Source organism: Palaemon carinicauda, chromosome 4 (assembly GCF_036898095.1).
Source record: "Palaemon carinicauda isolate YSFRI2023 chromosome 4, ASM3689809v2, whole genome shotgun sequence".
NCBI lineage: Eukaryota > Metazoa > Arthropoda > Malacostraca > Decapoda > Palaemonidae > Palaemon > Palaemon carinicauda.
In genome coordinates this window covers 168,399,048-168,512,727 of record NC_090728.1, presented here as the reverse complement: position 1 = coordinate 168,512,727, position 113,680 = coordinate 168,399,048, and the positions used below count along the sequence as shown (strand labels likewise).

The 113,680-nt window shown below is 44.3% G+C and overlaps 1 protein-coding gene across 1 annotated transcript; it reads left to right on the top strand.

Annotated features, from left to right (window-relative positions):
• Nucleotides 1-3,665: 3,665 nt before the first annotated feature.
• Nucleotides 3,666-96,222, top strand: LOC137640179 (uncharacterized). The gene is made up of 5 exons (XM_068372704.1): nucleotides 3,666-3,817; nucleotides 54,399-58,139; nucleotides 62,103-62,180; nucleotides 73,391-73,555; nucleotides 96,032-96,222. The coding sequence occupies exons 2-5, from the start codon at nucleotides 54,399-54,401 to the stop codon at nucleotides 96,089-96,091; spliced, it is 4,044 nt and encodes a 1,347-aa protein (XP_068228805.1). The 5' UTR covers nucleotides 3,666-3,817; the 3' UTR covers nucleotides 96,092-96,222.
• The last annotated feature ends 17,458 nt before the right edge of the window (nucleotides 96,223-113,680 follow it).

Here is a 113,680-nt window from a genome sequence, read left to right as displayed (position 1 = left end):
AACACTAGATTACAATACAATTCTTCTTCTCTCGAGGTGTTAACTACCGCACTGTCTGTAATTGTTCAGTAGATATTTTCCTCATGGTAAGGGTGGAAGAGACTCTTTAGCTATGGTAGGCGGCTCTTCTGGATGAAGGAGAAGGACACTCCAAAATCAAATCATTGTTCTCTGGTCTTGGGTAGTGACATCGCCTCTGTACCATGATCTTCCAGTGTTTTGAGTTAGAGTTCTCTTGCTTGACGGTACACTCGAGCACAGTGCACACTATTCTATCTAATTCTTCTTCTTCTTGTTTTGTTAAAGTTTTTATAGTCTTTACAGGAAATATCTATTTTAATGTTGTTATTGTTCTTAATATGTTTCATTTTCCCTGGTTTCCTTTCCTCACTGGGCTATTTTCCCTGTTGGGGCCCCTGGGCTTAGAGCATCCTGCTTTTCCAACTTGGGTAGTATCTTAGCAAGTAATATTAATAACACATACGCGACACGTGACTGTGTCTCTAAGCAAAAGCTACAACTTCATCGAGCAAAAGGTAGCAAATAGTGATAACTTTGTATGATTTTAAACAATTGCTTCTTGCCTAAGCATTTGCTACGTGAGGTTTTACTTTTACTTACAATCTTTTGCTCTAAGACAATGCTTGGTTTTTTATTCATCAGGCAGTGTTGTCACTTTGCTCTCACTCAATATCCACGTCGAGGTGCCATTATCTCCACAAAATATCCACAAAACTTTTTCAATGTTCCACAGATTAATCTGCAAACCTTTTCCGTCGAGGTGCCATTTTCTCCACAAAATATCCACAAAACTTTTTCAATGTTCCACAGATTAATCTGCAAACCTTTTCCGTACAATGATGATGAAACCTAAAGTTTTATAGTGGCATTGCATTATTTGACTTGATCCCCATACAGAAACAATTTAAGTAAAGTTAAAACCATTTTTTCTCAAGCAGAACGGTATTTTTTTTTTTTATGAAAATACAATTACATTTTCTTAACATACATTTTTTTTCCTTTTATAAAGAAATATTTCCTTAACAAATTATATTTCACATTTTTGTATATACATTGTATCTCGGATTATATTTCTGTCACTCATGACTGAGACAAATACTCCAAATTGACGAACTTGAAGAAAAATATAATAATAATAATAATATGTTCTAGAGTAGACTGTAGGCTGTATATTATCACACTATTTCCTTCTTTTGTTCGTTCCTTCGTTTAAGAACGCATTACCTATGGCAAAACACTGGCTCCTGCGCAAGGGCAGCCCTTAAGAGAGAATTTCCTTCTTTGGATGACAATGATTTATTTATACATGCCAATGCGGGCGGAAAAGTGGTAAAACTAGTAAGGTCAGAAATTCCGGTAGATAAGTATATTTTGTGTTTGTTGATATGGACAAAGTCATCGATAGAGAAGAGAGCAATTGATTAAATGAAGTGAAATTAATAACAAAGAGAAGGTATCCAGATAATGCATGACTTTAAATTTTCGTTTGAAGAGAAAACTTAAAGCAAATAGTGAAAGTAACTTTATAATAGGATATCTGATTATGTTGTTTTCAGGTCGTATATTGTGTGACAGACAACTATTTTGGTCTGATTAAAAACTTTATGAATCCTACCTTAAAGCGTAGAGGGTACACGTGGTCAGCCCCACTCTGTGAAACCGAGGAGTATATTTTAAAGTTACACACACACACACACACACACACACACACACACACACACACACATATATATATATATATATATATATATATATATATATATATATATATATATATATACACTCGGGGACACTATCCTTACTAATTTTTCTTCTTGTTTTGTTAAAGTTTTTATAGTTTACCTGTATATAGGACATTCTTATTTTAATGTTACTGTTCTTCAAATATTTTATTTTTCCTTTTCCCTTTCCTCACTGGATTATTTTCTGTGTTGGGGCCTCAGGGCTTATAGCATTCTACTTTTCCCACTAGGGTTGTAGCTTAGCAAGTAATAATAATACTAATATATATATATATATATATATATATATATATATATATATATATATATATATATATATATATATATATATACAAAAAATGAATCTTATTTAGTTAATGGAAATCGTAATAAAAGCAAGTTGCAAGAGATTATGTCAGTTTTTAAATCCACGGTCCTGTAAAGGATAATCTTTTGCCTGTAGCCGAATTTATTGCCACAACCAATAATGTTTCCATATGTTTATTGTCCTTATACTTACACCAAGACTGGATACCTCGGAGTAATCCTTGCCTTTCTCATCCCACCCAGTTAAGCTCTCGAGTTATTCCTTCCACCGTCGTCAGTTCTAGATTAGTAGGCCTACCCTCAACAGAAATTAGTACTAATGTCATATATGTAGCTTTTTTTCCCTCAATGAACCGTTCGGTATTCGAGAAAGATGTTTTAGAAATAAGCTACTCTTTCATTTTAACAAATAAATTATTTTGATAAATAAATTGTTCTTTTAATGAATACTCCATAATAATATACCTATAAGTTCTTCCAAACTTATATAAATTTTCTTCAGAAATTCAACGAAAACTTCATGAGGGTATAATCGGGCACAATATTCTATCCAAATTCTCTTCCTCTTGTTTTGTTGAAGTTTTTATAGTTTGTATAGGAAACATTTTCACTTCTTAAAATATTTTGCTTTTCCTTGTTTCCTTTCCTCACTGGGATATTTTCTCTGTTGGGGCTCTTGGGCCTACAGCATCCTGCTTTTCCAACTAGGGTTATTGCTTGGCAAGTAATAATCATAATAATTTTCCTATCCCAGTCTTCGTAGGACCGCGATATCTAACAACAATATCTTGTTTTTTTTTTTTTTTTTTTTTTTTTTTTTTTTGTCGGAGGACAAAGTATGCTGTGTACCCTCCCCCTAAACTCAAACTTTTTTTTTGGGGGGGGGGGGGCCGTGGGGCATGTCTCCGTGAGTTACCCCCCTAAACATTTATAGAAGGTATGAAAAATTTGGTGAAATACCTTTTCACTCTACACAGATGAAACCGTACGGAGAGATAAAAAATTTAATGAAATATATCTGATAAAAAGAGACATCAGAACAGGTCAAGGCGAGAAAATGAAACGAAAGGATTCCGGAACGAAAACTTTTTTTGGGGGTGGGGCATGTCTTTGTGAGTTACCCCCTAAACATCTATAGAAGTTGTGGAAAATGTTGTAAAATACATTTTTACTCTACACAGATGAAACCGTACGGAGATGATACAAAATTTAATGAAATATATCTGATAAAAAGAGAGACATCAGAACAGGTCAATGGGAGAAAATGAAACGAAAGGGTTCCGTAACGAAAATCGACGAAACTAAAGAGGTGAAGTTACAAAGGTTTTGCCCACGCCTTGATTCTAGTGGGCCTCCAGAAGACCAGACCAAATCAGGGTTGCCAAGTTGGCTTTTTTTTGGACCAAAAACCTCAAAATTTGGTCTTTTTCGTGCTACACACCTAAATTTGGCCTTTTTAAAAATTGGTTAGCCTTAAATGCTATATTTTGGCCTTTTTTTACCATTAGGTTGGCCAGCTGATCAGATGTTGGCATTTTTTACATTTGGAAAACCTGGCAACTCTGGAGTAACTTCCCACCAAAGCACCAATGTTGTTTTGAAATTGGATTCTGTGGAGCTGAGTCTGCGCAGGAATAGTTGTTGTATACGCGGTCCTTTTAATGGTTGACAATCGCCTTCGAATTGTTTATGTTATTCTGCCATTTGAATGTCTTCTATAGAATTTCTCGTCAAGCTCCTATTCAAACGTAAGTAAATCCAAATGGGGTTAGTTTTTAGATATGCGCAGTTTATTGATAGCTTATACCAATTTAGGGGTGGCTTCTTATGCTCAACTGGTACTCTTCAATACGCCTATATATTGATCCTGTTTAACCAATGCACGAATGACAAGTGGACGTAAGGAGAGTATTCACAACTGTAATTGTATGTTACTTTAATTTCACAATAAATAAATGAACCAAACAATTTTCAAGTTAGTTATCCTGTGTTATGCATGTCAGACCATTGTTGTTGCCAGCCACCATATTATACGTATCCCCACAGAAGGGTAAAATTATAGAATAGTACATTAAACAATTTGGTGAAATTAAGGTTGTAATCTTGTGTATTTTGTAATGCTTGGAACAATTTCACTAATGAATTCAAGCGGAAATCCCTAATTTTTTAAGGTTAATATTTGATACTTTATTTGTTAGCAAATCTGGAACTCGCTATAAGAAATGGTCAAGTAAGTGCTGGTTGTTTTTACCCTTTTCTCTGAATGAATGAAGAGGGCTGTGGCATAATTCCATAACTTGTGTATTGAGCGAGTAAAATGTGAATACCATTTCATTGGGGTGAATGTAGTTCGCTGGGACAGGGTAAGATAAGAGTACGGCAGTCTAAGGATACGGCTCCTAGGTTAGGTTGGGTGGAAAACCTTAGGTTAGGTTAGGTAGGAAACATTCGGTTAGGTGATGTTCTTGTGTCTGTAAAATGTGGTTTTTCACTCTGTTCCAACAAACTACAAAGGCTCCGCGAGCGTAGGGCAGTCATGGTGGAGGTAAAATGATTTGAGGGACGTCATGTGAATTATTGGAAATTATACTTTAATTTCACGCCAGTTAGAGAAACCACTTATATTTATCTTGTTTTTATCATGCATTTCTTGTCATTACCATGGCTGCAAATCCCTCTTTTTTTTTATTCCCCACCTAAATACCCAGATTCCAACTGGTATCCTCCATAAGTGTTATTATATGGGGAGAGGTAGGAAAACTCTTGAACAGGTGGTTTGCCCCAATATTTATGATCAGAAAGGAATAAAATATGAGATAATGGGTAGGAAAAATATACAGTATGGTTCATGTATTTGGCCATAAATTAAAGTATCATATATGTCTCTGGAGAATAGATAACAGTAAAGCTGGAACACGGCAGTTGAAATTATAATGAGGTGTAAACAACGAACAGGTAGTTACCTATTGGGAGCGGGAAGGCATCCGCACCCCGCCGGCTAACTGACAACTGACAGATTTCAACCGTCATTGACTAAACACTGGATGGTACTACTTTTTGCAGAATTTTAATAACTACTTATAACTTATTCTTATCCGGTGGGGTGGCTTTGAGTGTTTGCTTCATCATGGATGCCGACCGACTGTTATGAGGAAATGTCCAGGAGTGCCAGCCAAGACCGGTATTTTTATGAGTTCCCGTGATGTGGATCCTAATCAGCTGTGTCCTCAATGCCAAAGGCATACTTGCTCGCAAGTGCCTCTTGTAAGGATCAACAAGAGTGGCCATCCATCCAGTGGGATAAGTATGGAGGAGGAGGAAGAATAAGCTTGGGGGGATCCTTCGCACTCTGGGTTATCCTCGAAGTCGAATAAAGCCTGAGCAGCTTCTTCCACCTCTGGTACTCTTCTGTCTGACTCATCTCCTTTGGCTACCTCTTGTGACAAGTTGATTAAAGAGTGGTGGCCCTTTAGCCTTAGGGCCATCTCTGGGGGAGGGAGGTCTGTCAGTTTCTCCTAGCGAAACGTCAGGACCACCTCCTCAGCGGGTCCTTTGTTTCAGAGGTCTGATGGTTTTTTTATACCGAGGTCTTTGGAGGAGGAGCTTCAGCAATCCTTGCTTCCAGATGCCCTCCAGAGGTCATTGCCCTACTAACATCTGTCAGAGAGTTAACGGTCATTGCCCTACTGGCTTCTGCCCAGGAGTTACCGTACCGGTCATCGCTCCGTCCTCCCAAGGACTTGTCATCTCTCCGTCCTCCCAAGGACTTGTCATCTCTCCAGCCAGCGGATTACTCTCGCCCTTCAGGGAGCTCTCCTCCTACTAAGCATCGCTCTTCGGAGCTTGCTAGCCTGGTTGATGCGCATCTTTGGCACGATCCTTCCTCTTCGAAGTAGGATCCTAGACCTGCTCATCAGAGGTCTCTTTTGTCTTTCAAGGAGGACTCGCCACCAAGACATCCATCTCTTAGGACTTCAGCTTCCAGACCCTCGCGCTCTTCTAGACGAAGAGCTTCTTCAACAAGCTCTTCCCCAAATTGTCTTAGGCCTTCCTTGCCTTGCAGTTCTAGACACGCTTCCAGACAAGTTTTACCTTTTTAAATATTAAACTTAGCCGGTGAATATATAATAGCTGACGTCTCGGACGGCTCGACAGAAACACAAAAACTCGCGAGCGATCGCCATGAAGGTTGCGGGTGTGCCCACCAGCGCCGACTATCGGCCAGATACCGCATATGCATGTAAACAGCTCCAGTTCTTCTCTGTCGGTCTTGTCGACAAGTTGATTCCGCTCGCTGTTGACCTGGAGTTTTCGTCATTTTTGGTGAAGTACTTTCATTTTGGTTGTTTTGAGCTTTCGCAGTGACAGGTGTTTTTCTCTTCAATTAAAACTCTTGAACCCTTTTTTGGATAGTGTTTATTGTTGATGACTTTGGATTTTCTTTGACTGTTCAATATGGCTGACCCTTCTCCTATCCCTGGACCTAAATTTCGCAAATGTAATGCTAGGGATTGTAACAAACGTCTTCCCAAGGCCTCTCTCGACCCACATACCGTGTGTTCTAATTGCCGGGGTAAAACCTGCCAATTAGGAGATCGGTGTGATGAGTGCGTGGTCTTGTCGGAATTCGACTGGCTAGAGTTTGATAAATATTCTCGTAAGCTTGAGAGAGATAGGGTGAGGAGAAGCTCCTCTAGGTCGTTGGATTTTTCCTCCTCCCATGCCCCTGAACCTAATCCTTCCCCTGTAGTAGTTGTTCCTGAACCCTCTACTAGCACTCATGAACCATCCATGCGGGATATGTTGCTTGCCATTCAAACTTTGGGCGAGAGAGTTGAGTCCCTAGCATCGGACCGTAATCAACTCATATCGGATGTGAATTTATTAAAGTGTCAGAGTGCCAAATCAGAAAATCGTGGGGATAAAGTGATTAGTGTTGCGACCGAGGGTTCGTCTGTTCGTGCTTGTCGTTCTCCTAGTCCGAGACCTCTTTCAGGCTCCCCTGCACCAGGGAGAAGTAATGTCGTAGGACTTAAGGGGACGAGAGGCTTTAACCAACGAACAGACGTTCCCTCTGTGGTATCGGGCGTGTCTCATCAAGATCGCCCCTACCATAAGACGAGCGAGGCTGTTTTCTCCTCGTCATCCGAAGGCTTCTCGCAAAAGAAACCTTGGAGCAAGGTTTCTAGACCCTTAAAGCGGAAGTCAGTCCCTTCAGGACAGGTCCAGCGTCCTGGCTGTAGCCATTGGGACAGCTCTGACCCTTTGCAGTCGTCGGAAGACTGTTCGCCGATTAAACGTAAGCGTAACACGGGCTCCGAGAGTCTCAGTAAAGGCAATGTTTTGCCTTCACAGACGTTACCATCGTCTCGGCCCGTCCTGACTCCCGTTGATCCTAAATGGGTTGTCCTGCGGGATATGCAGACTAAGCTTGCCTCCCTTATGGAGGAGTATACCGTTGAGCAGGTTCACGATGATCCTCGCCGTTACGCTGATCGAGACTCTGGCCGTCAGCCGCCCAAACGAGCCTTTACTCGCCCTTTTGACGTTATGAAACGTGATGTCGGTAGTTTGTCACGTCAGTCACGTGACTTGGAGCCTCACTCGCTGCAGTCCCGTGTTGACTTTCAGCCGCTGCCGCAGCCTCGTGTTGACGTTCAGCCGCTGCCGCAGTCTCGTGTTGACGTTCAGGACGTTCGCCAACCAGCTCAGTTGCCTTGTTTTGACGTTGAGCGTCAAGCACCGCAGTCAAGGGTTGTTTTGACTGCTCAGTCTAGGCAGTCAAGGCAGTCTCGACTTGACGTCGAGCGTCCATCAACTCCTGTTGTTGTTGCTGGTCAGTCCTTTCAGCAGCGACATGACGTAGCTTCCTTGACTACTACTGCTGCTCCTTTGCGTGTGGACTTTGCTTGTCAGGCATTGCCACTGCGGCAGGTCTCTCCTTTTCTTGAGACTCATCAATTGTCGGACGAGGTTCCTTCAGATGAGGATGTTGCTGATCCTCCGCCTACTGATATTCCTTTGGGTGTTTTATCAGACGGAGAAGAGCCTAAGGCTGCTCAACCCTCTATGGACTTTAATTAAGAAAATCATGATGATTTTTAAGGATCTTTTCCCAGACCATTTTGTTACTTCTGCTCCTCGTTCGCCTCCGTCAGAGTTTGCGCTAGGCTTAGCTACTTCGAAGCCTTCTTTTACTAAGCTAGTGCTCTCTCGCTCTTCTAAGAGGGCTTTACGTTTGCTAGGCGACTGGTTGGTTACCAGGAGGAGTTTGGGGAAGACGGCCTTTGCTTTCCCTCCTTTTAAACTAGCTTCTAGAGCGAGCGTCTGGTATGACACGGGAGAAGTTCTCGGCTTGGGAGTCCCTGCCTCTGCCCAGGGAGACTTCTCAAGCCTCGTAGACTCTCCCCGTCGCCTGGCCATGAGACGCTCTAAAGTTTGTTGGTCCTCCTCGGACCTTGACCATCTCCTTAAAGGGGTTTACAGGGCCTTCGAAGTTTTTAACTTTTTAGATTGGTCTCTAGGAGCATTAAGCAGGAAGATCTCGTCTGCCGACCAGGATGTTTCCGTGCTTATTATGTCTTGTATGGACAAAGCCATCCGCGATGGCTCCAATGAGCTCGCCGCTACCTTTACGTCTGGAGTCCTGAAGAAGAGGGAGACTCTTTGCTCGTTCCTTTCGGCAGGAGTTACTCTCTGTCAAAGGTCGGAGCTTCTCTTTGCCCCCTTATCAGCTGCCTTGTTTCCTCAGCAGCTGATCAAGGACATTGCGGCTTCGCTTGTGCAGAAGGATACACACGACCTGATGGCTACTTCTGCTCGCAAGGGAGCTCCTTCATCGTCTTATGTCGTGAGGCCCAAGATCGATACCCCAGCGACTAGGTTTATCCCGCCCTTTCGTGGCAGAGCCCCCAGCAGGGGAGGCGCTCGTGCCGACGGTAAAAGAGGCAAGAGGAGAGGATCCAAGTCCTCCCGTGACAGAGTCTGACTGCCCACGTCCTCAGACAGCGGTAGGGGCCAGACTGAACAGCTTCTGGCAGGCCTGGGAGAAGAGGGGTGCAGACCAAGAGTCTGTGTTGTTGCTTAAGGAGGGGTACAAAATACCTTTTGTACGCAGACCTCCTTTAGTAACAGTTCCTCTAGACCTCTCTCCCAGGTATCGAGAGGAGTCAAGGAGACAAGCTCTACATCAGCAGGTGTCTCTGTTGCTAGAGAAGGGAGCGGTGGTGAAAGTCTCGGACCTTCAATCACCGGGATTTTACAACCGTCTCTTCCTAGTCCCAAAGCATACGGGAGGTTGGAGGCCAGTGCTGGACGTCAGTGCGCTCAACGTTTTTGTTATAAAAACAAAATTTACGATGGAGACCACGAAGTCCGTCCTAGCAGCGGTCAGAGAGGGAGACTGGATGGTCTCTCTCGACCTGCAGGATGCGTACTTCCACATTCCTATTCACCCAGATTCTCAACCGTATCTGAGGTTTGTTTACAGGAATGTGGTGTACCAGTTTCGAGCACTGGGCTTCGGCCTCAGCCCTGCTCCTCTCGTGTTTACGAGGCTCATGAGGAATGTGGCAAAATTCCTTCATTTATCGGGAATTCGAGCCTCCCTGTACTTGGACGACTGGCTTCTCAGAGCATCGTCCCGTCATCGCTGTCTGCAGGACCTTCAATGGACGTTGGGTCTGGCAAAGGAGTTGGGACTGTTGGTGAACTTAGAAAAGTCTCAACTGAATCCCTCCCAGACGATTCTCTATTTGGGGATGGAGATTCGCAGTCTAGTTTTTCGGGCTTTTCCGTCTGCCACCAGGATAGAGCAAGCCCTGCTCAAAGTCCGCCTCATGCTGAAAAAAGACCGTTGCTCAGTGAGAAGTTGGATGAGCCTCTTAGGGACTCTGTCATCCCTGGAGCAATTTGTCTCACTAGGGAGACTTCACCTTCTCCCTCTCCAGTTCCATCTAGACTCACACTGGAACAAGAGCAAGACTTTGGAAGATGTGTCAATCCCGGTCTCCGAGCCAGTAAAAACGTGCCTGAACTGGTGGGACAGCAACATAAGTCTGTGAGAGGGTCTGTCCCTGGCGGTCAAGAACCCAAACCACGTGTTGTTCTCAGACGCGTCGGATTTGGGTTGGGGAGCGACTCTGGACGGTCTGGAATGTTCGGGTCTTTGGACGTCTGATCAGAAGAGCATGCACATCAACGGCAAGGAGCTGTTAGCGGTTCACTTGGCCTTGACGAGTTTCGAGAGCGTTCTTCGAAACAAAGTGGTAAAAGTCAATTCGGACAACACCACAGCCTTGGCGTACATCTCCAAGCAAGGAGGCACTCACTCCCACACACTGTTCGTCATCGCAAGGGACCTCCTCATCTGGTCAAAAAATCGAGGCATCTCCCTGTTGACAAGATTCATCCAGGGGGACTTGAACGTCTTGGCAGACTGTCTCAGTCGGAGAGGTCAGGTGATCCCCACAGAATGGACCCTCCACAAGGACGTGTGCAAGATTCTTTGGGTGACTTGGGGTCAACCCTCCATAGACCTCTTTGCCACCTCGTTGACCAAAAGGCTCCCGACCTATTGCTCTCCAGTCCCAGATCCAGAGGCGGCCCACATAGATGCGTTTCTACTGGACTGGTCTCACCTGGACGCGTACGCATTCGTTCAAGATCATCAACAAGGTACTGCAGAAGTTCGCCTCTCACGAAGGGACAAGGTTGACGTTGGTTGCTCCCCTCTGGCCCGCGAGAGAGTGGTTCACAGAGGTACTTCAATGGCTGGTAGACGTTCCAAGGAGTCTTCCTTTAAGGATGGATCTCTTACGGCAGCCCCACGTAAGGAATCTTCATCAAAGCCTCCCCGCGCTTCGTCTGACTGCCTTCAGACTATCGAAAGACTCAAGAGCTCGAGGTTTTTCGAAGGAGGCAGCCAGAGCGATTGCGAGAGCTAGGAGAGCTTCTACCATCAAGGTATACCAGTCGAAGTGGGAAGTCTTTAGAGACTGGTGCAAGTCATCATCCATTTCCTCTTCCAGTACCTCTGTAGCCCAAATTGCAGACTTTCTCCTACATCTGAGAAATGTTCGCTCCCTCTCGGCTCCCACTATTAAGGGCTACAGGAGCATGTTGGCTTCTGTGTTCAGACATAGAGGCTTAGATCTGTCCAATAATAAAGATCTCCAAGATCTCCTTAAGTCCTTCGAGACCTCTAAGGAGCGTCGTATGGCAACTCCTGGATGGAACTTAGACGTGGTCCTAAGGTTCCTAATGTCCGACAGGTTTGAGCCATTACATTCAGCCTCCCTGAAGGATCTCACCCTCAAGACGCTTTTCTTAGTGTGCTTGGCTTCGGCTAAAAGGGTCAGTGAGATCCATGCCTTCAGTAAAAACATCGGCTTTTTTACAGATAAAGCCACATGTTCACTTCAGCTTGGTTTCTTGGCCAAAAATGAACTGCCTTCTCGTCCTTGGCCTAAGTCGTTTGATATACCTTGCCTGTCAGAGATCGTAGGCAACGAGCTTGAAAGAGTACTGTGTCCAGTTAGAGCTCTTAAGTTTTATTTAGCTCGTACCAAATCCTTACGAGGTGGATCTGAGGCCTTGTGGTGCTCAGTTAAGAAGCCCTCATTGCCTATGTCTAAAAATGCTTTATCGTATTTTATTAGATTTTTAATCCGAGAGGCTCATTCTCACTTGAGTGAAAAAGATCGTTGCTTGCTTAAGGTCAAGACGCACGAAGTAAGAGCTATAGCAACTTCCGTGGCCTTTAAGTAAAACAGATCTCTACGAAGTATTATGGACGCGACCTTTTGGAGGAGCAAGTCGGTGTTCGCTTCATTTTACTTAAAAGACGTCCAGACTCTTTATGAGGACTGCTACACACTGGGTCCATTCGTTGCAGCGAGTGCAGTAGTGGGTGAGGGTTCTACCACTACATTCCCTTAATTCCAATATCCTTTTAATCTTCTCTTGAAATGTTTTTAATCTTGTTTTGGGTTGTACGGAAGGCTAAGAAGCCTTTCGCATCCTTTTTGATTTGGCGGGTGGTCAAAGTCATTTCTTGAGACCGCCCAGATTAAGGGTTTTGATGAGGTCCTGTTGTATGGGTTGTCGCCCTGGATATAACAGCTCCTGGGAGTCTTTCAGCATCCTGAGAGGATGGCTGGGCTTCGTGAGGAAAGCGGACTAACAAGGCAGAGTAATCGTCAGAGTCAGCTTCCTTACCAGGTACCTATATTTATTTGGGTTTTGTTATGATATAACTATCAAAAACTCTAAGCATATACGCCTTTATTGTATTAATACTGGTCTCTACCCACCACCATGGGTGTGAATCAGCTATTATATATTCACTGGCTAAGTTTAATATTTAAAAATTATATTTTGATTATAAAATAAATTTTTGAATATACTTACCCGGTGAATATATAAATTAAAGGCCCTCCCTTCCTCCCCGATAGAGACCTAGCGGAATGAGAAGAACTGGAGATGTTTACATGTATATGCGGTATCTGGCCGATAGTCGGCGCTGGTGGGCACACCCGCAACCTTCATGGCGATCGCTCGCGAGTTTTTGTGTTTCTGTCGAGCCGTCCGAGACGTCGGCTATTATATATTCACCGGGTAAGTATATTCAAAAATTTATTTTATAATCAAAATATCATTTTTACCTTTAACCTCTCCTGTAAACCAGGCTTCTGCTTCCATGGAACAAAAAGTTGGATGGTGGAGGTCCTCCAGTCCACATACCTCCTCCCATTCATCAGCTCTCCACCTCTGATTCATCCCCCGGCGGCATCGTTGCCACTATGATTAAAGTGGGGATGATTGTACAGTATTCTTAAAGTGCTCTCAGTCCCATCAAGCAGATTTGGCATACACTTGAGCTACTCTAATCATAGTGGTACTATCCCTTTGTGGTAGGGTAGTGAGTGGTCATTTGGGAAGTAGCTCTTGCAGGTGTCATTGGTGGTGAAATTAATTCTGTGAAAGGCTAACAGAGTCTTCTTTAGGATTTCAGACAATCTTAATTTTTCAATATTAAACTTAGCCGGTGATTATATAAGCTGCAGCTCTGCTGCTCGACAGAAAACTCTACGTTCAAAATCCGCCAGCGATCGCTATGCAGGTAGGGGGTGTACATCAACAGCGCCATCTGTCGTGCAGGTACTCAGTACTCAATGTAAACACAGAACTCAATTTTCTCTCTGTCGTGCCACCGGCAAGACCTACTAATTCGCTGTTGCTAACTGGATTGGTTTTCACATCTTTTTGGTGAAGTACACGTTTCTAGTTTTGAGCTTTCGCTTTGCAGGCTTTATCTTCAATACATCCTTGCATTCTTTTGTTGATATCGGATTATTTGTTGATGACTTTGGATAGTTTTTGAATTCCCCTTTGACTAATTCAAAATGGCTGACCCTTCTCAAGTCCCTAAATTCAGGAAGTGTAATGCTAGGGACTGTTCAAGGCGTCTTCCGAAGGCCTCTATCGATCCTCACACCGTTTGTTTCAATTGTCGGGATAAAACCTGTCAATTGGAAGATCGATGTGAGGAATGCGTTGGGCTTTCGGAATTCGATTTTATCGAATTCCAGAAATATACACGTAGGCTAGAGAGAGATAGAGTCAGGAGAAGTTCGTCTCGCTCCGTTGAATTTTCCTCTCCTCATGCCCCACAACCTATTCCTTCCCCTGTAGTGGTTGCTCCTGATCCCCCTTCTAGCACTCAAGAACCTTCGATGGCAGATATGATGCGTGCCATCCAAGCTCTGGGTGAGAGAGTTGAGTCACTGGCTAGTGACCGTAATCAGCTCATGGCAGACGTCAAGGAGCTGAAGTGTAAGAGTGCAGTGGGTAGTGATAAAGTGAGTGATAGTGTTGTGGATAGTGTTGCGCTTGAGGGTTCGTCTGTTCGTGCCTGTCGTCCGCCCAGTCCGGGACCTCTTGCAAGCTCCCAAGCCCAGGGGAGAAGCAATGTCGTACGACCAAAGGGTTCGAGAGGCTTTAATCACCGAACAGACGTTCCCTCCGTGGTTTCGGGCGTATCTACCCAAGATCGCCCCACCCACACAAAGACGAGAGAGCCCATTTATTCCTCGTCTGCGGAAGAGGTTTCTCGTAAGAAACCATGGACCAAGGTCTCGCGGCCTCTTAAGCGCAAGTCGGTCCCTTCCGCGCAAGTCCAACGGCCCAGTTGTAGCCACTGGGTCAGTTCGGACTCGCTGCAGTCTTCCGACGACTGCTCACCTCCTAAGAGAGGCAAAGCGGTACCGCATCAGGCAGTCACACCGTCTGTTGCCGCACCTGCTCCTGTAGACCCTAAGTGGTCTTTGCTGCAGACCATGCAGTCTCAGTTAACGTCATTGATGCAGGACTTTCGTGCGGAGAAGGTTGACGCTGCACCAACCTCTAGCCTACAACCACCCACGGTTGTGCGTCCTGTGGACGCTGAGGCGACCTTCTGCCGCACTCCAGCTGAGAGAGTCCCGCCACCCATGCGTTCCAGTGTACCCTGCCAGCCGCATGTTGACGTTCAGCGACGCACGGAACCTTCCGTTGACGTTCGCGAGGTACAACAACAGTCTAAGTGTGGTTACCTCTGCTCGCCCACATCAGACTAGACAGTCTGGAGTAGACGCTATGCGTCCCCGCGCTGCTATGGTTGTTGCCAGTTCACAGACTGGGCAACAGTTCCATGACGTTGCGTCCGGTTCAGTCACGCGTGCACCCGTGCACCCGTGCTGCCGGACTCAGCTGACCAGCCGATTCCTACTCCTTTGCCGCTTCCTCCTCAATTCTCAGATGATGGACTCTCTGATGATGACGACGCGGCACACTTTGATGACCCACATACGGACCTTGACGAACCCAAGACCACGCAACCCTCTTTGGACTTTAGAAAAGTTCTTGCTCTGTTCAAAGAGATGTATCCGGACCAGTTTGTGTCTGCGGCTCCACGCTCCCCTCCGTCAGAGTTTGCTTTAGGTACGCAGTCATCCGCGCCTGCCTTTACGAAACTCGTCCTCGCCCGCTCGTCCAAGAGAGCTTTACGAGTTTTAGGAGATTGGATGCAGTCCAAAAAGAACCTAGGGAAGACAGCGTTTACGTTTCCCCCTGCGAGACTCTCTTCCAGATCGAGCGTCTGGTATGCCACGGGAGAAGTTCTCGGCTTGGGAGTTCCTGCCTCTGCCCAGGGCGACTTCTCAAGCCTGGTAGACTCTCCCCGCAGGCTAGCCATGAGACGCTCTAAGATATGCTGGTCTCCTACGGACCTAGACCATCTGTTGAAAGGAGTGTTTAGAGCCTTCGAGGTCTTTAACTTTTTGGACTGGTGTCTGGGAGCTTTGAGCAGGAAGATCTCCCCGTCTGAAGAGGAATCTTCCTTGCTCATAATGTCCTGCATGGACCAGGCCATACGTGACGGATCTAGTGAGCTTGCGGCTTCGTTCGTATCCGGGGTCCTCAAGAAACGGGAGAACCTTTGCTCTTTCCTGTCAGCTGGAGTAACACCGTGTCAGAGATCAGAACTTCTTTTTGCTCCTCTCTCAAAGTGCCTTTTTCCAGAGGACTTGATTAAGGAGATTGCTGCCTCTTTGATTCAGAAGGACACCCATGACCTGGTTGCGTCCTCTGCCCGCAAAGCCACCCCTTTGCCTACCTTGTCAAGACCCAGGATGGACACTCCAGCGTCCAGATTCATTCCGCCCTTTCGTGGCAGAGCCTCCAGCAGAGGAGGTGCTCGTGCCGAAGGGAGACGTGGGAAGAAGAAAGGTACCAAGTCCTTTAAAGGCAGAGTCTGACTGCCTCCTTCTTCAGACAGCAGTGGGAGCCAGACTCAAGAACTTCTGGCAGACCTGGGAGAAAAGAGGCGCAGATGCACAATCTGTGAAGTTGCTCAGAGAAGGGTACAAGATCCCGTTTGTATGCAAACCCCCTCTAGCAACGTGTCCCATCGATCTCTCTCCCAGGTACAGAGAGGAAGACAAGAGACGAGCTTTGAAGCAGGAGGTGTCTCTCTTACTAGAAAAGGGAGCGGTAGTCAAAGTCCGGGACCATCAATCCCCGGGCTTCTACAACCGTCTCTTCTTAGTGGTAAAGAAGACAGGAGGGTGGAGGCCGGTGCTAGACGTCAGTGCGCTGAATGTCTTTGTCACAAAGCAGACGTTCGCCATGGAGACCACAAAGTCCGTTCTAGCAGCGGTCAGAAAGGAAGACTGGATGGTCTCTTTAGACCTAAGGGACGCATACTTTCACGTCCCCATCCACCCAGACTCCCAACCTTTTCTGAGATTTGTTTACGAAAAGGTTGTCTACCAATTTCAAGCCCTGTGCTTTGGCCTAAGCACAGCTCCTCTTGTGTTTACGAGGCTGATGAGGAATATAGCCAAATTCCTTCATTTAGCGGACATCAGAGCCTCCCTCTATTTGGACGACTGGCTTCTAAGAGCCTCTTCCAGTCGTCGCTGTCTGGAGAATCTAAAGTGGACTCTAGATCTGATCAAGGAATTGGGTCTCCTGGTCAATATGGAAAAATCTCAACTGGTCCCATCCCAAACTATTGTGTATTTAGGGATGGAGATTCACAGTCAAGCTTTTCGGGCTTTTCCGTCGGCCCCCAGAACAAGTCAAGCCCAGGTATGCATCCAGAACATGCTGAAGAAGGAACGATGTTCAGTCAGACAGTGGATGAGTCTGATAGGGACGCTATCATCCCTGGAACAGTTCGTTTCGTTAGGGAGACTACACCTCCGTCCCCTTCAATTTCACCTAGCTGTTTACTGGAAAAAGGACAAGACGCTAGAAGCGGTCTCGATCCCCATTTCCGAGAAGATGAAGTCGTCCCTGACTTGGTGGAAGGACAGTATCAGCCTCAGAGAGGGTCTGCCCCTGGCTGTTCAGACCCCCAACCACGTTCTCTTCTCGGACGCATCGGACACGGGCTGGGGTGCGACATTAGACGGTCGGGAATGCTCGGGAACTTGGAACTCGCATCAAAGAACGTTACATATCAACTGCAAGGAGCTACTGGCAGTTCATCTGGCCTTGAAAAGCTTCAAGTCCCTCCTTCAAGGCAAAGTGGTGGAGGTGAACTCGGACAACACCACGGCTTTGGCGTACTGTACATCTCCAAGCAAGGAGGGACCCATTCTATGACGTTGTACGAGATCGCAAGGGACCTCCTCACCTGGTCAAAAGATCTAAACCTTTCTCTAGTAACGAGGTTCATCCAAGGCAACTTGAATGTCATGGCAGATTGCCTCAGTCGGAAGGGACAAATCATTCCAACAGAATGGACCCTACACAAGGATGTGTGCAAGAGACTGTGGGCCACATGGGGCTAGCCTACCATAGATCTCTTCGCAACCTCGATGACCAAGAGGCTCCCAATATATTGCTCACCAATCCCGGACCCAGCAGCAGTTCATATAGATGCCTTTCTACTGGATTGGTCACATCTAGACCTATATGCATTCCCCCCCGTTCAAGATTGTCAACAAGGTACTGCAGAAGTTCGCCTCTCACGAAGGGACAAGGTTGACGTTAGTTGCTCCCCTCTGGCCCGCGAGAGAATGGTTCACCGAGGTACTTCAATGGCTAGTGGACGTTCCCAGAACTCTTCCTCTAAGGGTGGACCTTCTACGTTAGCCACACGTAAAGAAGGTACACCAAGGCCTCCACGCTCTTCGTCTGACTGCCTTCAGACTATCGAAAGACTCTCGAGAGCTAGAGGCTTTTCGAAGGAGGCAGCCAGGGCGATTGCTAGAGCAAGGAGGACATCCACTCTTAGAGTCTACCAGTCGAAGTGGGAAGTCTTCCGAAACTGGTGCAAGTCAGTATCAGTATCCTCGACCAGTACCTCTGTAACCCAAATAGCTGACTTCCTATTATACCTGAGGAAAGAAAGATCTCTTTCAGCTCCCACTACCAAAGGTTACAGAAGCATGTTGGCATCAGTCTTCCGTCACAGAGGCTTAGATCTTTCCAACAACAAAGATCTACAGGACCTCCTTAAGTCTTTTGAGACCACGAAGGAGCGTCGTTTGGCTACACCTGGTTGGAATTTAGACGTGGTACTAAGATTCCTTATGTCAGAAAGGTTCGAGCCACTACAATCAGCCTCCTTTAAAGATCTCACTTTAAAGACTCTTTTCCTGGTTTGCTTGGCCACAGCTAAAAGAGTCAGTGAGATTCACGCCTTCAGCAGGAACATCGGATTTTCATCTGAAACGGCTACATGTTCTTTACAGCTTGGTTTTCTAGCCAAAAACTAGCTACCTTCTCGTCCTTGGCCGAAATCGTTCGATATTCCAAGCCTTTCAAATATGGTTGGAAATGAACTAGAAAGAGTCTTATGCCCTGTTAGAGCTCTTAAGTTCTATTTAAGACGAACTAAACCTTTACGAGGACAGTCAGAAGCTTTATGGTGTTCTATTAAGAAACCTTCTTTGCCTATGTCAAAGAATGCCTTATCCTATTATATCAGACTGTTGATACGAGAAGCTCATTCCCATCTGAGTGAGGAAGACCAAGCTTTGCTGAAGGTAAGGACACATGAAGTTAGAGCTGTCGCAACTTCAGTGGCATTTAAACAAAACAGATCTCTGCAGAGTATAATGGACGCAACCTATTGGAGAAGCAAGTCAGTGTTCGCGTCTTTTTATCTTAAAGATGTCCAGTCTCTTTACGAGAACTGCTACACCCTGGGACCATTCGTAGCAGCGAGTGCAGTAGTGGGTGAGGGCTCAACCACTACATTCCCCTAATTCCATAACCTTTTTAATCTTTCTCTTGAATTGTTTTTTATTGTTGTTTTTGGGTTGTCCGGAAGGCTAAGAAGCCTTTCGCATCCTGGTTGATTTGGCGGGTGGTCAAATTCTTTTCTTGAGAAGCGCCTAGATTAGAGGTTTTGATGAGGTCCTGTAGTATGGGTTGCAACCCTTGATACTTCAGCTCCTAGGGGTCGCTCAGCATCCTAAGAGGATCGCGAGGCTCCGTATGGAAGACGTACTTAAAAAGGCAGAGTAATTGTTCAAGTTGACTTCCTTACCAGATACTTATTTATTTTATGTTTGTTATTTTGAATAACTGCTAAAATGAAATAAAAAATCCTTAGCTCATAATAATGTAAACATTTATTGCTGGTCTCTACCCACCCCCCTGGGTGTGAATCAGCTTATATAATCACCGGCTAAGTTTAATATTGAAAAATGTTATTTTTATAATAAAATAAATTTTTGAATATACTTACCCGGTGATTATATATTAAAGGACCCTCCCTTCCTCCCCAATAGAGACCCAGTGGACCGAGGAGAAAATTGAGTTCTGTGTTTACATTGAGTACTGAGTACCTGCACGACAGATGGCGCTGTTGATGTACACCCCTTACCTGCATAGCGATCGCTGGCGGATTTTGAACGTAGAGTTTTCTGTCGAGCAGCAGAGCTGCAGCTTATATAATCACCGGGTAAGTATATTCAAAAATTTATTTTATTTTAAAAATAACATATTTTCTTTCCCGTAGACCTATTTTTTCCATTGTTTTTCTTGCCATTGTTGTTACAGTGGAACCTCTACATACGATCTTAATTCCTTCCGAGAACTACCTCGTATGTAAAAACAATCGTATGTTGGGGCAAATATTCCCATAAGAATACACTGTAATTTGTATAATTCGTTCCACAGCCCAAAATCCTATGATAACTCCTTAATAATTTACTACACATAATTACTCATAACAATAATACAATTGCATTATATAAGAAAGATGTAAAAAATCACAAATTTTAAGTAATTTGTATTATTCTTAACTACTTACCTCGAACTACTTTCTCAGGAGTATCTGGGATCTCCTCCCATCCGACCAGAGTTTTGCGTAGTTTACCCTAAACCCATTTTCTATGAGGGGTAACCTCAGGTGGAGTGATATGCGCCCTGAGGCTAACCCCGGGTCAGAGAGCATGCCTGCTCAGGTCTCGACCTCCAGTAAGTTCTTGATAGCTAAGGTCTCTAAGGATACCAGGGGACACTCGGGGAAGGCAGGGTGGGCCATTACCCGAAAGTAGTTCGAGGTAAATACTGTTAGGAAAAATACAAATTACTTAAAATTTGTGATTTGTTCCAACACGAAGTACTTACCTCGAACTACTTTCTTAGGAGACTTCTACTTTAGGAGGTGGGCGTGGCCCCAAAAAGTTCTTGAGACCGTGCTGAGGAAAATCCAGAGACCTAGAAAGGAGGCTAGGTCGTGTTGACCCTATAGAAAATCGATTGAGAGGAAACTACACAATAACCCATCTTAGTGTCTAAGAAACTCACCTGTGCAAGAAATCCTAGGGGACATGTCTTCCCCCCGTTGAGGTACTCGTCTCTGACTCAGGGCCCTCTCAGAGCCCACTTGAAGCGGAAAAAGGGAAAGAATGTACAAGGGGGTTTAAGGAACGAACCTGTGTCTCTTGTGATTGTTACCCGCGGTTATCACTGAGGCTATGCCTTTAAACCATTTGGAGCGCCGAAACGACGGTACCTATCGAGAACCCGTCCAGGGATCTTCTTGAATAGTCCTTCAGATAGTGAGCCGTGAAGGTAGACTGGTTGGCCCAGGTGCCTGCCCTTAGGATCTGGCCCACTGCCATATTCTTCTCGAAGGCCAATGTAGTACTCGGGCCCCTAATGTCATGGGGCCTTGGCTTCCCCGGCAGGGGGATTCCTGCCTTACTGTAGGCCCTGATGATGACCTGCCGCAACCAGAAGGAGATGGTATTCTTCGAGACTGGCTTCTTCACGAGGCCTGTGGAAACGAAAAGGCTTTTGATCCCGGGCCGGAGTTTGGCTGTCCTTTCCAAGTATTTCCTCACCGCCCTGACGGGGCACAGGTGCAAATCCTTCGAGTCGTCCGACCGGGGGATTGCTGGAATTGAGAAACCTTCAAATCTGGGGTCCCACACGGCAGGGTTCTGGTTCTTAGCTACGAAGAAAGGGACGAACTTGAACGTGACTTCTCGCCAACCTTTCGAGTGAGCCACTTCGTAGGACAGACCATGAATCTCGCCTACCCATTTAGCTGACGCTAACGCACACAAGAAAACCGTCTTGAGAGTGAGATCTTTGTCCACGATGTCTTTCAGGGGTTCGAACGGAGGTTCGGATAACATTTTCAGGACCCTTGCCACGTCCCATTGTGACACCTTAACAGCTTGCGGGGGGCATGATTGCTCAAAGATCTTAATGAGCATTGAGATATGTCTGGAGTTACCCAGGTCTAAGCCTTTCAGGAGAAAAATTTGACCCAGAGCAGCGCTGATTCTCTTGATGGCTGGGATGGACATGTTGACCACGTCCCTGAGGTAAACTAGGAAGTCCGCTACTTGCAGGATGGAGGCCTTCAGGGGCCTGATGTCCCTAGCGGTGCACCATTTGGTAAAGGTGGCCCACTTGGCCTGGTATACAGCTGTCGATGACCGTCTCAGGTAGCCCGACATCCTCGTTGCTGTACTCGACGAATAGCCTTCCCTCCTCAGGAGGCGCTCGATAACCTCCACGTGTGAAGGCGAAGGGACCGAGGACTTTCGTGGAATCTTTGGAAGTGTGGTTGCCGGAGAAGGTCTGGCCTGTCCGGAAGGGGCCAGGGCGGCTGTTGTGCTAACTCCCTTAGGTCCACGAACCATTCTCTCTCCGGCCACCAGGGCGCTACCAAAGTCATCCACAGGTTGTTCGCCCTTCTTACTCTGTTGAGGACCTGCCTGAGCATCCCGAAGGGGGGAAAAGCGTACACGTCGAGATTGTCCCAAGGATGTTGGAAGGCATCCTCGAACGCCGCTTTTGGATCTGGTACAGGAGAACAGAACACGGGGAGTTGTGTGTTCAGCCTTGTTGCGAAGAGGTCCATCACTGGAGAACCCCATTTCTGAATGACGGTCCTGGCTACTTCCGGGTGCAGAAATCATTCGGACCCTACCACTTGCCCCATCCTGCTGAGGACGTTGGCGAGGACGTTCCTTTTCCCTGGAATGAACCTTGCTGAGATTCTGATCTGCTCCACTTCGGCCCACTCCAGAAGTTTTAACGTGAGGACGCACAGCTCCCTCGACCTTAGGCCTCCCTGTTTCTTTATGTAAGCTACCACCGTGGCGTTGTCGCACATTAACGCCACGGTGTTTCCCCGGAGTAGGTGTATGAACTCCTGGCACGCTCTTCGTACTGCCCTCATCTCCAGTATGTTTATGTGCTGGGTCTTCTCTAGGGCTGTCCAGTTCCCTCTTGCTGACTTCCCTAGGAGATGGGCACCCCACCCCTCCTTCGATGCGTCCGTGAACAGAAACATCTCTGGAGGGTCGGCTGCAAAGGGCATCCCTTTGAGGGTGTTCGTCCTGCAGCTCCACCATTCTAGGACCCGTTTCGTCTTCGGGAACACCGGGACCACTGTGGGGGGAGTCCGTTTGGTTCCAGCTTTCCTTTAGGTTCCATTGGACCTCCCTGAGCTTTAGCCTGCCCTGGGGGACCAGATTCTCCAAAGACACAAGGTGGCCTATCAGCCTCTGCCAGTCCTTCGCTCTCCTGGGTTGGTCCGTCAGGAAGGGGCGGAGGACCTGGTCTCAGTTGTCCAGCCTGTCCGCGGAGGGGAAGGCTTTCACTAACCGGGAATCCAGAACCATTCCGAGGTAGGTCGTCCTGGTGGAGGGTATCAGTTGGGACTTCTTTAGGTTGATGGTGATCCCCAGAACGTTCCAGAACCGCAGCAACATCGCGCCTTGCTCCTTCAGTACTTCCTCTGAGGCTGAAAGTAACAACCAGTCATCTAGGTAACGAATCAGGCGAATGCCCTGTTCATGTGCCCGGACTAAGACCGTTGTGAAGACCCTCGTGAAGACTTGGGGGGCAGTGGACAGCCCGAAGCAGAGGGTCTTGAACTGCAACGTTTGGGTCTCCCATTTTACCCGTAGATACTTTCTGCTGGAGGGATGAACTGGGATTTGGAAGTAAGCATCCTTAAGATCTACTGACATCATGAAGTCCCCTTCTCTCAAGGACGCCAAGACTGACTTCGGAGTGTCCATTTTAAGTCGGTCTTGCAGACGAACTTGTTGAGGGGTCTATGACCAGTACAGCGTGCTGTAGAACCCCCGGACCTGGGTCCTGGACAAGTTCCATTGCCCCTTTTGCCAACATCGCTGAGACCTCTCCCTGCAGAGCTGTCTGTTTCAAGGGATCCTTGGGGGCTAGCCACTCTGCCTGCTGGTCTGGCATCAGAGGTGGAGGGTCCACTAGGAAGGGCAACCTGTACCCTTCCTTCAGTAGTCACGGTCCACGGGTCTGCTCCGTGTTCTTCCCATGCTTGCCAAGAACGTTTGAGGCATCCCCCCACCTGAGGCTTCGGCAGGAGTAGGGGGCCTCCCTCCTTATCTTCTCCTTGAGGAGCGGCCTGAACGCCCTCTTCTGGATGCCGCGAACGATGGCCTATAGTCGGCTTGGATCGAGGCTGATTCCCTACGGGAGGGCTGAGACGACTGGGACCAGGCTGTAGCCGAGTTGTCTCTCTTAGGCTGGCTAGGAGAGGGCCGAGGAGGGCGAAGGGCGTCGACGGAGGACCTTCTGTACGCCGGCCTTCCGACCGGGTGGGGCCTGGTCTCGTACGGTTCCTTCAGCCTTCTAACTCTCTCCATCGACTCCTCCGCTGCTTTTGGGGGAAAGATCCCGTCGTCCCACAGGGTCAGGTTCCTCAGAGACCTGGCCTCTCTGTCCGGAAGCATCCTAGTAAACTTGCTTAAGACTGGTAGGAGGGGAATTTCAGGGCCTTACCTCCCGAACTGGTAAGTTCCTTGAGTAAGGCCTGGGTTTCCGGTACCGTCAGATCGTAGGATGACTGTACGCCCACCAGTCCAGCCAAGAGGAGACGTTGACTAGGTCCTTCGAGATCTCCTCTATCATAACCGCCTCCGAAGGAGAGAAGCAGATCGGAGCCGTGGACGCCCTTTCTTCTGAGGCTCCCTACCCCAACACGGTGAGTGCTGGCTCCAGTGCACAGGCGCCTGCTCGCTTTCCCTCTGGGAGGTAAAACTTGCTCTGGGACTTCAGGCCCTGGAGCAGCTTGGAAGCGCTCTGGTTCTTGGGCGCCTTGGCGTGGTTGGCCACGATCCTGTCCATGTGGTCTCTTCCCAACTTAACGTCCCTCGCTAAAGGAAGAGCCAAGGAGGGCCGCTGCTGGACCGGGGCATCCACTCTCCTGTTGAGGCTGGAACGCCATGCATCTTCGGAGGAGGGTTCCGGCACGTCCAGCCTGTGGTGGCTTCTGATGAGGCCTATCACCCTCCGATAGGCCGATACCTCCGCTGCCGACCCGTCTCCATGGTCGTCGAGATCCTCCGACGGGCGCGCTGACGCATGTGACGGGGGTACTCCGACGGAGGACCTCGCATGTGGGGGAGTCCTTGACCGACGCTCTCGCGGGAATCCACGTTGAAGGACGGGCATCGCTGTCGGGACGGGGGCCTCCGTCCTAGATCCAGCATCTCTTCCGGAGGTTCTCGTATCTGCGGGCCTGCCCGTCGAGGAAAGCCGAAGGCCGCGCTCGTAACCAGCTAGGTGGCCTTTGGAGGTCAGGACTCGGCTGCCAGACTGAAGGGGCGACTCTCTCCGCTGGGCGGATGGAGCTGGAACCTTTGCGGTCTTACGCCTGTCGACTGGAACCTGCCATGATGAGTCCCTTCGTCCGGTGCCACTGCTGCCGGAGGAGTATCTATCTGGGGAGCGCGTCCTCGGACGCCAACTTGAAGGGCTCGGCACCGCAGCTAGCTCCAGCAGCCTGTCGCGGTGAACCATCACCCACTCACCGTCCGGGGAGGCCCTTTCCTTCCACTTCCTCTTGGGGGATCCTGGGCGCCGACTCTCGTGGTGCGACCTCGAGCGGGAGCGAGAGCGCGACATCTTTTTGCCGGACTTCTCCCTCCGTCTCCTGAGCTTCCTCAGTGCCTCGTCCTCCGAAGAGCAGGAAAGTTCCTCCAGTGAGGAGACTGACAACTTATAGGCCCTCTTCGAAGACCTCGCCTCCCTCGCTGGTGTAGGAGGATTCCTGCGACGCTCCGTGGAAGACGACGCCTGGAAAAACACCTCTGGGAAAACGGCCGACGGCGCTGCGGGGGAGCGAGGAGGCTCTCCCGTGGGAGACCAGGTCCCGAAGTCTTCCTCCATCCTCATCGGAGATCTGAAGGGCGTCTTAGGGGGAACCCACGCAGTGGGGTCCGACGGCGGGGAAAGCTCCTTCTCGACGTCGCCCTCGGCTGCTGAAGCGCCTGAAAAACACGCCCAAGAGGCTGGAGAAGAATTAGTTACATTTTTGCCCCACATGGGGTCATCTGAGGAGACGTGACCTGCTGGCACCAGGCCACCGTCTCCCGAAAACACTCCCGCCCCTCACTCAGGCCCTTTACTCGCCTGGAACGACGCCACAACACCACTGTCTTGAAGGTCAGACTCTTGGGGAAGGGCCACGGGCCTCTTCCCCGCAATGGACTTACCTCGTCCCCTACTCTGGGTAGGGGAGGTTGGAAGGGAAGCTCGGTCCGATGAGACGCCCTGCGAAGCAAGGGAGGAAGGGACGCTCGACTTCTTCATTGCCTTCTTCTTTTTGGTGCTATACCGCACTCACTGCACCTCATGCCACGACTCGCACTCCGGACACGTGTCGGAAGGGGAACACACGCTGCCCCTGCATGAGGAACACAAGGAGTGCGGGTTCACTTCGGGTTTCGAGAAGAACGCTCCACACGATTTACCAGCCATAGGCCCAGGACAACGGCGAGGATGCTTCATGCTGTAGGAGAAGCACTACGAGACACAAGCACGCACAGGGAAAGCACAATGGGACCACGTGGGTACCGCGTGAGACACAAAGGGTCGGGGACACACAAAGTCACACTGGGATTAGGAGAGCGGCGAGATGATATCGCGACGCGACCAGAGAACTTACTGGAGGTCGAGACCTGAGCAGGCATGCTCTCTGACCCGGGGTTAGCCTCAGGGCGCGTATCACTCCGCCTGAGGTTACCCCTCATAGAAAATGGGTTTAGGGTAAACTACACAAAACTCTGGTCGGATGGGAGGAGATCCCAGATACTCCTAAGAAAGTAGTTCGAGTTAAGTACTTCGTGTTGGAACCAAGAATAATTATAAAGAAATAATAAATAAAAAAGGGGTTTGCTCCGTAACTGAAATACTAACCACGCTATTTAATATGGGTATTACTTTCGGCGTAGCTGAAATGACGAGTCATTAGAATTTTAACGAGGGTTTACTACCCCATCGCTAGTTAGCGGGGGGTAGGGAGGGGTAGCTTGCTACCCCTCCCCCCTCACACACACCTGTGAGAGCTCACTTTGCTTTTGGTTCGGGTAATGACCGGACGTGTCCGTTCCTACCCTCGCTTATATTGACAGCCATTAATCTTTTTTTTTTTTTTTTTTTTTTTTTTTTGCTTTTTTTTCTTGACAGTGTTTGGAAGTTGGCCTCTATCATGCGGAAGTGTCCCGGATTACCTGACCGCCCTTGCGGAACTTATATGTCTGCAGTGGACACAGACCCTCACATCTTGTGTCCTTTTTGTAGGGGCCAACGGTGTGAAAGAAATAAAGTATGTGGTGAGTGTACGGAGTGGTCTACCTCCCAGTAGGAGAGGTTTACCCGGCACCAGAAGAAGAACAAAAAGGATATTTCTCTTTCAAGGGTTCCCTTGAAGAGAGAAAATATCAAGGGCTCTTCTTCCGTAGCCCAAACCTCCTTTCGAAGCTCCCACTCGATCGGTCTCTCCCGAGAGGCCGTCAAGTGGTAGCGTAGGCCGCAATGCTGTTAACCGATCTCGGGGTTCGGGAGAGGGAGTTGCCTCCCATAGCGAGGCAGCTCCTCCTCCTACCCCGGGGGAGGATTTTAATGATAATGGTGTGTCTAACAATGATTTATTACAGCTTAGGGCTTCCTTGTGGCTTAAGGGCTCGCCCTCCAAGGAAGCCCTGTTTGACATGATCAGGTTGGGAGCAGCTGTCAAACAGTCGCCGGCAGTAGCAGAGGTTGATCCTCTGTCTATCGTCGACGTTGTTATGGCAGAGGCCTCTGACGAGTAAGGTCAAACCCCTGCTGCGGTTGTTGATGTAGCGGAAGGCTTAGTTCCCCCCTCCGAACATCCTTCGAGGTAGGAGCTAAGTCCAACGGTCTCTCCTGCAGGTGTTTCTCCCCCTCGGGGGAGTGCACTAACAGAGAGACTCCTCTTCGGAGCACTGCCGATGGTCTGCCTGCTGCCAGAGGTCGTATCAGACGTAAAGCTCGCCCTCCTCTTCGCCGTAGAGGCCTTCCTTCTCCCCACAAGGGTGTTAGGAGGCACCTCTTCGGCTCTTCATCTTCGCAGTCCCCCGCAGAGGATCCTCCACACTGTGCTCCGACCGTTCCTGCTGCATCCCTGGATCTCTCCGCAGATCGTTCGCGATCTCCTCCTGCCAGACATGCTGACCTGCCGTCACTGTTCCTGGCCGCTGATGTGCTGTGGGCGCTCACGCATCTCGTTATTAAACGGGCACCGGTCCCTTCGGCGCAAAAGGGGCTTTCTCACAATGTGAGTAAGTCCCTTAAGCGCCAGGTATCCCCTGCGCGCCAACGTTCTCCTGCGCGCCCGCGCGCAAGCGCTCTCCTGCAGCACTCAAGAGTTCTCCTGTTCCCGAGACAATGCACCAGCGATCTCCTGTTCGCCAGCGCACATCTGTACGCCCTCATCCTGCTGCGCACCATGCACGCATTTTGATCTTCGGATCTGGGCGCAGGAGGGAAGATTCCTTCTTCTCCTTCTCGCCAGCGATCTCCTGTGCTACACCTAACACCGACGCGCCATCAGACCCCGCCTGCTCGCCAGCCTTCACCTACGCGCCAACGGGCACAGTCTCCATCGCGCGCACCTGCGCGTTCTGCGCGACCATGCGCTAAGGGTATTTCCCCTACGCGTGCGCTCCCAACGCTTTCGCCTTCTAGAGCTCGTCGCGACCCTGCGCGTCCACCCGCGCGTGAGCAATCGCCTCCGCATGCGCGAACGCTTATCCAACCTACTGCGCACACTCCAGAACGCGCCCCTGCGCGCCACCGATCGCCTGCGCGTCCAAGTTCTCCATCTCCTGCGCACCATCGCTCACCAACGCACCCTCTCGCTGGCGCGCCATCGTTTGCCTGCGCGCCCTCTCGCCTGCGTGCCATCGCTCGCCTGTGCGCCATCGCTCGCCTTCTCGCCATCGCTCGCCGGTACAACATTGCTCGCCCACGCGCGCCCTCGCCATCATCCCCGCGCGCCCGTGTGTGCATGCTCGCAAACAAGACAAGACCTCATCGTGCGAGCGCCAGCACGAAACCCAGCGAGATTCACAGCGCGAGCTTACGAGCGAAGCGACAGGAACACGTGCAACCAGGTCTTCATCATCACGTTCCCCCCCGCAAGCGCAGACCAGTGCGCTTGCCTGAAGCGGGGAGAACTCCGGATAGGTCCAGGATCCAACCATCGTCTCTTTCTTCTTTTCAGGCAGACCCTGTTGTAGTATCTACTCCTAAGGATCGCCCGGTCCCTTTCTCTCCAGAGGGAGTCACTGACAGTGCTACTGTCAGTAAGCAGCCATGGTTCGGGTCCATTGTCAGATCTGTCATGCAGGCTTTTAAACCTGCCTTCGCTGAAATGGGCCTTAAATCAATGGCAGCTTCGACCCCCCTGAAGAGAAAGCGAGGAGTAGACATCGTGGTGACTTCTTTTATGGCCAAGCTGACTCCTCGGAAGTCCTTCAGGAAGCCCCCCCCCCCCCCCAGACATTCTCTCCCTCCCCTGTGGACGAAGATTTCGCGTCCTCAGGGGATTCCACCGAGGTGAGGCGTTCTCCCATCGCACCAATGGGAGAAACCCCACCCTGTGTAGGAGAGTCGTCTCGGGTAGGTGCGGAGAAGAGCCCCTCGCCATCGCTGCTAGAGTCCTGTATCCCCCAGGAGGGAACCGAAGTACTCAAAGACCATCCTGAAGTCGTCCTCAAGGATTCGTCCAGAGCCAACCAAACCCGCAGAGAACATCCACGAGTCCCCCCAAGAAGAGCCTTTGGGGACAGGAGACTTTGCTGCCAGTCCTTCAGGAGGGGAGCCACAGGAGTCAGAACATGCTTTCTGGCAGGTTCTGACCCTGATGAAGAATCTCAACGGGTTCCCGGATCCTGAGATTCCCCCTCGTGAGGGCAAGGACATGGTCCTGAACCGAGTCTTTGGCACCCAGAAACCTTCTAAGGCCAGTGCGGCTTTGCCCTGGTCCCAAGGGGTGAAGAGTGCCAGGGACAAGGTTGAGGACCGCTCGCTTCCTCCAGCCGTTCCAGTGCCAGCAACAAACTCCTCCCGCCTCCTCGAGTCCATCAGAGGAGGTACTTCGAGATCATGGGGGAGTCTTGCTTAGCTCTTCCCATGCACCACTCTGTGGAAGAGCTTTCCAGGGGAGTCCCTCTAGAGAGGCTCTCCAGCCGGCAAGTGTCCTTCTCGGCGACGGAGATCCTTAGTCAGGAGAAGGTCGCGAAGTGTGCCATGCAGGCTACTTCGTGGCTAGCCGTCTGGCTAGGGTCTCTCGGCATCCTGGTACGTTCCGAGGATCTGTCCAAGGAAAGTACCAGGAAGGCCTTGGAGACCTTACTTTCGGGCACGCGCACCATCGAGTTCCTGGCCCATCAAGTCTCGAACTTGTGGGCCAATTCCATTCTGAAACGACGTGATGCCGTGGCCGAGAGGTTCCACACGAAGGTCCCCAGTGTCGAGGTCAGTAGGCTCAGACATTCTTCCCTCTTGGGAAAGAATCTGTTTGAGTCGAAAGATGTGGAACAGGCAGCTGAGAGGTGGAGGAAGTCCAACCAGGGCTCTCTCCTACATAGGGCTTTTACATCTAAGCCCTATAAACCCCCAGCACCCCAACAACCTCGCCCGTCTAAGACGACGAAACCGGCAGTGGCAGCAAAGGCAACGGTGTCAAAGACAAGAAGTCCTCCAGGGGAGGGAAAAATCCTAGAGGGAGTGGCCGAGGCCGCAAACGCTAGGATTGGCAATCCCCCTGCATGTCCACCAGTGGGGGGATGCCTACAAAGTTGCGCAATCAGGTGGCAGCAACTTGGGGCTGATTCCTGGACGATTTCCGTAATCAGTCAGGGATATCGCGTCCCGTTCATAACATCTCTACCTCCCCTTACAGCGGATCCAGTGTCGTTGAGCTCCTTTGCCATGGGATCGGCAAGGGGCCAAGCCCTTCGGGCAGAAGTCGAGACATGTTAAAGAAGGACGCTCTCCAGGTCGTCGTCGACGGCTTCCCAGGCTTCTTCAGTCGACTCTTTCTTGTAAAGAAGGCGTCTGGAGGCTGGAGACCAGTCATCGACCTCTCGGCTCTGAACAGGTTTGTCAAACAAACCCCGTTCAGCATGGAGACACGGTCAGACTTGCAGTGAGACCATAAGACTTCATGTGTACACTGGACCTGAAGGACGCGTACTTCCAGATCCCAGTCCATCCGTCTTCAAGGAAGTACTTAAGATTCAGCGTAGACAACAAGATCTACCAGTTCAAGGTGCTGTGTTTCGGTCTCTCTACAGCACCTCAGGTTTTCACCAGAGTGTTCACCCTGATTTCATCATGGGCACACAGGATCGGCATTCGTCGCCTTTGTTATCTGGACGACTGGCTGATCCTAGCAGACTCGGAGTCGACCCTTCTTCGACACCGAGACAAACTTCTCGGACTTTGCCAAGATCTAGGGACCATGGTAAATCTCGAGAAGTCCTCTCTGCTTCCAACTCAACGACTGGTATATCTAGGCATGATCTTGGACACCAATCTCCGCAAAGCCTTCCCATCAGACGACAGGATAGCAAGGCTGAGGAGGGTCGCAGATCCTTTCCTCTGACGAGAAGAACTCCCAGCCCAATCGTGGTTACGTCTCTCGGTCATTTTTCATCCCTGGCCCGTCTAGTTCTGAATGGTCGCCTCAGGATGAGATCCCTACAATGGCGACTCAAGTCTCGGTGGAATCAGGGACACGATTCCACAGACGTCATTGTCCCTATGGGCCCTTCGGAACGGACGGATCTACAATGGTGGGTGACAGACGAGAACCTACGGAAGGGAGTGGATCTTCTCGTCCTCCCCCCGGATTTGATGCTGTTCTCGGACGCCTCGAAGAAAGGGTGGGGGGCCCACAATCTGAACCACAGGACCTCAGGCCTGTGGTCAGAATCAGAAAAGTACCTCCACATAAACCTGCTAGAAATGAAGGCCGTCTTCCTGGCCCTTCAACAGTTCCAACAATACCTGGCGGGCCACTCTGTGGTGGTGATGAGCGACAACACCACGGTGGTGGCTTATATCAACAAGCAGGGAGGCACCTTTTCAGAGCAGCTATCCCATCTTGCAGTAGAGATACTGAGATGGACCGAAGCCCACTCAATTCCACTATCAGCTCGCTTCATTCCAGGCAAGAGGAATGTGCTTGCCGACAGTCTGAGCAGGGCATCCCAGATAGTGAGTACCGAGTGGTCTTTGGATCGTCTTGTAGCCAACAAAGTCCTGACTTTGTGGGGTTCCCCGACTGTGGATCTGTTCGCGACAGCATTGAATTTCAAGCTTCCGCTGTACTGCTCCCCAGTCCCGGACCCCAAGGCACTCTGGCAAGATGCCTTCCAACAACGGTGGGACAACATCGACGTGTACGCCTTTCCCCCGTTCTGTCTGATGAGAAGGGTACTCAACAAGACCAGAATATCGGTCAACCTTTCGATGACCCTGATAGCTCTGCTATGGCATCACGCAGAGTGGTTTCCGGACCTTCTGCAGCTTCTAACGGAACTCCCGAGAGAACTCCCTCCACGACCCGAGCTACTCAAACAACCACATGCCAACATCTTTCACAAAGCCGTGGCCTTGCTTCGGCTTCACACCTGGAGACTTTGGTCTTTCCCCTACACCCATCCTGGTCTCACAGGATTGGCTTCTGTCTCCTCCGTTTCTGGACGACTGACTGACCTTAGCAGACTCGGTGGCAACTTTGCATTATCACCGGAACTTCTGCAGCCTTTTTACCAATATCCAGTGATCAAGGTAAATCTGTGGAAGTCTTCCCTACTTCCCTCTCAGAAGACTGGTGTATCTGGGAATGATTCTAGACACCAATCTCCACAAACTTTCTCAAAATGAGAAGAACTCCCAGCCAAGAGTGACTTGAGTTCAATTGGAATCAGGCCTTCGATCCCCCAGACATTCTGACCCCCATGGACCAGAAGTTTGGACAAACCTTAAGTGATGGGTGTCAGTTGAGAATCTACGGAGTGGTATAACCTCATCCTTCCCCACCACTTGGACTTGATACTCTGCTTAGACACATCAAAAGAAGAGAGGTGGGACCATAGTGCTGCACCACACAACCTCAGCCCTCTGGGCAGAGTCCGAAAGTACCTTCACTTAAATCTCTTAAGAGATGAAAGCCAACTTTCCGGTTCTTCAGCAGCCTCATCAGTTCCTAACGGGCCACTCAGTGATGTGATGAGCGACAACACCACACACCACATAGGGGCTCACAGCAACAAGATAGAAGGAACTTGCTCGCAGCCTCTTCCCATCTAGCAGTATAAATACTAAGATGGGTCAAAGTCCGTTTAGTACCACTAGCAGCCCGCTTCATTCCAGACTAGAGGAATGTGCTCGCCGACAATCTGTGCACAGCATCTCAGATAAGGTGTACTGAATAGTCTTTGGATCACCTTGTAACCGACAAAGTCCCAACTTTACGGCGTTCTCCAACTAGGGATCTGTTCGCAATGCCCCTGAACCTCAGGCTTCCGCTGCTCCCCAGTCCTAGACCCCAAGGCTCTGTGGCAAGAAACAGGCCAACAACGATGGGTACAACAATGTCGTTTACGTCTCATCCTGTTTTGTCTTGAGAAGGGCACTCAAGAAGGCTAGAACATCAGTCAGCCTCTCAAGGACTCTCATAGCTCCGCTATGGCATTACAGAGAACGGTTTCCAAACTCTCTACAGCTCTTTATAGATTCTCCAAGAGAACCCTCTCCACATCACAGACAACCGCACTTTGACATCTACCACAACCTATAGCTTTGCTATGATTGTACACCTGGAGACTACCCAGTACCTCCTCTCTCAGAGAGACTTATTGCAATAAGTTGCGAAAAGGTTGTCTAGATATCTGAGGAATTCCTCAGCATCAGTCTACCAGGTAGTATAATGTCTTGTGTGGTTGGTGTCATGGGAAAGTATCTCTCCACTCGTTACCTCTATTCCAGCAATAGCGGAATCCTTGAGTATATGCAAGAGGAAAAGACCCCCTTTTCAGTTTCAACAGGTAAAGACGATCAGTCAACCTTGAGCCTCGCCTTTAAACTGAATGGAAGGGATATCCTCTCATCGCTAGATCTTTCCTAACTCATACGAACTTACAACTTGCCTTTTCCCAGTCTGAATTGAGACCTTCCTCTCGGAACATGGTTCAAGTTCTCCGATCTCTAAGGAGACCTCCTTATGTTCCACTTCGCCAGGCAACAAATTTTCACCTGGTTTAGAAGACAGTGTTCCTACACACTTTGACAGCAGCCATACGAGTTAAAGGAACTTCGTGGTCTTTCTTTCGACATCGCCCATTAATGAGAAGGGTGAAAGGCAATGTTCAGTTTCGTCCCCGAGTATGTCTCCAGAGGTGACGGATCCTACACAAGTCTCCACTCGGTAACTGACGATTCAGATCATCTGTTACTGTACCCGGGGTAAGGTATGAGGCTCTACCTTAAGAGAAAGGCAACAGCCCACCCGGGTCCCTTCCCATGTCATCAGTACTGGGAGAGACTAAAGGAGGATCACTAAAACATCATCTCTGCTGGATTCACAGTCACCAATTATGCCCCGAATCCAGATCCTCACCCAACATAACGACTCACGATGTCAGAGCATAGCAATGCCCCTGGCCCTTCTAAGCAGATTACTCTGTGATGCAGGATTTACAAGAAAGGGTGTGAATGCTCCAGGTGACTTTCACAACCTTTCTCCTGCAAGACGTGACCCACAGGAACTTGATATGATCTCTATCGGTCCTCTGGTGGCTGCACAACAGCTGGTTGTATACCTCAAGCTCCTTATTGGACAAATAGCAGAAGGTTGAGGGCACTGTTACCCAGTTTTAGTCTGTGTGAATGAAAAGATTTGACTGGCTTTTATCCTTTTCTTCATCCTCCCCTCTCTGGGGGGAAAGCAGCATCCTGGGTTCTCTGCATAAGCTGACCTCAAACCACTTGAGGTATACCATGCTCCCTTGTGTACCTAGTATTAAGCTAATACTATAATGTCCCCATACCCTGGTGTGGTAGTATTGGGAAAGTCTTGGTTACAACAGTTTTTCCTACAAAAGACTCTGAATAACTTTACCTAGACAGTCACACTTTGCATATCTCAACACACAGCTTGCGTAGTCCGCGGACCTTGCGTAGCAAGGTTTTAGTGAGGCGCAGGGACTCCTTATTTTTGAGTACTAATATACTCAGATAAGGAGCCCCTGGGTAAAGCCAAAAGCCAAATTGGCAGGGACGTCCACCCTTCCTAATGGGCGAGTCACCGCTAATAAATGGCGTGGTTTGTATTCCAGTTACGGAACAAATGACAAATTTGTAGATAATTTGTATTTTTCAATATTTAACTTAGCCGGTGATTATAATAGCTGCAACTCTGTTGCTCGACAGAAAACTCTAAGGTAAAATTCGCCAGCGATCGCTACACAGGTTGCGGGTGTGCCCAACAGCGCCATCTGTCGTCCAGATACCCAGTACTCAATGTAAACAAAGAACTCAATTTTCTCTCTGTTTTGCTCCCGACAAGACGTGCTTATTCGCTGTTGCTAAACTGGATTTGTTTTCACAACTAATTGGTGAAGTACACTATTCTAGTTTTGAGCTTTCGCTGTGCAGGTGTTTTATCTTCATCTTAAATCTTGAACTCGTTTTGGATAGATTAAATTATGGTGACAAAGAGAGTATGGACTTTCTTTCACTTTTAAATGGCCGACCCTTCCCTTAGACGGAAGTGTGTTTAGGCTTTTAGTAATTATATCACGTTATAGATTTTCCTCTATATATTTTATATCTCTCCGCCTTTATTAGGCCTCTTCGATTAACTTTCCATTTATTATAAACATATAAAAATAATTTTAATGTTTTGTTTATATAGACCTTTCCTGAGAGTAGGCGGTCCTAACTTGGAAACCGAAGTTAATCTACGTTGAGCCCTTTATATCGTAATTAGCTTTTAAAGAGCTAAGGATTTAAAACTTTTTAAATGTAATATTTTATGAAAGAATTTCTTTGATAGTCTTCGTACTGTTTTCAAAGATGAACTAACGTTTAGTTTATTTATGCTACGCAGTTGTTGACGTTCAGGACGTTCAACATGCGCTCTATCGTTACGATAGAGAGAGAGTGTATCACGGTTTCAATTTGCAGTAAGAGTAAATCGATTCTGACGTTTTGTTCATTCTTTCTTAGCTTAAATGTTTTAAATTCTATTTTAAAGGAACTTTTTAATTGAAAAACCTTTCAGTTTTTTCCTTTAGTCAAATAACATGTTTTTTTGACGAAATATAATTGGGCTCTTCTCTTAGGTGCGAAATCAAGAGAGAAAGAGAGAGAGAGATAGAGACGGAGGGAGAGAGAGGAGAGAAAACGTTCCGTTCAAGCGGGTAACGTTGTTCTCGAGTTACTCTCGTCCCTAGTCGCTGTACGGGGAGGTAGGATAAAACGTTTTAGTTTTTTATTCTCGTCCCCAGGCTATGTGCGGTGACAGATTGAAAACGTAGTTATATGAACTAGTGTTTAGTCTCTTTCCCAGCCACTGATTTTTTTATCTTAAAATATGTTTTCTGTTTTTTGCTGGTATTAATGAGCTTGCATTATACGACTGATTTCGCAATTACTACCTTTTAATGAAGGGTAGAATTGCGTGTTTCAGGTAGAAATCAGTAAAAGTTTCGATTTCAGTGAAATAAGTGCAAAACAGAAAATCGAAGTGATAAAGTGATATGCGCAAAGTGTTACAGTGTTGCGTCCGAGGGTTCGTCTGTTCGTGCCTGTCGTTCACCTAGTCCGGGACCTCTTACATGCTCCCAAGCCCAGGGGAGAAGTAATGTCAAACGACTTATGGGTTCGAGAGGCCTTGACCAACGAACAGACGTTTTCCCTCTATGGTATCGGGTGTATCTTACCAAGATCTCCCCTACCATAAGACGAGAGAGACGTTGTTTCTCCTCGTCTTCCGAAGGCTTTTCGCATAAGAAACCTGTCACAAGGTTTCGAAGCCCTTAAGCGAAAGTCAGTCCTTTCAGGACAGGTCCAGCGTCCTGGTTACAACCATTAGGACAGCTCTGACCCTATGCAGTCATCGGATAACTGCTCGCCGCTTAACAAAAGCGTAACACAGACTCCGAGAGTCTTTTTGTAGGCAAAGTGTTGCGGTCACAGACGTTACCCTCGTCTCTTACCACAACCATTTCCGTTGATCCTTAATGGGTTGTATGGCAAGACATGCAGTATATGCTTGCCTCCCTTATGGAAGACTATTCTGCCGATTAGTCCGTTGAGTCTAGCCGTTTATCTCATCGATATCCTGGCTTTCAGCCAACCTAACGTTCCTTTGTGCTTACTGTTGACGTTGGCGTAGCTCAGTCACGTCAGTCAGGTTGTTTAGAACCACACTCGATGCGGTCTCGTGTGGTTTTTCAGCCGCATTTGGACGTTAGGCCACTTGCTGATGCTCCTGTTGACGTTCAAGACGTTCACTAACAATCGGAGTTGACTTGTTTTGACGCTGTGCGTCAACCTCCGCATTCTAGAGTTGTTTTGACTGCTCAGTCTAGGCAGTCAAAGCAGTCTCGAGTGGATGCTGTGCGTCCTCACGCACCTGTTGTGGTTGACAGTTCAGTTGTTGACAGTTCACAGACTGTCAAGCAGTTACATGACGTTGCGTTCTGGTCCGCTACTAATGCACCAGTGAGTGTGGACTCTGCTTGTAAAGCATTGCCACCACGGTAGGTCTCTCCCTTGCTTGAGACTCAGCTTTTATCGGACAAGGTTCCTGTAGATGAGGAAGTTGCTGTTCTCCCTACTACTGATATTCCCTTGAGGACTCTGTCAGATGGGGTGGAGCCTAAAGCTGCTTAGCCTCCTATGGACTTTAATTAAATCATGATGATTTTTTTAAGGATCTTTGTCCGGATCTTTTTGTAACTGCTGCTCCTCGTTCGCCTAAACGTCAGAGCTTACACTAGGCCTAGCTACTTCGAAGCCGTTGTTTTTAAGCTAGTGCTCTCTCGCTCTCCTAGAGAGCTTTACGTTGGCTAGGCGACTGGTTTTTCACCAGGAGGAGTTTTGGGGATACAGCCTTTGCTTTCCCTTCTTTTAAACTGGTTTATAGAGCGAGAGTCTGATATGACACGAGAGAAGTTCTCGGCTTGGGAGTTCATGCCTCTGCCCAGATAGACTTCTCAATTCTTGTAGACTCCCTGGCGCCTGGCCAGGAGACGCTCCAAGTTGTTTACAGGTCAACTTCACAGCTGTTTTCAAGCCTTTGAAGTTTTGCTGTACAATTATGTCACGCATAACAAGGCTTTCAGGGATGGTAAACGGTACCGCCTCAGTCGCTAACCCCGTCTGTTGCCACAACTGCTCCCGTAGACCCTAAATGGGCTTTGCTGCAAGACATGCAGTCCAAGCTGGCGTCCTTGATAGAGGACTTTAATGCGGAGAAGGTTGCTACCGAACCTTCTGGCCAACAACCTTCCAACCGGTTGGTTGTGCGCCCTGTTGACGCTGAGGTAACCTACTCGCGTCTGCCAGTTGAGGTGGTTCCTCCACCGATGCGACCCAGTGTGGGTTGCCAGCCGCACGTTGACGTTTAGCGACGCTCGGAGGTGGTTGTTGACGTTCAGGACGTTCAACAACCAGCAGAGGTGACTTGTTTTGACGCGGTGCGTCAACCTCAGCAACCCGGTAGGGTGTTGACTGCACAACCCAGACGGTCTAGACAGTCTCGGGTTGACGCTGTGCTTCCTCGCGCACCCATGGTTGTTGACAGTTCACAGACTGTGCAGCAGTTCCATGATATTGCGTCCGGCTCCGTCACGCATCCACCAGTGCGACCGGACTCAGCGAGCCAGACGTTGCCCACTCCGTTGCCGTTTCCTCATCAGTTTTCGGATGAGGAACCCTCTGATGAGGACGTTGCTGAACAACAAGACGATCAGCCCCCAGAATAGATCAAGCCCTGCTATCCATCCAGAAGATGCTGAAGAAGGAACGCTGCTCAGTCAGGCTGTGGATGAGTCTGGTAGGGACGCTGTCATCCGTGGAACAATTTGTGTCACTAGGAAGACTACTCCTCCGTCCTCTTCAATACCATCTAGCTTTTCACTGGAAAAAGGACAAGACGCTAGAAGCGGTCTCGATCCCGGTTTCCGAAAAGATAAAGTCTTGTCTGACTTGGTGGAAGGACAATATCAACCTAAGAGAGGGTCTTCCCCTGGCTGTTCAGACTCCCAACCACGTTCTCTTCTCGGACGCATCGGACGTGGGCTGGGGCGCGACACTAGACGGTCGGGAATGCTCAGGACTGTGGAACTCGAGTCAGAGGAGCATGCATATCAACTGCAAGGAGCTGTTGGCAGTACATCTGGCCTTGAAAAGCTTCAAGTCTCTCCTTCGAGGCAAAGTGGTGGAAGTTAACTCGTACATCACCACGGCCTTGGCGTACATCTCCAAACAAGGAGGTACCCACTCACTGACGTTGTACGAGATCACAAGGGACCTGCTCATCTGGTCAAAAGGTCAAGACATCTCCCTAGTAACGAGGTTCATCCAAGGCGACTTGAACGTCATAGCAGATTGTCTCAGTCGGAAAGGGCAAGTAATTCCAACCGAATGGACCCTCCACAAGGATGTGTGCAAGAGACTTTGGGCCACTTGGGGTAAACCATCCATAGATCTCTTTGCAACCTCGCTGACCATGAGGCTTCCAATCTATTGCTCTCCAGTCCCGGACCCAGCAGCAATACATATAGATGCTTTCCTCCTAGATTGGTCACATCTGGATCTCTACGCATTCGCACCGTTCAAGATTGTCAACAAGGTACTGCAGAAGTTCGCCTCTCACGAAGGGACAAGGTTGACGTTAGTTGCTTCCCTCTGGCCCGCGAGAGAATGGTTCACCGAGATACTTCGATGGTTAGTAGACGTTCCCAGTAGTCTTCCTCTAAGGGTAGACCTTCTACGTCAGCCACACGTAAAGAAGGTACTCCAAAGCCTCCACGCTCTTCATCTGACTGCCTTCAGACTATCGAAAGACTCTCGAGAGCTAGAGGCTTTTCGAAGGAAGCAGCCAGTGCGATTGCTAGAGCAAGGAGAGCTTCTTCCATTAGAGTCTACCAATCGAAGCGGGAAGTCTTCCGAGACTGGTGCAAGTCAGTTTCTGTATCCTCGACCAGTACCTCTGTAGCTCAAATAGCTGTTTTTCTCTTATACCTGAGAAAAGGACGATCCCTTTCAGCTCCCACTATCAAGGGCTACAGAAGCATGTTGGCATCGGTCTTCCGGCATAGAGGCTTAGATCTTTCCAAACATAAAGATCTGCAAGACCTCCCTAAGTCTTTTGAGACCACCAAGGAGCGTCGTTTGGCTACCCCTGGATGGAATTTAGACGTGGTACTAAGATTCTTCATATCAGACATGTTGGAGCCGTTACAATCAGCCTCCCTGAAAGATCTCACTCTTGAGACTCTTTTCCTGGTATGCTTAGCCCCGGCTAAAAGAGTCAGTGAGATTCATGCCTTCAGCAAGAACATAGGATTTTCGTCAGAAAAAGCCACTTGTTCGCTACAACTTGGTTTTCTAGCCAAAAATGAGCTGCCTTCTCGGCCTTGGCCTAAATCTTTCGATATCCCCAGCTTATCGGAGATCGTAGGCAATGAACTAGAAAGAGTCTTATGCCCTGTTAGAGCTCTTAAGTTCTATTTAAAGCGTACTAAACCTTTACAAGGCCAATCTGAAGCTTTATGGTGTTCAGTTAAGAAACCATCCTTGCCTTTGTCAAAGAATGCTTGGTCAGACTTTATCAGATTGTTAATACGAGAAGCTCATTCACATCTGAGTGAGGAAGACCGAACTTTGCTTAAGGTGAAGACGCACGAAGTTAGAGCTGTAACAACTTCCGTGGCCTTTAAGCAAAATATATCTCTGCAAAGTATAATGGACGCAACCTAATGGAGAAGCAAGTCAGTGTTCGCGTCATTTTACTTGAAAGATGTCCAGTCTCTTTACAAGAACTGCTACACACTGGGACCATTCGTAGCAGCGAGTGCAGTAGTGGGTGAGGGCTCAACCACTACAATTCCCTAATTCCATACCCTTTTAATCTTTCTCTTGAAATGTTTTTATTGTTGTTTTTTGGGTTGTCCGGAAGGCTAAGAAGCCTTTCGCATCCTGGTTGATTTGGCGGGTGGTCAAAGTCATTTCTTGAGAGTGCCTAGATTAGGGGTTTTGATGAGGTCCTGTTGTATGGGTTGCAACCCTTGATACTTCAGATCCTAGGGGTCGATCAGCATCCTAAGAGGATCGCGAGGCTCCGTAAGGAAGACATACTTAAAAAGGCAGAGTAATTGTTCAAGTCGACTTCCTTACCAGGTACCTATTTATTTTGTTTTTGTTATTTTGATAACTTCTAAAATGAAATAAAAATTCTTAGCTCATAATAATGTAAACATATTTTGCTGGTCTCTACCCACCCCCCTGGGTGTGAATCAGCTATTATAATCACCGGCTAAGTTAAATATTGAAAAATGTTATTTTGATAATAAAATAAATTTTTGAATATACTTACCCGGTGATTATAAATTAAAGGACCCTCCCTTCCTCCCCAATAGAGACGCAGTGGGACGAGGAGAAAATTGAGTTCTTTGTTTACATTGAGTACTGGGTATCTGGACGACAAATGGCGCTGTTGGGCACACCCGCAACCTGTGTAGCGATCGCTGGCGAATTTTACCTTAGAGTTTTCTGTCGAGCAACAGAGTTGCAGCTATTATAATCACCGGGTAAGTATATTCAAAAAATTTATTTTATTATCAAAATAACATTTTTCCTAACGATACAAACCTTAGCTATTTATACAAACTTGCCAGCCAGCCCTATCCCCCTTGAAGTCCTACCTCCAAGCAAAGTGAGCTAAATCACCGTTGTGTGAGTGGGAGAGGTAGCAAGGTATCCCCTGCTAACTAGCGGTGTGGGTAGTTAACCCTCGCTAAATTTTAATGGCTCATCATTTCAGCTAAGCAGAAAGTAATGGCCCTAAAAAATAGCTAAGGTTTGTATCGTTAGGAAAAATACAAATTATCTTCAAATTGGTCATTTTGTTTCTTTTTTTATATTAATAAACAAAAAGAAAGTTATTTATCATAATTTAATCAGAAATGACAATGCTTTTGGTCAATATCTTGCTTCTTTTGGCTCCTGTCAGGCAAGGCTGCCGCTCCTCTATCCACACCACTCTCTACGTCACTACTGATATTACCCACTTCTGAACTCTTAATAGAGCAAATTTTCTTCCTCCTTATGTTAGCAAGATGTTGAAATTGTCTTTTCCTCTTTTAGATTATAAAATTCGTGCCAAAAATTAGAAAAAATAAAAGTAAAAATGACTGAATGTCAGAGGTCAAACTCAGACTTAAACTTTCTCTGAGGTTTGTGATACGACTGAAGGGCGAAGGGTGTAAATTACCGTGTAATACATCATCTTGCGACTCGTGGAAGCTATACAGATGCCATTGTTCACAATTTCTTTTACTTTAAAATGTAATAATTATCAAAATTTATATCAGAAAAAATACTACATTTTCTTGTTGGGAACAATGGTTGTTGTTTATTGGGTTACTTTTACTAATTACCCTGTAATTATGAAAGTATGAGGAATTTTGTCAAAATATTTCGTATACACATTCTCCATTGCCATACAAAGCTCTGTGAGTTTCTTCAGGATTTGTGTTTTTCTTCCTATACTGTACCCCCATATATCGGCATTCCGGCCGGGCCCCTTAGAGAGGTTCCTGATGACACGAACAAATAGTTACTCCGTCCCGTAGAGCAGTGTGAGTTTTCCGATAGAACAAATATCTGGGTTATATTACAGTACTCCCCTTTTATTCACGAGCCCTGGCGGCTTCAAAAGAATGTACAGTATCTAGAAATGCTTTCTCTCTGATTAAGGGGGCTGTCCGGTATGCCAATATATGGGGATATAGGACGAAGAATACAAAATCCTGAAAAAATTCACTAAGCTTCATATGGCAATGGAGAATGCGTATACGAAATATTTTGTTAAAATTCCTCGTACTTTCATAGTCACAGGGTAATTAGTAAAAGTAACTTGATAAACCAAACACGTTCCCTACAAGGAAATGCAGTATTTCGTCTGTTATTGAAAATTTGGATAATTATTGCATTTTAACAGATAAATTGTGAGCAATGGCATCTGTATAGCTTCCTTGAGTCACAAGACGATATGTTACTTAAAACTAGTGAACCCTCGTTTATCGCGGTAGATAGGTTCCAGACGCGGCCGCGATAGGTGAAAATCCGCGAAGTAGTGACATATTTACCTATTTATTTAACATGTATATTCGGACTTTTAAAACCTTCCCTTGTACGTAGTACTGTTAACAAACCACCCTTTAATGTACAGAACACTTAATGCATGTACTACAGCACCCTAAACTAAAACAGGCACAAATATTAAAGGCGATTTTATATCATGCGTTTCCTAAACACCTAAAAAGCACGATAAAAAATGGCAACCAATGTTTTGTTTACGTTCATCTCTGATCATAATGAAGAAACAAACTCATTTAGTGTACACATATATGTATAGGTTAGTTTTTGCATCGATTATATTGATTATACAGTACTGTATGTTGATTTTTTTATTACCAATGTTTTAGTTTACGTATTTTTCTTAGGACTTCCAATTGAAATGTTTTTCTTTATGACGCCGCCTGAAACGACGGCGTCATAAAGTACTGTACGCTCGGTAAACAACCACGCTCAGAACAAACAAGGCATTTAACGCGCATGATGATAGTGATAAATAATGATACAGTACAGTATTTTCAATATTTAACTTAGCCGGTGATTATAATAGCTGCAACTCTGTTGCTCGACAGAAAACTCTAAGGTAAAATTCGCCAGCGATCGCTACACAGGTTGCGGGTGTGCCCAACAGCGCCATCTGTCGTCCAGATACCCAGTACTCAATGTAAACAAAGAACTCAATTTTCTCTCTGTCGTGCTCCCGACAAGACGTGCTTATTCGCTGTTGCTAAACTGGATTTGTTTTCACAACTAATTGGTGAAGTACACTATTCTAGTTTTGAGCTTTCGCTGTGCAGGTGTTTTATCTTCATCTTAAATCTTGAACTCGTTTTGGATAGAGTAAATTATGGTGACAAAGAGAGTATGGACTTTCTTTCACTTTTAAATAGCCGACCCTTCCCTTAGACGGAAGTGTGTTTAGGCTTTTAGTAATTATATCACGTTATAGATTTTCCTCTATATATTTTATATCTCTCCGCCTTTATTAGGCCTCTTCGATTAACTTTCCATTTATTATAAACATATAAAAATAATTTTAATGTTTTGTTTATATACAGTAGACCTTTCCTGAGAGTAGGCGGTCCTAACTTGGAAACCGAAGTTAATCAACGTTGAGCCCTTTATATCGTAATTAGCTTTTAAAGAGCTAAGGATTTAAAACTTTTTAAATGTAATATTTTATGAAAGAATTTCTTTGATAGTCTTCGTACTGTTTTCAAAGATGAACTAATGTTTAGTTTATTTATGCTACGCAGTTGTTGACGTTCAGGACGTTCAACATGCGCTCTATCGTTACGATAGAGAGAGAGAGTGTATCACGGTTTCACTTTGCAGTAAGAGTAAATCGATTCTGACGTTTTGTTCATTCTTTCTTAGCTTAAATGTTTTAAATTCTATTTTAAAGGAACTTTTTAATTGAAAAACCTTTCAGTTTTTTCCTTTAGTCAAATAACTTGTTTTTTTGACGAAATATAATTGGGCTCTTCTCTTAGGTGCGAAATCAAGAGAGAAAGAGAGAGAGAGATAGGGACGGAGGGAGAGAGAGGAGAGAAAACGTTCCGTTCAAGCGGGTAACGTTGTTCTCGAGTTACTCTCGTCCCTAGTCGCTGTACGGGGAGGTAGGATAAAACGTTTTAGTTTTTTATTCTCGTCCCCAGGCTATGTGCGGTGACAGATTGAAAACGTAGTTATATGAACTAGTGTTTAGTCTCTTTCCCAGCCACTGATTTTTTTATCTTAAAATATGTTTTCTGTTTTTTGCTGGTATTAATGAGCTTGCATTATACGACTGATTTCGCAATTACTACCTTTTAATGAAGGGTAGAATTGCGTGTTTCAGGTAGAAATCAGTAAAAGTTTCGATTTCAGTGAAATAAGTGCAAAACAGAAAATCGAAGTGATAAAGTGATATGCGCAAAGTGTTACAGTGTTGCGTCCGAGGGTTCGTCTGTTCGTGCCTGTCGTTCACCTAGTCCGGGACCTCTTACATGCTCCCAAGCCCAGGGGAGAAGTAATGTCAAACGACTTATGGGTTCGAGAGGCCTTGACCAACGAACAGACGTTTTCCCTCTATGGTATCGGGTGTATCTTACCAAGATCTCCCCTACCATAAGACGAGAGAGACGTTGTTTCTCCTCGTCATCCGAAGGCTTTTCGCATAAGAAACCTGTCACAAGGTTTCGAAGCCCTTAAGCGAAAGTCAGTCCTTTCAGGACAGGTCCAGCGTCCTGGTTACAACCATTAGGACAGCTCTGACCCTATGCAGTCATCGGATAACTGCTCGCCGCCTAACAAAAGCGTAACACAGACTCCGAGAGTCTTTTTTTGTAGGCAAAGTGTTGCGGTCACAGACGTTACCCTCGTCTCTTACCACAACCATTTCCGTTGATCCTTAATGGGTTGTATGGCAAGACATGCAGTATATGCTTGCCTCCCTTATGGAAGACTATTCTGCCGATTAGTCCGTTGAGTCTAGCCGTTTATCTCATCGATATCCTGGCTTTCAGCCAACCTGCTCCCGTAGACCCTAAATGGGCTTTGCTGCAAGACATGCAGTCCAAGCTGGCGTCCTTGATAGAGGACTTTAATGCGGAGAAGGTTGCTACCGAACCTTCTGGCCAACAACCTTCCAACCGGTTGGTTGTGCGCCCTGTTGACGCTGAGGTAACCTACTCGCGTCTGCCAGTTGAGGTGGTTCCTCCACCGATGCGACCCAGTGTGGGTTGCCAGCCGCACGTTGACGTTAAGCGACGCTCGGAGGTGGTTGTTGACGTTCAGGACGTTCAACAACCAGCAGAGGTGACTTGTTTTGACGCGGTGCGTCAACCTCAGCAACCCGGTAGGGTGTTGATTGCACAACCCAGACGGTCTAGACAGTCTCGGGTTGACGCTGTGCTTCCTCGCGCACCCATGGTTGTTGACAGTTCACAGACTGTGCAGCAGTTCCATGATATTGCGTCCGGCTCCGTCACGCATCCACCAGTGCGACCGGACTCAGCGAGCCAGACGTTGCCCACTCCGTTGCCGTTTCCTCATCAGTTTTCGGATGAGGAACCCTCTGATGAGGACGTTGCTGAACAACAAGACGATCAGCCCCCAGAATAGATCAAGCCCTGCTATCCATCCAGAAGATGCTGAAGAAGGAACGCTGCTCAGTCAGGCTGTGGATGAGTCTGGTAGGGACGCTGTCATCCGTGGAACAATTTGTGTCACTAGGAAGACTACTCCTCCGTCCTCTTCAATACCATCTAGCTTTTCACTGGAAAAAGGACAAGACGCTAGAAGCGGTCTCGATCCCGGTTTCCGAAAAGATAAAGTCTTGTCTGACTTGGTGGAAGGACAATATCAACCTAAGAGAGGGTCTTCCCCTGGCTGTTCAGACTCCCAACCACGTTCTCTTCTCGGACGCATCGGACGTGGGCTGGGGCGCGACACTAGACGGTCGGGAATGCTCAGGACTGTGGAACTCGAGTCAGAGGAGCATGCATATCAACTGCAAGGAGCTGTTGGCAGTACATCTGGCCTTGAAAAGCTTCAAGTCTCTCCTTCGAGGCAAAGTGGTGGAAGTTAACTCGTACATCACCACGGCCTTGGCGTACATCTCCAAACAAGGAGGTACCCACTCACTGACGTTGTACGAGATCACAAGGGACCTGCTCATCTGGTCAAAAGGTCAAGACATCTCCCTAGTAACGAGGTTCATCCAAGGCGACTTGAACGTCATAGCAGATTGTCTCAGTCGGAAAGGGCAAGTAATTCCAACCGAATGGACCCTCCACAAGGATGTGTGCAAGAGACTTTGGGCCACTTGGGGTAAACCATCCATAGATCTCTTTGCAACCTCGCTGACCATGAGGCTTCCAATCTATTGCTCTCCAGTCCCGGACCCAGCAGCAATACATATAGATGCTTTCCTCCTAGATTGGTCACATCTGGATCTCTACGCATTCGCACCGTTCAAGATTGTCAACAAGGTACTGCAGAAGTACGCCTCTCACGAAGGGACAAGGTTGACGTTAGTTGCTTCCCTCTGGCCCGCGAGAGAATGGTTCACCGAGATACTTCGATGGTTAGTAGACGTTCCCAGTAGTCTTCCTCTAAGGGTAGACCTTCTACGTCAGCCACACGTAAAGAAGGTACTCCAAAGCCTCCACGCTCTTCGTCTGACTGCCTTCAGACTATCGAAAGACTCTCGAGAGCTAGAGGCTTTTCGAAGGAAGCAGCCAGTGCGATTGCTAGAGCAAGGAGAGCTTCTTCCATTAGAGTCTACCAATCGAAGCGGGAAGTCTTCCGAGACTGGTGCAAGTCAGTTTCTGTATCCTCGACCAGTACCTCTGTAGCTCAAATAGCTGTTTTTCTCTTATACCTGAGAAAAGGACGATCCCTTTCAGCTCCCACTATCAAGGGCTACAGAAGCATGTTGGCATCGGTCTTCCGGCATAGAGGCTTAGATCTTTCCAAACATAAAGATCTGCAAGACCTCCCTAAGTCTTTTGAGACCACCAAGGAGCGTCGTTTGGCTACCCCTGGATGGAATTTAGACGTGGTACTAAGATTCTTCATATCAGACAGGTTGGAGCCGTTACAATCAGCCTCCCTGAAAGATCTCACTCTTAAGACTCTTTTCCTGGTATGCTTAGCCCCGGCTAAAAGAGTCAGTGAGATTCATGCCTTCAGCAAGAACATAGGATTTTCATCAGAAAAAGCCACTTGTTCGCTACAACTTGGTTTTCTAGCCAAAAATGAGCTGCCTTCTCGGCCTTGGCCTAAATCTTTCGATATCCCCAGCTTATCGGAGATCGTAGGCAATGAACTAGAAAGAGTCTTATGCCCTGTTAGAGCTCTTAAGTTCTATTTAAAGCGTACTAAACCTTTACAAGGCCAATCTGAAGCTTTATGGTGTTCAGTTAAGAAACCATCCTTGCCTTTGTCAAAGAATGCTTGGTCAGACTTTATCAGATTGTTAATACGAGAAGCTCATTCACATCTGAGTGAGGAAGACCGAACTTTGCTTAAGGTGAAGACGCACGAAGTTAGAGCTGTAACAACTTCCGTGGCCTTTAAGCAAAATATATCTCTGCAAAGTATAATGGACGCAACCTATTGGAGAAGCAAGTCAGTCTTCGCGTCATTTTACTTGAAAGATGTCCAGTCTCTTTACAAGAACTGCTACACACTGGGACCATTCGTAGCAGCGAGTGCAGTAGTGGGTGAGGGCTCAACCACTACAATTCCCTAATTCCATACCCTTTTAATCTTTCTCTTGAAATGTTTTTATTGTTGTTTTTTGGGTTGTCCGGAAGGCTAAGAAGCCTTTCGCATCCTGGTTGATTTGGCGGGTGGTCAAAGTCATTTCTTGAGAGCGCCTAGATTAGGGGTTTTGATGAGGTCCTGTTGTATGGGTTGCAACCCTTGATACTTCAGATCCTAGGGGTCGATCAGCATCCTAAGAGGATCGCGAGGCTCCGTAAGGAAGACGTACTTAAAAAGGCAGAGTAATTGTTCAAGTCGACTTCCTTACCAGGTACCTATTTATTTTGTTTTTGTTATTTTGATAACTTCTAAAATGAAATAAAAATTCTTAGCTCATAATAATGTAAACATATTTTGCTGGTCTCTACCCACCCCCCTGGGTGTGAATCAGCTATTATAATCACCGGCTAAGTTAAATATTGAAAAATGTTATTTTGATAATAAAATAAATTTTTGAATATACTTACCCGGTGATTATAAATTAAAGGGCCCTCCCTTCCTCCCCAATAGAGACGCAGTGGGACGAGGAGAAAATTGAGTTCTTTGTTTACATTGAGTACTGGGTATCTGGACGACAGATGGCGCTGTTGGGCACACCCGCAACCTGTGTAGCGATCGCTGGCGAATTTTACCTTAGAGTTTTCTGTCGAGCAACAGAGTTGCAGCTATTATAATCACCGGGTAAGTATATTAAAAAATTTATTTTATTATCAAAATAACATTTTACAGTAAAAGCATTTACAAAATATGTTACCTTACAAATATAATTTACCGTATCTAAATAAAATCATACAGTACTGTACAGCACATACAGTATTGTACGTAGCAAAGCAGGAAAACAATTTACGAGAGAGAGAGAGAGAGAGAGAGAGAGAGAGAGAGAGAGAGAGAGAGAGAGAGAGAGAGGAGAGAGAGAGAGAGAGAGAGAGAGAGATTGTTTTACGTACGTACTGTACAGTAAATGTAAATTTTAATCATAAAAAATCAATTTACGAGAGAGAGAGAGAGAGAGAGAGAGAGAGAGAGAGAGAGAGAGAGAGAGAGAGAGAGAGAGAGAGAGAGAGAGAGATTGTTTTACGTACGTAAATGTAAATTTTAAACAAAAAAAATATGATAGGTTACAACATGTAGACTTTTAAAACCTTCCCTTTAACTTAATGCATACAGTACGTACAGTACTAAACTATAAAACAGGCACAAATACAGTTTTAGAATGTAAGAATATTAAAGTAAAAAATAAAGATTGTTACTGTACTCACCACGAAAGAAGTTGAAGAAAAACTTGAATGATGATGGCGATGAATTTGCTGCACAGTAGAAATGATGATGATGAAGCTGATGATGTGTTCTACTGTGCAGCCAGGTAGTATTTTACGTCTTCAGACGGAGGTGTCTTTTCCTGGGACACCTCTTCAACTTCTTCCTGGGAAACTTCTTCAATTTCTTCCGAAGGCGTACTAGCAGGAGGAACTGGCTCTTTTTTGCGAGGCTGGAAGAACATTGTGATCGGAAGTTGTTGCCGCTGCTTCTTTTTTCGATCCAAGAGCATTTTGTAGGGAGTCATGTCTTCATCGATCTTGTTGCAGAATTGCATCGAGCGAACCATATCCTCGTCCCACTCTTGCAACATTTCTTTCAACTCCTTCGCATGGTTGCAGGCCTTGGCAAGCCGTTCTAATGTTAAGCCCGTTTCTTCGACATTTTCTTGGGTCTCTTCCTGGGTTTCACTCTCTTCTTCGCTTGCCGATTTCGTCAGGTCTTCGAGGTCTGCGTCAGTTAGGGGCTGGGAATGGCAGTCCAACAACTCGTCGACGTCTTCAGTCGTCATGTCGCCAAACCCGTCACCTCCAATTATGGCAGCCAACTGCACAGATTTGCGTATTGCAGAGTGTTGGATTTCCGACGGAGTAAATCCCTTGTCGTCGTAAACAATCTCGGGCCACAACTTCTTCCAGCTCGCATTCACGGTTGCAGGTTTCATCTCTTGAAGTGCCTTCTGAATATTCTGCAGGCACGTGGCTATGGTGTACTGCCGCCAGTACGCCTTCAAGTTAAAATCTTCATCCTCATCATCTTGGGCAGCATCCACACACGCAACGAGGTCCGCCAAGGTGTTCTTCGTGTAGAGGGCCTTGAACGCCCTGATAACTCAACCTGAATGCCCTCATGCGACAGGTCAGTTGCGTGTCCACCAGCGTTATCCATAAGGAGAAGGATCTTGAATGGCAAGCCCTTCTCTAAGAGATATTTGCTGACTTGCGGGATAAAACACTGATGGAACCAGTTGGAGGTCAGCATCTTCGTAATCCATGCTTTTTGATTATGCATCCAGTACACGGGAAGGAGATTCTTGTTTTTATTTTTCAAAGCGCGAGGATTTTTCGACTTATAAATAAGCCCCGGCTTTAGCAAAAATCCAGCAGCATTGCCACACATCACGAGGGTAACGCGATCCTTGAATGCTTTAAAGCCAGAGGCTTTGGCTTCCTCTTTGAACAGGAAAGTTCGCGACGGCATTCTCTTCCAAAACAAGCCGGTCTCATCCATATTAAAGACTTGTTCCGGCTTGTATCCACCTTCGGCGATAATATTCTTGAACGTCTGGTTCACGTAAGTTTCAGCAGCGGCAGTGTCAGCGGAAGCAGCCTCCCCATGCAGGGAAACGCTTTTCAGGGCGAAGCGTTTCTGAAACTTCACGAACCATCCTTTGCTGGCGGAAAAACGTTTCTGAGGCTGGGAATCAGTGGATGTCCCTGGTTGAGGATCATCTGCATCATCATCATCTTCAGCATGGTTGCCGTCGTCGTCTTTAGGTTCCTTTGCAGCAAAATTCTCATATAAGCTCAAAGCCTTTGTTTGGATGGTGTTCGTATTCAACGCTATGTTCTTCTTCCGGCAGTCGGCAATCCACACAGCTAAAGCACCTTCCATGCGTACGATCGTTTTATTACGCGTTGTAACGACTCGCTTCGCTGATCTGCTAAAGGTGATTGCAGCCGTCTTTCTAATGTTCGCCTCGTCCTTCTTGATATAGCGAACAGTAGATTCGTTGATGCCAAAATGGCGCCCAGCGGCCGAGTAACTTCTACCATCTTTTAACATATCGAGAAGCGTAACCTTCTCAGCTATCGTCATCATCCTTCGGTGGCGTTTAGGCTCACTACCAGCCTTAAGAGAAGCAGAACGCTTGGGAGCCATTACAGTAGGATTTGACAAAAAGTTCAACTTAAAAAAGTCGCACACAGCACAGATTCACAAACTTAAGAACGTCTACTCAGCGATACGCGGTAAGAGAAAGTGGACGATCCGGCCCCACGAGAACCTAGATGCTGCGGGTAGGAGATGATGGCAAAACACCAATCACAGGCTAGATAACAAAACTTGAGTTCTGATTCGTCATCTATCAGCGCTTGAACCAATCACAACCCGTCTTACAGTATATGATGCGTAGGTTACCAACTCATAGAAGATGCCCCGCGCATACCGAACGTACGTAGATTAATAATACCGTAATAATAATAAATAATGATAATAATACAGTACAGTACTGTAATAATAATAATAATAATAATGATAATAATAATAACAATCATAATTTTATTAACAACAACAACAATAATAATAACAATATTTAATAGCTTTACGTATGCTACAGTGTTTTATTCTTTTGTAGGATGTGTGTGTGTCTCTCTCTCTCTCTCTCTCTCTCTCTCTCTCTCTCCTCTCGTACACTTATTCGAAATGTGATTTTTGCAACAAAGAATATTATTGGATGCAGTACTGTACTACGTACGTATACATACAAAAGATTCATGGAAAAGAAGCACATCCATTACACTTGTAGTACTGTACGTACAGTAGTAGTCAACAGCAGCCTTACTGTACACCATTCTAATATTGTATGACTGCATCTGATTTGCGTTTCATGTTCGATTTAATTTTACTACGTACTGTATACAGTACTGAATTATCGTATGATAATACAGTACAGTACAGTAATACAGTAATAATAATAATAATAATGATAATAATAATAACAATAATAATTTTATTAACAACAACAACAATAATAATAATAATAACAATACAGTACTGTAATAATAATACAGCTTTACGTACGCTATTTTACGCTTTTGTTGTACTGTAGGATGTGTGTCTCTCTCTCTCTCTCTCTCTCTCTCTCTCTCTCTCTCTCTCTCTCTCTCTCTCTCTCTCTCTATCACTCTCTCTCGTACGCTTATTCGAAATGTGATTTTTGCAACAAAGAATATTATTGGATGCAGTACTACGTACGTATACATACAAAAGATTCATGGAAAAGAAGCACATCCATTACATTTGTAGTACTGTACGTACAGTAGTAGTCAACAGCAGCCTTACACCATTCTAATATGGTATGACTGCATCTGATTTGCGTTTCATGTTCGATTTAATTTTACTACGTACTGTATACAGTACTGTATTATTGTATGATCACATTCTCTTTTCGTGTTTTATTTCTTTCTGTGCTGAATTATATATCATATGTAATGCAATGAACAATCAGTAAGAGCAGATATTACTAATTACAGTATTAATGGAATTACAGGTAACAAAATATTGTATTTGGTTGTCTTCAGATTTCGCGGTATTTTCGAATTTTCCGGAAAATCCGCGATATGTATATATATATGGGTTATGGAAAAAACCCGCGAAGTGGTGAATCCGCGATTGTCGAACCGCGAAGTAGCGAGGGTTCACTGTATACTTATTGACTTCCAAATCCTATCTTCTCCCTTAGTTTTAAAGATATAGCATTGAAATTTGGTATATAACTTAGAAAGACATTATATAACAATCAAATGTTGCCTTTTTTTTTTTTTTTTTTTTTTTTTTTTAAATTTTTTCTTAATTTTTTTTTCCTGATTTTTCACCATAATGAAAAAAATTCATATCTAGGAAAAAATAACTTTTAGAAAAAAACTTCATTTGATTGGAGGTCTACATCAGGTCTATATAGGGTAGTAATCCCAGGTCTTAATATTAATTATCAAGGGTGGCGATAGAATTTGAAAAACACCCATTTTCAGGATTAATTGGCCTGACGTCACAAAACCGAAGATTAATTTTTATGAATGTCAAAGTTATGTCCTTAAAAATAGCATTAGCCGGCCTGCCCCCTTAAGAGAAACTATCATGAGAGCCTATAGATCCTCAGGGAAAGCGTCATGGGCTTGCTGCAACATCACCATTCTGCGGAACCACACAGTAGTACAAGTCCTCAAAGCTGGTGAATGAAAGAGAAAACCCCACCTTTTCTCTCAATTATTCTACAGGTTTTTGGACACCCTCTCAGTAAGATTATGGTTGTAGCATAACAAATAACCTAACTGTCAGCTCTCACGGGACACGTGCCGATTTTAGCCTCGGGCCTAATTATTCTTAGCATTATTTGGTATTATGGACACTAAGGTGGATAGTGATCTTGATTGGACTTGATGCCTGCCATTGGTTTTCACCCTAATGCCAATAAGAATTTGTCAGAATACTTTTTTATTATGTAACACTTGATGTTCATATCATTACACCTCTGGCAAAGATTCCATCTTTGGATTTGAACGTGCAGCCTTGCCTTTTTACAAACTGGCTACTCTGTTCTCTAGCAGTTCTCTTTGATCTCTTGTTTACAGTAACTATCAGAGATGACGGGTATACCTCTCAACTTCACAGAGACCTCTCCTGGGAAGAATCGGAAGTTTGTCCTTGCCTCTTTACGAGCCGTCTACACTGTCCACTACCGGATGTGTTGATCTCTTGCTATTAAGGATATACCTCTAAACTTCATGGAGACTACCTCCCTTCTAAGGAAGACTTCCATGTAAATGACCAGAAGTTTGTATCAGTGTAGGAATAAACTACAAATTTTAATACAATTTGTATTTTTTCCTAGCCATACAAACCTGAATCATTTACCAAAGTTCCCACCTCAAGAGCCCTGCAAATCTGATCAGATGATTGTTGTGAGATGATGATATGAGCAAGAGTCCATTTTCTCCATGTGCTATTTGCTATTGTTGCCCAGCAACGAAACATGGTGCAATCAAACCAAATTTTTGATTGGCCAGTCGTAGGAAACATGATCAGCAATAACTCATATAAATGACTTGGGTTTGTATTGCTAGGAAAAATCAAAATTTTATTAAAATGTTTAGTTTTTGAAACAGGTCACAGCCATATTTGGCAATGTCCCTTCCTTGAATATTAATTGAAGTTTGGTTCACTTGTTCATCTGACAGAGGAATAAATCAGTTGTAAGATAATAGTTTTAAATTTAAAGATAATTTATTATGTATATATAATTTTTCAGTCTGTAACATATGTTTAATATCTTTTCAGATGGAGGATTATGAAAGTGATATGGATGATTTATTTGAAGAAGATCCCTTTGTAGATGATGATTTTGTGGACAATTCTCCTATTGAGGATTCTCATTTTGAATTTTCTGTAGATGAAAGGCAGGCTTTAAAAAGAGGAAGGGAAAATTATTCTAACATTATCGACAAATACATATGTCTGTCACATGGACTACCTTCACCTGCCTTCACTGCTCGTCATGCAAGTAAAATACTTCTGGTTAACGAGCCAGTCAAGAAACAAATCTTTGTTGATGAAAGTACAAAGATAGGAAGCAATGAAAAAATTACTTCACAGGATTCATTGAAAAATGACAGTAATGTTGAATGTGAAGACCCTATTCAAGAAGAGATTGAAAAGACCCTACTTAAACGCAAACGTGAGTTAGGGCTATCTGAGGATTATGTCTTGGAGGAAATAGACTTGAATGATGAAATTGATGTCAATAATATTGGTTTGGAAGAAAATGAAAATTATGAAATTCCTTTGAAGAAATCTGAAAGGTTAGAAATAAAAAGTAGATTAAAAAAGATAAAAAATGTGAGAAATGAAGGAAACTTGGAAAAATTTAATAGATTTAAAGAGAAAAGAACTCCAGGAAGGCCCCGAAAGTCTGCAATACAGGGAGAATTACAAGGAAAGGATATAAATAGAAGGCTGGAAGAGTCCATTGCACTTGGTATAAAAAGAAACAAAACAAAGACACCTGGAAGACCAAAGAAGTTTCATAAGAAAAGCCCGAGAAGACCAAAAGTGTTAATAAAAAAGAATACTCTGGGAAGGCCAATAAAGTCTCCACGGAATACCCCTGGAAGGCCAAAAAAGTTTCTACAGAATACCCCTGGGAGGCCAAAAAAGTATCTACAGAATACCCCTGGAAGGCCAAAAAAGTTTCTACAGAATACCCCTGGGAGGCCGAAAAGGTTTCTGCCGAATACCCCTGGAAGGACAAAAAGGTTTCCGCAGAATACTCCTGGAAAGCTAAAAGAGTCCCCTATATCTAAAATAGGAAAACAGGAAGCAGAGACAAAAGGAAAAGAAACACGGGGAAGACCAAAAACACCCATTATATCTAAAAAAGAAAAACAGGAAGGTGAGGCAAAATTTAAAGAGACACGTGGTAGGCCTAGAAAGACCTCTATATCTAAAATAGGAAAACAGGAAGGTGAGGCAACATTTAAAGAGACACGTGGAAGGCCTAAAAAGGCCTCTATATCTAAAATAGGAAAACAGGAAGGTGAGGCAAAATCAAAAGAGACACGTGGAAGGCCTAAAAAGGCCTCTATATCTAAAATAGGAAAAGGGGAATGTTACGGAAAAGCAAAGCAAACACGTGGAATGTTAATTGAGGCCACTAAGTCTAAACTAGGAAGACAGGAAGGTGATACAAAAGCAAAGGAAACTCGAGGAAGACCAAGAAAAACTACCTCATCTAAGATCTATAAAGATAGAAGAAAGGAGTTAACAGATGAAACTAAGGAAAGTACCAAAGGGATAATGTTTGGTAAGGCTGAGGCACTGAAAAGACTCAATAAATCAAAAAGCAAAAGTTTTGTCAATAGTAAGGCAGTGCTACATAAAAGCATATCAAGATATTTCAAGTATCTCAGTACAACATTTGGTATAAGTAAAGAACAAGGGCACTTGGCTCTCAGCAAATCATTGGATTTGACTGTTGTTCCACCACTAAAGAAAGGCTGTTGTCCTGACATGAGAAGTTTTTGTCTACCAAATGAGGTGCGTTTTGCCATCCCTTTCATGAGTGAAACCTCCGTTTTAGAGAAAGACAAGGGGCTAGGTGTACAAACCAATGCTAAATTTGTTAAAATAGCAAAACGAGATTGTACATGGAGAGACACATCAAGATCTGCCATTGATTTCTTGTCTAATGACTGCTTAACCAAAGAAACACAGAATAAAGAAAACATAACAAATGGTAGATCCAAACTGGAAAATCCTAGCTGCCATCCCTCAAAAAGAATTCATAGTGAAATAGTTGAAAACTTGGTTTCTTGTAAACAGGTTTTAGAGAAATCTCAGACTGAGATGGGAAGAGGTGATTTACATTCAGTGGGGGATTATGAAAGGCAGTTACAGGATAATGAGCCCCAGGATCATGAGAATACAAGTTCATATAACCATTCTAGCATCAAAGAGGAATGTAAAGACACCAAAGTTATGGAAAGTGGAAATGTGTTTGATCTTAATCAAAATAATGCTGGTGAAAAGAAAGGTAATCAAATACAATGTAAAATTAGAAAAGTACAAGTAGATAAAATTGACGGTGAGCTTACAAAACGGCAACTACGAAGTGCTCGTAAGAAAAGGAAAATTTTACCAGTAGAAAATTTTGTAAGTGATGAAAACCACAATGAAAAAAGGCTTAATCTACTAAATAACCAAGCAACATCTCATTTAACAGTGCCTGCAAAGAAGGATCAAGCCACAGAACGATATCCATCCCTTGAAGGCGATTCAGTCGGGAAATGTAAGGAGGACGAGCATTCTTCATCCTTAGTAAGACGAGGGATGAGGCCTAGGAAGTTCTCCAAAGAAACCCAAATCAAATCCATAAGAAAAAAGAAAGTGGAGGCATCTGCTCCATGCCCCAATCCGGCATCGGTTAAGAGTAAAAATTCCCCCTCTCAGAAAGGACAGGGAAAAAGGCCTAGAAAGTTCTATAAAGAAACCCTAAAAAAATCCAGGAAAAGAAATCAAGGGAAGACAGCTGCTCCATGCCCTAGTCCATTATCTGTTGTATCTAAGGGTAAAAATTCTGAATCTCAGAAAAGAGTTAAAAAATCTTCAGATGAACTCCATACTTCCATGGATGTTAACAGATCATTGTCAGAAGTTTTCACATTCTCTGATGATGAGGATAAGGGTGAAAACTTGTATTCTGCTGATGAGAATTATAGAGACTTGTGTTCAGCTGATAAGACAACCTGTAGAAAATCTTTAGATCCTTTGCTTAAGGATTGTTCGCCACCATCCACAGAAGAAGATAGAACCAACTGTGCAAAGGGAAATGCAGCTTCCGATTATATTGAAATTGATAAAGATAATGAGATAGATAATGACTATGATGCGTATTCAAAAAATAACAGTCTAAAAGTGAAGTCTTTTGATAATGAAGATTGCTCACCTGAAATAATTACTGAAATGGAAAGTAACTTGACAGTTGCACCACTTCATTCAGAGAATGAAAGTAAAAAAAGTCTAAAAAAGTTCACAACCACTGTTTGTGAGAAGTATAGTAATGATGAAAAGAAAGTCGAGGATTCTCAAATTCTGAAGATAAACCATGAAGAGAGTGTTCTTGCTGGAATTGACGCTGTTAAGAAAAAAAGAATAAGTTTAGCCCCAAGAAATAAAGAAACTGTTCTCTCAAATCAGTATATCTCTAGTATTATGCCTACAGAAGAGACCCAGCCATATAGTATGAACTTTCATTCAGTTGATCTAGAAAATGGTGGGTTAAGCTCTCTACCTACAGGTGTTGACATCCCGGAGGATACTATGAAGGAGAATCCTAAGGATAATGTTATGTCACAACTAGATACAGTGAAGAGAAAGGAAGTAGGCAATGATAATGATTTTGTTGATGATATAAAACTTAAGCTGCTTCCAGTAGTAAGATATCCGGAAGCTGTAGGATCGTGGCACACTTCAATGCATACAATAAGAATGTGGGGAAAGATACGAAAAGCAAAGACAAGACAGGTACAGTACTGTAATGATGAGTTCTTTATTAGCTTTGTACATTAAATGTGCTTTATTACATCTATATTAATCAGTGCAGCCTAATTAAAAAGTATTTGTAAAAAAATTTCTTTATGATAATTCTTGGCTTTGGTTCACATTACTTATACTGTACTGTATCCACAAAGCGCTAGTTGTTCCTACACTTAATAAAAACCTTTGACCTTTAATAGTAGTATAACATCAGTGAAGCTGCAACCTGCCGTTAAACTTTGAGGTAAACACAGTTGGCTGTCGGATGGTGGAGAAGCCCTGCCTAGCAAACAGGTAGTGCTCACTCACCTAAACTGGGACTTTGGCTGCTGTAGAGTACATATATACTTTCCAGTGCTTAGCTGGGATTAATCCATTTTGATTTTTCTTCTAGATTCGGTATTTGCTGTGCCATGTGATGTCTGTTCCATGGTCACACGTGGCTATGTCTGGCAAGCTTGGAAATGGATGTGGCCAGTACTGTATATGAGCTGCTGCAGGGTACATTCCTGTTTGCAAGACTCCTCTATCTTGAGTGCTGGGAGGGGCCTCTGCTCCAGTGGACTGAGTTTGCCAAGAAAAGGAAGAAGGTTGAAGAAGGATTCTTTGGAATTGGTTTTGGGTATGCCCTAACTGATGCCAAAGAACCTCTCAGGCTCCTTTCTCCCTTCTAGTTCGAAGGCTGCTGCTAGCTCTTCCTCTTTGCCCTCCGAGGCGGCTGCCATTGGAGAAGGTGAAGAGGAAAGAGTCCACTGCCCTTTACTCAGGAAGTTCTTTGTGTGTGACAAGAGTATTGCCAAAACACTTCCGCTGACGTAACTTTTGATGACCCTCGCAAGGACTTGGGCCTGCCCTTGGTATTGATAGCACCCATTCAGCAGAAAAACATCTGGAGGTGTTAGCTGTGGCGAGGTTGCAGTAATCTTTGCATTCTGCCTATGGAGGAAAGTGATGGAGTTGCACCCTTGCAGGTGTCCCTTGATGTTGCTGAACCACCATTTGATACTGAGGACTTGTCTCCCACAAAATCCTCCACCGTGGTGAAAGAGAAGCATAGTTGCTCCTTGTCACCAACTTTGTCTGTTCCCGCAACTTCTTCCCTGCTAAGACATCTTCCGCCAGGAAGAAGAGGAGATCACCTAAGCACAGGACGACCAATCTGGAGAAGACATGAGAACTCTCAAGGTTCCTCTGTGTAGTTTCGTTGGAGGAGTAGCGTTGCATCAAAACCTCCCACCAAGGGAAACATGGAGGTGTAAAGTGCAAGGGCTAAGTCCCTTTACACGAGTAGTTATTCCCGCAAGGGAGGGGCTACGGGTGCATCTGGTCAGGATGACAAGATACACTCTAGTCCCTCTCCTGCTTATGGACATTCTCGCGATGCTTCAGTATCTCCACGGGCTTGAATTACCAAAGCTGCCTCTAGGACCTTAGGCACTGTTCGTGCTGTGGACAATATACAAAACTTTTCCCATGCATATGTGTAAAGAAGGCTGAATGTTGGAGATGTGCCTCAGTCACCCCCCATTAGTGCAGAAGGACGATTCCCCATGAGCACGAACACTGAAATATCAGAGGTCTCTGGAGAACTAAACATCTGAACGCTCGCTAGTTGTTCCACAATCACTTCCCAGATCGTCAGTCTCCCCATGCACAAACACTTAGTTCGTCACCAGGGTCATGAGCATTGCACCCACCCTCATCTTCATGAGTTTTCTTTACTGAACTTTCCTTGAGACTTCCTTGAGACTTCACAGAGTGGCAAAAGGTTCCAAGAAGGTGAGGCCTTTGCTACCAAAGAGGATATGTGCACGATCACCGGCATGCAAAAATCCCCACGAGCAAGGTCTCCAAGACCACGATTACCACACACATTGTCAGCATGCTTGGATACAGTAAGCTTGCCATGCGCATAATCGCCTCAAACTTGCAAGCGAGCATGAACACTAACCCACTGTAGGAACAGGGAGGGGTCAGGATCTCCATAGAGGAAACGATCTGATTCTCGATTGCTTTCATCAGCACGTGCACCAGTGCTAGCTCTTGTGCATTTGACTGTGATGGCGAAAACAGACAAGTGTTCTCGCTTGTCATATTGCGAACACAGGGCACAAAACCTAAGGAACCTCATTTTCCAAAGTCAAAGACTTCTCATTCTCTGCCTCATAAGTGGAAATATCGCCAATCGGACTGCTCTTCTCCCTTGTATAATACCTCCGAGACACATTACCACCCCAGAAAAAGAGCTTGCCCGATTGAAAATCTTCTTCTATAGGAGATCAAGATTCCAATGCAGCCACGTTGCTTGTCTCCTTCAGGCGCCGAAAGTTTAAGCCAACCCCCAGCACTAAGGCACGCCCTTCGACCCGAAATAGTTCTCGTTTGAGAGTCGCCTCCAGGACGAAATCATTTTTGGAAGATGCCTCCAAACATGGTGATAGCACTTCCAGGCAAGATTCTCCCTCAAGTAGGCAGGAGGAGAAGACACAAGCAACATCTAGGACAAACTCTAGATGGTCCTTGGGGTAAAGAGAGTCTTCTGCAAGGAGAGGGAGTTCTAGTTGGAACCTTTCCAAGGGGATGCACTTGCTTATTGTCCCGCTCCCCACAGAGATCAAGACACCTAGTGTCTCCTTGATCTCTGGGTGGGCAAGAGACAGAAGAGCAGTATAGACCAGGTTCAGTCCTTGGTCTGGAGAGGTCTCATTCCAGAGGGAGAAAGGGATCTTCTACCACCTTGTGGACCCTATGGGAGAGGAATCTCGGGCAAAGGAAGGTTCCCCTTCTGATGCGGATCCTTTCACAGCTGAGATGGAAAACCCAGAGTCATAATAAACCTTCCCTAGAGTTCTCTCACCCATCAGGGAGTTGGGCGAACTTAGAAAGGCAGCCTTGGAGTCGATCCTGGGCGTCTTGACAGAGATTGTTCATTGTTTTGGTACCCATCAAGCCTCCAGGCCTGCTCTTCAATTACCGTGGTTCGTTTTTGTGTAGGATGCTCTCATTTGAATAAATTTGAAGGTCACCGGACCTAAGAGTTAACTTCGGTTGAATAAATCCACCAAGATCCTGCCTCCAGCCCCTATCAACAAAAAAGGTTTTGCCTCCCAGAGAAAGTCATCCCAACATCTGATAGATCCTGTGACAACAGGCACGGATGCAGACAGGCTGAATTCACTGCCATGGAATCTGTAATAAAGAAGACTTCTTGCTTTTGGTGAACCTGAGGGACTCATATTTTCAGTTACCTGTTCATCAGTCTACAAAAGTACTTCCGGTTCACCCTCGAGGGAGTATGTAGTGTACCTTTTTGAAGCCCTTTGCTTGAGACTGTCTACCACTCATCAAGTGTTCACACAAGTGTTATATAGTCTCAGCTTTGGCAGCACTTGAATGTGGTGCATCTATTGAGATATCTCGATAACTGGCTGATTTTGATTTCTTCCAAGAAGCAGTAGTTTCAGGATTGGAACTAGCTATTCTCTTTTTGCTGTGATTGGAAATTGAGGCATAAGTTCAGATGAATTTGCTCCAATTAAGATGGATAAGGCTTTTTGTTTGAAATGTTATAGGTTCTCGCATGAATAAAAATTAAAATATTCAAGAATTAGGATTTATTTTTCGTAAACTACTCCTCTGGGGATTAGTTATCTGATTTATAAGAAAAGCAAAATAAGAGATTGTATGAAGAGAAATGTCATTCTGTCTGGAATAATAATAAAAAAAGGCGACTACAAATAAATACAATTTGGGAGCTAATTCTGTGAACAGTGAGCCTTTTATGGGATGCAAAATTAATTGCATTGCAAAACTCAGAATACTGTTATCAGTTGCTGTTGGTAGGCATTGAAAATTTTTACATTCTGAACAAGTCATAATGGTAGAATTAGTTTTAAATTTTTACAGTTTTGATTGTATCATAGTCTTAATTAAACATTTATTCTTTTCCAGGATTTAAAGAAGCCTGAGCCACTGCATCCAGAAATGAGCAAGAGTACGGATGTTAACACAACAGGAGCATCTGCTATGGTAATATATAGGTTTTACTTTTTGTGTCCAATAAGTTTCTTATCTTTGTAAGGTTTTATCATTGAGTTTAAATTTGTTATAATTGCAAATTATAGACATTCTTTCATTCTTTCTGTAAGAATAATTTTGCTTAAATATAGATTATAAGAAGGTCTTATAATAAATTTTCTTGATTGTTTCTATATATCTTACCTAATTTTCATATAGCTATATGCTTCAAGTTGTGCTTGTGGATGGCAGGGCAGAATAGAAATGAAAGTAGCCTGTTGAATAGACCATCTGAGGTTTACCTTCTAACTGGTAGGACATGTTATGAAAATTCCTTACTTCTGCCACTGTTAAATGCATGGGCATTCTGTATTGCTGTGGTGTGAATTAATTTGCTTATTTGGCAGCCTTTGTTGGATCTTTGTATTTCATTGTGTTGCTTAATTGATATTTGTTCCTACAAGTAATACAAAGCATTGACCTTTAATAGAAGTGTGACAATCACTGAAGTTGAACGGCTTTTAAGCTATAACAATGGTAAACATTGCTGCTCGCCTGGTGGTGGGTAAGTCCCGCCCACAGACAGGCAGCTCAACCTTCACTTTGACTTTGACTGCTGGTGAGTACACATGTACACAGATGCATTCCTTGACTTGGCTATTAGAATAATAAATTTCTCCTCTTCCCGAGTTTTTTTGTATTATTGTGATGTCCACCCCTAAACCAGACATGTGATTGTGCATCAGCAAAGAAGGCTGCAGGTATGGCCAGTATATGAATGAACCAGAGGTGGACCTTCATGTTCGTTGTGCTTTTTGCAAGAGGCATCACTGTTTGCAGTCATCGCCCGTGTGGTGGTATGATTATCATAGGCATATTCAGGATCGATTGAACTCTGTTGAGGACTCAACTTTGAAGGCAAAATGGCAGAAAAGCATAGGGCTCAAAGCTGTCCCACGGGAGTTGGTATGCGTCTTCAAACACCGCTACTGAATCTGGTACTAAGGAGCAGTAAATTGGCAACTTGTTGTTCAGGGCTCTTGCAAACAGATCTAGAGACAGGAACCCCATAAAGTCAGGATCTACGTTGCTATTCTGCCCCAATGATCTGTGTCTTCTTGCTCAGCTTGTCTGCTATCACGTTATTCTTCCCTGGGATGAAACAGGTCGAGTGAGCTATCCAGTTGGCTTCTGGCCACTCTAGGGTCATTACTGCTAGCTGACAGAGTTAGAGAGACATTGTTCCTCCTTGCTTGCGGATGTAGGACACTGCGGAGATGTTGTAGCTTATCAACCGAGTGTTTTTTGAGAAGGCAAAATTTCTGAAGAGCCAGCCAAGCTGCCTTCATTTTGAAATCTTTGATGTGTGCTTGGCGGCTCTTGATCCAACCAGGACCTTGACATAATGTGATGATCTAGGTGAGCTCCCCAACCTTCCTTGGTCATGTCTGTATATAAATGAAACTCTGGAGGAGGAATCAAGAGTTGACACCCCTTTCAAGGTTTGTTTCTTCTAAACACCAAGTGAGATCTACCTTGGCACTTTCTCTGATGTGTACAAAGGTTAGAGGATCGTCCTGATGCTGAGACCACAATGGCTTTAGCTGCCATTGAAGAAATTGTTAGTGAAGTCTGCCTCCGGGGACCAATTGTTCCAACCGAAGAGTTTTTGCCATTGTTGGGCTGGTAGATGAGTCTGACGCAGGAAGTGGAGAGATTCTGTTTTGAGAGGGAAAGACTTTTCCCCAAATGGTATCTATATATATCACCAAGTAAATCGGTCAGGATGAGAACAAACTTCTCTCGATTTATCATGAACTTTGTCCCGAAGGACTAGAAGGCTTTAATTTGATTCTGCTAGAATCAACCAGTTGTCCCGGTAACGAAGCAATCTGATCCAGTTGGCATTTGCCTAGGCCGATACCAGTTTGAGAACTTGTGAAAACCTGTGGAACCGTAGACAAACCGAAGCAGAGGACCTTGAATTGAAATACTTTCTCGTCGACCACTACTCAAGGTATTTCCTGGAACACATGAACTGGTATCTGTAAGTATGCGTCCATGAGGTTCAGTGTTATCAGGAAGACTCCTGGTCTTATCGCTTGAATGACCATCTTGAACGTGGTCTACTTAATGAACATTTGTTCCAACAAGGAGTACTTACCTTGAACTACTTTCTTAGTAGTATCTGGGATCTCCTCCCATCCGACTAGAATTTTGTGTAGTTTACCCTATTCCCGTTTTCTATGCGGGGTAATCTCTGGCGGAGTGATACGCACCCAGAGATGACCCGGGGTCAGAGAGCATGCTTTCTCAGGTCTCGCTCCTCAGTAAGTTTCTGGTCGCGTCGGCGTTAACACACCGACTCGCTCTCTCTAACCCAGTGCGACCCTTTGTGTCCCATGCGGTTCCCACGTGGTCCCTTGTGTTCTTCCCTTCCTTTCCCTCTGTGTTCCTGTGTCTCATGGTATATTACTTGTTCGTTATGGAGCAGCCCCGTCGTTGCCCTGGGCCTATGGCCGGCAAATCGTGTGGCGCTTTTCTCTCAAAACCAGAAGTTGACCCGCACTCCTTGTGTTCGTCGTGTAGGGGCAGTGTGTGTTCCCCTACAGCCACGTGTCCGGAGTGCGAGTCCTGGAATGAAGTGCAGTGGGTGCGTTATGGCACGAAAAAGAAGAAGGCCTCTCGACGGTCCCCGAGGAAGTCCAACGTCTCTTCGCCTCTCGCTTTGTCCGGCGTCCCGTTGGATAGAGCTTCTCTACCTTCTCCCCCTACCCAGAGTAGGGGTCGAGGTAAGTCTGTTGCGGGGAAGCGGCCGGTGGCCCTTCCCCAGGAGTCTAAATTACCAGACTGTGGTATTGTGTCTTCTGTCCAGGCAAGTGGGGGGCCTGAGGGAGGGACGGGTGTGTTTTTGGGGGTCGGGGCCCCGGACAAAGGGGGCCCCATATCTTCGGAAGATCCTATGTGGGGAAAGACGGCAGCAGCTTCTTCTCCAGCCTCTTGGGCGGGCTTTTCAGGTGCGTCAGCAGCCGAGGGCGACGCCGAGAAGGAGGACTCGCCGCCATTAGACACCGTTGTGTGGGCGCCTCCCAAGACGCTCTTCAGATTACCCCACAGAATGGAAGAGGAGTCTGAGGCCTGGTTCCCCAACGAGGAGCCTCCCCGCTCCCCTCCAACACCGTCAGCGTCGTTCCCAGCAGTTTTTATGGAACCGACAACGACACGTCGTCTTTCGGACCCTCCAACGAGACCCTACAGATCCTCGGCTTCCTCGTTTGAGGCCTACTCTTACTCGTCAGATGAAGGAGCCCCGAGAGACCATAGTAGGCGACGGGATAGGTCTCGCAGGAGACGATCACGTTCGCGCTCGTCTTCAAGACCCCGCCACGTGGATAGACGTTCAAGGTCCCCCAGGAGGAAGTTCAGGAGAAGTTTTTCGCCGGAGGAAGAATGGGTGCGGGTTTCCATACCACGTAGCCAACTCCTGGGGGTGGCAACCGTCGCGGGCACCTCGGGATGGCTCCCTAGACCCCGATCACCAGTAGGATTCATCAACGGGAGCAGATTTGACCGACGGAGGAGCTCGTCGCATCAGACGTCGAGGGACAGGCATAGGTCCGCGAAGGTTCCGACTCCACCCGCCCCTTCGGTCTAGCAGCCGCGTCCCTCCTTCAAGATCTCCAAGGAGACGTCCAGAACGAGAGAGGTTCGTTTCCTCGACGGGCAAGCCCGCGGACCCCTGGTCCTCCAGAAGAAGGGAGAAATCAAGGACGGAGACCTTCGTCCCAGCGGCGATGCCCGTCCTACGGCCTGTAGCGAGGGAATTGGACCACTCCAAGAGGATGCCACCTCCTGGCACGGCTCCCCCTGTCGGAGGTCCGCCGTCACGAGAACTAGGACCCCCCGCGGACTAGAGAGAGGATGGGGAAGAAGGCTCTCCAGCGGAGGTTTCCGCTTACCGAAGAGTCATAGGCCTCATCCGACGAAACCATAGGCTGGATGAACCGGAGCCATCCTTCTGACGACTTCTGGCGTTCGAACCTCAACAGGATGGTGGATGCCCCCGTTCAACATAAGCCCTCACTAGCGCTTCCGGTGGCTAGAGACGTGAAGCTGGGGTTGGCACATGTCAGCAAGGTAGTGGCTAACCATGCGGAGACCCCCAAGAGCCAGAGCGCCTCTAGGCTTCTCCAGGGACTAAAGACTGAGTCGCGGTTCTACCTCCCGAAAGGGCACCGCTCGGGACCCTGCGCAGTAGAACCAGCAGTTGCCATCTTGGGACAAGGCGCAGCAGAAGAGAGGGCGACCACAGCCCCGGTTTGTTTCTCGCTAGCGGAGACCGCCATGATGGAGGAGCTGTCCAGGGACCTGGTGCATGTGTCATCCTGGCTGGATTGGTGGTAGCGTTCCAATCCTCGTACGACCTAGCGGTTCCAGAAAATCAGGCCCTGCTGAAAGAGCTGATTACCTCGGGAGGTAAGGCCCTGAAGTTCCTGTCCTATCAGTCAATTACGCAAACCGCTAACTGGATCCTGAGAAAAAGGGACACTGTACTCAACAAACTGGTAAGGTGGCTCCCTGACAGAGAGGCCAGGTCCTTCAGGAGTCTTCCACTGTGGGGCGAGACTGTCTTCCCCCTCAAGGAAGTAGAAGAAGTGATGGAGAGGGTGAGGAAGTTAAAGGATGTGGGGGAACCGAGACCTCCTCCAACAAGAAGACCCAACCATAGGAGACCTCCTTCGGACGTCCCTCTTCCACCTCGCGCCTCACCTAACCAGCCCAGGAGAGACGCTCCTACTACGTCCTGGCAGCAGTCTTCTCAGCCCTCCTGTAGGGGATCTGCAACCACGCAGTCAACATTTAGGCCCTCCTACTCGGCCTCCAAAAGAGGGCGTTCGGGCCGTGCCTCCCGAAGGAGATAGGGAGGGAGGCCCCCTACTCCTGCCGAAGCCTCAGGGGGGGGGATGCCTCAAAAATTCTTGGCAAGCATGGCGGGACCACGGATCTGATCCGTGGACCGTGACGGTCCTGAAGGAAGGATACAGGTTGCCCTTCTGGGCGGAACCCCCACCTCTGATACCAGATCTAGAGGCGGAATGGTTGGCACCGAAAGACCCCCTGAGAAGGACAGCCCTGCAAGAAGTCTCTGCTATGCTAGCAGAAGGGGCAATGGAGCCTTCAAGAACCCAGGGCCAGGGTTCTACAGCTGACTCTTCCTGGTGGAGAAAGCGACAGGGGGATGGAGACCAGTCATAGACCTCTCAGCCCTCAACAAGTTCGTGTGCAAAACCGACTTCAAGATGGACACTCCGAAGTCGGTCCTAGCGGCCTTGAGGGAAGGAGACTTCATGATGTCGATAGACCTCAAGGACCCATACTTCTAGATCCCTGTCCACCCCTCCAGCAGGAAGTATCTAAGAGTGAAATGGGGTACACAAACGTCGCAGTTCAAGACCCTCTGCTTCGGTCTATCCACAGCCCCCCAAGTCTTCACGAGGATCTTCGCGACAGTCTCAGCCTGGGCACACGAACAGGGCATCCACCTGATTCGGTACGTGGACGACTGGTTGTTGCTTTCAGACTCAAGGGAAGTACTGAGGGGGCAAGGCGCAAAACTCCTACAGTTCAGCAACGTCCTGGGTATCACCAACAACCTGGAAAAATCCCAATTGATACCGTCCACCGGGATGACCTACCTCGGGATGGTCCTGGACTCCCGGTTGGTGAAAGCATTCCCTTCCGCGGAGAGACTAGACAACCTGAACCAGATCCTACAGCCCTTCCTGTCGGGTCAGCCCAGTTGAGCCAAGGACTGGCAGAGACTAATAGGTCACCTCGTGTCATTAGAGAAGCTAGTTCCACAGGGGAGACTTAAACTCAGGGGAGTACAGTGGAACCTGAAGGAGGCCTGGAACCAGAGAGACTCCCCGCACAAGGTGGTCTCAATGTCCCCGGAAACGAAAGAGGTCCTCGAGTGGTGGATCGACACTTCGAACACCCTCAAGGGGATGCCCTTCGCGGCCGACCCTCCAGAGATGCTCCTCTTCACAGACGCCTCCAAGGAGGGTTGGAGTGCTCACCTCCTCGACAGTACAGCGAGAGGAAGGTGGGGACCCGAGGAGAAAAACCTGCACATCAATGTACTGGAAATGATGGCCGTGCAGAGGGCGTGTCTGGAGTTCGTTCAGAAGCTCCGGGGGAACACCGTGGCGTTGATGTGCGACAACGCCATCGTAGTAGCATACATAAAGAAGCAAGGAGGTCTAAAATCAAAGGAGTTGTGCGGCCTCACGTTGGAATTTCTGGAATGGGCCGAAAGGGAACAGATCAAGATCTCGGCCAGGTTCATTCCAGGGAAAAGGAACGTCCTAGCCGACGGCCTCAGCAGAGTGGGTCAGGTGGTGGGGTCCGAGTGGTCCCTCCACCCAGAAGTGGCCAAGACTCTGATCCAGAAGTGGGGTTCGCCGGTAATAGACCTCTTCGCCATGAGACTAAACGCACAGCTCCCCGTGTTTTGTTCTCCTGTGCCAGACCCGGGAGCAGCGTTCGAGGATGCCTTCCAGCATCCCTGGGACAACCTCAACGTGTACGCCTTCCCTCCCATTGGAATGCTCAGACAGGTTCTCAACAGGGTGAGGAGAGCGAGCAACCTGTGGATGACTTTGGTAGTGCCCTGGTGGCCGGAGAGAGAGTGGTTCGCAGACCTAAAGGAACTGGCGCGCCTTCCACCTTGGCCCCTTCCGGACAGGTCAGACCTGCTCCGGCAACCACACTTTCAAAGGTTCCACGAGAATCCTCGGTCCCTCTGCCTTCACGCGTGGAGGTTATCGAGCGTCTCCTGAGGAAAGAAGGCTATTCGGTGAAGACGGCAACGAGGATGTCGGGTTACCTGAGACGATCTTCGGCCGCTGTGTACCAGGCAAAATGGACTACCTTCACGAGGTGGTGCGCCGCTAAGAATATCAAGCCGTTGAGAGCCTCGGTCCCGGAGATAGCCGACTTCTTAGTCTATCTTAGGGACGAGGCAAGCATGTCCATCCCAGCCATTAAAGTTGTTAGAGCAGCCCTAGGTCAAGTCTTTCTCCTGAAAGGCATCGACCTAGGTTCCTCCAGACAAATCTCGATGCTCATCAAGAGCTTTGAGCAATCAGGCCCTCCGCAAGAGGTTAAAGTGCCCCAGTAGGACGTGGCTAGGGTCCTGAAGATGCTGTCAGAGCCTCCCTTCGAACCCCTAAAGGACATCCTAGACAAAGAGCTCACCCTCAAGACAGTTTTCCTGTTGGCACTAGCGTCGGCAAAACGGGTAGGGGAACTTCATGGACTTTCATAAGAGGTGTCACATTCGAAGGGCTGGCGTGAAGCTACCTTCAAGTTTGTTCCATCGTTCATGGCCAAGACCCAGAACCCAGCAGTCTGGGACCCCAAGTTTGAAGGATTCTCGGTGCCGGCAATCCCACGTTCAGGCAACCCCAAGGACTTGCGGCTGTGCCCTGTCAGAGCAGTACGGAAGTACTTGGAGAGGACGGCCATGCAGAGGCCCGAAGTCAAGAATCTGTTCGTTTCTTCAGGTTTGGTGAAGAAACCGGTATCCAAGAACACGATCTCCTGGTTACGGCAAGTGATCAGGAGAGCCTACAGTAGTGTAGGAATCCCTATTCCAGGTAAACTCAGGCCCCACGACATCAGAGGACTGAGTACCTCTCTGGCCTTTGAGAAGAACATGGCAGTCGGCCAAATCCTGAGGGCTGGTACTTGGACCAACCAGTCGACCTTCACAGCTCACTACTTGAAGGAATACTCGAGGAGGTCCTTGGACGGGTTCTCCCTCTGTCCCATCATTTCAGCGCTTCAGAAGATTTAAAGGTATAGCCCCAGGGAACCCATGGGCAGTAAGTCCAAGAGACACAGGTTCCTTTTTCTTACACTCTCCCCCCCCCCCCCCCCCGGTTACCTTTTACCTTCCCTAAAAGGGACTCAGAAGTCCTTTAACTACCATAAAATTCACCGTCACTGAAGAAATACGCCTCCGAGGCGTCTTTTACAGAGGTAACCCACTTAGACACTAAGTTAGTTTTTTGGGTAGTTTTCCCTATTTCAAGTGTTCTCCTTTGATGGGTCAGCGGAACCTAGCCCCCTATCTAGGTTTCCCCTTTTTTGCTTCCATCTTCCCAGTCTCTGAGCCCTGCAGTACACTTCCACCTCCTAAGGTATAAGTCTCCTAAGAAAGTAGTTCGAGGTAAGTACTCCGTGTTGGAACAAATCACAAATTTTAAGTAATTTGTATTTTTCCTAACAGTACTTACCTCGAACTACTTTCGGGTTATGGCCCACCCATCCTTCCCCGAGTGACTTACAGGACTTAATAGAGTGAGGACAACCTCTTTCCACCTAAACTTACTGAGGAGCAAGACCTGAGAAAGCATGCTCTCTGACCCCGGGTCATCTCTGGGCGCGTATCACTCCGCCAAAGATTACCCCGCATAGAGAATGGGAATAGGGTAAACTACACAAAATTCTGGTCTGATGGGAGGAGATCCCAGATACTCCCAAGAAAGTAGTTCGAGGTAAGTACTTTTAGGAAAAATACAAATTACTTAAAATTTGTGATGTTCAGGGCTAAGAGATCGATGACTGGTGTCCAGCCTCCAGATGCCTTTCTCACAAGTAAGAGTCGACTGCAAAATCCGGGTGACCCATCATCGACCTCCTGCAGTGCATCTTTGTCTAACATACATCTTGAGCTCATGTTGTCGGGCAAGGTCTTCTGCTGACCCCTGGCGATGAACTGTCCATTCCACCCTGTGGAACCACCATGCTTTCCTCTACCTTTTCCCCTTCCTCAGCTGCAACTTTGGCTCTGCCAGGAGGGGGAGAGAATGTGATGACTTTTTAAGAATATACTGCTGTGGTTACAGTCCTTCTTTCTGTAACTTCTTAGATTGAGCCAGCTGTCCTGATGTTATTAGTTGTCTTGAGGCTGGAGGCTGTGGTGCTCAAAAGGATACAATTCTGCATCAAGGAATCTCAGGTTTCCTTCCTGCAGTTCTCTGTCGTCGTTGCTACCTCTTATGGAAACTGATGGAGTCTTCAGTGAGGAGTTTCAGAGATCCAGTCTGTTAGTGATTGATGCGTTTGTGCATCCTGGAGGTCACAGCTTCACGGTGCTTCAGAACCCAGTTGTCTAGTGGTTGGCAGCCTGGTGTATTAGGTACTCTTCCGTCCTTGAGCCTGTTAACACGATACCCTTCAGCCCTTGCTTCTCTTTAGGGTCAGGTAAGTCTTCGGTGTCCACCAGATAACTGACTGGGCCAGACTGGTTGTCAATCCAGGAAGCAGCCTAGAGGGTGTTCATTGCTGTGTCCTCCATGGATGACACCTCCGCTTGGGGGAAAGAGACTGGGCTCAAAGACAGCCTTTCTGAACAGCCTGAAGTGAGGACAACAACCTTTGGATTGGGGGGGAGCGTTGATGGAAGTGCTCAGAAAATGCGATAGTACTACTTCTGCTTTGGGAGTGGAATCAGTATTAAGTGCAAAGACTTGCCTGACCTTGATCTTCAATTTTTTATAAATCTTTCTTGGCTAAGGTAGACCAAGGAAGTTCCAGTTGTGGTCTCACGTTAGAAGTGCCATGGCACAGACGGTTAATGGCCATCTCCTTGCCCTTGGAAGAAGAAACCAACACTTCACTCAATCCATTCACGCTACGAATGTTCTTTTTAACACCTTGAAGAAGGTAGATTCCAACTCCTCTTCCTCTGTCGATGGAGTCTCGGGATTCAGAAGTTGTGGAAGAACCCCCTCTCAGTCTCTCCGGTGTCTGGGTTGGATGCTACTTTGTCAAACACAGGCACCGTCCAAAACAGGCTGTGAAGCGGACCAAGATGATGACGCTTCACTTCCCTGATTGGAGATCTTGACAATCTGGAGTTTTTGCCTTCTTGGGTGATATGGAAGAGTTTCTTAATTGAATCGGGTCCCTGCTTATTCTTACAAAGGGTGCCTGCTGAGAAAGGTGAAAGTGTCTCAGGTTGCCTAAGATAGAGTTCCTTAGTACTCATAGACTTTGCCACCGTAGCCGAAGTTTTGGGTCGAACAAACTGTTTTGGTGATAACTTATAGTTTTTTGTCAACAAAAACTCCTGTGGATAAAGGGCCTCTGTGCGTGCGTGTTCCTGTAACCTCCTTGTGAGGCATTGTCCGCACCTTATTTCTATTCTTTCGTCTTGAACTGAGATTGATCTTAGAAATCGTTAGTGACAAGACAAGATAAAGTGGACAGTCTTGCTTTAAATGGAACCGATGATCTGTCTCACCTTCCGAAGGAGAGGCCTTTCTGGAAAGGTCTTTATCCTTTGCCTGATTTGACGGGTCAGAAGGAAGATCAAAGGGTTTTGAGGGAATGCCAGCATTTGATGGTAAACGTTCCTTCCTTTAGAGGAGGAAGCCACTTGAGAAGTCGGAGTGGAGAATTCCGGGGGAAGAACAAGCTGGCCTGGCCTTCTTTGCCTTTGAAGACAATCCTTAAGGCAAAGAGTCCCTCTTCAGCTTCTTCCTCATGCAGAACTTCACCCACTGGGAGGATGACCACTCCCTAAATTCATCACAAGGTGAGGCCTCAGTACAAACATGATCCCTGCCAGACCGCTTATGAAGGTACCTCAGGTCTTCAGCTGTATCCCAAGGCATGTCCGCATAACAGGCATTATTATCGAAAGCACTCGCACACAAACACACTGAAAATGAAAAAGCAAAATTAGACAAATTTCTGCCCCAAATTCCAGTATGTCTGCACTCTTTGAGGGCTGAAATCAAAGTGAGTTGGATGTGGGCTGGAGGAGGCCAGTCTCCTCCCCGCTGCGGGCAGGTAAACTACCTGTTAGAATGTTTGCACCTCATCAAAAGTTTTAACTGCTGTATACCAGCTTCACTGTTATTATTCTCATATAGGAAAGGATGATGGTTTGTATTTGTGTAGGAGCAAAATGTTTTTAAAGGCATATTGGTTACAATATGTCCAACATGCCTGTAGTGCTAAATTTTTATCTGATAACTTTACTAAAATTGTTCTAATTTTGGGTTCAAAACTTTTATTATGCATCAAGATGAACCTCAATAATTCTGATTTAACTTTTCATATGTCTCAAATGAATCACTTTGAATAATATTGATAATCTTGACTGGATTTTTTGGAAAGTAATTTTCTGATTTTTACTTTTTCAGGGATGCTCTAAAGCTCGAAGCTTTTTTGATCTCAGTGATGACGATGATCTAGTTATACCTTCTGATGGTGAAGAAGATCATATTGAGAGTCTACCTTCAACGTCCAAAAGCTTTAATCTTAGCAAAAAATTTGGAGTTTCTTTGATAAAGAAGTCTTCTAAAAAGGTAAGCTTCTGTTATGAGTTAATGATAAATGAATTTAACAATGAAAAAACTTATGAAAAGCTGTAGATAAATGAATTTAACAATGAAAAAACTTATGAAAAGCTGTAGATATGTGTTTTTGATACATAGATTTAACTGAAAAAAAAATATCTAAAACAGCTAACTTCTTTTATGAGTTAATCTTTGGTAGATATACATTTCCTTCTTATTTTGACATTTATAAGATATACTGTAGCAGTTTACATAAGACAAAAGTTAGAAATCTAGTGTGATTTATTGAAGTTAGGTGAGAAATGAAGTTTTACTTTTCTTAAATGTTTCAAAGAACAGAAAAGATATTTATATGATATTCTTGATCAGCGAAAGCATGATACATTTTCTCTCGTATAATATATTTGTTCCTACACAAATACAAATTGTCCTTCTTTTAATATGAGTATATATGCAGCAAACTGTAATGGCCGTAGACATTTTTACGATGGTAAGTGAGGTAGGTTGGGTTAAACACCCGTCTGCCTGAAATTTTTGTTTGGCTCTTTCCGACCACTGGATCATTTCTTCTTGTGAAGAAATTTTTTTTCCCAGGGTGCAACTACCCACCATTAGTTAGAGGCCCCCACCCCCACCACTCGCACTAGCAACTAACTCACTTTTTATTTCAGCTCAGTGGAGTAAAGTCATAGTCTTTTCTCTCCCGCCTAACCATTTAACTGGTTGACAATTAAAAGCTACTGACCGAAAACTTACTAAAATGTCCCTTTTCTTTCAGAACTGCTATCCTTGTAGCTTACGGGTTCCCTGTGTAAGGCAAGGTAATAAGAGGCTTTTGATCTTGGCTTCTGGTCACTCCGACGTTCGCTCTGCTGTAGCGGGCAGGTGTGGGCATTTGCTGACAAGAATTCCTTGAAGTAACTTGTCAGGTAACCTCTTTGTGGTGAACCCAGAAACAAGCTTTGGCTACGTTTCATAGGCAACACTCTATGTCGACCTTCAACTTGAGCTCAGTTCGTTGATGGGATACAGAGGTTCGCCTCGAGGTGTTGGATAATTTTCCCTTTCGAGGGAGAGTTAAACTCCACCAGGTGTTGAGCAACTCTCTCTTCTGAGGAAGAGTCTGTGCACCAGCCACTGTCCAGTAACCTCCTCAGTTGCGGGAGAATTGCAAACAGTGGCGACAGAAGTTGGTCTCCTTTCCCGTTCGCCGGAGAGACTGCCTTCACCTGTGTGGTTTACCCCTTCAGAAGATTCCTCCGGCAGGAATTGGATTCATCCATGCCCTGTCCTGGCTCTTCGGAGCTTGTCAACGGATGAGTTAGGTGGCTGCTTGCAGTTCCTACTAATCGCCACCGTACCCTCAGGATATGAAACAATTCTCATTGCAACTTCCTTTTGGGATATTTGCCGCAGATGGTGACAACTGCTGGCTGCCGCCTCAACCATCAACGAGTATCGTAGGCCTTAACTCTTTGGGGTTATTGCCACATTGTGACTTTGGGCACAACAAAGCTCTTATTGCTTTGTAAGGCCAGATTCTTCGGTACCCGTGCCTCATGGTATCCACCTCTTTTGAGGGAGAAACTTCTCGTAGGCTATAACTCTTCGTGGTTATTCCTACATCATTCCTCTTGGAGCACAACAAAGCTCATGGAGCTTTGTGAAGCCAAGCACTTCGGGACCTTTGCCTTATAATTTCAACCTCTTACGAGGAGGAAACTACTTGTAGGCTATAACTCTTTGGAGTCATTAAATAAATGGTGCCTCGTGGGGCACGACCTTTGTGAAGCCATGCCCTACAGAAAATACCCCTCATGGTTTCAACCTCTGACGAGGAAAAAATCTATGGTCTTCAAGTCCAGTACAGCCTTTCAGTTCCCTTCCTAGGGGATACCATAAGGATACTCCCCCACCCCCTTATGGAGGCTAGGATGATCAGAAATACTTAGCAAGGACCTTAGTTTTGCAGAGAAGTCATGTGCAGTGGTGCGCACCCATCCACTGAGCTTTAGCGAGGACAGGAGTATCTGTAAAGAATAGGTTTGACTATTCAGTTTGTGTAGGCAAAGGGAAAGTGAACCATAACCAGAGAGAAGGATCCGATGTAGTACTGTCTGACCAGTCAAAGGGCCCCATAACTCTCTAGTGGTATTATCTCAACAGATGACTGGTGCCCTGGCCAACGTACTACCTTAACTGTAACCAATGATATTGGATGTAATATTCACATTTGAGTATTGTATTTATAATTAAAAACAGCAAATTATAATTTCATGCATTGTTTACATTCAAATCAGCTGATTAACCCTGAGTAGTCTGCCGTCAACCTTAATTTTCGGATCAAATAACTCGCTTATTATTAAGGCATGCTACGGAAGGAGATTCCATATACTGTATACTAAAAGAAACTATTATTACTTTATCCAGCAATACATTACGGTAATACTTTACAAACAAATATTGCTGTAGTGTACACTATGACATCTGAAATGGATCACATTAATTCCGATGCAATCCATTTCTGATGTAATAGTGTACAACGTAATTTACAGTAGGCTATTTTATTGTTTGCTTTACCTAATATTTAGAGTAAAATGTGATGTATTTGACTACACTGTTTGTTTTGTGATGTAGATGTACGGGTGTGAGAGAGAGAGAGAGAGAGAGAGAGAGAGAGAGAGAGAGAGAGAGAGAGAGAGAGAGAGAGAGAGAGAGAGAGAGAAAACTAATACTGTAATGAGAGCTATAAATGTATTATATGCAAATTATGATAGCTTATAACACATCGGTGCTTATGTAATACTATATTAATTATATATAGATGTCTTGAATAAGTTAAGAATTAGTGTAGAGTAAACAATACTCTTATTGATTCGTTTATACACCAGCTGATCTGATCACAGCACCCAAAATACTTTGATCGTTATAATACGCATGAAATTTAAAACAAAAGTACATAGATATTTTATTAAAGTTCTATTAACTATTTAAATAATCATAATTTTCTAGAATGCAATAACACTCCTGAAACGAAATAGGATATTTTAATGACGAGAGAGAGAGAGAGAGAGAGAGAGAGAGAGAGAGAGAGAGAGAGTGTGTGTGTGTGTGCGCGCACTATTTTTGTTTGCCTTTAATTGACTACGGTATGGGATATTAGAATGTCAATTGTAATATCAAAAGGTAGTGTATTTTCTTGTTTAAGGTTTGGGCCAGGTACTCACCATTAAGGTTCTAGATGTTAAGAGTCAACCTACATTTCTTTTCTGCAGATAGGTTTTTTTTTTTTAGAAAGAAATTTAGCGACAGTTCAATAACTTACCAGTTTGGTGTTTGATGGACGTTATCTTGAAGAATCATGACTAATTTTTTGGACTGCAAGAAGCGAGATTTTTCAATATTAAACTTAGCCGGTGATCATATAAGCTGCAACTCTGTTGCTCGACAGAAAAACCTACGGTCAAAATACGCCAGCGATCGCTATGCAGGTGGGGGTGTACATCAACAGCGCCATCTGTCGAGCAGGTACTTAGTACTACAAGTAAACAATGAACCAATTTTCTCTGTCGGGCTTCCGGCAAGACCTACTAATACGCTGTTACTAACTGGATTTGTTTTCACAACTATTTGGTGAAGTACACTATTCTAGTTTTGAGCTTTCGCTATGCAGGGGTTTTATCTTTATCTCAAAACTTGAACTCGTTTTGGATAGATTTAATTATGGTGACAAAGAGAGTATGGACTCTCTTTCACTTTTAAATGGCCGATCCTTCCCTTAGACGGAAGTGTGTTTAGCTTTTTAGTAATTTTGCTTAACACGTTATAGATCTATATATTTTATATCTCTCCGCCTTTATTAGGCCTCTTCGATTAACTTTCCATTTATTATAAACATATAAAAATAAATTTTTATGTTTTGTTTATATGCGACCTTTCCTGATAGTAGGCGGTCCTAACTTGGAACCGAAGTTAATCAACGTTGAGCCCGTTATATCGTATTTAGCCTTTAAAGAATTTAAAACTTTTTAAATTTAATGTTTTATGAAAGAATTTCTTTGATAGTCTTCGTACTGTTTTCAAAGATGAACTAACGTTTAGTTTTTTAGTCTACGCAGTTGTTGACGTTCAGGACGTTCAACATGCGCTCTATCGTTACGATAGAGAGAGAGTGTATCACAGTTTCACTTTGCAGTAAGAGTAAATCGATTCTGACGTTTCGTTCATTCTTTCTTAGCTTAAATGTTTTAAATTATAAATTAAAGGAACTTTTTATTTGGAAAACCTTTCAGTTTTTTCCTTTAGTCAAATAACATGTTTTTTTGACGATATATAATTGGGCTCTTCTCTTAGGTGCGAAATCAAGAGAGAAAGAGAGAGAGATAGAGACGGAGGGAGAGAGAGGAGAAAAACGTTCCGTTCAAGCGGGTAACGTTGTTCTCGTGTTACTCTCCTCCCTAGTCGCTGTACGGGGAAGAAGGTAAAACATTTCTAGGGTTTTATTCTTGTCCCCAGGCTATGTGCGGTGAGAGATTGTAAACGTAGTTTATTTGAACTAGTGTTTAGTCTCTTTCCCAGCCACTGAATTCTTTATCTTTATATATGTTTTCTGTTTTTTGCTAGTATTAATGAGCTGCATTATACGACTGTTTTCGCAATTACTACCTTTTAATGAAGGGTAGAATTGCGTGTTTCATGTAGAAATCAGTAAAAGTTTCAATTTCAGTGAAATAAGTGCAAAACAGAAAATCGAAGTGATAAAGTGATATGCGCAAAGTGTTACAGTGTTGCGTCCGAGGGTTCGTCTGTTCGTGCCTGTCGTTCACCTAGTCCGGGACCTCTTGCAAGCTCCCAAGCCCAGGGGAGAAGTAATGTCGAACGACTTATGGGTTCGTCAGGCCTTGATCAACGAACAGACGTTTCCCTCCGTGGTTTCGGGCGTATCTACCCAAGATCGCCCCACCCACACAAAGACGAGAGAGCCCATTTATTTCTCGTCTGCGGAAGAGGTTTCTCGTAAGAAACCATGGACCAAGGTCTCGCAGCTTATTAAGCGCAAGTCGGTCCCTTCCGCGCAAGTCCAACGGCCCAGTTGTAGCCACTGGGTCAGTTCGGACTCGCTGCAGTCTTCCGACGACTGCTCACCTCCTAAGAGAGGCAAAGCGGTACCGCATCAGGCAGTCACACCGTCTGTTGCCGCACCTGCTCCTGTAGACCCTAAGTGGTCTTTGCTGCAGACCATGCAGTCTCAGTTAACGTCATTGATGCGGGACTTTCGTGCGGAGAAGGTTGACACTGCACCAACCTCTAGCCTACAACCAACACGGTTGTGCGTTCTGTGGACGCTGAGGCGACCTTCTGCCGCACTCCAGCTGAGAGAGTCCCGCCACTCATGCGTTCCAGTGTACCCTGCCAGCCGCATGTTGACGTTTCAGTAACGCACGGAACCTTCCGTTGACGTTCGCGAGGTACAACAGTCTAAGTTGTTTTGTTTTGACGCGGTGCGTCAACCTCCGCATTCTAGAGTTGTTTTGACTGCTCAGTATAGACAGTCAAAGCAGTCTCGAGTGAATACTGTATGTCCTCACGCACCTGTTGTGGTTGACAGTTCAGTTGTTGACAGTTCACACTGTCAAGCAGTTACATGACGTTGCCTTCTGGTCTGCTACTAATGCACCAGTGCTGTATGTCCTCACGCACCTGTTGTGGTTGACAGTTCAGTTGTTGACAGTTCACAGATTGTCAAGCAGTTACATGACGTTGCCTTCTGGTCTGCTACTAATGCACCAGTGAGAGACTCACTGAGATAACCTAGCTTTTATCGGACAAGGTTCATGTAGATGAGAAAGTGCTGTTCTCCCTCCTACTGATATTCCCTTGAGGACTCTGTCATTTGGAGAGGAGCCTTAAGCTGCTTAGCCTCCTATGGACTTTAATTAAATCATGATGATTTTTTAAGGATCTTCGTCCGGATCTTGTAACTGCTGCTCATCGTTCGCCTAAACGTCAGAACTTACACTAGGCCTAGCTACTTCGAAGCCGTTGTTTTTAAGCTAGTGCTCTCTCGCTCTCCTAGAGAGCGTTACGTTGGCTAGGCGACTGGTTTTTGCACCAGGAGGAGTTTTAGGGATACAGCCTTTGATTTCCCTTCTTTTAAACTGGCTTATAGAGCGAGAGTCTGATAGGACACGAGAGAAGTTCTCGGCTTGGGAGTTCATGCCTCTGCCCAGATAGACTTCTCAATTCTGGTAGACTCGCCCTGGCGCCTAGCCAGGAGACGCTCCAAGTTGTTTACAGGTCAACTTCTCAACTTTTGTCGAGCCTTTGAAGTTTTGCTGTACTATTATGTCACACATAACAAGGCTTTCAGGGATGGTAAATGGTTCCGCCTCAGTCGCTAACCCCGTCTGTTGCCACACCTGCTCCCGTAGACCCTAAATGGGCTTTGCTGCAAGACACGCAGTCCAAGCTTGCGTCCTTGATAGAGGACTTAAATGCGGAGAAGAACCTTCTGGCCAACAACCTTCCAACCGGTTGGTTGTGCGCCCTGTTGACGCTGAGGTAACCTACTCGCGTCTGCCAGTTGAGGTGGTTCCTCCTTCTGGCCAACAACCTTCCAACCGGTCAGTTGTGCGCCCTGTTGACGCTGAGGTAACCTACTCGCGTCTGCCAGTTGAGGTGGTTCCTCCACCGATGCGACCCAGTGTGGGTTGCCAGTCGCACGTTGACGTTAAGCGACGCTCGGAGGTGGTTGTTGACGTTCAGGACGTTCAACAACCAGCAGAGGTGACTTGTTGTGACGCAGTGCGTCAACCTCAGCAACCCGGTAGGGTGTTGACTGCACAACCCAGACAGTCTAGACAGTTTCGGGTTGACGCTGTACTTCCTCGCGCACCCATGGTTGTTGACAGTTCACAGACTGTGCAGCAGTGCCATGATATTGCGTCCGGCTCCGTCACGCATCCACCAGTGCGACCGGATTCAGCGAGTCAGACGTTGCCCACTCCGTTGCCGTTTCCCCATCAGTTTCGGATGAGGAACCCTCTGATGAGGACGTTGCTGAACAAGACGATCAGCCCCCAGCCCTGCTATCCATCCAGAAGATGCTGAAGAAGGAACGCTGCCCTGTCAGGCTGTGGATGAGTCTGGTAGGGACACTGTCATCCGGGGATCATTTGTGTCACTAGGAAGACTACACCTCCGTCCTCTTCTATACCATCTAGCTTTTCACTGGAAAAAGGACAAGACGCTAGAAGCGGTCTCGATCCCGGTTTCCGGAAAGATAAAGTCTTGTCTGACTTGGTGAAAGGACTAAATCAACCTTAGAGAGGGTCTTCCCCTGACTGTTCAGACTCCCAACCACGTTCTCTTCTCGGACGCATCGGACGTAGGCTGGGGTGCGACATTAGACGGTAGGGAATGCTCGGGATTATGGAACTCGAGTCAAAGGACAATGCATTTCAACTGCAAGGAGCTACTGGCAGTACGTCTGACCTGGAAAAGCTTCAGGTCTCTCCTTCAAGGCAAAGTGGTGGAGGTGAACTCGGACAACACCACGGCTTTGGCGTACATCTCCAAGCAAGGAGGGACCTACTCTCTGACATTGTACGAGATCGCAAGGGACCTCCTCTCCTGGTCAAAAGGTCTAGACATATCACTAGTAACGAGGTTCATCCAAGGCAACTTGAATGTCATGGCAGATTGTCTCATTCGGAAGGGACTAATAATTCCAACAGAATGGACCCTCCACAAGGATGTATGCAATAGACTTTGGGCCACCTGGGGCCAGCCAACCATAGATCTCTTCGCAACCTCGATGACCAAGAGGCTCCCAATATTTTGCTCACCAATCCCGGACCCAGCAGCAGTTCATATAGATGCCTTTCTACTAGATTGGTCACATCTAGATCTATATGCATTCCCTCCGTTCAAGATTGTCAACAAGGTACTGCAGAAGTTCGCCTCTCACGAAGGGACAAGGTTGACGCTAGTTGCTTCCCTCTGGCCCGCGAGAGAATGGCTCACCGAGGTACTTCGATGGCTAGTAGACGTTCCCAGAACACTTCCCCTAAGGGTGGACCTTCTACGTCAGCCACGCGTAAAGAAGGTACACCAAGGCCTCCACGCTCTTCGTCTGACTGCCTTCAGACTATCGAAAGACTCTCGAGAGCTAGAGGCTTTTCGAAGGAGGCAGCCAGACCGATTGCTAGAGCAAGGAGAACATCCACCCTTAGAGTCTACCAATCGAAGTGGGAAATCTTCCGAAACTGGTGCAAGTCAGTATCCGTATCCTCGACCAGTACCTCTGTAACTCAAATAGCTGACTTTCTCTTATATCTGAGGAAAGAACGATCTCTTTCAGCTCCCACTATCAAGGGTTACAGAAGCATGTTGGCATCAGTCTTCCGTCACAGAGGCTTAGATCTTTCCAACAATAAAGATCTACAGGACCTCCTTAAGTCTTTTGAGACCACGAAGGAGCGTCGTTTGGTTACACCTGGTTGGAATTTAGACGTGGTACTAAGATTCCTTATGTCAGACAGGTTCGAACCGCTACAATCAGCCTCCCTGAAAGATCTCACCTTAAAGACTTTTCCTGATATGCTTAGCCACAGCTAAAAGAGTCAGTGAGATTCATGCCTTCAGCAAGAACACCGGATTCTCATCCGAAACGGCTACATGTTCTACAACTTGGTTTTCTAGCCAAACACGAGCTGCCTTCTCGGCCTTGACCAATATCGTTCGATATTCCAAACTTATCGTATGGTTGGAAATGAACTAGAAAGAGTCTTATGTCCTGTAAGAGCTCTTAAGTTCTATTTAAAAACCTTTACGAGGCCCGTCTGAAGCTTTATGGTGTTCAGTTAAGAATCCATCTTTGCCTATGTCAAAGAATGCTTTATCCTATTTTATCAGACTGTTAATACGAGAAGCTCATTCCCATCTGAATGAGGAAGACCAATCTTTGCTGAAGGTAAGGACACACGAAGTTAGAGCTGTCGCAACTTCCGTGGCCTTTAAACAAAATAGATCTCTGCAAAGTATAATCGACGAAACCTATTGGAAAAGCAAATCAGTGTTCGCGTCTTTTTATCTTAAGAATGTCCAGTCTCTTTACGAGAACTGCTACACTCTGGGACCATTCGTAGCAACGAGTGCAGTAGTGGGTGAGGGCTCAACCACTACAATTCCCTAATTCCATAACCTTTTTAATCTTTCTCTTGAAATGTTTTATTATTGTTTTTTGGGTTGTCCGGAAGGCTAAGAAGCCTTTCGCATCCTAGTTGATTTGGCGGGTGGTCAAAGTCATTTCTTGAGAAGCGCCTAGATTAGAGGTTTTGATGAGGTCCTGTTGTATGGGTTGCAACCCTTGATACTTCAGATCCTAGGGGTCGCTCAGCATCCTAAGAGGATCGCGAGGCTCCGTAAGGAAGACGTACTTAAAAAGGCAGAGTAATTGTTCAAGTCGACTTCCTTACCAGGTACTTATTTATTTTATGTTTGTTATTTTGAATAACTGCTAAAATGAAATACAAAATACTTAGCTCATAATAATGTAAACATGTAATGCTGGTCTCTACCCACCCCCCTGGGTGTGAATCAGCTTATATGATCACCGGCTAAGTTTAATATTGAAAAATGTTATTTTTATTAATAAAATAAATTTTTGAATATACTTACCCGGTGATCATATATTAAAGGACCCTCCCTTCCTCCCCAATAGAGACCCAGTGGACCGAGGAGAAAATTGGTTCTTTGTTTACTTGGAGTACTAAGTACCTGCTCGACAGATGGCGCTGTTGATGTACACCCCCACCTGCATAGCGATCGCTGGCGTATTTTGACCGTAGGTTTTTCTGTCGAGCAACAGAGTTGCAGCTTATATGATCACCGGGTAAGTATATTAAAAAATTTATTTTATTAATAAAAATAACATTTTTTTATATTTCTAATATTGTTAAACAAACGATCAGGAGTCCTATATAGCAAACAGTTTTTTAGATAATTCCTATTAAATTCTAGGCTTATAACATCCCACCTACAGAGTGTTGGAGTCAGCAACATGAACATCAGGAGGAGATTCGTGGAAATAATCAGAATTTTTATCATGAAATTTTTATTTCTACACTCGCCTGATGTTGGTGTACATGCCCACCCATCTCCCCACTGATTTGTGTTGTCAAGGCTCAGGGAATGTTTTCAACTCCAAAAATGAAGAATTGGAAATTCTTAGCATGCTACTTCCATTAACTGCTAGATTGTTCTATTATTTTACTCAGGACTTATATCTTTTGAATCCGAAGGAGAGGGGAAAATTTTTGAGGTAAATGTCAAGCCTTTGGAAAGGAAGCAATATGAATATCCGGATAACTTATAGAAATATGAAATTTTATTATTATTATTTTTGTTTTTGATGTGGTCATGATCCTACTATTATTGTATTTGTAGTAAAATTATATTTTTGTAGTAATTGGTATTTTACATTCTAATATTTTCAGTCAATTTCATATGAAAATTGGTGAAACTGTTTGAATAAGGAATAAGACGAAATTTGATTTCATGTTTTTCTCACCTGATTTCTATGAAAATTTTTTATTCCATATAGATATTATACAGTATATACTATAAAAATTTTAATAGCAAGGAAAGAAGTCTTATAATTCATCCATATACACATATAAACAATGAAGTACAGTACAGTATAATAGTATACAAATTGACATGTTTTTACTAGATTGCAACAATTTCAGGGATAGAGGGCAGGGATCTATGCATAATTAAGAGGGACCCAATGCAAAAAAATTTTAGGAACCCTGTCAGTGTGAAAATCATGGATGGCCTTCCAGAGGGATAGGTCTCCATGCCAGATAACCTCATACATTTTTAGCTTCTTTTCTGGTCCACATCTTTGACGATATGAAGTATGTCATCAATAATTTCATGCAAATCTGCATTGACAGAACCTCTCAAGCTAGCTTTACCTAGTCTTTTGCCTTCAACGACCATCTCTACCAATCCCTTCAGTATCCTGGTGTCTTGATACAGTACTAGTTTGTTCCCACTCTAACAAACCTTACATTATTTATACGGATATTCTTCCGGTGAAGCAGAAAGGTAGCCATTACATTTTAAATGTGAGGTGGCATCCCTACCTAATCTCTGTAGTAGGTAGGTTAAGGGGTGGCTGAGGATTATTCAGTCACCTATATCTACTCATGGTTCAATGAACCATGTTACTTTTTCCATTTTGCTGGCAGAGAACGGATGGATCCGTTCTTTCCTTCTTAAAGCTTAGCCATTCATCCGTTCTTTCCTTCTTAAGGCTTAGCCATTCAGACAGTTGCTTTACGCTCATCCTTCTTTTTTCCCGGAGGGAGGGGAAGAATTATTAGTTCTCATTTTATTTTTTCTTAAACGCTTACAGCAGACGTCGAAGTGTGAAGTCAGTTGCTGTTGCTGCGGCTGACGTTTTTGCTGTCTACGAGGTCCGCCTTGGCTCCCGTTCACCCACCCGACGGCCTCCTGCTGATGACAAGTCCTCTTGCCACCTGCCGATCTTGTTGTCACCCAATGGTCCATATCTCTCTCTATCTCCTCACGGGCAAAGTTTCAGCCTGTGTGTACAATGTTCGCCTGCTGCGGATCACGAAACTACAACGATCGTCAAACTATGGCCAGCTCTCAATATGCTCGCCGATCACCAGGACAAGACCTATTATCTTTTCTTCCTTCCCAATAACCCCCGTCAAGGCGTTGGTCTTGACGACCAAATGATCGCCACAGAGATCGAAGGTTACTCACGATCTTGACGCTCTTCTTTAAAAGATGTTCCCAATCAGGAGATCAAAGGTTATCATAATCTCGACGTCTTCTTCTTAAAGACGATCACAGTCATGAGTTGAACATGCACAATCACGAGATCGAAGGTCACATGATCTCGTCGCTCTTCTTCTTGAAGACGATCACAATCACGAGTTGAACACTCACAATTATGAGATTGAAGGTCACTCACCATCTCAACACTTCTGCTAGAAGACGTTCACACGAGCTAAAAGTTCACGAGCACAAGCTAGACGCTCAGGATCATGAATTGAACACTCACGATCATGAGCTAGACGCTCCTCTTCATGAGGCAGACGCTTTGCAGATGTCGTTTGGCTCCCATAACCGGGAGAATCTTTCTTCACCTGTTTGGTCTTCCCTTCGGGGGATACCTCCAGCAGGAATTGGATTCGTCCATTCCAGTCCTTTGTTTGGGTAATTCCTCAGGGGAAAACCCAGAAACAAGCCTCAGTTTTGTTTCTCAAGCAACACCTTCAATTTGAGATAAAGCTCGTTGAAGGGAAGCAGGGATTGCTGGCCAGAGGTTCCCCTCCAGGTGTGGGAATTTCCCCTTCTGAGGGTGAGTCTACACAACTGCAATTTGGCAAGTGAGGTTGGTTGCTCCTGTTTTGATCTCACCTTCGGGGGATTCCTTCGACAGGAATTGAATTCATCCTTTTTCCATTCTTTGGAGCAGACCAGGAGCTAGATAGTCATTTTCACCTGCTAAATGCTCACATTTTCGAGCCCAATGTTCACGATCATGAGCTAGACACTCACGATCAATAGCTAAATGCTCACAATCACAAGCTAGACGCTCACGATCATGAGCGAGACGCTCATGATTACAGTACAAGGGAGACGCTCATGAGCATGAGCTACATACTCATGATCGAGATCACAAGCTAGATGCTTATGGTCATGAGATTCACGAGCTAGACGCTCATGGTCACGAGATTCACGAGCTAGACGCTCATGAGCGAGACACTCACGATCTAGATGTTCACGATCGCGAGGTATTTCTCTTCCTTACATGGAAGTCGATCCTCCAGTTTGTTAAGCATCGCCAACTTATCGCTGATCTCCAGGCAATCGCCGATTCCCGGTTCACCGATCGTCTAATCTTCAATCATCAGCTCGCCAATCGCCAGCTTGCCGGTCTCCGATCGCAGATTGTCACCTCGCCATCGCCGATCGTCACCAGGCCAATTGGCAATTCTAGTTCAGTGATCGTTATATCACTGATCACAATATCGCTGATCGTTTAATACCCAATCGCCAGTATAGTCTAATACTGTACAAGGGAAACCAGGGTCAATGACTAAGCCATTAGTTGCACTTACCACTCGTCTAAGAGTGAGTAATCCATATAGATAACGTAAGGTTTGTTAGTGTGGGAACAAATGACAAATTCGGAGATATTTTGTATTTTTCCCTAACTAATACAAACCTGGAGTTAATTATATAAATTGTCCCTCCATCGCCTGTCCCCTTATAAGTCCTGCCTGCAATCCAAAAGTGATGTGGTTCTTTAAACCGTGAGTAGATATAGGTGGCTGGATACCCCTTGCCACCCCCTACCTACCCATTACAGTAGTTAGGTAGGGTTGCCACCTCGCATTTAAAGTCTAATGGCTAACTTCAAGCTTCACCAAAAGAATACCCAGGTTAGGGAAAAATTCAAATTATCTCTGAATTTGTCATTTTTGGCAAATTTAAATAATTCTCCCATTTCCCTTAAATATTTGTTACAGAAAGCTTTTTTTTTTTTTTTAATACGTTTAACCTTGGAAACAAGATTCTAAACTTTCAGCATTTTGGAGAGATCAAGTGTTTTTCACCATCACTCCTGTCTCTTAATTCTGACTCCTGGTCTTCTATTTTTAGCCTCAAATGAAAAACCTCTTCAGAGGCAGGATCCTCTCTATGTTACAGCTTAAAGATTGCAAGATGGTAACATGTCTTCGGTGTCTACCCAGCAATTATATCTGCAGTGATCCCAGTCTTCAGAAGGGAATCTTTTTCAAAATTTCCAGACCAATAAGCCCTTTCAACAAAGGCTATCTGTGTTCTAATGACCTCCCTTATTGAGAAAGTTGATCTTTTCTCCATCCCCAAGCCGCACGATATGAGAAAAGTTGTGTTCTCGTTAGCATTTTATGCTAATAAGCAATTTCAGAACATCCTGAGCATTATTGGTTGGTCTGGGCATAGGTAGTTTATAAGATTTCCTGAAACAAATCCAAGTGGTGCAACATGCATGAGTGCTACTTGGTGTGTTTGTGGTTCCTACAAGGGGAAGCTAGATATAAGTATGACGACAGGCATCCAGCTTTTTCTCTAGAGGTTTTTTCGTATGTGGGGAGTGTCAGACTTGTGATTTTTTCTTCTCAATTATACATACAGTACATGGTTGAGTTGTTTGCTTGGTTGTAGACATATGCCTCATTATAGTATACAAGTCTACTCAGTTACTGCTGTGGTATTAGACCTTGGTTGTCCACACCTTGTATCAACCCTAAAACTTGGGTTTTAATCAAGTTTTTTTTTTTTTTTTTTTTTTTTTTTTTTTTTTTTGAGAGGCACTATGTGGTCTCCAAGACTCCTGCCTAATCTATTGTAGCGAAGGGGGATATTTGATTCTCACTCCGAGTATGGAAGATGGTGGCTTGACACAAGTTAGTGCCCAAGTAGCATTGTCTCCAGTATACAGTAGTATTGGTTCTTGGTGATTATTTGTCTATTGCCAAATGATTTCAACATTGGAGGTTCTGCGAGTTTCAATACCTCCTGAACTCATAGGTCTCTCATATTATTATTATTATTACCAGCCAAGCCACAATCCAAGTTGGAAAATTAAGATGCTATAAGCCCAAGGGCTCCAACAGGGAAAAGTAGCCCAGTGAGGTAAGGAAATAAATATGAAAAATTATGAACAATTAAAATAAAATGTTTTTAAAAAAATAACATCAAAACATTTCCTTTATAAACTATAAAAAGACTTATGTCAGCCTGCTCAACATGAAAACATTTGCTGCAAGTTTGGACTTCTAAGTTCCACCAATTCAACTACCCGAGTAGGAAGATCATTCGCCAACTTGTTCATAGCTGGAAGAAAACTTCAAGAATACTGTGTAGTATTAAGCCTCACAATGGAGAAGACCTGACTATTAGAATTAACTGCATGGCTAGTATTACGAACAGGAAGGAACTGTCCAGGAAGATGTGAATGTAAAGGATGATCAGAGTTATGAGAAATCTTATGCAACATGAAAAATTGAACGACAGTGCCAGAGATTAATATCTAGATCAGGAACAAAGAATTTAATAGATTGTAAGCTCCTATCCAACCAATTAAGATGAGAATCAGCAGCTGAAGACCTGACAGGAGAACAATACTGTACTCAAAACAATGTAGAATGAAAGAATTAAAACACTTCTTCAGAATAGTTTGATCACTAAAAATATTAAGACTCAATAAGCTATTTTTTTGTGCAGTGGAAGAAGCCACAGACCTAATTTGTTTCTCCAAAGTAAATTTGCTGTCAAGAATAACACCTAAAATTATGAAAGTCATACAAAGCTAAAGAAACATTATTAATGCGAGATCCAGATGTCGAGGAGCGATTGTCTTTGACCTACTTACAATCATACTTTAAGTTTTGTTAAGATTCAACTTCATGCTGTGCATTTTGAAAAACGGGCCCTTGAACAGGGAAGATATTTCTTTGGCAATTTATGTCATTTTGGATTCTCTGTTCTATCCTTTTAAAGGATAGTTGTTGTAGACCACACAGCACCTCCTCAACAATAGGTTTTTTGGGCTCAGGCCATGTCGGCCTGATGGAAGGTTCCTTTAAGTAGCTTCCTAGGGTATATTTGACTACAGTGATATTCCCAGAAAATTTAACTGAAGGTCTCCAGAATTCTAACTCCTGGCGCGAATATCCTTAAAGTTTCCTTTTATGATATCGCATAATATCAGGGACGTATTCTTGACACGCCACATAGCAATCTGCACCCCGCATAGCGTTTACGCTTCGAGGGGGAAAAGTGGCAAAATAAAAGAGGAGCCGTTAATAAGGTTCCCTTCCTCCGTTACTGTTTGAATACTCAGATGGCGCCATAATCGCCGCCATCTTTATTTCTTTTTCTGTAGCGATCTCGCTCGGTGGTTTTCCCAGTGCTCTCTCGTAATTTGGATTTATTATTTAATCTCTAGCCTCTTCTGCCTCTGGAAAGTTGAGTATTTGATTCTTATGCTGTACAAATTTAGCTCTGGCCGTAAAGTAAAAATTTAATCGAATTAAACTAAATTTTTGGCAGAGCTATTGCCTGGACCGGAGGCGTCTTCGGCGCTGTCGTTCGTAACGCATGAGTTCTTTAGTTAGCCAGAACGACTTTCCCGTTATAATAGCTTAAATAAAAATAATTAGCTATTTAGTCTTCATTGCTAGGAATCAATTATATTATGCCGATAGTATTCACATTAGTTTCGGCGAATTAGGTAGCCGATCTTGTTTACGCTAGGCTTCCTAGCCTAGGCATTATAGTTTACTTTCTTGCATGATATAATAAGTGTTCCTGGTGCTAATAAATTTGAATGAAGATATTAGGCAATTTATACATGTAAGATATATTGATTACATATAAAATTTCCTCTTCTAAGGTAGTATACGAGAGAGCTTCGATGAGTTAGGTAGTCGATCTCACTGTCACTAGGCGAGTAGCCTAAGGGCTTTAGTATACTGTCATACAAACTCCCCGGTTACCCTCATATATAGGGTAATCCCTCCTTCGCTCTGAATGTAGCCTAAGGCTACAATCCTAGTTGGTCTTGCCTTGAATTGTCATTCAGGCAAGACTAGGCTAGAGTTTTTTCTGCCCCTTCCCCTAGCTTCAGAAGGTAAGCTTTGGGTTTAGGTCAGAACCTCAGAGTACTTGTCGGGTGCCGGCAACTGGTCGACAGGGTGAATACATTCCCCTGTCGGGTTTTGATTGTTGGCATAGGAGGCCTTGCCTCCCTAGACTGCACTTGAAGGGGTCATGTGATTCCCCCTTCTCTCTGTGGTTTAGTCGACTAGTCCTGTGCTCGCAGACCCTAGGCTGAAGAATGGAGATTATTCTGCTGCCTGGGATGGTGCCGGCACTGGAACTCTGTTTCTCTATGATTAAGGGTGGCGGCTAGATGATGCTGGCCCCCTTACTGTATTGGCAGACCGTAGGCTGGAGAATAAATTCTCCGTCCGCCTAGGATGGCGCTGATACCGAAACAGAGCTTCCTCAAGGTGTGGTATTACCGGCATACTGCCGGCTCCTCTCACACCTTATACAGGACCCTTTTCCCTCCCCACTCAGACCTTTAGTGATGGCCTAGCCATCACATCCCTTTGGCCGTCGTCCTGCAATCTCACTGCTTTCCGGCAGGTTGTAGGGCCGGCTTGGGCTTCTGCTTGTATGGCCTAGTCATTCAGCTTCCCTATCGGACACAGAGCTCCGGGATAGCTGTGTCGGCAGAACCAGTTGCCGGCAGAAGATCCATTACTTTGGAGTGTTCTTCAGTCTTCCCTTGGGCTGCCATTCACATCCTATGACTGGCAGGGACTGGCAACGGAGGTGGATGGGTGGAAGCTTGATTATCTTATATTCTCCCCTTCCATTAGAACCCTCATTCCGGAGGAAGGAAGTGAGACAGTGCTCTTATATCACCCTTCACTCCTTGCTTTCTCTCTCTCTCTCGGCTAGTGCTGCCAGGTTCTAACCTAACTGGTGGCTGCCGGCCACTAGCCTAGCGGGTAAGATGCTGGCTAGACTTGTGGGCCGACAGTCAATGATTCAAATTTTTCAATATTGTGTCAAGTTAACTGTGCCTTAGGTATTAGCCTTGCCGGCTACATGCCGGCAGCAACTACAGTATATGTATGTACAGTAGCCAGTACATCTGCAGTATAGAGCATACTGCAGACAGAAAACTATGGTAAAAGTATATAATAGTTAAGTTTTCCAACATACTCTGTGTCCAGGCGCAGTCTATTGTTGAGACCTTAGAAGATAGGAAAAGGAATTCCCTTTCTATATACTGATAGATGATCAGTTAATTATGTCCCTCATTATTAATCCTTTTGGAAGTTAGTGTTAGTTACACTCTTCTATCCTTATAGGCTCGACTCTTCCACCGGGCCTCCGGAGGAGGATAACCATAGGGTTAATATCGAGGGAGGTCACAGCAATTGGCTAGGCGGGAAACTTATGTAAGTGTCTTTCCTAAGCTATATGCAATAAAATAAAATGGAAAATATTATTAATAATATTTATTAGTTTATCTAGTGAGTTGAACTACTTTATACTCATTTTATTTTTTTCTCTTTACAGGAGGACCATGTGAAGTGTCGCAGCGTCTTCTGCAACATGCGTAGCAGGGACTTCTGCGTCCACCTGGAGTGTAGGACACACTTCCTCTGTTCCATCGCCAAGGGACCTCTCAAATATTGGGACCCCCAGGTATGTACAGTGTGCAAAGACTTGGTGTATGAGGCTTTTAAAGACCCCAAGACAACGGAGTCGAGGGATGCAGCTCGGAACAAGCTGCGCAGATGGGTTCGTGGCTTCCAGAAAAATGCCACGGGGCCTTACCTCCCCAATGAGCGTATGAGGGCCTATCTATTCCCCAAAGCATTTGCGGATGCTGTCATTCCTCAGCCTCACCCTGAGATCCCTTGCATCCAGATCGCCGTGGACACGGATGTCTCGGATGCGATGAAGGACATCCATCTAGATAAGAGGATGTCAGAGGTGTCAGAGGACACCAAAAAGGACCTTCTGGCTGAAGGTCAAGAAGAGGAGTCAACGTTGGCTCCAGAGACGGAAGAGGATGAAGTCGAAACAGTGTCTGTTTCGTCGGTTCCTGCCCCAGAACCAGTGCCCTCTACGTCCTCCGCTCCTCCACCTGATGAGTCGGATGACACCCTCTCTGCCATCAGTCATGATGGAGACCTTTCAGAAGAAGAGTGAAGAAAAGGAAGCTGCGCTAAGGAAGGAGATTCAACAGCTTGCAGCAGCCCGTGGGTCTCAGAGGAGACTTAATGTGAAGAATCTTCCCTCGTGCTCCGAGGTAAACCCATGGAGGCATGCCGAGTACATGCCAATAACGAACGGCAAGATCTTCATCTCAGAAAAGCTGGGAGCTGTCCTTATCGAGGACATTGAGTTCTGGCCCAGCTTTGAGTCCTATCCTGACTACTTTGTTCGTCTAAGGACAGAACCTGTATCCAAGGAGGAGACAGAGCCCAAGGAGGTCATAGTACTTGACCATACAAAGGCTCAGGCTTTGTTAGCCAGCAGTCTGAAGGACAGGGGCTTCACCAACTCTTAAGGTGCCAGCCCTGAGTAAGAAACACCCTTCCTTTCTTGCTTCAGCGACGATGGCCTTCCCCTTTGCGGAAAAAGGGTTCAAGGCAGTGGAAGCTGGGAAACCTTGCCCTACGCTGGAATGTAGGCCCCTTACCCTAGCTCTGCCGACAGATCTCAAAGACTGGAAGGATATTTAGCTTACCTTCTCAGTCTGGAATTTGGAGGCTGATATCGCTGGACGTCAGTTTAGCGAAAACCTCCCCAAGTTGTCTGAGTTTCTCCTGCGTAGGGAGCAGGACACGAAAGAAAGGCTTGCTGCCTCTCTGTCCTTCCAGGTGACCCTGGAGGCAATGGCCAGTGAACATAGGTCCCCAGATATGTTCATGGTCATAGCCAAAACACACTTTTCAACCCTAATTAAAGACTTCTATAGCTTTGTTAGGGCTAGAAGGGCTTGTAGGGAGTTCGTGTTTGCCTCGTCTGCGGTAAGACACGAACCCAGGAAGTTGATATCTTCCAACATCTGGGGGAAAGACCTCTTCCCGAATGAAGTGGTCAAAGAAATAGTCGACAAGGCCGCCACGGAGAATAGGAATCTTCTCCAGAAGTGGGGCATGTCGGCTAAGAGGAAGTCTTCCCCGGATGAGGGTCCCCAACCGAAACGGAAGACAAAGAGGCCAAGGTTGCCCTCTCGCCCTGCTAGACAACAACAACAACAACTTCCCATGACCGCTGTGCCTCAGATGGTGGCACAGCCCCAACCCACCTACCAGATGGTACCCCAGCAGGTGGTGACTCGGTCACCAGCCTTCACTCCTGCCTATGAGAGGCAGACCACTACCTTTCTCCTTAAAGGTAGGGGGTCAAATAGAGGTTCCTCTAGACGTCCCTCAAGAGGAAGAGGAGGTAGGGGAGGACGCGGTCAAGGAGGCAAGCCCTCCGGAAACCAGAAGCAATGAGATGCTTCCGGTAGGAGGAAGACTCCGACTATTCCGGGATCATTGGAGCTTCGATCCCTGGGCCCACAGCCTAATCAAGAACGGACTGGGTTGGAGCTGGAGGACGGCTCCACCATCATTCCCTCAATTCTTCCAACACTCCACCCCCGTTCTGGAAGAATATACCCGAGAGCTCTTGAGCAAACGGGTGATAAGGAGGGGAAAGTCCATCAAATTCCAAGGAAGGCTGTTTTGTGTTCCCAAGAAGGACTCAGACAAACTCAGTCATTCTGGATTTGTCACCACTCAAGTTCATAGAAAACGACAAGTTCAAGATGTTGACCCTTCAACACATAAGGGCCCTGTTGCCCAAAAAGGCATACACAGTCTCCATAGACATGGCAGATGCCTATTGGCACATTCCGATCAATCGCCAACTCTCCTCCCACCTAGGATTCAGGCTACAAAAAATAAAGTACGCTTTCAGAGCCATGCCCTTCGGACTAAACATAGCCCCAAGGATCTTCACGAAGTTTGCAGAAGCAATCGTTCAACAACTACGTTTACAAGGTGTCCAGGTAATATCCTACCTGGACGATTGGCTGGTGTAGGCAGCATCCGAGATGAAATGCATGCAAGCATCCAAGAAAGTGATCCAGTTCCTGGAACATCTGGGATTCAAGATCAACACCAAAAAGTCTCAACTGTCTCCAGCTCATGGCTAGGTATACATTGGAACTTACAGTCACATCGCCTCTCCATTCCATTAAAGAAGAGGAGAGAGATAGCAGGATCTGTCAAGAGACTACTAAAATCCAACAGGATTTCAAGACGCCAACAGGAGAGAATGCTGGGCTCCCTCCAGTTTGCATCACTGACAGACCCAGTGCTAAGAGCACAGCTAAAAGATGCATCAGGAGTCTGGAGAAGATACACATCAAACGCTCGAAGAGATCTAAGAAGACCAATACCTATCCGACTTCGATCACTTCTCAAGCCATGGTCGGAGGCCAAGAACTTGAAGAGGTCAACACCCCTGCAACCGCCTCCATCCTCAGTCATCATCCATACGGACGCATCATTGGAAGGATGGGGAGGTCACTCTTATCATCGGAAAGTTCAAGGAACTTGGTCCTCTCTATTCAAGACCTTCCACATCATCATTTTGGAGGCCATGGCAGTGTTCCTCACACTGAAGAAATTATCCCCTCGCCCTTCAGTCCACATAAGACTGATTCTGGACAGCAAGGTGGTAATGAGATGTCTGAATCGTTAAGGCTCGAGATCACCTCAACTCAACCAAGTAATGTTGGCTATCTTCCGCTTAGCGGGAAAGAAGAGATGGCACTTATCAGCAGTTCACCTTCAAGGGTTCTGCAACGTGACGGCGGACGCTTTATCCAGGCCAACTCCGATAGAGTCAGAATGGTCCCTAGACGCAAGATCGTTCTCCTGCAGATAGACCTCTTCGCGACGAGCGACAACAAGAAACTTCCTCGATACGTGGCCCCATACGAGGACCCTCTAGCGGAAGCAGTGGACGCCATGTCCCTCGACTGGAACAGTTGGACCAGGATTTATCTGTTCCCTCCATCCAACCTGCTGATGAAGGTCCTCAACAAGCTGAGATCTTCTCAAGGAACAGCAGCCCTAGTGGCTCCCAAGTGGCCTCGTAACAACTGGTTCCCTCTAGTATTGGAATTACAGCCGAGGCTGATTCCCCTGCCGGACCCAGTTCTGTCTCAACAAGTACAGAAGTTGACTGTCTTCGCTTCATTACAGAAAACCCAAGATCTTCATCTCATGATTTTCTCTCCCTAGCAGTAAGAAAGAGGTTTGGGATCTAGAAAGAGAGTATAGACTTCTTAGAGGAATATGTCTAAATCTACTAGAAGGCAATATGAGTCATCTTGGAAGAAGTGGGTGGCCTTTGTCAAGGCAAAGAAACCAAAGGAAATCTCAACAGATTTCTGCTTACCTTTCTTTATTCACCTTCATGAACAAGGTTTAGCAGCCAACACGATAACTATGTGTAAATCTGCCTTGACTAGACCCTTGCTTTACGCTTTCCAAGTAGAATTTTTAACAATATTCCTAAGGCCTATGCTAGGCTTAGGCCTGCAGCACCTCCAAGGCCCATTTCATGGTCTTTGGATAAGGTACTACATTTGGCTTCAATATTGAATAATGAAAATTGCTCTCTGAAAGATTTGACTCAAAAAGTTATCTCACCCAAAAATAGATTTTTCGCTTCGCTCAAAATCCGTTTATTCTTTGTCAAACCCACTTTTAGAGAAATAGTATCTTTTATATCTTATTTTTATGATATGTTAAATGTTTATAATTCTTTAAATATATTTGTTTTATTTTACAGGGTCCCGATAACAGCTTTAAATACAAAGGAAGGGTTGTAGATATAATGAAGTTTTTGTAAATATATACAATACAAAAGAGTTATTTTTAGAATTTGTTACAGCAAGTTGGAGTGTAAAATATTGTGTTCAATTTTGTATACAGAAATCAGTTAGTAATTCTGTATCTTCCTAATAAAGAGTATAATAATAATATTTTAAAAATTCTATATTACTCATTGTCTCTATGATGACATAAGCTATCAATAGACCTTTTGAGTTTAATTCAATTTTAGGCGTATTCATACTTAATTTAATACAAATGCTTATTTTTTGTTTTGTATACCTATACAGTATATTGTGATTAGAATTGGTAGCTATTGTTGTTATTTTGTGATTAAAGTTTTCGCTATATAGTGGTTGTTAATTTGTGATTGAAGTTATATATTGTGATTATAGCTGCTAGCTATAGTTGTTATTTTGTGATTAGAGTTCATAGCTATAGTTTATTTACATAAATCTTATCTCTGAATAGAACAAGCTATTAAGTAGAAGTGAAAACTTGACATCTATAAAAACAGTAAAAAGATTTGTTCAAACCCACACTGTTGTATCCTCTCTCTTAAATTTGTTGCCATAACATTCCCTAGCCACCGAGAAAAGAGAGACACCCAGGACAGTGCTGGAAAAGCCAACTCGGTAGCGAAGATAAGAATTACTTTGATCGCTCTTTCCTCTATTATTATTGTTATTATTTGCCAAGCTACAACCCTAGTTGGAAAAGCAAGATGCTATAAGCCCAGGGGCCCCAACAGGGAAAATAGGCCAGTGAGGAAAGGGAACAAGGAAAAATAAGATATTAAGAACAGTAACAACATCAAAATAAATATTTCCTATATAAACTATAAAAACTTTAACAAAACAAAAGGAAGAGAAATTAGATAGAATAGAATCCCATTCAGTACTATATCATGTAGATCAGGGCATGGAGCCATGGGTCTGTACCCCTTCCCTTGTGGCTGTGCTGGACCCACCCATACTGATAAATGAACACGTGGCCTATGGCTATTCTCTGGGGGCTAACAGCCCTAGGTGCGACAGCTGATTATGCGGGGCTGACATCCTTTTGGGGCAACGGCCTATCAAGCATGGCCAACAGCTGATCACAAGGCCCCTTGTGGCGACTACTAAGGGATTAATGAGCTTCAATGCCATCTCTCACTGTTTACCTAGAAGATAGAGTACCTCTTCTTTCACAAAGTATTTCTTTAACAAATAGATACCACCAGTCTGTCCTATGTGCTGTGGATTGTGCCGAGCCAGTCAGTGACTGGTCCCCTCTCTGTGCTTCCAGTCACTGAACCTAGCCGACCACACTTGTTCACTCTGTACAACTCTTACTCTAGTGCATATCACTCCCCTCATTACTTAATACATTGGCAAGAGCTTTTCCTTTGGTGGCATGACCAACTCTATACGATTTTGTAGCTCGGTTAAAATAACTAAGTAATGATTCAGTTCTAGGCTTAATGGATTTGCTTTCCCATAGTTTATCATTCGTTCTAATTTCCTTATTAAATTAGTTCCTTCAGTTTAGAATATGTGACCAGAAAAAACAAAACTTGGAATGAATAAGTAGTGATTCCTTTTTAGTTAGGGTCCACTCCCCCTTTTCCCATTTCACATACTAGAACACTCCCTTACTATAAGCTCAAAAATTTTTTGTTGTTAAGTCTCTACATTTGAATATCAACTCTTAAAATGCACCTTAGTGCTTTCCTAACAATGCATCGACTTGTCTCTAGACTACTGCAACTTGCAATGTGTTGTTCATTGCCACACCAAATATGGCGACATAAGCTTTGATATTATCGAATGATTAGACCTACTAGAAGTCAATTTGGAAACAGACCTAAATACAGTAGGAAGAAAATTGATTTTCTCTCCAGAAACATATTCTATTATCATCAGAAGGAAAGGGATTTGCTCATCATATGTATGCCTTATAATTATTCATAATAATCAACTTCTATTGCCCGAGGAAACAATCTGATATTTTTTTTACATTTCTGTATGACATAAGTCGTAAGGTCTGTTACTGACAAGTAGTTTTGTATCTTTTAATGGCCATCTCTCATTAAGCAATCACATAATCACTTCACAGTGAATATAAAAGTTTTTTTTTACTCAGAATCATTGTGCTTTACTCTTATTTTTAGTAAAATAATGTAACAAGAAACTTATGAAAATTATTCGATAATCACTTCATAATGAATAGAAATTATTTTGTTTAGAGTGAAATACTATAGGGAAAAAAGCAAACTTTTGAGAGCATTTTATTCTGTAATCAGCAGCAAAACAAATAAACATGGAAATGTAGGTTATCATAGAGTAAGTGCGCATGTATCTCAGATAGAGATCTAACTCTAAATGACTGTCTCTTTTCTAGCCCTAGTTTCAGCTAAGTGAGTATGGGAACTTTATGGTATTTTGCATGTAACTTGTCATTCTCAAGGAGGGTTGGAGGTTGCCTTCAGTTTTGTGCCAGAGTTCCTGGTCTAAGCACAGAACCTGGCTGTGCACACTTAACAGGTTTAAGACCTCCATCTCTTCACTGGGGGAAGCACCCAGAGGTTATTGAGAATTGTTGCTGCTCTGTCTGTTGGGTTCATAGTGACTGCCTCTCACTAATAGGTAAGTCTCCTATTTAAAGGATGAATTTTTTTTATTGAGTTCTGGAACAAATCACAGTTTTTAAAAGTGATTTGTATTTTTTGTAGTTATGCGATCCTTAGTCCTTAAAGTTATACTTTCTGCCAAAACCACCCATCTGTCTCAGGCCAAATGTCAAAAGGGACTAGTCTAGCAGGTAATGCTTAAGTCATCTCTATCTATCTACCAAGGCACTTCCTCCAATTTTGGGGGTAGCTGACATAAAAAAAAAAGAACAAAAGGGGACTTTTCTTCTCTTCGCTCCTCCCAGCCTGATGAGGGATTCAACCGAGTTTGGATGATACTGCTAGGGTGCCACAGCCCACCATCCTCCGTTATCCACGACAAATGAAGCTTCATATGCTGAATCCCCTACTGCTTCTACCTCATTAGTCACCAAGGTGACTGAAAGAAGCAGCAGGGCCTATCAGAACTGCGTCACAATTACTCTCCATTCATTCCTATTTTTTAGCGTGCTCTTTTGCCTTTCTCACATCTATCCTATCGCATAGAGCTTTCTTCACACTATCCATCCACCCAAATCTTGGTCTTCCTCTTAATACTTCTCCCACCACCTTCTTCAGCAGATGGCCATTTTCCAATCTCTCTACATGGTCAAACCAACTCAAGACATTCAGATCCACTGTAGCTGCTAATTCAGTTCTTACACCTGTCTTCAACCTCGGTACTTAGTTCCTAACCCTATCTAATCGAAATACACCAACCATACTCCTCAGACACTTCATCTCAAACACATTCAATTTCTGTCTCTCCATTACTTTAATTCCCCACAACAACAATCCATACATCACAGTTGGCGCAATCACTTTTTCAAACCGAACTCTCTTTACAATTATTCCTAACCTCTATTCTTTACCACTGCCTTCACTGCCCCTAACACTTTACATCCTTTGTTCACTCTCTGATGTACATCTGCTTCCCCTACACCATTTGTAGCAACAACAGACCCCAAGTAAATATCCATTCAACATGACATTCAACCTAGCACCACCCTATCTTCTCATGCATCTTATAACCTTACTCTTACCTGCATTAAATCTCAACTTCTTTCTTGCAGACACCCTCCCAAACTCTGTCACTAATTGACCCAGCTTCTCTTCCGAGTCTGCAACCAATGCAGTATCATCTGCTAACAACAGCTAATTCACCTCCCACTCATGATGATCACTAATCTATCAGTTTCAATCCTTGACCAAGTGTTACGATCCTAAAATTGTTATAGGTTCTTTTAATATGCAAAATAAATATCAACAACACCGATTGAAATATGGGAAATGAATATAAAAAGAAACACAGGAAAAAAAACACAACACGTTTATTCACAAACTTACAAAGAAAACTAATGTTACTTCTTTGGTTACTTTTACTGACAAATCAAACTAATCAAAACATCAATAGAAAGGGACAACAGTCAATAAGGTAGAAATACTTAGGAATAGTTTTCTGCAGCTGCTGAGACGATAGTGGTATGTAGACTTCAGGCTTGAGAACGTTGCAGAAGGGCGGCTAAAGTTCAGATGAAACTAACACGATGACCGGATTCGAAGACGTCACAAAAGGGTAGCATCAAGATGGGACATCAGAGGTCTTCTTCCAAGAATTCGATGATACTGTTGAAGTAAGGCTTGAGAACGTTGCAGGAGGGCGGCTGAAGTTTAGATGAAACTGGCACGTTGACCGGATTCGAAGACGTCACAAAACGGGTGGCATAAAAAAGGGACATCAGAGATCTTCCAAGGATTCAATGATACTGTTGAACGATGGCAGGCTGCAGGCAATGTTGGCTGCTACTTGTTACAAGCAGGGAGGGCTGGCTGCTTCAATTTGTCTCTTCTCGGCCATAGCAGGATCTTTTGGAGATAGGCTTTTGTTGACTTGCTAGGACTTGGATGTTATCTGCTTTTGACATATTTCCTCTCTTGTCTTATGTCCTGTCCTATCTCCCCTAGACAATCTCTTCTTGAAGTTTATATACCCATGTATGGACGGAGTTAATTATAGTGGGCAGTGGTCATCTTCATAGGTTCTTTTTAACAATTCTGCATCTCTATTGGCTTCCTCAAAAACGCCCACTTCGATCACGCCATGGAAGCTTCTAGAAGAAATTTCTGATGCAATCCGGACCATGTGTTAAGTCGTAACCAAAGGGCAGCACGTGTCCTTCCATGATGACATATATCCTAACAGATTTCCCTCAGGCTCGGTTTCTCAAAATATGCTGACTCCACTAATTAAGACGATGACATCTTGGTCAAACAAGAGTTTCCTTATCACGGCAGGCGCTCTCAGTGAGGCTTGGTTTACTTCCAAAATGCTGATGAAAATGAAGAGGTGACAGGATTGCCCAAACAGGGCCACAGTCGAATCTCGTCTCGCCTCGCTGCTCACACTGGGAATAGATATTTGTGTTTCATTATATCCTTTTAAAAGTATTGTATCTACCCCTGGCACCAAGCACTCGAGCATTCACCTCTCTCACAACTCCATCAACAAATGAATTGAACAACCATGGCAACATCACACATCCCTGTTTCAGTCCCACTCTCACTGGAAGCCACTCACTCACTTCATTTCCTATCCCAATGCTTTACTGCCTATGTATAAACTCTTCGTTGCTTGCAACAACCTTCCACCAATTCCATATAACCTTATCACATTCCACATGCTTCATAGAGTACTCCTATTTAAAGGAGGCTTGCTTGTACAGCTAGGAAAATTACTAATTACTTGCAAAAAGTTGATATTTCATCTGTTTCAGCGAGTTACTCTATGAACAGGCCTTTGTGTCTTTAGTGTTCTGTGAATGGGCCTCTGTTGGATGAAGCTCCACATTCACCTTGTTTCTCTTCTAGAGGCCAACCATGAGATTTTAATCGCAGTTGAAAGAAATGTACAGATTACCCTGGAAAAATGAAGTTACAAGTTATTTTCCACAGGAGCTTTGAAAGGGAATGAAAAGAGAAGACACTGGTTCAGAGATTAAGTTTTATTTGCCGCCAGTGACTGGAAAGACATTGGTTGGCGCCATTCATAATTGGCACGTTTTGATTGGCGCTTTTACAGTTTCCTATTTCAGCTGTTTTTGTTACTTGAGATTTTAAATTGACTCTAGTCCAGAGGTTATATTCTAATATTTTACATCCGATGCATGATTAGCATACAATTTTCTCTCAAGTTTGTGAAAACTACAAGGTTGTTGGATAAAGAGTTTTATTATAATACTGAAGGAATGTGTTTTAGCCTTATGGAAAATAAACCAAAGAAATGACTAAACGTTCCATAGGCAAGGCAAACATAGAATACAGGTTGGTTTGAGTTTAATTTCTTTTTGAAATTAGGTTATATTTTGTCCCTCTCCATTACATAGCCACTTCTAAAAGTGTGGTAACAGGCATGATAACTTGAGGGTGAGGTTAATTGGTAAAAGTATAATTTTGATAATAGGATTTATTATATTAATATGTACCTTGTCATATAGTTTACATGCTCCACCACACTTTTTATTTTATTGCTGTTTAAGAATTTTTTTTAGCATATGTACAGATTTATGATGACAATTCAGCTTACTGTATATGAATGTCTAGGTATTAATAGGTAAGCGGGTGGCTGTAATGATTTAAGTATAATGACTAAAGGTAGTTATTGATATAATAAATTTTATTAGAATTCTGTTTTTAGCATTTCATATTAAAAGGTTAAACTTTCCAGTAATGACAGTCACTTTGTATTGATAACGTCATTTAATGATAGTCACTCAGTCCTTTGGTTGGGTTTGTATTGTGATTTAATTTTTAATTTTATTAAGACAACTATCCTCTTAATGTTTTACATTATGCCAGATATGAATTTTTTCCATTTTAATCAATACTGCCTATATTTTCCTACGCATATACAAACCTTTTGTCCTTTAAAATAGGGAATATCTTTTATGGAGATGGAAGGGTCGTTAGATTTGTTCACGAGGTAGTCAACCACACCCACTCTCTTTTGAAGGACTTTTCAATTGTCTTTAGTAGTAACTAGCTTCATTTTTCTTCATGGAAGGAAAGCAAGATATACGTAATTGCAGGGTAAAATTCCCACTGGTTTTTTTTAAGGGCATGATTATTTGCAATCATCCCAGTGTGCTGAGTTTAGGTTATGGTCTCCTGATATGTGGTAAGTGTTCACTTTGAAGAGAAAAATTAAGGCTAAAGACTTCAGTGCCTTTGGTAATGACCAAGCTGGTGCTGAAAGATCTTTCACTTTTCTTTCCATCTAGAGTGTAGGCCACTTAATCTTCTGTATATACTCTCCAGCTTGGTTCCCGAGGAGTACATATCAGGGTCCAGGGAACTTAGATGTACACTTGTATCCATGGAGTAAGGATATATCTTAGGATCAGCCTGCCCAGTTCACAGTCCATGCGAGGGAAGAGAGTGCTCAAGATTCTCTGGACCCCAAAGAGACTGACCCTTAGCTCAGTACCAGTAGTCTAAGAATGTGGAATCAAAGTGCTCTTTTGTGGAGTGCAAAGACTTGGGTGTAGCGACTGCTGTGCTAGCGACAAGTGGCTTCCGTCATTGATTGGCACTCTAGCACTCCTCGAGGGTCAAGACCTTCTGTGACCCGAGTGTCAGAGACTTCTTTCGCAAATGCACTGAGAATAAAGAACGAAGCAGTGTCTGATTTGAATGGTTACCCTGATATAGTTGCAGTCTCTAGATCCAACAACTCTGGCAGAAAATGATTCAGTCTGTCACTAGATGTCCCCAGTGTTAGCTCTAAAAATGACTTGATGAGAAGCATCATGGTATATCTTTCAATTAGAAAGGGTCTGCTCCCAATGCATGATGTGCACTTTGGGGGTCTAGCAAGAAACCACCAATTACACAACACTTCCCAGTCACCTGAGCATAGGGAGGCTACAATACGGTGGATAAGAATTGTAATTTCATAAAATGTGATGCTTCACCTGGACTCAAATTCTGATGAAACTGCTATTATTATAGAAGATGAAGGATCCAGATCTAGACTTAGATCCTGAAGAAACTGATTCTTATTTAGAAATTCATTTGAAGGTTTCCTTTCTTTGAAATCTCTTCCCGTTCACGTTGAGACTGACTAGTAACCAGAGGATAGTGACAGAAATCAGTTGTCATGTTACATTCTGTTGAAATAGATTTATAATATGTGTTAAGAAAGAAAGGGTTTATTTAACCTCTTTCTTAACCAAGGAATAATGAAAATTAGATCTTTGCAATTAAACATTATTTCTAAAATGATTGAGGATTTTACTCTACTTTCTACTCAAACACTATTTAAATTTCATGATGGGGATGATTGGTAAAGAACTAAATCCTTTTCATTTAAGTGATAGATGTTCACAATAAGAGGCAAGAGTGATAACTCTTGGAAAAAGGAGATATGGTTTTGCACTCCTTTTCCTATATAATATAATGGTCCACCCTGTGAAAACAAAGATTCGTTATATTCTGACGGTTTTACTGATTGATAACTTGAGAATCTGAAATCGAGATTTTTCCTTACAAGTACCTGGATATGTTCAGAAAAATAAGCAATGCCAGATGCACTTTCAACACTTGAACATGTAAAGTTCAGCTGGTATGCTAACGTTTAGGTAGCAGATGTATACTGGGATTTTTTAATGGATGTTTTTCTGATACCTTGTGGGAGAACTTATACGTGGTTTTTTTGTGGAACTGCAGACGCAGCAATACTCATAGTGCTAAAGCTAAGTCAATAAGACAATCTGTTGATCTTTCTGTATAAGAGGGACGCCAATGTGGTAACGTCCCCGACTTGTGAACGCCAGACTGGGGTTCGAGCCCTGCTCAAACTCTTTAGTTTCTTTGGTCGCTGCAACCTCACCAACCTTCTGAGCTAAGGATGGGCATTTGGGGGAGCCTATAGGTCTTTCTGTAGTCATCAGCAGCCCTTGCTTGACCCTCCTTGGTCCTATCTGGGGTAGAGAGGGGCGGGCTTGGGCGCTGATCATATGTGTATGTGGGCAGTCTTTAGGACATTGTCCTGGCAATGTCATTCATGAGCAGCTTTAAACCTTTTAAACAGCACTTCTCTCTCAGGAAAGGATAAAACTATTGGAGACATGTGGTAATAGAAAGGGTTGCAAATATTTTTTTCTTCTAATTCCCACTTGAAGAAAATGTACTTGAGGTAATATCTGCTGCACAGTCATAAAATTGATGTTGTGTACTCTTTGACCTACACTTGTGTAGCGTAATGACAACTAAAACTTTCTGGTTGAGAAGTCTCCCTGATCTATATCTGAAATAAAGATCTGATCCCACAAGCTAAGCACACTCAGTACAGTACTTGTATCTGATGACATGAGATCATATACATGTGGATCAGGGCTAGCAAAGAAGGGCATTTCTTCTTTTCTCTTTGGAGTTGAAAAGCTGTATAAGAAAAATTATATATTCATTAAATATACTGTATATACAGTATATACAGTAATGCCTCACAACACGGAATTAATTGGTTTCGTAGTGGCATTTGTAGCATGATTTTTCGTCTTGTGTCGCCTTTTACATGTGAATAGCCTAATTCGTTCCAAACCCTACAAAAAACACCAGATTAAATTATTATAAAAAGGATATACTCCACTATACAGTACTCAATGAATGACTATAGTTATTTGGATCATTTAATAATAACTTGACCATTGGTTGGTTACCTGTAAAAGAAATGTATAATTAGAGCAAACAGGAAAAATACAGTAACAAAAATGTGGAACCTTACCTTTAGAGTGAGGCGATGTCCGAGAGCAAAGTGGATGACAAATAATGGAAAACGTTAACACAACTTTACTACAAAACAGATTAATAGAAGACCGAAAACATTAACTCTTGAATTTAGGAAACACATCAATAAATGGCAGGAGATATTACCACTCAACTTTACAATAAACAAAATTAAATTTCTTTCTTTCTTTCTCTTTTCTTTTTTTTCTTTTTTCTAATTTTGTGTTTTTTTCACTTTACATTTTGTATTTTCTAAATTTAATTACATATTTTCTTCATCACTGCCACTTTTCTTTTGTTTTTTATCATGCACTTGGTCTGGTAGTACTGAAGGCCTCTAAAAAGAAATGTCCAAAGAAGCTTGTTTCTGCCTGCTTCTTAAAATTTTCCTGAAATAACTCGGGCAAACGTCATTTATATATTCAAAAACACACCTGTGATAATTTTTTCTGGGTGTCTTTTCTACAAGAGCCACCATTTTATAGTAGCCAGCTAGATCCTCCTTAATTTCTGTCGGTGTCAGTGGGTCATCCTCCTCCCCCTCGCTGCTAGAGAACTGTTCCTGAACTTTGTTCAGTTGCATGGCCTCCAACTCTTTCAGGTCATCCGTCGTAAGTTCTACTTGGTGCTCCTCTATAAGCTCATTGATGTCGGCCTCATCAACTTCCAGACCCATGTTCGTCCCGAGTGTAACAATCTGGGCAACCTCAGTTTCTTTTCTTCTGCTGTGATGTGCGTTTAACGAGGCATTTTTTTCCCCAAAAAAGCACAGTTTCATCGCAGTTGACTTTGTGTCGTACAATAATGGTGAAGTACTGTACTGTACATTGCTTCACATGGAAGCTTGTTCATATAGGTATCTAGTTTTTGTAGAATGATACCTGGTTGTAAGTATCTTTTCTCTTTTTCATGTTCAGTACAGTATGTGTATAGGGAATGTATGCTGTACAGTATGTCACCTTATAAAGTGAAAATCCAACCTACATATAAGAAAAACAACTTGCCTCGAATCTCCTTGAACCAATTAATGACGTAGGGTGAGTATTAGTATATCTTGAATATGTACTAGACTCCAAAGGTAGCACAAATGGATCTGGTGAGACTCCAGGTTAGAGAATGGACAAGAATATTACTTTTAAAGTTATATTGGAAATATGACCAAAGAGGAAAGGATAAAGGACCTGTAATATTGCTCAGACAATCAGATTTGTACAAGTAGCTAATGTGTTGCAACAGAATCCCCCATTAGCTTGACTAGTTTTTGCTCTGTAGACCAATATTTCATTTTGGTGGGGAAAGAAAATAGAGTAATGCAGTGCCTGAGTGAAGGAAACATCTTAAGACCATCCTGCTGTGTATAACCGTTTTGTATTATTTTCTTTGTACTTGTCCGGTTACTTTTCCCTGTAACTCTTTGCTCTTCATGACTCACAAGTGGAAGGCAGACAATGATGGCAGTGCATCAAAGAAAACAAAAGCTATTACCATGGAAGTAAAATTAGAGATTGTGAAAAGGGCAAAACTCTGACAAACATCAGCCATGTCCTCAATCTTAGTCACTTGAGTGTCGCTACGATTATCAAGAATAAAGATTGTGTCTTTGAGCATGTAAAGGAATCTGCTCCAATAAAACAGTCATTAAAAAACAGCTTAGTTGTTTCAACATTGAGATGGAGAGATTATTTATTCCATGCATAGTAGAAAAGAGACAATGGCATATCCCAGTGAACTTTATGGTAATACAAGCAAAAGCCAAAATATTGTTAGACACATTGTAAGAAGAAAAGGGAGAACGAAGTGAAGGTGAGGAGAGTGGGACTAGTAGAAGTTAGTTCATGCATGTTAAGGAGTATGCAAATTATCTTAACATTGAACTCTACATAAGGTTTAAGCCCCTGCTGGTGTATCAGGCTGAGAATCCAAGAGATCTCTAGGGCATTTGGAAAGGTCGACTGCCTGTCATCTGAAAATCCAAGATGACTTTGGTGATACTTAAAACTGGTTCACCAAATTTTTTTTGTGCCAGAATTGGAGCTGTACTGTCCTTCCAAAAGTTTTTTGTTAAAATTATTTTTAGTGCTGTACAATGCCTCTGATGAACTTCATTCGGATGACTGATCCAGATATCAAGCTGGTCTACCTTTCACCCAATATCACTGCCCCTTTTCACTCTGGAATATGGTGCTTTTGCTTTTTCAAGGGCTGCTATCTTCAAAGGACTCTTTTCATGACCTTAGAAGCAAGTGAAAACAAACTGGACTTGACTCTAAAGGGATTTTTGGAAGTCCTACAACAGTTTTAGCTGTGAAGAACATTGCTGATGCTTGGGCTGAAGTGAAGCAGACAGACTTGAATGGTGTGTGGAAAAATGTGTCCCAGTTTGTAAATGATTTTAAAGGCTTTAAGGCAGTTGATTGTCATGAAAAAGGTTGTTGAACTGAGTAAGCAGCTTGATGTAATATTTTATCGGTATCATTCTTAGGGTGTCCAGATTTTGAAAATTGAAATAAAGACATAAATCAGAGAGGTTGTTGAACAATATAGAGTCAGACACAACTTATGTGAAATTATGCACTCGGTGATGCAGCGCAAAATCCTTCTCATCTGTGTCCATATTGTCCAGGACCTTCGTTGACTTTTGTTTTGAAAGTGTGTTTATTGTAGATTTTGTTACGAACAGTTGTTCATTACATATGTCAAAGCATTACAATATTACAATCAAGCACGTTTTTCTACTTTGAAAGGTATCGTAACTAAAATTTCACTATTATAATGTATTTTTTTCAAATATAGAAAATACAGGGCAAAAGGCATCCCGGGAATGGTTAATAAGGGACATGCGACAAGCCCATCAATTACGAGATGTTTTGGTCACCCCTGGCTCTGAGTGAACTCACAGACTCCAATGCTAAGCTATAGTTCTCAAATTCATCAATTTGTGAAAATCAAACTTTTTGAAAATGTTACTTGACTCAGCCTATTATTATTGTTATTGCAAATTAAGCTACAACCCTTGTTGGAATAACGAGATGCTATAAGCCCAAGTGCTCCAACAAGGAAAAATAGCCCAGGTAGGAAAGGAAATAAACTACAACAGAAGTGATTAATCATTAAGATGAAATACTTTAAAAACAACATCAAATTAGATATATCATATATAAAATAAAAAAGTGAATAGCCATGAAGAGAAATAAGATAGTGTGCCTGAGTCTACCGTTAAGCAAGAGAACTCTAACCAAAGACAGTGGTTGACCATGGTACAAAGGCAATGGCACTACTCAAGACTAGAGAATAATGGTTTGATTTTGAGGTGTCCTTCTAGTAGAGCTGCCAAGAGGAAAGTAGCCACTGAACAAGAATTATTTGTTAATCTGTGTTGTCAGGTGTATGAGGACAGGAGAATGTGGGAAGAAAATAGGCCAGACTTTTTTGTATGTGTAGGCAAAAAAGAAAAGAAAAAACATTCGCCACGAGAGAGAGAGAGAGAGATATCTCCAATGTAATTCTGTCAGACCAGACAAAGGACCCAATAACTCTCCAGCAGTAATATCTCCAATGGATGGCTGGTCGCTGGTGCCTTGGCCAACCTATTACCTACTAAGTAAAGTACAGTCTGGTGGGACTTATCAAAAACGTTTTAACACTGATCACCAAGTAGGCCTACACCTTTATCTCGACATAAGGAAATTAATCTACAGCCTATTTGGCAATCGATAGTTTGTTAAGGATCCGCCGATGCGTGCACTTTACTAGGTTAGGTTGAGAATTTGACTATTAAAAATTGAAAATTTTACAAGTAGGTCTGTTCAACAATCAGTTTTGCTGATGATGTTTTGATTTCTTAACAGTTCGATCATCCCAGTTTATAAAGGAAACAGACAAAAACAAGAAGCTTTCATCCCTGCCGAAATGAAATAATGAATTGACATTTTTCTGCTGAGACCACTTCATCTGTATTCTGTATTTTAGCCATTGTTTTAGTAATGCTTTAAACAAAACAAGCACAAAAAGGAAATGGAAATAAAGGTCCATACACATCCTATATATTGCCATTTACTAAGTATTATTTTTAGGCTTCTAAATTCAGGTAGTTTTCTGTTATAAAACCAATATAAGCTATTTGAACTAAAAATTCTAAACATTTCCACACAAACTATTCAAAATTATAACTAGTATGATAAAAGTTATGATTATAATAGAAATTATATAAAAATCATATATGCGTTTCTCCTAAAAGAAAAGTTTAATTATTGAATGGAAAGTCTAATTGGTAAACATCTGAATGAAAATATTTTTTTCTCAAGCTACTTGGAATATCATCGTTATATGTATGACAGTAAAAAGAAAATCATACGAAATCCAACTCATTGTTACTCTTTCGCCAGTAGCAGCTTATAAATCAGAGAGGAACCCTCTGAGGTAGCACCTGCATTTATTAGTGGAAAATATCAGGCATCTCATTGGCTGATTCTTTTTCAGCTCTGATTTGTGATTGTATGTGACGTCTTGCAAACGTAGTTTTTATGATTCGATTTAACTGGGCAGTGGTGAAAAACCTATACTTATTGTAGATAAACTATGACTGAACAATTATAATTATCATGGAAATGAACTTCAAATGATTATTAACTGAAGAAAGTGTGATTACTACAGGGAAAGTCTGTAATTGATAAACATTTGAATGATATCTAAAAGATATAAAAGTAAGGAACTATTCTACTCAAGCTACTTAGATATTGTCATGTGTACGATAAATTGGGATAAAACCCATTAGCTAGAGCGTTTGGTTGAAATTACTCGCATAAATATGACTTGTCCATATACAGCAAGCAGCTCATATAATAAAATAAACCAGAGGAAATTAGTTAGTGCGCCTAAACGGAATGCCTCGTGTGAATGTAACTTGTTCGCCAACAGCAGCCCATAAATTAAAAGAAACCTCTAAATTAAAGTATTTTATCGGTAAATAATCTGGCGTCTCATTGGCTTAATCTTTCTCAGCTTGGATTGGTGGGTATATGACGTCATGCATTCGTATTTTTATGAATGAATTTAGCTGGGTAGTGGTGAAAAACCTGTACTTATTGCAGATGAATTATTGTGAAGAATTCTTCTTCACAATTATTACAGAATTTCTTTTTCTTGGAAATAAACTTAAAATGGTTATTGAGTTACAATAAATAGATAATGGATCTAGTTGAAGGATATAAAGTAAATAAATACATCATACTTTAAGGAATATTTGACTGCGTTCTGGCTACTATGTAAGATGTGCGTGTCTCAGTGAAGCTGCAGTTAGGGAAGGCAGCCACCAATCGCAGCCGAGAAAGACAGCCAATAAGAGGACTTTAATTTGCCACAGGGAGAGCGTTTTGAGAACGCACTAATGAGTTTCTGTTTGAGAAACCTACCAGTGTTATCATGAAATCTTATTTAAACGCTCTAGCTATGGAGGAACGGAGCTGAGGATTGTTTTATTTTAAATGAGTTAGAGATATATTTCTTCAAATGTATTGAAACAATCCCTTTATAGGATATTTTTATAACATATTGTATTCGAGGTAATATCTGATCACCAAAAATAATCTATATTGAGAAAATAAGTCTGTGACGTCATAATGAGGAGGATGAATTTTAAAAGCAGCTGGTATAATCGACTTGGTTTTCTTGGTTTGAGTGAGGTATTGAGTAACACATTGATAGATGCTGTTATCATATCGAGTTTAATAGTGAAGGAATTATATGAATTTAGTCGTTACATTTCAAGTAGGTCTATAATGTAATTGAACAGATCATTACCAAATCATCATCTTTATTAGGAAATACATAGTTGTAAGGTTTAATACCAAAAGTGTATATGCATATTTCAGATAAACTACAACTGAAAGATTGGAACTTTAATGGAAACAAACTCGACACATATTTAGTGATAAAACTGATCTTTGAATTTGATTCGTTCGCCAGCAGCCTATAAATGAGAAGGACCCTCTCCCTTTTGCATTTTAGCGGGAAATATCTATTATCTCATTGACTGATTCGTTCTCTGTTGTCTATTGGTGTTGTATGTGACGTCATGCAATCATATTTTAGAATAAATTATATTTGGTAGTGGTGAAATACCTATTCCAGATAAATTATTACTTAAAAAACTACAAATTTTATGGAAACAAACTTAAAATAATCATTTGGTAATAAAATGGATCTATCATTCATTGTTGTAAAAGGGAAAATAGGAGCCCATAAGTCCAAGGAACCATCTCCTATGCTTTCCTTAGCGGGAAATATCTGACGTCTCATTGGGTGATTCATCCTCTGCTATGATTGGTGGTTATATGTGACGTCATGCAATCTCGTATTTTATGAATGAATCCAACTGTGTAGAGGTGAAATACCTATACTTATTTTAGATAAATTAACACTTAAATATTAAAATTTTTACATAATCGAACTCACAATACTATTAATTCAGTAGTTAAAAAGATAATGAATCTTGTTCAAATGCGTTAGCTGAATAAATACGTCATTTTTAAAGGAATAATTAACTGAGTTCTGGCTACGATGTTAGATGTGTATGCGTGAATTTGTAAATAAGGGCAACAACCAATCACAGCTTAGAAGAAACAGCCAATCAGATGACTGGAATCTCCCGCCTAAAGAGAGTTCCGGGGATTTATGGGTGGCTGTTTGAAAAACCTTCACGTAGTTCCATGATATCGGTTTCAAACGCTCTAACTATGGGAGGAAGGGACCCGAGAATTTTTCTTGTAAGGGAATTAGAGATACATTTTCTTCCAGGTAAATAGGGGCAATCCCTTATAAGATGCTTTAATAACATATTTTAACAGAGGGCTACATTACAGTTACCAAATAATTATCTTAAATAACAAAAAATACGTCTTTGTGACGTCACAAGGAGTAGGATGAATTCTAAATCTGGTCTAAATAACTGATTAATTCTGTTTGCTGGTTTGAGTAACACGTAGCTAATATTCGATATTCATATAAATACTACTGTTTTCTTTCCATTATATAGTGAATAAACTACAACATTACATGACTGCAATACGTGTTTTGTTACATTTCAAGTATAACTGAAATTATTCGAAGGAATAATTGACTGTTTTGGTTATGATGTTCATATTTGTATTTGTGAAGATCTAGTAAACAAAGGCAACAACCTATCACAGCTGAGGAAGTTATATCCAGTCATAGGACTCGAATGTATCGCCATGAGAGAGTTCAGAGAATTTATGCGTTGTTGATTGAAAAACTAACCACAATTTCGATGAAATTATGTTCAAATACTCTAGCTAATTCAAACTTGCATCGAAGGTTTTTATGTTGCAGGGGCTGACATAAATCTCTTTTAATAATTTATGGATGAAAGATCTATTTCAATGTTGTTACTATTCTTAAAATTGTTCATTACTTCTCTTGTAGTTTATTTATTTCCTTGTTTCCATCCCTCACGGCTAATTTTCCATATTGAAGCCCTTGGGCTTATCACAACCTGCATTTCCAACTAGAGTTGCAGCTTATATGATAATAATAATAATAATAATAATAATAATGATAATAATAATAATAATAATAATAATAATAATTGAAATCCAATAATATTAATTGAAATCCAATAATATTAATTGAATCGAGAGACCCACTTACCTTTAATTGGAATTCTAATCTATTGCTTAATTTGGATTTATGTTTCAAAACTGTATGGAGTGAAAATTCAAGTAAACAATGCTCCCTGCATCATAAAATTTATTTTGCTGTCCATCCTCTTTTAACGTCAATTAACTGCAAGTCCTCCAGTCCCACCCATAATTGTGCTGAACGGTTTCACAGCACTAGCACCAGCCGCATCCAAATTGTAAGTATAATTCATTCTAATGCAAGAAGCGAACTAAGTGAGTAAAATTAAATCGACCACATTAATTCTGTTATGAAAAAAAAAAAAAAAAAAAAAAAAACGATTTGCAGAAGTGTGTATATGTAGGGCAGGGTATAATATGTAACGGACGGAAGAAAATATACTTTTTCCCAGATCTGTTTGATAGTGATATACCAATAATTACTCTCACCAATAGATTTGTAATATAAGCATAAACATTTTCTCATGCTCATGTTATTACACCTTACATTCTACTTGATTATTTATTCCTCCTTATA

What these genes read in the sequence shown, in the direction of transcription:
- LOC137640179 (XM_068372704.1), top strand. Translation starts at nt 54,399, where the DNA reads ATGGAGGATTATGAAAGTGATATGGATGATTTATTTGAAGAAGATCCC. An exon ending in GAAAAGCAAAGACAAGACAG is followed by an intron (nt 58,140 to 62,102) that starts GTACAGTACTGT and finishes ATTCTTTTCCAG; the next exon opens with GATTTAAAGAAGCCTGAGCC. An exon ending in TAAAGAAGTCTTCTAAAAAG is followed by an intron (nt 73,556 to 96,031) that starts GTAAGCTTCTGT and finishes TTTATTTTACAG; the next exon opens with GGTCCCGATAACAGCTTTAA.